Below are 144,179 nucleotides of genomic sequence, written 5' to 3'. Positions count from 1 at the left end.
TTTTTCTTTCATAAGGACATAAAACAATGTACTACCTGGGTTATATTAAGATTACTGCCCCAGGGGAATGGGTACTTGGGAGAAAACCACAAATCCCTAATAATAAAGTACATGGCCTATGAGAAAGTTGTCCGTGCCCCTTGTCATAATTTAGTTACCCAGTTGCCAATTTGAAATCTACATACATGTAGTATTAGTGATCTCAATTTTAAAGCAGCTATAACTTTCTTATTGCTTGTCCAATTTCTTTCAGACTTCCACCATTCTGTTTAATTTATTTTACTCGTTCCCAACACAATATTTTATGGCCAAGGCTGGATTCCCCTTTAATTAAAATTGAATATTTCCCAAGGTTTCCTTTAATGGATCAACAGAGATCTTGGCTAATGTATGCATCAGTGGCGGATCCAGGGGGGAGGGGGGATGCCCCCCTTTTGTACAAACCTGGATCTGCCCCTGGTATGCATATGAAAATGATGATCTGAGTAGATTAGGGATCACCAGGTGAAAGGTCACAGATGCCATTGTATAACTGAAAATATTTAATTTTCACAGTATCTAAATAACCCATTCAGGGATCAACTTCAAACTTGGATCATGTCTGCATTTGCCAGTGACATTCTCTCTCCTCATTCTCTCTTTTTCCTCTCATTAGGTCGCTCTTATATGGTGAATTCTATGAAGACCCTAAACCAGTGCCTTGAGTCCCTTGTCCAGAAGGTCCAGAGCGGTGTGGTAGTCCATTTTGAGAAGTTTGGACCAGATCCTAGCCTGCCTAACGGAGAGAGTAAGTGGTATTCTCCATGTAATTAAGCCTCGTTGAGATATTAGGGAGTTTTCGCAACCACTATGCAGACGCTTTCTGGAACATTGAGAATCTATTGTCAAAAGCCATTCATGACAAAGCAGCTTTTGTTGAAAAACAGTGAATCAAAACAGCAGCGTCATCCCAGACTTTGGTTAAACAAAATTTTCCAATATTTTGTCAGCTCCGAATTCTTAGGACAGTCTGCTGTCCTGGTTCACCAATTTTTAGCAAAGACCTCTAAGCTTTTCATTGTGATGTGATGGGCATTTTCGATAGATTTACTATGTTTGTAGAATCCGTCCCTGTTGCAATTGCGAAAACTTGCTATTGCTGAGACAATGCTCAACAGAATTTGTCAAAGAGTTCAGATCTGGCATGTCTTGAACGAGGCTTGGTAATCTTTTATAGGACATCATTATCATCATTACCATACAAAGTCATCAAAGTACGTCATTACTTTGAATATTTTGTTCACTGATTAAAAATCAACATTTGCCATTTGACAAAATCTAATAACTTTCCTTGGTTTTGAATGCCAGAGAAGCATTGTTACTACGGTAACTGTCAGGTAAAACGGGACTTGACGGATGAAACTTCCAACAAGTCCTTTCATGAAACACTCACCTGTTCTCAAATCTTGCGGGGTAGTCAATGTCTGTTATTGCACCTTTTTAGTGTTACTAGAATCAAGAATCTTTTTTGTTTTTCTCTCTTTGTTTTCAAAATCTATCTAATCGCTAACAAGTTAACATGTCTGTCTGTTAATGTCCGCACCTAGTTTGATTTCAGTGTCATATTTTCTTTTTTATATATAACTATAACATTTACATGTCTGAGATGGAAAGAGTGAGTGAAATTATAGCAAAGGCACATATGCCAAGATGATGTATTTTTATACTTGAAGGTGATATAACGGTGACACAACATTTGCTCCTGCGACAAGTGCTCCAGGCTTTATTTCGTCTAAGATATAGGGTTAGGGTTGCAACAGAGTTTTGTTAGGTTTAGGGTAGGGTATAGTGTTAAATCCAGGGTTGAAGTTAGTCATTCGATTAGTGTGTGGATTTTAGAGCGGAGCAGTTGTCGCCGGAGCAAATGTCATGGAACCGCTATAACTCCCTGAACACCAAAGATTGATAGTTCCCCCTGATTTGTGTCTTACAGTGAAAGCTGGAGGACGCCAGTCCCCTCAACCACCAGAGGTGGAGCGGGAGGGCACGCCACAGCCGCTGGGTAAGATGACAGCCTAGGTAACTAGGTCAAGTCTTCCGAGTGCCGTGTCAACAAGTGCATCTCCTTTTTTTTTTTCCTTCCTTAGATCCACCTCTGCCAATCCCGCTGACCCATTATACATCTGCGTTCGTTTTACTGTTTTAAGAGAACATTTTGCGGCTTTGAATGAGAGGAAACTCTCTACATACAGAAAGCTGTCATAAAGCTCATATTAAAGTATTGGTGTTTGCTGACAAGTAGTGGAAACACCAAAAGTTTTCTCAGTAACCTCAGTTCTTCCAAAGGTCACATTCATTCAAGTCATTTAATACGTAAAAACCTCTTCATTGAAAAGTTACACCATTTTAATTTAAGTGAAATACTGAAAATTTCTCTTTTGTGGTACAAGTATTTGCTTTCAAAAGAGTCGATACTTGTGTATAGTGCTGCTTTTTTAATCATGCTGCAGTGAATACATGTTCACATGTACAAAAAAATGAAAATAAAATGTTTAGAAGCAAGTTTTATTTCAAATTTCTATGGTGTGAAATCTTTTTCCATCGGTAAGTATTAGTTATGCTGGCTCTGAAATACCAAATACCATTTATTCAAGACTAACTCCTTATCTTTTTTCATTGGTTGAAAATGATATAGAAGTGCATGCGACTCGTAGGTAACTTCTCATTCCCCTGATCAAATAAAATCTGATTAAAGGTGTATATGCCTTTAGATGGTGACAAATGGTGGGGGTTGACATGGTCTAGTGGTTACGACTCTCGTCTTTCAATCAGAGGGACGTGGGTTCAAATCATATCCAAATCCAAGCCATGGCTTGTTTTCTTTCAGCAAGAAATTTACCCACATTGTGCTGCACTCGACCCAGGTGAGGTGAATGTTTACCCGGTAGGAAGAAATTCCTTGAATGCTCGAGCGCCTGATCAAGGTAGCCGTGCTAAAGCCGGGGTAATAATAACATTAGCATGTTAAGCAGGGCCCCCTGAGAGAACAGTTCTCAGAACTAAAGTGGCTACCCTGGGTAAAATATGACATTATTGTTTTTAGTAGTAGTAGTAGTAGTCACATTATTATTAGTAGTAGTAGTATTAGTCACATTATTAGTAGTAGTAGTAGTCGTAGTATCATTATTATAATAAATGGAGATTGGTTTACATGTAAATCACAATGATTGATGAAAAGCTTATCTGGATAAAACCTGAAGTTCTCTCTTGGCTAATTACATTAGCATTCTCCCAGTTAAGTGGGTGGTGGGTGGGTGTTTCATCAACCTTGTAAGTTACGAATGAGTTTGCGCACAACTGGTGACCCCTTGCTTGTGCTCAATGATATATCCCTATGTAGCTGACTTGCCACCCAAGAACATGTTCCTGTCATTTGTAAAGTTGTGCTTAACGTTACGAGCAGCTTTATGAAACACCCACAGGTTACTGAAACACATATTAGCAGAAATGCCAATGTACATTTTTGAAGTACCGTATTCAATCTTAAAAACAGTTTAAGAAATACTGCAGGTTTTGTGAAAAAAAGCAAATTTCCCAAAATTGTATGAAACACATTTTTCCATTGCAAATATAAATCATATCATGACCCTGTCAGTGTCACTCAAATCTTAGCTATTAATCATAGAGTTGATGTGTATGATTGATTACACATAATGTTGAATGTATTTCTAGTTAACGTATATGTAATCATTGCACACACAAAAATGAGTCCAAATAATCAATCATTCACTTTTGTGTAACAGACCATTTATTGATAACCCATCAAAACCCACCAAATTTTCTTATACACTGTAAACGCAGCTTAAAAAGCAAAACAAGTCATCAATGCACATTTCTAATCGGTTGTAATGGAGTGGAGTTTAATCTTAAGTTGCTTTAAATCACAATTTGATGCTACATGTACATGCCCCTGAGACCCTGCCACACACATATATTCATGTATCACATCTTCATTAATGGTTTTTAACCAATTCCATTTTCTGCAGATGCTCAGGGCACTTTGGGGGTGCCCCCTAATGGGCGTAACGGGGCACCGTCCCCTACCCCCCAGGATACCTCGTGGTACAGCTGCCGTAGGATGATCCATGTGAGACCCAACCCTAAGAGTGGTGTACCCATGGGACACTGGCCAATCCCTGAGACGTTCTGGCCTGATCCACAGGCACCTGCGTTGGTAGGTAGTACCCACTGCTGTCCACAAATTCTAGTATCCACTGCTGTACACATATTTTAGTATCCACTGCTATCCCCATATTCCTATATATCCATTGTAACCCACATAGTCACGTGTTCATTGTTATGAAATGAAACAGGAAAATTGGAAATGACTGGTACCAATGACGTTCTATTGACCTGTGATAGTTTTGAGATGAGGATGATTTTTCATAACAAGGTTCCACATCACTGTATTATAAAACATATAATACACAGCCTGTTTAATACTCAGATGTTAGAAAAATTATGCACACTTGTTACCTTTATTCAGTCCAAACGCCCTCAGCTATGCCTTGGGCTTGTTTGAATTGTTCCAAAAGTCCCTCGTCCGTGTAATTCTTACTTATTGATTGGTTTTGGTTTTGCACTGCTGTAACTGCTATTGTTGAAACCAAAACCCAATGCTTACTCAAATGAAGCAACAGGCATGAGCAATATGCAAACACAAATGCTCACCAAATGAAGTATTTTGTTGCTGTGAATTTAAACGTCTTACATATTCCTTGCTAAAGTCGTCGTGTTGGATGATTATTGCCTTTTAAAGATAATACCATTTGTGGTAACATTTGAAAAATATGTTGGAACAGATTCCAATAAAATTACCACCCAAGTGTTTGTTTGTATAGATAAAAAATATATGTTCAATGACTGGAAGAAAATGCGTAATCGCTGAGAAATGAGCAAAATATTCATGGAATTCCATTAAATGTTCGGTATTTTCCAAGCAATGATAATACATTGTCCCACACATGCTTTCCTGTGTTAGTGATCATCAGAATTAATGGTTTTCAGCTAAGATTTAATGATTTCACAAAGATAAGTTAACAATAATGTACCATCTAGATATATGATAATATGGTGACAATTGACCTTGATTTAAAATACTCTCTCATGAAATAATTGTTTGCTGCAACTTCTATCTTTTACCTTTAATTGATTTTTTTTTTCCAGCCCCAGCGTGTATCTCACCCAGTGGTAAAGTTTACCTGTACCAACTGCGATCCAATGATTCTTGATCAACTTCCGTTTGATAAGTACGAGCTAGAACCCTCGCCGCTGACACAGTACATTTTGGAAAGAAGGAACCCTAATTCCTGCTGGCAGGTATGGCCTTGTGGTGGTGGTGATTATGATGTATGTATGATTAAAGGGGAATCCAGCCTTGACCATAAAATGTTGTGTTGGGAAGGAGAACAATAAATTAAACAGAATGGTGAAAGTTTGAAAGAAATCGGACAAGCAATAAAAAAGTTATAGCTGCTTTAAAATTGAGATCACTAATACTATGTAGATTTCAAATTGGCAACTGGGTAAGTAAATTATGACAAGGGGCAAGGACAACTTTCCCATAGGCCATGTACTTTATTATCAGGGATTTGTGGTTTTCTCTTAAGTACCCATTCCCCCGGGGAAGTAATCTAAATATAACCCAGGTAGAATATTGTTTTTATGTCCTCATGAAAGAAAAATACAATTTGAAATAAAACTTTTGGGGAAAATGACATTTTAGCCATAATATGTATTGGAGTACATGGAAGAGTAGTCCTTGCCTTACATCACTATGAAATCCCATATGCGGCCAATTTGAAGTCTCCATGGGTATAGTGATTACCAATATTTACAACTTTTAAAAATTCATAACTTTCTTGTTGTTTGTCCAATATTGTTCAAACTTTCACCTATCAACTTGTCTGATTTTTCTTTTCCTTATAAAAACAAGTTTTTATTTTTCTTATAAAAACAAGTTTTATTTGGGTTGGATTCCCCTTTAATATAATGATTGTGATGATGGTGATGAGGAGGAGAAGGATGATGATGATGGTGGTGGTGGTGGTGACAATGGTGTTGACACACTGAAGACTATAATTTGAGATATGAGTGACTAAATACAGACAGTATCTTTGAAGACTAAATCTTCCCCATGTGAGTGTTCATGCTGCTCCTCTCATCCTACTCCATACACTGCCATCCTTTCTTTAGGTTTTCGTACCCAACAGCAACAAGAACGGTGACATCATGGGTCACCCGTTTGGCTTCCTGAAGGCGAGCTCCAACCTCTCGTGTGTGAACCTTATCGTAATGCCGTACAACTACCCCACCCTGATCCCTCTCCTAGATGACCTGTGTAAGGTACACAAGCTGAAGCCCTCTCAGAAGTGGAAGCAAGCATTCGATAGCTACCTAGAGGAAGTCCCCAGATACTATGCAGGGGTGAGGTCATGTTTTGGTTATAATTAAATGTATTTCTCTATGTACCTTCTTTATTTTTTACCAGTAATTTTAGTTGTGTTGTGCCTTATAATATCTGATTTAGAGAGTCATAATATATAATAATATAATATAAGATTTGTATAGCGCACGTATCTACCTTGCGAGGTGCCCAAGGTGCTCCTATATTACCCCGGCTAAGCTAGTCTACCGATTCCGGTGCGCATGAAGAGACAGGATAAGCTCAGTTAGTGCAATATTATATTTAGAAATTAGATATCTAAGGTTGGATATTCAATCTAATAATCTGAATACATGACACTTTAATAATAATGATAATAATAAAGCAATATTGACTGGCCTCGGGGCGATACGACATATATCGCCCAAACTAGATTTATATCGCCCGAGTCGTAGACGAGGGTGATATCAATTTAGTGAGGGCGATATATGTCCTTTCGCCCCCAGGCCAGTCAATATTGCTATTATTAACCAAATCAGATATCTAGAGCAAAAATCGTTAAAATTTAGATATTTTAAATTTTTAGAATGAAAATCTAGTTTCTCATGTTGAGCAGACTGGGCCTCTGAACTTTACCATTGTGACGTAATTGAAATGACGCGTCCCTGGCCTAGGGACGCAGTATCCAGCGTTGTCTCAACTTGATTACCATTATGACGTATAGCACTGCGCGGTTCAAGGACGCGTACAAAAACGCGTAGAATACCCGGATATTAGCGCTGGCCTTTATTGCCCGCTACATTACCACGCATTTTCTCATTGACTTTCCTGAGCGGGCAATAAATTGGGCTCGTGGATAATCAATTGGAATTTTATTGACCGGCCATTTGATCACATTCTTAAGCAGGCAACAATGTTTCAAAGTTGCCCTGCTCAGATGTCTGATACGGTTAATAATAATAATTATTAAATGAGCATTGGTGATGCTCCAGTATCCAACATGAGTAGATGCTCTTGGTGCAATAAAGAAAGGAAATTAAAAAGAGTGGTATCAAAGAGTTTACTTGAAAGCTTGTGTAAATAGTCCTTACTCATATGACATCATTATCTCATAGCGCCCTCCCTCAGAGGATATAGGAAAACTAGTAAACAGAGTTGTCAGAGATGTGCCAGCTGCACCAATCACCAATGCATGCAAGGCAATGGCTTCAGCCTCTGAGATAGTGGCGTAATGGCGTCAATGCATAAGGTCCATAACCTGGTTTTTAGTGAGATTTTGACAGTGCTTAGAGAAGGAATATGGCAGATAATATTTTTAAAGTCTGTTCCTTTTTACAGCCACTGAAAGTCGCTCTAAGGCGGATGGGTGCGCCCAACCTAATACCCGATGGCCTAGAGAACTGCCTGAGTTACAGTGTGGTGACGTACCTCAAGAAGCTCAAGCAACGGAGCAAGGTGGAAGGAGAGAAGTTAGCTAACCTCGTCGCCAGCCGACCCCGAGCTCAGGAGCTCGGTATCAAAGTACAATCTAGGTATGTACTACTTACGCCCGTATCCTGAAGTCGGGTTTGATTTAAACTCTGGTCTGAAGTTGTGATTTAATTAGGGAAAACCAATTGTGACATAAACCTCTAATGGTAGAGATTCAATATATCAGTTCATTTGACTCTCAGATTATTCATAACTGTCTGAGAATGATAGTTGTTTTCACCACTAACATGACGAAAGAATGAAGAAAGACCACAGGAAGCATAGCATAAGAAACATGCAATGTTAAACAAAATGTTGACATTTTTGGCTTTCCATTATTTTTAACACACAGTGAGACCATGGCCTAAGTTAAACTGGTTTTCAGAATACGGGTCTTAGAGAGTCCAGAAGCGATGACATCCCCCCCCCCAAAAAAAAAAAAAAAAAAAAATTCATTTCATCAGGTTTGGATACCATATGTCAGCAGGGCTTGATGAAAAGCATCCACAACCGATGTTTGACGGGGATCATTCCATATGGGCCAAAGATGCGGCCGTATGGATGCATAAATAGCCCCATTCATATCAGTGTAGATTGTAATGGTTCCAAAACAGTTCTGAACCCCATTAAAATTAATGAAAATTGGCCAATTGACACTGATTTTAATGGGGTCAATGGATATCGGGGCATATTAGCAATCACTTTTCAGGCGCTTTCGATAACACAGAGAATCTTTAGTCAAAAGCCCTTCGTAACAAAGCAGCCTTTGTCGAAAATTGGTGAATCAAAACAGCAGTGCCGTCCTGGACAAATGACATATTCGCAATTTTTTGTTCAGTCCGAATCTTAAGACGTTGTGATGTTCTGGTCCACCAACTGTAAACAATGACCTATAATCTGTCCATTGTGATTTGACGGGCATTTTCAATAGATTCGTTGCAGAAAGCGTGTGAGAAGTGGATGCTAAAATACAATAATCATTTGGTCATTCCTTGGGCCACCATGATCCGATTCATTTGGATGTACATATCATGCTCCATCTAAATGTGGTATATAAAAAAACACTGCAATGTACAAAAGAAAATTTGATGACATCACACTTCGATACTCTTTTGGTTGATATCAAGTATGGTTTTGATGTTGTATGAGAAGAAAAAAAAATGATTCAATTGAATTCATTATAAAGAACATTATAATTTAGCTAATGCAGTGCATGATCAATAAACAAAGCAACACGTTTAAATCATATTTGCCTCTCATTTACAGGTCTCCGTTGCGCTCTCTGGCAGCACGGCGAGACTTCCAACAGCTGCTCCAAAGCATCACCGGCGAGACAATCACGGTCCGGGCGGATAACAACGTCAACGAGTTCCCGGGTTACATGCTGCGGGTGAGCGACCGTGACATCAGACCCCAGACCTATCGCAACCCCTTTGACATTCCCCGGAAGGAGATCTTGGATCAGGTATTCAGGATGAGGGCCAATTTCCTCCAGATCACGTCAAACAGGGCTGTCAGATTCATGAATGAAGGTACGTTCTCCAAAGTTACTAGCAATCTAACAAACAATTTGAATGAAGGTATGGGGGGGGGGTGTAGAGAAGTAAAAGTTATCGCACAAAGTTTGGTACTTCAGTGTGGCGATAATAAATATTAGTTGATTATTCTTGCTTATATGGCACTTATCAGAAGCTTTGTCAGAAGCATTCTACAATAATTACCACATAATTACTCTGGCTTTAGCAGATGTTGTTAACACACTTCTGCATTTTTTTTATTGAAACCCAATCGCTGCCAGTTACCCATTTACCTCACCTGGGTTGAGGGTCTTTTCAATTAAGCTTGACGTTGTCGGACTTGCCTCTGTGTGTATTGGCACTTCCATTGTCGGCCTGTTTACACGTACATTTCACTACGTTTCTTTCAGATAAATTCCACAACATTCCCATAGGAGAGATGGGCAACTACCAGGAGTACTTGAAGCGGATACCAAGCCCTCTACGGGAAGCAGACCCCGCCCCGGCCAGGCTTCACACGTTTGGAAACCCGTTCAAATTGGCAACAGAGAAGGATAAGGTACGACCCTTTGTCGTATACCTATCATTTGAGTTTAGAAAATCTTGTTGGAATGCTCCCCAGGGAGTGGAGAAATGTTCATACATTGTGTGCAGGCATGCCAGGATCCAATGATTAGTGTGATGATACACCGGCAAAGTGCTTAGAGGCATCATTCCGATGTTTTTAAGCACTGTATAAAAGTGGAATATTATTGTTATTATTACAGCATTGAATACTCAACATTGTGTTGTTGATTCTCTGATATGTTGACTAGTACTCATGTGTATTTTATCTTTTGAGTGCAAGAAGTTATTACTTATGCATCATTAATTCATCCTTGAACATTCCGTTCACTTAAACGTTAATTAACACTCTCTTTAACATCACATTCCACTTCTCATCATGTCCCCAGAAAATGATGGTCGACGAGGCAGACATCAACGAGCACATGGCGGGCATACCTCAGAAGAGGCGTGCCTCGGACAGCAATCTTTCCCTCAAGAAGCTGAAGGGAGCGTCACCGCCTAGTCGTAGACCCACGTCCCCTGCCGCCCTGGGGGCCCTACTCAAACAACCGTTGCATCAGCTAGTCCAGCGAAGGGCACAGAATGCACAGAATGCAACCAACGGCAGTAATAAGGAGAATAAGAATTCTGGTAAGAACAGCCTATGATTTCAATTTATTTCAACCATGATCGTTCTATAATTCTCATCAAAATCTTGATAAATAAAACTGTGATTCAAATCTTTTGAATTGATAAGAATGAGTTAGCACAAGAAAGGTTGCCAGTTGTGCATAAAGTTAAGCCTAACTTACTAACAGCTTAAAAAACTCCACCATGTAGAATAAGAAATTATCATATCAGGTGTGTGTTTCATAAAGCTGTTGGAACATGGAAGTTACATCCGGCTTTACAATCGACTGGCAACCCTTTCTTAAGAACTAAATCAAGACCAATGAAATCTAGTGTACTGTATATCATTTAGAACAAGAAAGGATCACCAGTCATTCGTGTAGCTGTTCATAACTTCTGAACCGCAGCTTTATGAAACACCCACCAGAATTGCACTTCTAATATTAAATCTTTCTCTATGGTGTAGGTTCATCAACCCCGGAAAGGTTGCCAACGCCGGAACTCAAACCCCAAGAACCTCCTGCATCGGGCGACGAATCGGGAAGCTCTTCGGACGAGCTTGTCATCATCATGGATGGCATCAATGATGAGGTTGCCATGGAAACAAACAGCAATGCATCCTCGGAGGACGAAGCCACGCCCACATCGCCGTCTCCATCATCATTATCATCATCAACACTTCCAGTTTCATCAGGGTCATCGACGACCACCAGCAATCACGTCGACTCTAAGAAATCCAACAGCAAACACCGCAAGATGAATAATAACAATGTGCTTCCACCATCAGAGCCATCAACGACAAACAATGCGAGGAATACCGCCTATGAGCGGATGGACTCAGTGAACTCAGATATTGACGTGAATGTGGTCAATTCCAGACTTAGAACTAAAGTAATTAGAGAGGTCAGAAAACCAGGCAAAAGTAAGTTGATGTCCTCAGGAGAGGTTTCAGGAGGAGGCGTTTTGTCACGGATTTTTGCGCTGACAAATGTGCCCTCAGCCAATCACATGCAAGGATGTTTATAGCTTGTAACAGATATTTGTGAAATTCACTAACGGCTCAAACCTGACCCCAATCTTTGTATTCTTATTTGTTGTTGTTGTTTTTTTTACCTTTGTTTCATCTCGTATTTAAATGTAAACTCCAGTATTGATTACAACTATAAAATAGGTTTGAACAATATCTACCAAAATGACTACGGTACCCAAACATTTGCTAGCTTGAATAAAAAAATATGTGGCGATTTAGTGACTCTTTTTAGTAAATTGTGGCAAATGCGTTTTTTCTACACGAATCATTAGGCACATAATTTCATTTATTTGTACAAACAATTCTGAGGTCATTTCATTGGATTCTGCTTCAACTTTACTATATTTTAGATCATTACCACAACTGGATTGAATGTGTGAGATCAGTCTCTGGATATGGAAAATGCTGCTGTTCAACAATTGATTTCAATGTAATTTCATTATTGCCAGGAAAATATCGCCGATAACAGGATATATCGTCGAGTCTAATATTATATACGTCAATTATGAGCTGCAATTCTGTGAGAGCAGGGAAGGGGGAAATGAAAGTAGGGCTTTTATTGGTGCTTGTCCATGAAAAGCAGGTTTTTTGGGTGCCAACTTATGAAGTTCTAAGATGGTTTAAAGCAATACAGAGCAGCATTTGTGGTCAATATATAGTGATTAACTTTCTTAATCAACAATATTTTTATCATTTTGTGTTTTCAATACCGCGAGAAATCAACATAATCATAAAACCATTATCAGATATTTAATATTTTCAATGTCGCATAAATTCGATAATATCACAATATCGCCTATAACTAAAACTTCTCCTCCGATTCTCCATCACCCCCTCCAGACTTCAGACGTCTCTTCGAGGAGCTCAACAAGATCCAGGGCGACATGGACACCAAATACCTCTTCATCGAGAGCATCATCAACGAGGCCAAGCGATTCCGACGCAAGACCCTGATCGGCATGCTGGAGATGTTCCGTAGTTCCATGGTGACCTTCGAGAAGAAACAATCGTTAGGAAGCACAGGATCCAATCACGTCAGATAGCACTGTATCCGTTGGATTATACTTTGAACTGTATCACAGTCACTGGACAGTGCTTTCCTATTCTCGTCGTGTCGATTTCTGTCCACAGTTGTAATTTATTTATTGTTTTGTAAGGTGTTCATCCTTTTCATTTTTCTCCTGTAGTTTTTTTCTTAAAAGTATTTTCAATTTTTGTTCGATTATTTTTTTTTCCTTTCCCTTTCAGTGTTTGATTTTGATAAGCAAAATAATCGTAAGAAGTTTTCAAAGATCCTCAAAAGACTTATGTTCAAGTTGCAGGTTACAACTTGTATGTAGTGTCAAAGCTGCATTCCAATTTGCCAAATGCCTATTGAGTCATGTGACCTCTTCAGTGGACTATTACCTTTAATATCCAACTTGACCCTTAGTTTATACCCCCCTAGTTCTAGGGTTAATGAGCAAAAATGAAGCATGCTAGATACTCATCGGGGTCCTGTAACACAAAGGTTAGTGATTAATCGTACGCTTGATTTTCACGATCGATTGTACATTGTAGTCAATGGAATCAATCGTAGAAAAGTGTTTTTCTACGATCATTGCTAAGCTTTGTGTTACGGGCCCCAGATCGTGGTTGGATGGTATGTGCCATTCGATGGTCTTAATGAGATCAGGGGCCCGTTTTGTAAAGAGTTACAACTGTTTTAACTTTGTCATTATGGCAACCACCATTCTAGTGGTTACGACCCTCGTCTTTCAATTAGAGGGTCGTGGGTTTGAATCCCAGCCATGGTGTGTTTTCCTTCAGCAAGAAATTTATCCACATGGTGCTGCACTCAACCCAAGTGAGGTGAATGGGTACCTAGCAGGATTAATTCCTTGAATGCACCCAGTGCTGGAAGGCAGCTCCAGCTAAAGCGGGGGCAACAATAATAGAGCTCCTCAGAATAGGTTTTTTTATCTAGATGGTGCTATGTAAATGCCTATTACCATTATTATTACCATGGAAACGGGGCTTCGCAAGATGATCACAATCAAGGTTTCCATAAAAGGCAAAATTACGACTCTATATGAAATGGGTCCTTGATACTAGATGCAATTTGGAACTCAGTAAATAACTCCCCAAGATCTCTTCATACAAAATTGATTGTTGTTGAATTGCGTTCTTTAATTTTTTTTTCACTTTTTCCTTCCTGGCCTTGTTTCAGATATGTGCCTTTTTTTCCAGTCGCTATTGACAGTCAAGGAATCCCTTGGGAGTATTTCATGGAGCCAGTGGAATTGCTCTCATCCAATCAGCTGCGAGCATTTCAGCAGCTTGTAACAGTTGTCAATGGAAGCTACTCCATGAAACCCTCCCCCTGGTCGATGTCTTTGGCGATGGAACTGCTTACACACATGTATTCAAATGTCAACCTTTTCATAATTATGTGTTTTACGATGATTCTGTGGCAAGAAGGGTATGTTGTTAAACCCCTTTACTTAAGATATGGGGGCGGGGGTTGTTTTACAAATATCTGAGCCCTACTAAATGTCATGCATAAGTACGTGTACCAGCTTGCACATGATACTTAACATGCATCTCGTTGATTATTACGCAGTAGACTGCTTCCCATGACGGTGATGCTTTCCATACCTAACGCAATTTGGGATTTCAAGTGTGATATTAATCATACTTGACTTTCTGTGAAACTCACCCCAGGACCCTTATGCATTGAGTTACATGTTCCAATTGAGTAAATTTCCAATCCAATGGTAACTACCATTGTAACAATACTGAACAGCCAATCATAATCAAGGATTCTGTGGTAGTTACCACTGGATATCAAAGTCATTGTAATGGTAACTTTTAAGTAATGACCCTTAATGTATTTTTTTCATGTTCAAGGATTAGATGCAATGGGAATGATGATGTAATTGATAAATTATGAATAAAACTTGCCAGGAATTTAGAGGAAGGAGGGGTAGGGTTAGAACACAAATATTTCACAAGCTAAAATTTTTCACTATTTTCATGAATTTGAAAAGTCCACCACTTTCAAATTTTCTTTTGGTCACTGCTATCCATAAAAGAAAATAAATCTGTATCTGAAGAAAACCAACAAGTAGTGAATATCACTTTTGAAAAGAAATTCTGAAAATCCTGATGTGAAAATTTTGGCTTAAACATGAACTTGTCTAATTGATATTCCAATTAAAACGTAAAGCATTCTGTTCCTTGGTAAATCTTTGTTCCCCATATTGCTATTGTCTAAACGTGAATCAAGTTTTTGTTTTGTTTTCAATGTTCCAATTGAAATCTTAATACACAAGACTATTGAAATGTATGTATGGACAAATAAAAAAAATGTTTTAGAAGAATTTATATTAAAAAGTGATATACTCTGTTGTATTTGTATTTTGGTTTTTTCACTGCTTGCTTGCTTTACTTATATGTCGTCATTCTATTGGTTGTTTGGGTTTAGCGGCCTTGGTTAGGTCCTTGCATATTCTGAGTTTTATTACCACAGCCCGTATTGTAAAGTCCAGTTTAAGTAAGACCATTTGTGCTAGAATTATAGGTAACCGAAATTTGAAAAAATCTGTATATTTTAGATTTCTTACTTTCTCTTTCCACATGCTTTAGTGGTGAAGAAAACTGTTCTAATTGCCATTCCCAAACAGTAATTACTGATTTTTTTTAGTGTTGAATGAACAGATGAATTGAACCTCTCCTGTTAAAAGATCATATCATAATTGGCTATCCATGGTCCAGCCACAACTTTAGACCAGAGTTTGAATTAAACCAGAGCCCCGTCTTTCAAAGAGTTGCGCGATTGATCCGATCAATCGCAATTATGGACGGCCAGCAACGTCAACATGTATTATGCATGTTTATCAAAATGTTTTCTAGCTAAGAGGTATATTCATGCATTAATTGTTCTCCCCTTCTTAAAAATTCACTGTGCTTCTCTCTGTTTACAAAGGACACTGCAAATTTCCTGTAGACAAATTTATGACACTGATGGATTTCCATAGAGTAACGATTGATTGGATCAATTTCTAAGATGGGGCCCCAGAGTTCAGAATGCAGGCCCAGATATTCATTAAAAATGAGACCCAGGGCCCCGTCATACAAAGAGTTACAATTAATCCAATCAATTGTAACTATGGAAATCCATTAGTGTCATAATTTTTTCTACAGGAAATTTGCAAAATGTCCTTTGTAAACAAAGGAAAACACACAAAATTGTCAATAAATCAATGAAATTATGGATATTCATATATCTAGATTTTTTTTTGAACAAACATGCATTTTATATGATGACTTTGCTGGCTTTCCATAGGTGCGATTGATCAGATCAATTGCAACTCTTTGTAAGACGTGCCCCCAGTCTTCACACAAGTCATGAACAGTGAAAAGCTCAAGATCTGGCTTGAGTGTTGGGAGGCTTCAGATCGTTGGCAGTGCATGACCCCATGGGGGGTGTTAAACCCACAAATGTAATAACACTTTACCCACAAATGTAATGATTTTACCCACAAATGTAATAACACTTTGCCAACAAATGTAATAACACACTACGCACAAATGAAATAACACTTTACCTACAAATGTAATAACTCTTTACCCACAAATGTAATAATTTTACACACAAATGTAATAATTTCACCCACAAATGTAATAACACTTTACCCACAAATGTAATAACACCTTGCCAACAAATGTAATAACACTACCCACAAATGTAATAACACTTTACTTACAAATGTATTAACATGCACTTTACCCACAAATGTAATAATACTTTAATGCGTTTATAGAGCAAATTCAGTCTTTTCTCCAGACCCGGTTATATAAAACATTTAAACAATCTTCCAAACAAAGACCCCCACAATAAAATGTTCTTAATGTTGAATAAAGTAGAAATATAGCGTGTAGTCTATCCTCCAGACCAAGATATTTCAAATGGCAAATAATAGAAAAATAGAAAAATCATAAAACAAACAAAGACCCCACGATCTTATCAATGTTGAATAACATGAAAATAAAGCCCAGTCTTTCCTCCAGACTCAGTTAATAAAAAAAAATATAGAAAACAAAAGGGGCTACAGTCTCCATTCCCCCTCCATGAATTTGCTGGTAGTGAAAAAAAAAGAGAAATAAGAGGGAGGCGAAGGCCGGGAAGGAGAGCATACATTAGAGTTCTGGGGGATGTTCTATAATACCCCGTTAAATTGAGAAAACATATGAAGACATATTTTGGTCGTCATGCCAGCACCCCCCTCCCACCCCTAGCAAAATATCTGTCGGTGACCCTACACGTGATCTTCGATTACCGAAAGAATATGCTGAATTGAAGAAAGCAAAATGATGCGTTTTTATCATTTTAAGATTTCTGTTTTATCCTTGAAATATGTCAACAAGCAATGGATAAAAAAGGGTTGGCACCGTCGCAGGATCACTTTCCACGGAACAAATAATCATAAGTATGGTAGAATGATTACAAAAATTGTTTCAATTTCTGATAGGTCAAAAGGGGTAAAGCACAAGTTATTCTTAAAAACGTAAATGTTAAAGTACCGACTCTGGCATCGGGTTCTGGCAATGACCCGCATACTCTTCACAAAAAGAGCGCCCCCTACCGGCAATCATAGCAGGCACATTAACCACTGAACTATCTCTAGTTCAGTGACATTAACCCTTTCAATATTATGCACGAGAATAGAGTTCGATAGGCGACACGACAAAAAAAACTTACCTTGCTTAATTCGGCATATATCATTATTATGGATAAGCTATGCAAACCTTTACCACCATAGAACTCCCTTTGCATATCCCAAACTTATGAAGTTATGATATCTTTAATTCCCCCTCAAAAGAGTAGAATTGGTAATTACATTTTTATCCATCAGTCGATCGGAAAATATTTCCTAGAAACTGAACATCTAACTATTCTTTATAATCATCCTCTCATGTTTTTCCTGCTCCTTGCAAGAAAAATATAAGCGTTTGAAGTAGACACAAGACCATGTAAATATGCACATCCTTCCCGCTCGCGGGCTCTCACTTCATTACCTCTCTAATAATGCCCCTTGCACCTTGAGGTTACATAATATTTCCCCTTTTTTTTCTTTTTCTCTCTTTTCGTCTAAAGGCCACCGCACATCTTACGACTGTTCGCGATCCGATTTTGGAACAAATCGCATTTTGCTCGTTTTCTAAAAATGTGAATGGAACATATTATTTTATTTGAGGTTAAAATCAATTAAAAGAATACTAATATACCCATTTTGAAAGATTGCAAGCTTTTATTTTGGAGTAAAGGCCAAATTAGTTTCAAATCGTAGACAATCGTACGACTGCTATGACGTCATTACGACTAGATATTAAAATTGCTTTTATTCTAAGAAGGATGAAAGCATAGTCACAGATTTGAACATAGGTTTTCGTACGATGATTTCGAACATTACACAGTAAGTTATTCCATGTCTCAATATTAGCATCAAATTCTACTACATTTTATTCCGAAATCGGGTCGCAGACCAATCGTAAGGTGTGCGGTCGCCGTTAGTTTCCTCACATTTACAGATACTGTCCCTTGATTGAACATTGACCCCCCCCCCCCCCCCCCCGGACAAATGGCGAAAAATGTTCCATATTTTAACACACATGGACAGATCAAATGATAAAGAAGAGTTCAAAGTTCATTCTTAAAAATCCGCAAAAAGTGAAAGTTTCTTGCTTCGTAGGCCTGTAACTTCATCCTTTCGCTTTTAAGTTGTCTTCAGCGTCTTACAAGTGGAAAGGGTATTTCCCATTTTTATTCATTTGTAACATGATGGCTTTCCGGGTGACTTTCACATATGAAAGTTGTCTTGTAATTTGACCTCATCATCCTGTTCGTAAAGTAGGTGTGTTTTTTTTTTCTTCTTTTCTTATTTCAGTTTCCTTCCTGTAAATTACTTAAACCACAAATGAAAGTATGCAACAAGTGTAACTTTAGATATAGACTGTAGGTCTACAAATTTCTCAAATGGATCTCATATGAATTTATCATAGAGCCTAGCAAATGCGATTTTACGTACGTATTTAGGTAACTTAATTATGATGTATACTTAAATTTTAGTCTTTTTTTACTTTAATGTATACATTCTGGATATTCTCTATGAAAATGATGTTATATTCCCCTGTATCCACCGGTTTATTAATGTGGGGCAGGGATGTGGCGGTAGGAGAACCCCTCCCCCCAAGAAAAAAATTAATGAATTAATGATAATGATAATAATTAAGAATAAATAATAAACAAACCAACAAATGAAATAAATACATTAATGAAATGATATATAAGAAATAATAATATGGAAACACTCATACAAATCTCAAATTCGCTTTTTGGACTGCGATTACTGTGCAAAAAGCCCCACCCCTCCCCTCCACCCGTGCTAGTATATAATGCAAAATACTTGTATTATACCACTTTCTATTCCAATTCAGGTCTGCTCCATATATAAAATGTCTAACACATGAAAATGAAGTGTCCTTCAGTTTATGATGAACAAATATTGCAAATGAAAATAAAATAATATCCAGCACTATTCTAGGGATTACATTATCATTTCATCACTAGATTTTTATTTTCATTTTAGTTTTGAAGTTGGTGGGTTGATTTTGATGATATAACTTGTAACGAAAAAACGATGACAATTTCTGGCTTATTTGCATTCAAATCGCAGCTCTGGAAAGAGGTACGGAACGAGTTTCTTTTTCATCTATTTCCCTCTCCCCCCCCCCCCACCCTCTCCCCCCCCCCCTCATCCTCTCTCTCTCTCACTCTCTCTCCTTCTCTCTCTCTCATTTGTCCCTCCATTTTCTATCCGACATGTACGTTGCATGTATAATGACTGGGGAATCCCATCTAGGTGGTGTATATCATTGTAAGAGGCACTTCCAAGGTTGCCCCTTTTACGAAATTCAGTAAAGTTGAACCATGGATGGTTGAACCCAAAAAATTAGCTCATGCACAATGGAGCAGGTCTTTCAATAAAAAAAATACAGGGAATATGGAGGCGTTGGGGCTCGGAAAATGTAATGATTACGTCGGATATGTGAGGATTGATGGACTATTTCATTACCTTTTAAAATATATTTTAGAATACTCATATACTGCGATAATAAAATACGATTATCTCCGAGTCGTCTCATTATGGAATAATGAAGGCCCTCACGTGTTAGCTGTATTTTTTTTTTATCAACTCAAAATATGACATCATTCACCAAACGATTTCATAAATAAGGGCGAGATTAATTTGGCTGAGGATTGGGGCTCCTTATTATTTTCAAAATAATTATGTTGTTGCATCCAATTTTAAGATTTACACATTTTCACTTTTTTTATCCCTTATTGGATTGCTAATTGTTTGATAAACTATTTTATTGATTCCTTTTGTTTGGTAATTTATTGTTTCATGCAATGAATGAATTTTTTACTGATGATTACTTTGATTATCAGTTTATTAATTCATTCAATACTTGTTTTATTTTCATAATTTCATTATTTGTCTTATGAGGCCTATATTTATAATAACAATTAAAACTTTGTGTTTCTAAGCGCTATGCATTGTGATCATTATTACCCCAATAATCGTATTCTGGCATGCCCACTCCCAGGGGAGCATTCCAACAAGAGTTTGAAGAATACTTGCTAGGCAAACTAGAGGCTTTCGCAATCTATGGAGTACCCATTTAACACCTGGGTGCAGGGGTGCTGAAGTGGGGAGGGGGTGGGGTCTTTATACCCCTTCTTTTTTCCAAAACTGTGAAAAAAAACCATAAGAATTACCATCTGATTATGATTTGTTGCATGGTTAGCAATCCCCCCTTCCCCATTTTCAAAACGGTTCCGCGGCCCCTGGAGTGGAGAGGGGGCAAAGTGTGGATGATAGCCTTGCCAAAGGACGCGAGGCCGAGGTGGAATTCGAACACATTGCCTTCTGAATACAAGGAGAGATTCAGATACCGTTATATACTCTCCTTAATGATTTTAGTCAATCATCTACTAATTGATTGATAAACAAATCATTAATTTATAAATTGTTAAATTGGTTGGTCGGTCGGTTGTTTGTTTGATTGATTGCCCAGGAACCCCCTCCCCCAACAGAAATATGTATATCTTTTTGAAACGATGTCGAAGCCACTGGAAGATACATCTTACTTTTAAAAAGAAAAAAGTAATTCATTACAGAACTGGGAATCCCAAACTTATATATCATCCTGTTACAGCATCACAATACCTCATTAATTCAAAAGGTCCGCTTTGTAATAGCATGTGATCGGAAAATTGTGAATGTATATACATCTGCACTTTTGTATAAGAACAATCAAGTGTTCGTTACTGTGATTTTATCTACTTTTCTAATCTAATAATTACCTAGTAACTCATTTTGATTATAGTATGATGAAACATCAGTCGGTCATGGACTGTATACTTTATTAGAAGAACAACCACACCAACAAAACAGACATTTGTTTATATTTTGTTTCAGTTACTTGAGATATTGTGAGAATACATTAAAAAACAGGCACTTTTGGAAACAGTATCCATCGGATAATCCTTGTTCTATATTACATATAAGAGGATGTTTTCGCACTGGGATGCAGAACGCTTTTAAGAACATAGAAAATGTATTGTCAAATTCCCTTCATGACAATGAGCAACCAAAAAGTCTTTGTCGAAAATTGGTGAATCAAAACAGCAGTTTCGTCCTGGATTCTGGACAAACCACATTATTTGAATTTTTCGTCAGCTCCGAAACTTGGGACGAACTGCTGTTAAAGGCCGCCGCACACCTTAGTGACCTTACGGCTGTTCGCGATCCGATTTTGGAACAAATCGCATTTTGCTCATTTTCTGAAAATGTGAATGGAACATATCATTTTATTTGAGGTTTAAATTATTTGAAAGAATACTAATGAAACCATTTTGAAAGATTGCAAGCCTTTATTTCGGAGTAAAGGTCAAATTAGTTTCAAATCGTAGCCAATCGTAAGACTGCTATGACGTCATTACGACTAGATATTAAATTCGCTTTTATTCTAAGAAGGATGATAGCATAGTCACAGATTTGAAAATAGATATTCGTACGATGATTTAGAACACTACACAGTAAGATATTCCAAGTCTCAATGTTAGCATCAAATTCTACTACAGTTTATTCTGAAATCGGGTCGCAGACCAATCGTAAGGTGTGCAGTCGCCTTAAGGTTCACCAATTTTCGACAAAGACCTCCCAGCTGTTCCGTTTCACTAATTTCCGACAAAGGCCTCCAAGTGATCCAATGTCATTGGCACTATCAATACATTCATTATCATTACTATATTTATACTACTACTTTTCTGTCACAGTCATGGTGGCGAATCCATGATTTTAAAATAGATATAGGTCGTGCGGTCTAGTGGTTAAAGCATTGGATTCATGATCGTAAGGTTGTGAGTTCAAATCCCCGCTCTGCCATTGTCTCCACTGTAATATTGAAAAAATAAAGGCCCGAGAGAAATTGTTGTCATTTGTAAAGTCAGCCACTATACCTGATTAACTTAGACGTAAAAATAACGTTTCCTGTGTAATTGGTTATATACCAGCTTGGCGTTAAACCAGCAAAAAAGCCGCGAAGTTCCTATACGGGAGCTACCAGTGACAGAAACCAAAGAATGGAGTATAAATGGCAAATTTGTAAATAGATGGAACGCAAATGACAATTTCTTTTAGGCTTATAGCTATATTGATATATAAATGTTTAATGGGCATTTCACAAAATATAGATGGGGGTGTTCCCCTTCCGCCCTAACCTGGATCCTTGAATGCTATAATACTTCATTAAAAAATTTAAAAAAATAAAAAGACAAGGTCGCGTGCGGAGACTGATCCGAAAGACCTTTCACATGACAAAATGTGTTTAAAATAATGTAAAAAAATCGTAGTAATTTAAACCAGTCTTTTAAATCTCAAGGTTTGTTTTAGAATATTAGCATGAAAGTAAAGTAATTGATGTCCAAAATATCTTCCTTATTATTTTCAGGACAGAATATAATAAATTTACAACTAGCTCTTTGTGCTCGCATTATTTGATTGATGGGATGTGACTTAAAGAGTGTAAACACCTTTTTAGGCCATGATCTTTCATTCTTAATCATTTGCAAATTGTCTTCTGACGATAAAGACGCAGCAACACAAGTCATGAAAGAACGTTTCTGATTGGTGCTGGTCAGTGTTTTAAAGAAAACGCGCATAAATTATAACACTGATCTTCATTGGCCATCCCTCTTTAGTGATTGATCACAAATCTTTGCGTTACGGAGCCTGGGGGCCGTTTCATAAAGCAGTTCGTAAGTTAAGAGCGACTTTAAGAACGACTGGGGATCCTTTCTTATATACGCGCTATAAACCATCGCCAATGAACATTTTTGGTGTACTAGAAATGATCACAATGATTTTTAACACTAGAAATGATCACCAGTCGTTCTTAAAGTCGCTCTTAAATTACGAATAGCTTTATGAAACGACCCCAGGAGTCTTTGATATTCTGCTTTTATGGTCGTTTAATAATGATATTGGCAATAGCAATCCAAGCATTCTATATGCATGCAGATTTGTGTCGGCCCATGCATCCGGGTACCAATTTCTTGAAAGTTGACAGTTCAGTCACCATAGCAACAGTCACACACCTGTGTTTCTCAGCCAACATGGCCAATCAAAAGCAAGGATAGTCAGTCTGAGATGACAATTTTTGATGACCGCAATATTGGGATATACAACCCAAAAGTTTGTGCACGAAGCAAACAACGTTATTGTTCATAAGGTAGTGGTGACGTATCTATATAGGGGAATAGCCCCGGAGTCAACCAAACGATCGATGGTAATTGATTACGTCATTTTTCTTCAGTTAATTTCCGTTAAACACGAACTGATTGATAGAGGTTGAATTAATTAATCCCGGTATTTATTGGTTCGATTGAGTGGGGAAATGAATAAACCATATTAAGAGAGCAGAGTTTTAAATGTGACAGTGAAGTAATTTTTTTTCAAATGGGAGCGAGCGAAGCGAACAAGCCCCTCACGTCGATAGTTTCGAAATCAATGACTGACTTGTAGGCCTAAATGTTGGTGTCCAATCGGCCAGATATTCAAGGAAATTGAATGGGAGTCATCAAGTTGTGCTTAAAGCGATTTAAGGGCATATCATTTTTGATTTTATATCGCAGAAAGACTTCTTTAAGCGTTTTAGTACTTTGACGCCCCTTCTTATTTAAAATCATTTGTCATGTTCATTTCATTTCATTTATTTCCATTTCCAACATTTACAATATGTTTTTGTTCCATATATCTTGATACATAATCAATAAAAACAAGGAAATTAACATTAATCAAGATAACCATACAAATAGGTTGCCGGATGGAGGAGGCTACTAAAAAGCGGAGCTTGTAGTCAGAGTGCGGCCTCTTAACGTATATCGATACATGTGGTTCTTTATATAGAATGTAAATTTTTTTTTGTAAAGTTTGGATATTCCAATGTAGGTAAGGGTGCGCATGCGTGTGTGTGTGTGTAATGAAGTTTTGTCAGAGGTGCATCAAGGACCGAAATTTAACGTCACCATCCGAAAGACAAGACCAGGGTTCGAACCTCTGGCAATTTGTAATTTCCCCACATTTCCTTCCTCTGATGCCAGGTTTACAATTCTTATCATGCTATATTTTTTTTGGGGGGAGAGGGTTGTTTCCCTTAAAGTGATCAACTCTATCATTATCCTTCCTTGTGTATGCAAATTCCATAAACTGCTATTTTCTAGCAAATCTAAAATGATATTGCATAATGTACGGAATATAAAACTGGACATATAGGAGAGCCGGCACTTTTAACTTTCTTCTATCTGTTGTAAAAAATTCTTTCAAATTTCATGCAAGTATATAAAAAAATGTAATTACCTTATACTTTTCTGCACATCATTGTAAATAAAATGGCAATGACATAAAGCATAAAGGAAATGAAGTAGACTAGGCCCTTTATATTGTTTATTTAAAGATAAACTACGGAAGTTGTTTATTGAGGATCTATCGAAATTTGTTATTTCTATTGGTCCTTGACCAATATAAAGCTGATTATCGAAAAGTATATTAATACCCTTCACTGATATACGGGGAGTGAAAAGATGGAGGACTGGACATATTGGTTTGCAAACTGTATGTGATGAATGGGTGTTGGGTTAAGTTCCAAACAGAAGACGAGTAATAACAATAATCCCCGCCCCAACCCCATCCCCAGAAATAAACCCACTTCAGGGTTGTATTTAATTCAGAAAAAAGGGTTTTCTTTGTATTTACTGTTTGCAGTGCGTGTATTCTTTAGACATAAAAGAACCTGCGGTTTGTGGTTCGAAGAATGAGTATTTTATGAGTCAGCCCTCTTTTTTTGTCAACATGGTCAAGAAGCGAGCATACGGCAATCAGACGGTGTCTCATGGAGTAGGAATGTCTTAAAGAGCTTTAAACAAGATATTTGTATACACCTGGGGATTTTGCCGGCGAAACTAACTTTGACTAGGGTCAAAGAAAAACGGGAGTAAAGAATAAAAAATTGTCTGCGCTTCACAACCGCGTAGCCAGGATTTCATTTTGGAGGGGGCGGTAAACATGGTAAATGCACGCGAAGCGTGCCAACACTTACAGAGCGCGCGAAGCGCGCTCCCTTGGGGGTGGGTGCAGGGAGGGCTTTCGGTGTTTCATAAATTAAAATGAAAAGGGGCCGTCTCTCTTGTCTCTATTACCTATATCAGCTCCAATTCAGTTGACTATGTTGTGATTTTGAACCTTGTTTTCAAAAGTGATTGTGAACGCACAAAAAAGGGATAAAATGGAGGAAATTAAAATAATAATTACCCGGCGAGAAGCGCGGGAGCTAAAGCGTTTTACCACTTTTTTTTCCAAAGAAAAGGGTCCCGAGATAAGTTATATTGAATGCTTCCCTTGGAAAGATCAGATTTAATTACTAACAATTAAGCGATCACAGTGCCTCTTTAACTCGCAAAGCAGAGGAGAAGAAGGGGATATGCCGGGAGGAAGATATTCCTCCCCGCGCAGAGCAATGAAACTATGAAATTTCAAAGGGCGGACGTTTCATCAAATGCAGATATCTCTAATACCCCATCGGCTCTAATTCAATTGATTTTCTAAGATTATTGAACTCCATTACAAAGAAAATAGCGCGCAAAAAGTTGAAACTTCTGTGATTTATTGAAATTATATAAAAAAGGATGATGTATAATTTCTTTGACTCCTTTCCTGAAGCGCTTCATTTTTAATGATAAAGAAACTTAAGTGTCATTCAAAATTTCAAACCGAGGGCGCAAAACAGGAAAGGAGATGAATGTGCAGAAATTACATGAAGTTTAAAAGAATTTGATAAAAATATTGTACTTTTTTATCTAATACGACACGAATTTTATACCTTCCTTTTTTTTTTATTAGGAACCTGTTTGCCCCAAAATTATGACTGTTTAGTAATGAGCTGAAAATAGGGAGAAAAGCTGCCTATATGGAGGTGATGGGAGAAATTGATAGGCCTATAAAGATTTTACCCGCCCGGAGTCGACCCGACCAGAAGTTGCGCGATCAATTTGAAAAATAAGAAGATAACTTCATATACTTCGGCCTAACCTTATACTCTAATTCCATGCCCTAACGTATACATTTGAACTTTAATTGGCAAGAAACACATATAGCTGAGGTGAAAAAACAGGGTTAGAGAAAGGGTGAGGGAAACAAAGGAGAACTGCAATAGTGTCATTTAACCGCGCGCAGCGCGGAAGCAAAATTCATATATATAAATTTAGAGCAAGAGTGAAGGAGTTTCTTTTTTTGAGAAAAAAATAAAGAATAAAAAGAAAAACCCGTAAAGCTACCTTTCATCCCTTTCCTCCCTTCGCTTTTCCTTTACTGCCCTCTTTTTCCCTTCTTTTTTTCTTTTTGGGGACATTTTGGGGGGCGACCGCCCCCACCGCCCCCCCCCTGGCTACGCGCTTGGCGCTTCAAACATTCTACAGTTCTAAGGCTAAACTCAGCTCATTCAGGAAATACGTCGAAATCTAAATTTGGTCTTTAACCTATCAATTCATGTCGAACAACATGTAGGCCTATATATGTGGCTATACTTGCATGCTTGTTTGTTGCAAATCAGTGAATTATTTGTTTAATGATCATATTTTTTAATATAAAAAGTGTATTTCAAAGGTAAATGCTATACCTTTCCTCATGTTATTATGAGCGCTGTCATAATCATCGTTAAAATAATGGTAAATTGGTCCAATAACATTACCAAACTTTTTACATCAATTCATCAATTTCAAGTACCTTCTGTTATTAACGTGATGATAATGATGATAGTGGTGGTGATGATGATGGTGGTGGTGATAATGATGGTGGTGGTGGTGATGATGATGGTGGTGGTGGTGGTGCATGGTGATGATGATGGTGGTGGTGGTGATGATGAGGGTGGTGGTGGTGGTGATGATAATGATGATGGTGGTGGTGGTGGTGCATGGTGATGATGATGGTGGTGGTGGTGATGATGAGGGTGGTGGTGGTGGTGATGATGGTGGCGGTGGTGGTGGTGGTGATGATGGTGATGATGATGGTGGTGGTGGTGGTGATGATGATGGTGGTGGTGATGGTGGTGGTGATGATGATGGTGGTGGTGGTGGTGATGGTGGTGGTGATGATGATGGTGGTGGTGGTGATGGTGGTGGTAATGATGATAGTGATGGTGGTGGTGGTGGTGTTGATGGTGATGATGATGATGATGATGATGATGATGATGATGATGATGGTGATGATGGTGATGAATGGTGGTGATGATGATGATGGTGGTGGTGATGATGGTGGTGGTGGCGGTGGTGATGGTGATAATGATAATAATATTAGTTATAATAATAATGAAAATAATAATAAAGAGTTAAAGTGAACTAGACTAAAGTTCGTTGATCCTGTATGTATTCACTTAGAATTAACAATGTTAAGTTTAAAATGGTCTGTCTTTGACAAAAAGTGCACATCAATATCAAGTCATTGCTCTCGAAATGTGATTCTAATATTCTCATGAAAATGAAAGTAAAGTTCTGATAGTTTACCGGAATAAACAAGACTATTTTATTTTGCCCTGTCCCTGGACTCCATTGGAGTTTCGCTTTCAATCCACATTAATAGCATGAAAAGATTAATAGCGTGAAAATGCCCTTTAGAAGTTAATCATTGTTATTGGTGTTTATTATTGTGATGTAAAACGCGTCACTCTCATTGACCGTTCTTGATGATTCTGATTGGCTACTGGCTGCATGGTTGCAACAAAAAACAAAAGAACTTCCTGGGATGTTATCCTTAATGAGCAGCCTAAAATAGCCAACGGAGGAAGGAAATACTCTCTTAAAAGTGACGTGGGCTTTGTATTTATGACTCCAGAGAGAGAGAGTGAGAGAGAGAGAGAGAGAGAGGGGTAGAGAGTGAGAGAAAGAGAGTGGGATGTTGGTGGGGTGGCAGAGAGAAAGGGTACGTGAGAGGGAGGGGTGGTGTTTTGTAGAGAGGGGGTGAGAAAACGGGAGAAAGATATTATCTTGGAGTGAGGAGAAAGAGAGGGAGATCGAGGAAGGGAGGGGGAGAGAGGGTGGGGGGTTGCTAACGTACATGTAGCTTCTGTGAAGTGTGCGTGTGCTGTATGTATTTAAAAAAAAAGATCGTACAATGCATGTATGAAGCGCGTGCGTGCAAGTGAAGCGATGTCATGAATTAGTCTTTAATTAAAAACTCTTTGATGGTAATTGTGAACTAAAACTCTGATCACAGTTTTGTAGTATTTCTCATGCAATCCCCATAAACAATTTTTTATTATGTACGACTAAAGACTATACTAAAATTGTTAGCATAAAGGCCTACATAGTATTCTTAAAATGAACAACAACCAAATGAATATTCATTGAATGTCTGAGTCTGTGTTTAAGTAGACTAAGTGATCTCCGGTCGTCGAGTCGGGGAATCCCCGTTGGTTTTTCCCACAGGCCCGTGGTTTTTCCAAGCTTCTTTCTCATCATATAAAAGCGTTGATCTTTTGTCACTTGGATATCAGAGTACCACATGCACATCTAAGTCAACTCAAATCGTGTCAAAGTCAAGATTTCGTTTGCATCTCTTTCATTATTAGTTAAACAGAAAACGGTTTGAAATAAGGCATAAAGTCCTTCGTTTTGAATTCAAACATCTGGCTTTATTGTAGTCATAATAATTCTACATTTAAAGCTATTGAAGCAGATGTCAATCAGCGTTGACACTTTGTGCTGTCTCTCCAAACTTGGTCTACATTGAGTTTGTGGTTTTTCCCGCGGAAGGTATAAGAGCACATATTTTGTCACAAGTTTCGCAATCCTGATCAATCGAGGGATCCCCATGAGTCATAGACCAAGATCTCGCGGATTACGACCAGGACCAAATCGATCGATTTAATCGGCTCATTCATCGACCTAACCTCAACAACAGTTGACCATCAAGCGGCCGTGTCCAGAACACATACACCAGTTTCGGACACTTCAAATCATTCAGTTTGTACTTGAGCATCAACTGAAACTTACTTAAAACACAACACGAGAGCAGTCTATTGCTCTTTACAATTGCTTCTCTCGAGTCATTAAAAGGAACCCTCAACAATCGCAGTTTGTGGACTCGAGGTTTCTTATCCCCAGCTTCAAACCGTAATCAAATGCTTTCGTGGCTTGGCAAGCTGTGGTCCAAACTCTCCCGACCGGCGACAACGACTCCTGCATCGAATATGAACACCGCAGTCCACATGGGCGACGTCGATAGCCCCTCGTCAGTCTGGATCCCGTCACACCATCTTGAGCGTCATCGGAGCTTCAGACGACAGCTATCGAGGAAGCTGAGTTCGCGCGCCAAACAGCTTGGTGTCTGTAACTCGACTGCCTGCGCCATCGCAGTATGTTTCATTTTGGCGTTTTTGGCGCTGATCGTGTCTTGCTTTACGTTCTATCTCTACGTCAAGAGCCATGGACTTGGACATGAGATGGAGATGGCTAGGGAGGCTTTCAATCCGGTAAGTTTAATCTTCTGTTGAGCTGTACCCTCTTATTTCCCTTCCCTTCTATTCCTCATTCTTTCCAAGCTTTAATTCTTCTAGATGAAGAATATCCCCCCTTCACTACTGGAAGATAGTATACATGGTATAAGGGGGTACAGGAAAGTATTAATAAGTGGAGAGAGACAAATAAGGGACAGAGAAAGTTAGGAAGAATTACCAAACAGAAAAGCAATAGAAAAAAAGATTGATGGGGGGGGGGAGAGAAAACCTACATGATTATTTACAAGTTCATGTAGATATATCAACTCCAATTTATAATCGGCCTTAACAATAGTCACATAATGTACGCTATAGAATCTGGTCTATTCTTATGTACATGTACGTTATCTATGTTTATTTTATTATGTTTTTATCAACTTATCCATGTTTATTCAAACATCTTTTCATAGAAACTAGTGTTTGCATATATGACTATTGATATTTTTGTTTGATAGTGCTCGGAAATCTAGGCACCCTCGTAAAAGTAAAAAAAAATTATTGTTTACCTTCCTATATGTAGATAGATTGAATTCAATAATAGCTCTGTAAATTCCCCGATCTGAATTCGGTTTATTTGTTTAGTGCTCATCGGTTCAATAAACATCGTCGAAAGAATATGGAGTGGAAAATCCCTTATGTGCATCAAGCATATCGCATTGCTCAATCAGTAAATTTTCGTAATCCTTTTACGTAATACGAGACTGTTGATTTGAATCTAGGCTTTTTCTGTTCTACACTATGCAGTAAAAACAAAAATAAACAACATGCGAACAAAGCAGTCAAATTGACTAGATCAGTAGTCGGGTGGGTGCACCTCAAACGTCTTGCCATTTCTGGCGTATATTCTAGTCAGAAATTACTATGTTCTTGTAATATACGACTAGAAAATAGTCATATACGACGAGAATAACAGTTGCACGCAGCTGACTCGATTAACTAGTATTGTGACTGATTTGTTTTGAGAGTGCATTATGAACCGATCGATTTTTAACAAATTTAAATGAATATTTTAAATTCAAAGCGCAGTGTTCATTTTATTCTAACAATAAATGTTAGTTATTAACGCGGTGTTACCTGATCAGTTAATTTACGTAAAAAAAAGATAGACAAAAGGGAAATTTTACGGTGTAGGTTAGCCTTCCACTGATGGAAAATAAAACAAAAAATATTAATGTTAAACTCGCGTCGCCTATAATTTGGTTCGAAATCTAAACATTTGTTTTCCAAAAAGAATCAAAGCCCAAAGTTGCACGTAAAATTCTAACCATCCATTTTTAATCACATTTTTGAATAAATCTGTGATTGTTCTGATGTAATTGAAGGCAATCTTCTCATTATTCTTCTATTTTTTTGTTTTATTTCGTTATAGCATTCAGCGAGTCACTACAGGGATTCACTCCCACCCCAAGTTTTCACTGGTCTCACAACAGATATGCCACAAGGTGAAGGGAATGGTGACGAGGAATCAGCGAAATCAGCGTACGCGCATATTGTTGGCATTAACGATGGACCAAGAAAAAATGATGAAGATTTTGGTGAGTATCAGCAAAAAGAAATGTAATTTATCCCTCCTTATTATTTTTTTATTTAATAATCCTTGATATTTATAATAAATGTCGTAGAAGTATATCGTAGTAAAGTACAATTTGTAGTAGAAGAAGTAGAAGTGGTATAGTAGTATAGAAGTGGTGGTGGTGGTGGTGGTGGTGGTAGTAGTAGTAGTAGTAGTAGTAGTAGTAGTATAGAAGACGTGTTTTACAGTACTATAAGTGATTTAGCAGTAGTATAGCAGTATAGGCCTATACTGTTACTACTATACTTGTTTTAATTTGTATGATAAAATAAATATATTTGTACATGACTTGTATTTAAAGAACAAAACAAGAAAAAAATACTATCATAATCGAACTAAAGGAAATATAATGATATATCTGTGTATGGAGGTGGAACATAACCTTGTACTAGATAGTTGGGAGGGTTCAAAAATAATGTTCTCGAAAAGAAAACCAGCTTTTATTCTTACTATCAATACATTAGTATTCAAATAAATTCGTTCATACAATTACTTCATGATTATTTTCCCCATATTATTGTAGGCTGCTTGAATATATGGAAAGTCAACACAACGCACAACGTGAAATTCTTGAGCAGTTATGGTATTGAGATCCTCGAGCCCGGCTATTACTACGTCTATACACAAATATATTTCAGTGATCCAGAGCCCGAGGCTACCTACGACTCAAGAACTGGCGCCAATTTGCCCATGGTAAGTTCAGTTTGACTCGTTATTGTTAAATATTCTCTCTCCCCACCCCCCCCCCCCATCTTTCCGCTCCAATCAACATTAGATATAATTTACTTTTATCATTGTATTTTTGATATGATTTGTTTTTAGAATAACAGACTTTTGAGGAAAAAATAAATGGTGGTTTCGAAGACCACCAATATTTCATATTTCCTTGTCATTTCGGACTTATCTTTGTATTCTTTAATAGCATTTGTTCTAATATTGTGTTCTTAGAATAAATGATTAACCCAAATCATTATTTCTTCTGTTTTATTCCATCGCAGCGATCTACGACCAATCGCAACCATGTTCCACTGATGCAGAGCGTCGCCCCGTTCAACGAATACTCAACCAAGTACCACGGCGGCGTCTTCCATCTAGAGAAGGGCGATAAGATCACCGTAAGCGTATCGGATGACGATCTCCGGATCAATACCGGAAGTGATAAGACTTTCTTCGGTGTGTTCATGCTCGGGTCAACCATGCCGGATCATGGGGCACCAACAACGGGATGAACTTGATTTGAACTCTCTCGTGCGCGCGGGAAGACAGATTTATTTATATAAAAAAGCAGTAAAATGGAAGGAAAAGAAGGATAGATTCCCTTTGTGCAATATCCAGAGTTATTTGATATAACATGTGCCATTTAGCACAAACTATCTTATTAATTATGATGCACTTTTGCACGCGGAAATAGTATGATGGGGAATTCCCTTTAGTATTCTATTGCTCTTCAATACGCTAAAAATTCAGGCAGAACCCGAAGTGAAGGTCATTAGGGTTATAGGGTATTGGCTAAGGACTTCTGGCATGTCTGGATAAATTGCACCTCTGGGTTAATTGCAAAGATGCAGCGTAAGGAGAGACGTACGTAGACCAGACTTGCCCCACTAGAATACCTTTATGAATTGAGACATTTGGGTTTTTGTCATATTATGAAGGTACCCATTTAGATCTAACTGTTTAATAGGGAAATGGATCGTAGAGCTTTTCATGAAAAAGTCTGCGATTTTTTTAAATCCTTTTCGAGATGGACGATGAAGAGAATGTAGATAATGTTTATGACTTGTTCCTTTTTTGGAAATTAATTACAGATACCTTGTTTAGAATGAGGGGAAAACTATAAAAATGCGAATAAGTTCAGTTGAGAGGTTAAGCATTAATGTGAACTTCTGAGGAGACTTGAATCTTATTTACATCTTTAACTTGTTTGTTTATTATTATGGGGTTTAACCCGTCTTAGAAACTCTCACTGTGTAACGGTGAAATATTATACCCGTGATCTGATATTCAGATTTATAATTATTGTATGGTTTTGTTTAAAAACGATGCTATTTATTTGTCGAAATCTGACAACCGTATACAGGGAAGTACAGGCTTTAATGATTTTTTTTGGTCAAATGAAATAATTTTCAAGCAGAGTAAAAGAAATTGTAATAACATTCACGTGAGCTTGGTGCCTCGATCCATACGTTTAATGTAAATTGTATATCGCCAAGATTTGACGTTGCCAATTTGAAATCATAAGATAATTAGCCAAAATAAGACGACATCGACAGATTTTATTCACATGAATCATTCACGGTTATAAAGCTCAAAACAGTAACAAAGACTGGTCACTGAGGCTGGATGTGCATACATCGAGAATATAATATAATGGATAGATTATAGAATGCACTCAAAGTTGTTATTCTTTTAAATTAACAGAGTATCAATGCATACATTATAAATACAGGTGAAAGCAGTAGCGTAGGTAGACTTTTTGAAAGGGGGGTTCTAGTTGAATGAAAATTTGACAAGCAACAAAAAAGGGTTTTCAAAAAAAATCTGAGGGGGATTTGAACCCCTGTAACCCCCCCCCCCCCCCACCCCCTGCGTACGCGCCTGGGTGAAAGTATAGGGTACTCATGAAAATCGATAAGAAGAATTAACGTTTATATGATGTTAATGATGAATTCAAAACATTCCAGAAGTTGGTCTGATTAAATTGCATAATTTTAAAAACATTTTTTTCATTTTCAACCTTATAACGGTGATCGTATATGATTATGGGGTGGTCTGTGACATAATGAGCTTTTAAATCATGTAAATTCCGGCACATCCATTTAAATGATAAATTTTTAATTATCCTAATAATAATCATGATAAAAATGTGCACAGTCTTGCCAAAGTATATACTGCCGTGTATATTATATGCGATATTGTAAAAGTATCAATGAGTAAATTATTATATACACAGCGGTCAACTCTTATCAGCTACTGTTATCTGTGAAATGTACACAATATTGACCAATATTATCGTGTGAAACATTTTGAAAATATACGTGTTTATTGAACATTGAGACCACTACCATCATGACGAAAAGTCATGATCATTGGTATTGTAATATTTATATACATGTATAATTATTTTGTTGTGTCAATGATTGTATATAATAATTGTATATATATATATATAGATATTTTATATTTTGACAAGTACTAAGTTTTGTGTACTCCAATTATCTTTTGCTTCAATCAAGGAAATATTATCTATCTTCTTTTAGATTAAGTCTGTTCTTACACAATCACGATCGATATTTTGATAAAATCGCCTGCATTGCACGCAAATCTGTTCGCTCAAAGCCTTCACCAAATTCTTTTCACGCAAATGATAGAATAGAGACCTTGAAGCGACCACTATAATTGACAACAATTGTCATATTCTGATAACAAATGTTCTTTTCGCTCAGTTCGCCTCTAAAAATTATATCTTATTGTAAGGCAGCCCGAAGAGTGAGTGAGTTTCAGACTCTCATCAGATCTTTGCACTTTCGCAATGAATCTATATATGCGCTCTATTGTTCAAGATAATTCATGCCACCAAAATGACATTTATATGAAATGTCCTGTAAACCTACATGTATGTTGACTTTTATCTTCTTGTTAGTAGTAATTTATTGATTAGGTGTTTTTGCAATAAAAGTATCTGAAAATAAAGAGAACCATTTTCTTTCCTTTTTTAATTTGTCTCCTCTTATGTATGATAACTAACGCATACAGAGATGCATTAAAAACAGTAAGGGGAGGAGTACACTGTGAAACATATTGGGTAAAAGTTTTACCACCGCGAGGGTAATTATTGTGTCTAATCAATTTTGGGCAGTATTTTACCCAATGCGAGAAGCATATTGTCCAGTAAGGTTAAAAAATAAGCAGCAATTATACTTTAGAATGGGCAAAATTTCCATCACACTGGATAAATAAAAATGCCCACTTTTACCCAATATTTTTAGAGTGTAACAGTCTCTATTACACAACAACAATAATGATGGTAAAGGTGAGAAGGAAATAGGAAAAAGAATGAAATGAAATAAAAGGACTGAAAATATTTTGCTGCAGTGGAGGACATGGGCGGAAATCCCAGGGGAGTCGTGTCCCCCTACTAAAAATAGTAAGGGGGACACAATATCAAATGTCCCCCCTACTATAAATTATGTGGTCTTTTATGATGGTAAGAAAAAAATGATTCAAAATCGAAATAAAACATGTATTCTAGGACGAGATGACCTTACTTTTGGGATGATAACGTTTTTTTTTTTTTGCTTGTCAAATTTATTTTCGTCGAAATTACCTTAAATTTGGTGGAGGATAACCGCCCCTTATGAATTTCCAAGTATTGGGGGGGAAAGGAGAAAGGTTAAGCAAAACAAAGAAGAAAAAAAGGCAGACTATCAAAAAGAGAGGTATGGGATCGTGTAAAACTATAATGCCCCAAGGACGGCACCTTCCAGTTGGGTCTCTTGTCCCTCGCCCATTCCCCAACACAATACCCTTGGCGCCGCTCGCGAATTTCGCGCGCCTCTCCTTATGTGTTGGGTCGTAAGACTATACACTACCCCTAAAAATGACGTCATCATTAGATGATTAGGCCCCATTGCCCCCTCCCATTATTCTACCCTGATGGAATGCTGCCCTTGGTATTAACGTCGGCTTCCTACAAGAAGGGACTTAGGGACAATTTTTACGATTATTTACTTTTTTAATATTATTATTATGCCCTTTTTATTTAGCTGATGTTTAGAGTTTTATACTTGAAAATTTCGAAACAATTTTGCATCATTGCGTAGCCTACGATGTATTCTTTCAATATTTAAAATAAAATATAATAATCGAAAAAACATATTCAGTCCATTCTTGTGGGGGAAGCGGCCGAAGCCTATTACAATGAGGCTTTAGATGTATGATACAATCTCAATTACAAGTTTCAGACTGCCATAACCATAGGCGGATATCCGGGAATGGGGTGGGGCGTTTTCCATCTCCTTTAATTTCGAATTTTGTACAACTGCCTATGGGAGAGGATTGTCTCCCCCCAACTCCCGAGAGAAACCAAACATATCTCAAGAAATAATCGTGCATGGTCATAGCGATTACTATTTTTTATTCAAACTTGGGCATATAATCTTAATTGGAATCATAGTGCAATGGTTATTAGGTCAAGTAGGTTTCAGGATTAGATTATTTTGTAATCCGGTCGTATATAATATAAGAGTTGGCTTCGAAGAAATGAAGATGATAAAGATCAACTCGCGTGAAAATCATGAACAAAGTTTAAAGTCTATAATTGGCCAAAAATGTTCAAACGCATGATATGGTTTAAGAGTGTGTATTCTGTAAACTTTGGATAGGTCTATATACATCGGCGTGGGGCACGGGTGTATATGTGCCCCTCCAATCGGCTTGCAAGAGAGAGGGGGGCAGAGAGAGATGAAATAGAGAAGGAAAGAAAGATATATAGAAAAGGGATAGGGAATAATGAAATAGTGTACACTCTAAATAATATTGGGTAAAAGTGCTCAATGGGGGTATTATGTGTCAAACCAACATTGGGCATTTCTTTTGGGTATTTTTATTTATCCAGTGTGATGAAAATTTTGCCCACTCTAAAGTAATTGCTGCTTATTTTTTAACCTTACTAGACAATATGCTCCCCGTATTGGGTAAAATACTGCCCCAGATTGGTTGGACACATAATTACCCTCGTGGTGGTAAAAGTTTTACCCAATATTCTTTACAGTGTATCTGAAAGCGATCGCTCGCCTCGTTTGAGGTAATATCCAATGGGATGTTAAATACTATTCTTTTAAAAGTAATTTGTGTGAACTTTATACTTAATGTGAGGTTGTGGGTTACCAAAGATACACAACTGAAATTCTCTCGGTTAAGAGGACACTTTCATACATCGTGGTATGGTCAAAAATTTAAAAAATATATATATACAGGGGCCGCGGAACGGTTTTCAAAGTGGGGGGGGGGGGGGGGGGCTGAGCCAAAAGTGGGGGGGGGGCTGACCATGCTAAAAATCACAATCATATGGTCATTTTTACGTTTTTGTACACGGTTCCGCGGCCCCTGATATATACAAAGAGAGTATGGAAAAAATCCCATTTAAAAAAATGGATAAAGAAAATCCACTAATTTCCTCAGTTTGAATTATTTTCATGAACATTTGTCCTCTTTGATTTCACGAGCTTATCGTTTTCTTAGAAATCTACGCGCCTTGCTCCCCCCCCCCCTCTAGATATTATACAGCCATGCATGTGCCCCTTTTTGAAGGACGGTACAATCATTTTCTCTTCATTTCAGTTTAAAAAAATTGACATTATAGAGCCCTCAAACTTTCCCATTACATACGGAAGCTCGTTTGGGCGGAAGCGCGGCATTGCTCTGGACAAATTGGAGATCGAGAGTGACGTAACAAAACTAGAAAGTTTGATGTGCTAATTCATGTTAAGTAGGGTTTCACTTATTCCATGTATTTTATTGATCATAAAAACAAAACGTGTACATAAACAATTAAATGTAATGTAGTAATAATAGAAAATACAACGAACGTTTTTATGGGAATTAGGGACGACAAATGTAGCCGGAAGCTACAAAACGCCCGACACCTGCAAAAAAAGTAAAAGCCACTATATTGTATATAATTATGACAGAATGAAAACATAAAGAAATAAACAACAAACGGATGATGGGGAAAAAAGTAAAGATATGTTATCAAAGAAGATTATTATGTTTTCAAAGGACAAGTCCACCCAAACAAAATGTTGATTTGAATAAAAAGAGAAAAATCCCAAAAAAGAATAACACTGAAAATTTCATCAAAATTGGATGTAAAATAAGAAAGTTAAAACATTTTAAAGTTTCGCTTAATTTCACAAAACAGTTATATGCACATCCTGGCTGGTATGAAAATGAGGAGACTATGACGTCATCCACTCACTATTTCTTTTGTATTCTATTATATGAAATATGAAATATTCTAATTTTCTCCTCATTGTCAAGTGATACAACGATTTATTCCTCCTGAACATGTGGAATTAGCATTGTTTAATACTATATGGTTCAGTCAAGTTGGTCCTTATGGTCAATCTATAAAAAATGAAATATTGTATAATTCAAACAATAAAAAACAAAATAAATAGTGAGTGATGGACATTATCGACTGAGTCACCTAGTTGTACATATAACTGTTTTGTGAAAAATAAGCGAAACTTTGAAATGTCATAACTTTCTTATTTTATATCCAATTTTGATGATTTTTTCAGCACTATGCTAGTTTGATTTTTCTCTATTTATTCAAGTCAGCATTTTCCTGGGGTGGTCTTGACCTTTAAAATAAATAGTAATGAAAATATATATTCGGTTGATACTCTCCCTCGCAATCATAATATAACTTCACTACACTATTTAACTAAATACCATGTTATGGGTACAGAATGCTGCTGTGTTTCACTGGTGTGGCAAATTGTCTCATTCGGTCGCTACGTTCGCTCGCACAAAGATGACATCCATTTGGCTGTCTTATTATATACCTATTCATTGTCAAGAATTAAAAAAAATATATATTTTTACTGGTGAAAACAAACAAGTGACCTTCACTCAATACTCCATTTAAAAATCTGACCCTGTTAAAAAGTATATATATAAAAGAGTGGATTAAGAAACATTTTTTTTTGCTCGGTTGCTGAGCTCCTTCTCAATGATATCGTGAGGAAAAGAAGAAGAAGAAGAAGAGGAAGAATAAGTAGTAGTAGAAGAAAGAAGAAGGAAATAATCTTTACAAACGAAAAACATTTTCTGAAAACGGTAGAAATAGATATCCTACATGTCCTAGTAAAATAGAAAAGGCCTAATAATAGGCACTATAAGGAAATATAACTGTTCATGTGAAGTGGAGTAGAGAAGACAATAAAAATTCAAGAATCTATAGGGCCTATGTGAAGGAAGGAAATGAATTGATAAAGTCACTGAATCAACAATGTCAATTATATACAATCAAATTAAATATATATATATATATATCTTCAGACAATGAACATGAAAAATAAACTTTTTATAAGTTTGTAAAGTGCTGTCTGTCATCTAATCATTAATTTCATTACTTCACAAAAAAAAGATGTTTGTACTTTGATCAATTTAGTGAATTATGTTCTTTTATAACAGCTCATCAAAAACGAAACATTTTATTCTGAAATTTTTTTTTTAATCCTGACTTTGTTTACATGCAGACTAAAAAGCAAAACACTTATTCAAAATACTTTTCTTTCATATTTGGACTGTAATGTATTGGCAGACCAAAAGAAGAGACATTTTGCTCAGAATACTTTTATTAAAAGTAAAATTGTCTTGCGCTGTCCCTGTCACCTCGCCGTTACAACCATTTCCCTTTCCTTTCAATAATTGTCTTTCTAATTTTAACCTGATTGACTTCCTGTTTATCAGTGTTAAACACAATAATGAATGTTATTAATAGCGAAAGTAATTAACGCAAATAAAAAGCACACTTAACATACGCATCCCTATCCTTCATGTCCATTGTAGTAATCGATCGGAACGTATCCTGGTTCGCGACGTCACTAACGCAGGGATCAAAATCGACTTAAGTATCGAATCCTGATTTTGATTATATTAGGAAATCCAACAACGAGTTCGCAGCGATAAAAGGGAAATCGATCAAAAAACATCCTGAAAAAAGAACAATGAATTATAAGTTAATTGGTTTCCTTCATGGGTTTTAGTGCCAAAGATATCGAAAATAGAAGAAAATAAAAAATCACAACGATTTCTATACTTTGAAGGGTACTCAGTGTTTTTTTTTCACTTTATATATATATATATATCATTTCACTATATATATATCTTTCGGGGGGGGATTAGGACAAACTCTATGCTCTAAACTCCCGTTGATTCGAAAAATAAAAGAGCTGTCGCAATATTTCAAATATTCAGCAATTTGCTTTCACTGGATTTTTAAAATCATTACCCCAATTCCAAAGTCTACATAACAAAGAAGAAGAATAAAAAGAAGAAGATGATGAAGAGGGAGAAGAATAAGAAGAAGAAGAAAAAAAAAGAAGGAGGAGGAGGAAGAGGAGGGGTAGGAGAGGAAAGAAGAATAAGAAAATGAGAAGGAAGAGAAAGAAAGAAATATTTTTTTTAATTACGAAAAAAAAAAAATGTTAATGATCAAATTTAGATATAAAATTTCCAACTCCAAACTAATGTCAATTTGTGAGAGATCCATTTCACAATCGCTAACTGATACTTTAGTCATCAAATGAAACTTAATTTATCATAAATCTAACTTTCAGTCATGAAATTACTTGTTCTTTTCTCAAGAGCAATTATACCTCGTTCAAGGATTTGCTGTCATATTCATTTCTTTATCCTGATGGCCTTAGAGATGATATTTCAAACGAATCTTTACCCTCTTCTTTTATTCGTTATTCTTCCTATTGTAATTATATACTTTAAAATCTTCAAATCAAAGAAAACTATAAAAATAGAGAAAATAAAAGATAACGAAACTTTTTAAGCATGTTAAGAGAGTGACTCAATTGTATTTTTAAAATCAATTCAATCGTTGGAGTGGAAACTTTCGTGTCAGATGAGAAATTTGAATAAACTTTGATTCAAACCTTTAAATGTTGAAAAAAGTTAAAAGTATTACTCTGAATTTTAGGGGGAGGATGGGGGCAAAGAGAGCAAGAGAGAGAGAGAAAAAAGAAACAAGAGGAGGAAGAGATATTAACATATGAATCCATGAATCATTTTACCTGACTAGACGAATGGTGAGGAAATACAATGAAATCCCAGAGTAAATATTAAATCTTTATATTACAAACTTTATATTTTTTATCGTTTTGCATGTCAAGTACTAGGGATTGATGTAGGTGATGATGATGATGATGATGATGGACAGCATTTCTATAGCGCCATTTATCTAAAAAAAAAATCAAAGGCGCCGGCGCCGGCTCCCCAATGTATCACACATTATTCACAAAGTTGCTGGAAAAGATGGGTCTTTAGTTCAGATTTGAAGGTCTCAAAATTGTTACAATTACGAAGTTGGATTAGAGGAGAATTTAATTCTCGTTTAAACGACATCAATTTGTTTGTCAAATGTTTTGCTCATGGAATGACTGAAAGGAAATACCCACATTCTAAATTATTGTGAAATGATTACATCGATATGGAAACTGAACATTACAGCAATAAATCATATCTCTTTGTTGGCTTCACGCTCTTTGCATTTATAAATTACCCTTTACGTCACTGTCTGATTCTTGCTAACATGTAGGCCCGTATTCTGGAGTTAGATATAACTTAGACCACGATCTAACTCTGTGCTAAAATTATGGGGAGCCATAAGTTTAAACATTCTGTTTGTATTGTATATTTCTTATGTTTACTTTTTTGTTTCCTTTTGCTTTCATAATGAAGAAAAATACTTCGATTATGATTCCCTGATAATTATGAACAATTTGGGTGTCATATGAGTTAATAAATTGAATGTGTACTGTTAGGGATTTGTGCTCCAATCGGCTCTCCATAGTTAAACCACAACCTTAAACCAGGGTTTAATTCAAACCCGAGTTCAGAATACGGGCCATTCTGATTACAAGCAGGGGAGTTGTTTCACAAAACAGCGATTTTCACAGACTAAGTTGTTCTGAACCAATCAGATGAAAGTATTTCAACAGCTTGTAACAGTAATTTGTCAGTGATTATTACAGACTATTTTGTTTCACGAAATGCTCCCCATATCTTCATTGTGCACATCACATTTTATTTCAGTCTCTTTGGAATAAATTAAGGGTAAAATGAGTGTTACTAAGAAGGGGGTTGGGTGGGGGCTAATGTAAATCTGACCCCTTTAAAAAGAATCATGCAGGTCAGAACCTATAATACAACTTTGACTTGAGAGGGGAAATGGATATTAAATAGATAAGATAACATTTCAAATTAAATTGAAATTTGAAAGAGACTTACAATGCAAACTATTGAGAAAAATTGTTAACAGATAAAAATATAATTACAAATTTGAAACTTGAAAGAATCATAAAATGATTTGAAAGTACTTGAAATACTAAATTAAGATGTAATAAAAAGTCAATTTAGATCATGAAGGCAAAATGACCAGAGATATGACTTTTTTTCAGGAAAGTTATGAATTGGAGAGATATGGGGTGTCTAAATAAATAAAACCTAGTCTATGATTATGGGTGGGAAATGTATTTAAAAGTGAAGGAGTGGGAGAAAATGAGTGGGAAGAAATGAGAGAGGGGATGAGAATGAAAGAAAAGCAGACATACTGTACATACAGACTGACATACAGACATTAAGACAGGCAGAGAGGGGCAATATAGGATAAAGAGATACAATACATGCAAATTTCAGTACAGAATCAGAGAAAGAGAGAGATAGTGGCCTGTATTCTGAAGTCGGGTTTAACTATGGTCTAACTCTGCGGAGCTAAAATTATGGGGAGCCAAAATCCAAATATTCTGTTTATTTTGTATATTTCTTATGTTTACTATTTTGTTTCCATAGGCTTTCATAATGAAGAAAAATACTTCAGTTATCATTCCCAGACAATTATGAACAACTAGGGTGTCCTAGTAGATAATAAATGGAAAGTGTGGTACTGTTAGTGATTTGTGCCTCCATTGGCTCTCCATAGTTAAAACAAAACTTTAAACCGGGGTTAATTTAAACCAGAGTTAAGAATACGGGTCAGTGTGTTCAATAAAGAGAGGGGATGAAAAAAAAATTGTCTTTCAGGAAACAAGGAAATGGAGAAAAAGAAACAAACATATGCATGAACAAATTTTAACAAGCAATGTCTAAATGGACCCCCCCCCCCCCTCTCCCCCTCTTGCTCTCTCTCTCGTGTGCTCTCTCTCTCTATACATTATATTGCATCATGGGGGGAAATTGTATCTTCATCCATAGTATCAAGATAAGGTTAATAATACCAGCATAAAAATAAAATCAAATGTAAAATAGATCTATTCTCGACTGTAAACTGTACGCAGTCAAACTGTAGCAATGCCTCGACCAATGCCAAATCTGAAATATATTACACACTAACTTCTAAGATGTTTAAATAATGGTTGCATATACATATTTTTGAATTCTTAACCTTTACCTTGATATAGCAAAGACGAATCAGAACCTTGCCCCTACTGCAGACCTGCCAACCTTCTACAACATAATGTATTCTTAGAAGGGAAAAAAACTATCTTTTGACAAAAAAGAGTATTTTCAAAAATTCGTCTCAACGTAACAATCGCCAGCCTGTTGTAGTGAGATCGGTGAAAAAACATGTGAAATGACTCTACTTGAAAACTTTAAAATTCACCATTTTAAACATGTACTCGCAGGCAAGAATTTACTTGTTTTTTTCATGCAACAATTTACTGGCCCGACAGTAATTTTTACCGGTCTGGGACCGTCGAACCGGCGCTAGTGTCGCGCGCTGTGTATGATACATATTACATGATCGGAAATTTTTAAAAAAGTAACAAATCACAAAAAAAGTATTGGCATATTCCTACATATTCGTAGCATAAGAGGACCAAATACTTTAAAAAGGGAACAGTTGGTATGTCTGCTACTGTATGAATACTTGTCTGAAGTTTTAAGTTGATCCTCTCTGTCCAAATGGTTCTCTAGGTATTGCAAGAACGAAAACCAAACAGACAAATTGAAAAACATTACAATGCTTCCAGCCACCACCTATCATGGTGGGCATGAGATATAAAAAATCCAGCTACTCATCACACATAATGAAGTACCACAAAAAAAAAATACATGGACAACAGTAATTTGAATGCATAAATATACATAATACATGTTCATTTTAATGGCTAGTTCAGTCATTTTTTTTCTCTCTCTCTTTCAGAACAAAAATGAAAGCCATATTTTACTGCAAATGTTTGTACAAAGCTTGTTCATATACACTATGTACAACAATTAAGGAAAATTGATTTGAATTGAGGGACAATACAAAGTTAATAGACTACTCTTGCAGAAGAAGTTTAAATTCAGAGAAGGTAACAATAACATTGGAACACAACAGAAAGTCAAATTGTTAACAATACTATGAAGAAATTTGCTTCGCAACTAATTGTGAGACAATAAAGATAATTTTTCATATTTTCAAAATGTACGGCTTTGGATTTGTTCAATTGTCTTTTTATGCAGTCAAACTTTGTGTTCCATCGTGTTTAAACAAGGTTATGAATATCTTGAATACTAAGTGTCAAAAAAGAAACCATTTTTTTTAAGTATTAGTACTGCTCAAGAAGAACACCCCCCCACTAAAAAATGTGAAAATCAAAAAAAAAAAAAATATATATATATAAGTTAACAGGAAATGTGTGTAGGTTATAATTTACTGAAATATGCTGGTTTGAAATTCACAATGCACTGAAATAATTCAATTTGATCAGCTGATAGTAAACTTTTTATAGAAACTGCATTTGTTATAACAAGAATTCATGAAATACCCCAGTCACATTTCCCCTACTGCGGCTGTACGGCGAGTCGAAAACAGCCATTTTAACCTTTTTCGTACCAGCTACACATAGATGGTTTGAATAAAAATGAATAAAACGGCTGTTTTGACTTGCCTTACTGTAGGGGAAATTGCAGCTTAAGTGAATTATTACTAGTTTGATGCATTGCCTACCACTAGACTTTAATATCTGATGTTTAGATTTCTAGGAAATTAAATTGTTACATAGGTCAAACCGCCCATGTAATATAACATTAACAGCCTAAAACATGCATTTACAATGCAAAAGAATACTCTGAGTTGCAAATATTTGATCTAAAACAATTAATTTGGTTTGTCGACAAACAATTTCAAAATTGATTTGACATTTGAAAATAAAATTAATTGCATAACAATGATACATTTTTTATCAATGAAAATTGGACTCAATCAAATACAAATATATAAATGAATAGGTGGGACTATGAAAAAAAATTGGGAGGAAAATAAGACTGCACAATATGATAATATAAAAAATATTGTGACACTGAAACTTAGAATAGATATGATATCGGCCCGAACTCTGAACCCAGGTTTACTTTAGCCGCTGGTCTAAAGTTGTAGTTTAACTATGGATAGCCAATTGTGACAGGTGTCTCTAACAGTACAAGTTCAATTTGTCAGCTCATTTGACAATATCATTCACAACCAGCTTGAGAAAAATTACTGAAATAGCTCTCTTCGTCATTAAAACATGAGAGAGCCGAGTAGAGATAGAAAATATTTAGTGTAAATGCAATTTTGATATATTTGGCTTCCAATAATTTCAACACAGAGTTATTCGACTTCAGAATATGGGCCAGTGGCTCAATCTATCGCAACAACTGAGGTTTCCATTTCTTCCTGCCTAGAAATCTGATTCAAAATGCTCTACACCATTCATTAACCCTAATCCAATTCACCAGGGTCCCGAGGAAAGGATCAGTAAAACATCACCAATATTTGATTTCCCCATTGGGTGATTTCAAGTTCGGTGTTCGGTGCTGGTGTTGAGAGCGTGAAAAGGCTCCTGAACTGAGTTCCAACACCGAGCTGGGCTCGGAGGAGCGATGCCCATCGCGTTATCGATAGCTTATGACGTAATGCCTCTGCGCTGCTGATCACCTCAACTTTACGTGAGAACTTCTTAATGACGAAAGTGAAATCAGAGAGAAATTGCAATAAAATCTCATCGTACAGAATGCAAAGGCTAAAATAACTTCACGATTCTGAAAGAGTAAATATTATTGCCCATTACAATGTATCAGGCTCTGATGATTTGCACTCGTCTTATCTGCAAATATCTTATTTACATTACAGGGATGTTTCATCCTGTTCGCCGCCCGTTTGTGGGCTTCAAATGACCAACACCAACACCGAACTTGAAATCACGATTTTCCCAATCCCTGGGGGTTGGTGTTGGGGAAATTACATGTAGATCGTCAACACCGGCTGTGATGCTCGGTTCAGCAGACGGCATTCAACACCAGCGCTCAACAAGAACTGCCGGAACGGTCATATTTCCGAGGTCAATCCCAACACCAGCCTTATTTCAAGTAATGTGTTGTGGCTGGTGTTGATGTTGTCGCAACACCAACACCAGATTTCATCACCGTACTTAAAATCAACCAATTTCTAATATCACGTTGGGCTGGGCAATCGCGTATACCCGACCAATCGAGAAAAGGGCACCCTAAATTCACAAAAAGTCGGGTCCACTTTACCCGACCATTCAAGTATTTTACAATAATTTTCACAAAACATCGGGTAAACTGGACCTGACATTTCGGGAATTAAGATGGCGCTTTTCTCAAATGGTCGGGTACACGCGATTTCCCGACCCAATGCTTGATGACGCTAGCATCTGCAATCTTAGCTGGACAAAGTGGTAAGGGAACGTTGCCGATTTAACTTGGAAATCCTTAGTGACTGACAATTCCCCAGTTCAACACTAAATTGATAATGTTCACCGCTGACAATTAGCCACATGGCGGTTTTTACATCTCGCGATTGCAGAATACTCAGCACGCTACATGTATAATATTGTGCAGTCCTAGAAGTCAAATCAAAACTAAATAAACCCAGGAGTGCAGAGCAAAAGCTATTTTGGTCGCATGATCTCATTCTATTTCCAGATAAGGAACCACATTGACTGAACCATTATCTTGACCTATTCCAATGTAGTGGTTTTTATTCCTAGCCAACAGGAAGGAACAATCACTTTCCTATCATTTCTCAGAAAGGTGCTTAAAAGTTCTCTATCGAAGCTGTCTGGCAAACATGTTAGGTAGACAGCAAGCTAAACATTGGCAGTGAAAAAAATGTTTCTATTTAAACAAACATTTTTTTTAAGGGGAAGTTCATCCTGAAAAAAAATTTGTTGTACAAATAGCAGAAAAAATAATACAAAATATTGGTGAAGGTTTGAGGAAAATCCATTAAAGATTAAGAGAGTTATCAGAATATCAAGTGTTTTATTTGTGACGTCATAAACGAGCAGCTGCCCCATATATCATGTAATATAAAATGCATACATGTCATTTTTCAATGGTTCATGATGACTTATTTTTTTATTTTCTTTTTAGGAGCTGTTGTGAAATCATTTGCGTATTGATATACTGAAGGTACAATAAAAACTATTTTCAATTTTCTGTGAAAATGACATTTCATTGGCTTTTTACCATACGATATGTAGGAAAGCTGCTCACATATGACATCACATATCAAATAATTGACATTCTAATTACTTTTTCATTCTTTGATAGATTTTCCTAAAAACTTTGCCAGTATTTTTTATTAAATTTTCTGCTATTTTTACAATAAACTTTGTGTCAGGGTGAACTTTCCCTTAAAATGTTTTCAGCCAATGTTTTAAACTTAAGCAGTGAAATTTCAGCACACAATGAATTCAAATGAGTCTTTAAAATCAAGTTCAATCATCACATCATCGTAGATCTGTATATTAAACCTAACTTTATGAAATCATGATATCTAAGCTGAAAAAGCCTGAAACAATCACCCTAAAGATAGCCAACATAGATGAGCATGCGTGAGACAGTGTATTATTTACCTCCGGTGGGTGTTTCATAAAGTTGTTTGCAAGTTACAAGCGACTTTATGAACGACTAGTGGTGATCCTTTCGTGTGGCAAAAGAGATACACACAAGATTTCCATTGGCATTGATTTAGTTCCCACAAAATGGGCACCAGTCTTTCATTAAGTCGCTCATAATTTATGAACAGCTTTATGAATAAGACCAGGGGCCTGTAGCATAAAAGAAATACTCTGGCAAATTTTTTTCCAGATTTTTTTTATGTGTAAGTTTCAATGGCATAATTTTGTTTGCCAGAGTTTTTGTTTATTTGCCAGTGGAGTTTTTTTTTTGCCAAAATTGTTATGTAACGGGCAGTAATGCAATTCTTATTTTGTTAATTTCTCAACAATTACACATCTTAATAATGCTCAGTTATCACAATTAGTGACTTGGGATCCTTCACCACTCACCACCATGTCTATGTTATAGATAATAAGTAGTGATAATACATCATAAAGGGAGAAAAATAATTTCACTTTGCATTTCAATGTAATCTGTTGATCTGAATTTCATTTTCATAATGAACTCAGCACAATTTGAAGAGGATTCATGATTTTGGTTCAATTTTTTTACATGTACGTAGTAATATAAAGATTCGCAAAGATGAATTTGGACGTTCAAGACGACAAAATTATCATTAATAATTGATCATACAGCGTTTTAAAAAAAATTGGCAGCTTTCACTAAAAATTGGTATAAAATTCATGTTCATCCTCATGATCACATACCTTGCTGTCAGTAAATCAAGGAAAATTACAAGCAGCTTTTGATAAATTGAGATGTTAATTGTGAAATGAAATTTAGGATTAACAATACTTTGGCAATTTTGGCGCAACACTTTTAAAGGACCTTTTGACAGATGCTTTCTTAAACCCCTACATGATGTACTATTCTTGGTAAGGAACTGCCCGTATCCATTGCTCATTTTAAATACTGCACACTCTTCTGCATTTTTGAAGGGGGCTAAGAGAGACCTTATACACACACCATGGGTACGGAATCAAGCAAAAGCATGCCTGGGTAAAAAAAAAATCTTGAAGATTATCTCCGTAATCACAATGATTATTTAAGACCATGATTAATTGGCAGTGCCGTGTGTTGATTTTCAATCGTCTATCGGCGTTTCCGCCTCACAATCTAAAAACCCAACATGATTGCGACAAAGTAGTTACAATCTGACATGTACATGCAGACACAAAACAAAAATAACACTTGTGTATCCACCTAAAATACATATATACAGATTAACAGATACAGCCTTTGACCTTTGACCTCAAATGTCTTGGGTGACATACTCAATCAAGTCCGTGACCTGCAGAAGGTCATCTTCTTCCTCTCCGTTCACGGTGCCACCGTTAGCACCCTTCTGCCCCCCTATAGCCCCCTCTCCATTAGCACCCCTCCGACCAACCGTCGCACCACCATCATGGACATCTTCTGTACTGCTATCACCATTGACAGTCGTTGGAATGTATGACTTCCCGGTCTGAGGAAGTTGTTTTTTAGTTCTTACTTTCTGGCTGACAGCCTCCTCGCTGCTTTCCTCACCCGATTCATCCTCGTTCTCTTTATTCGAGTCCTGATATTGCTCGCTCCTGCTATCGTTTTCGTCCGATTTATCGTTTTCGTCCGATTCCGTGCTCTCACCCGCCATTTTCTTATAATCAATCCGCGTGGAGAACTTCCGCAGCGACGACCGCTGCAGCTCGATGCTCTTCTTCTTCTTTTTCCTCTTTCCAATGTCACTGTCGTTGCTATCGCTTTCGATCCTTTGCTTCGACTTCGTCTTCTCTTCCCCTTCTTCATCTTCATCCTCATCGTCGCTATCAATGCGGAATTTTCTTTTCCGTTGGGTGTAGTCTTCATTGTCCGAAGAGGATGATGGGGAGGGTGTTGGCGTACGAACTGCCTTTTTTCTTTTCTTTGATTTAGCTTCATCGCTGGAGTACTCTCGATACGAGATTATTTTCGCAGCAGCTTTTCGTCTTCCACCCGATGTCCATTCGTCATCCTCAGAAGAACCACTCCCTGTCAAAGCCAAAGAATTCATTCACATTTATTAGTACAAAAGTATATTTTTGTATGATATAGTGACACAAGGACAAAAAAGTCTCATCTTTAAAACAGTTCCATGAAATTTTCTCCAGCGACAATTGCTCAGCTTACTATTGGAATATCCAACAGCAACCCAGGATTTAACACTTTACCCTATCTTGAACCCATTTATTAACCTAACATAAAACCCTACTGCAATCCTAATCTAACCCTATATCTTCGACAAAATAGCGCCCGGAACAATTGTCGGCAGAGCAAATGTTGTGTCACCATGCAAGGATGTTTGGTGAGCCAAGTGGGTATTTCATAAAATTGATTGTAAGTTACAACCGACTTAATGACTGACTGATTGGCGACCCTTTCTTGAAGAAAATTATATACTGCATATTTTCATTGGTGTTGATTGAGCTCTGAAGAAAGGGTCGCCAGTCGTTTGTAAAGTCGGGTGCCAATCCCACCATGGCACTCACATCCTTTGGCAAGGTGATTATCTACATTTGCCACTCCACCCAGGTATAGTAAATGGGTACCCAGTAGGAAGAAATTCCTTGAATGCTTGAGCGTCCGATACGAGTAGCCGTGCTAAAGCCAAAAGTAATAGAAACATTGTATTAAGTGCTATATGAATGCTGTATACTATTATTATTTGTTATTGATATATATTTTCTAATATTAATAATAATAATGGGCATTTGTATAGCGCCATCTATCTAGAAACAATCTATTCCAAGGCGTATTGTTATCATTATTATTACCCCGGCTTTAGCTCGAGCTGCCTTTCAGCGCTCTTGGATTCAAGGAATTAATCCTGCCGGGTACCCATTCACCTCACCAGGGTCGAATGCAGCACAGTGTGGATAAATTTCTTGCTGAAGGAAATCACGCCATGGCTAGGATTCGAACCTGCGACCCTCTGTTTGAAAGGCGAGAGTCAGAACCACTAGACCACGATGCACCCACATTACGAAATTCCTTTTATTACATGTATTCTTACCAGAGAAACTTCCAGATGAGCTTCCTGAGTAATAACTGCCTTCGTCATCCTCCGCAGAGCTGTAATATCTCACTCTCTTCCGACCCCTCTCGCTCTTTCTTCTCGGCATGTTGGCATAGCGACGATTTCTCTTTGATCGTCCACGCCGTCTTGATGATCGCCGTCTCGAGCCCAAGAAGCTGTCGTCGCTTGCACCTGAGTAATTACTGCCCTCTGCAGCGGACTCGCTCTCGTTTTCACTTTGGAAGGAGAGGCAACAAGATAAATTTGACGAATCTGATATGATAATAGGTGACCTGTCACCCCAAAACCGACAATAAGTCGTCAAAATGAAATGAGATATTTGATTACCTTGAAAAAGCATGCCATAAGCGTTAAAATTATACATCACTTGTCAAAATTTATCAACAACAACCTGCACAATTACTTCATTGAATGTACAAGAATTTCACTGACAGCTCCAAAGAATAAGGAGATAAGAAGGTTAGAAATTTGGGGTTCACTCATGCATGAAATGTGCACAACACTGTGCTATCTCAGTGAAACTCCCAAGCAGTCTGGAAAAATCGGTATCAAAGAAACTCTTGTATAATTTGGTATTTTATTCAACTATACAACTTTGACTATAACATTTTGACGATAAAGAAGACAAATTACGTTTTCAGATGAGCTCAAGTTCTCATTTCTTACATTTTGAAGATCAAATTTGTTTGGGTTGTTTATAGAGAAACTTCCCTGGCGACTTATTGTTGGTTTGGGGTGGCAGGGCACATGTACCAATAAATGCACAGGTAAGAGAATGATGTAGACACCTTAATAATAATAATAATAATAGGCATTTATATAGCGCCATCTATCTAGAAATATTCTATTCCGAGGCGCGTTGTTACTATTATTATTATTATTACCCCTGCTTTAGCTCGAGCTGCCTTTCACTTTACCAAATGTCTAAGCTACATCTTTCATGCAGGAATCCTGCATCAATCTTCTTATGGCTAATCCTTACATTCATCAAGATAATATAAGGTATAGTCTATATTAATATAAGGTAGAGTCTATGCCATGAACACATATCTGTGCATCCACTGGAGTGCCACAAACACATTTTCGTGCAATGGTCATACAGCTATTGTTATGCCTTCAGGGTGCGACATAAGCGCTTGCCCGATTGCCCGGGGCAAGTAAAAGTTATAGTCAGGCAAGTGTTTTGAAGCAAAGACAAAAACTGGTTGCCCGAATCGGGCAAGCAAAATTCTCCTATGGAAATTATATTTAGAAAGATTCCCCATATTTCACCATCAAAATATAGAAAAGAAAAAGAGACAAAAAAAAGAAGCAATATCATTAATTTCTCCTTTCAAAAAAGTTTATAAGTCATGATTCGAATTGCAAAATTTGCGCCATTTTCTGCAATAAACACTCAGCTCAAAGACGTACACACACACAGAAGCAATGGCAGTCTAGCATACCTAGCTAGCTAGCACCGCGCCTCGTCCACGCAGCTGATGCATTTTAAGTTTGTACGGAGTATGGTGCTGCACGAACGAAGTTTGCCCTGGAAGAAATCTCTCACAGAACTGTCAAAATTCACATTTCTTACCAATGAAAATTCTTGTTATGTCCATATTTCCTAAAAATTGGGGTAGTAGCTCTGTCATTTGTAAGCAGTAAAAGGAGAGATTTTCACTTCTGTTATGCTTCAAAAAGATCGGGTTTCGAATGATCGTCTGTATCGCACACACTGAAATACATTGTTTGATAGTCCCACATATGCATTTGTGTGTATGTTGATAAACGTGGTTTCTTTCGTAACTATTTTTTTTAGCCAATTGATGAATTTTCTTCTTTATGTATGACTGGATAGTTTGAGCTTTCTTCCTCTCTATTTACTTTCTTTCTGCCTATCTTTCCTTCTTTTCTTTTCAATCTTTCCTTCTTTTGAATCTCTTTATTTCTTTAAATTTCCTTCCTTCTTTTGTTAATTTTTCTGTTATATAGCTGTCTTTCTTTTTGTCATTCTTTTCTTGCTATCTTTTTTTCTTTCTTCCTTTCATCCAACCTATGTTTACCTCTTTCTTTAATCCTTCCTTCTTTTTCCCTTCCTTTCATTCTTTCTTACTGTCTTCCTTCCGTCCATCCCTTCTTTACCTTTTCTTCCTGTCTTTTTTTCTTCCTTACTTTCTTCATCCCTTTCATTCTTTCTTTTTTTCTTTATTTCTTTCCTTCATTCCTTCCTTGCTTTTTGTCTTTCATTCTTTCTTTCTCCTTCCTTCCTTTCATTCTAATTTTCTTTATTTCTGTCACTCGTTCTTTTGATCTTTCTTTTTTCCATCCATCCTTTCTTTTCTTCCTTATTTTTCTTTCTGCCTTCCTTTATCTCTTTCCTTCATTCCTTCCTTCATTTCTTTCTGTCTTTCGTTCTATCTTTCTTTTCTTTCTTTCTTTTTTTTCCTTCCTTCCATCTATCCTTATACCTTTTCTTTCTTCCTTCTTTCCTTTCTCTCGTTTTCTTTCTTTCTCTTTTCCTTCCTTCCATCAATCCTTTACCTTTTCTCTTTTCTTTCTTCCTTTCTTTTTACCTTTTTTCTTTCTTTTTCTTTTTTTATTCGTTCCTTTCTTTCCTTCCTTTCTCTTCCCCTCGGTTTTTTTTCTCTTTTTTTTCTTTCTTTTTTCTTTCCTTCCATCTTTTTTCTTTCCTTCCTTCTTTCTTTCTTTCTTTCTGATTACGTTTTTTGTCTTTCGTTCTTTTGATATTTCTTTTTTTTCCATCCATTCTTTCTGCCTTCCTTCATTTCTTCCTGTCTTTCGTTCTATCTTACTTTTCTTTTTTTCCTTCCTTCCATCTATCCTTATACCTTTTCTTTCATCCTTCTTTCCTTTCTCTCATTTTCTTTCTTTCCCTTTTCCTTCCTTCCATCAATCCTTTACCTTTTCTCTTTTCTTTCTTCCTTTCTTTCTTTTTACCTTTTTTCTTTTTTTATTCGTTCCTTTCTTTCCTTCCTTTCTCTTCCCCTCAGTTTTTTTTTTCTTTCTTTTTTCTTTCCGTCCTTCTTTCCCTTCTTTCTTTCCATCTTTCTCTTCCCCGCAGCCAATGTCTCTCTCTCTCTCTCTTTATTTCTTTTTTTTTTCTTCCTTCATTTCTTCGTCCTTTCTGTCTTTCTTCTTATTTTTTTTCTTTCATTCTCTCCCCCTCTCTTAATTTCTTTCTTTTTTTTCCTCTGGTTATTTTCAGTGATTTCCCCTTCTTTTATTGTGTGTCCTAGTCCCCTCCAAAATATATAGAAAATATATGAGATTAGGAAATTAATTAAAGAGCATATTGACCATATATTTTGTCATGATGTTCAAGATAAAAATCGTTAAAACAAAAAAATACAACCACATGTACAAGGTACATCAGTAGTCATGTTGAAAAATGTATTTTTAAAGCCGTCAATGTTATGGTATGTAAAACCATAAGGCTATAACTTGTTTTGAAGGATTTTTTCGGGCAAGTGAAATCTATATTCAGGCAAGTATTTTCCAACTATTTGAAAATTTACTTGCCCGACTGGGCAAATGCTTCAAAAAAGTTATGTAGCACCCTGTGCCTATTGCATTTTGAGGAGTGCATTGCATGCATGAGTGATTCCATTGTTCAGTTCAGCCTATGGTCAAGAGGTTTAACATAATTGTCTCAGGAGTGATTCCCTTTTTTTATAAAGAAAACAATTAAACATAGACTCTTTGAAAAAAAAAGGCACTCACTGATTACAGTGAATGACACATTAAGAGTTAATTAACCCTTATTAAATTGGGGGGGGGGGGCAATTTGACCCCCCCCCCCTCAACAAATTTTGTCACTACGCCGTTGCACAAATTTTTTTGACTGCGCCGCTCACTGACTTAACTTTCAAGTCTTGCGCATCTTTTGAGACCAAATTTGCGAAGCCCGGGTACGCGGTTCCAAAATTACTTAACGTTTTGTAAGTGCATGTCAGACCAGAAATTGCTCAAAAACGTGATTCCGTGTAAAAAGTCAATGCAAATTGTGTTTTTCAACCAAAAATCGTAAATGTATGATTATTTTTAGTTTTGTTGGTTTAAATGGATTTATTTTATGCTATTTATGATCGCAAAAGGGTCCTCGACGAAGTTCATCGAGAAAAACAATAAAAAACAAAGGTTTGAAAAAACAAAGAAATACATAAGAATTTAAAAAACAATACATAAGAAATTATATTTTTGCTATTTTTTGTAGATATTTGTTAGAAATGTAATAATTGATACTCCCACCAAAAATTAGCATTCTACTAGCTGTATAAATTGAGTTAAAGGCAAATACATCCACAAAAAACCAAATTTATGGCAATATTCATATGCTTATTTGCATAATTAATAAAAAAATATTTTTTTTAATTTGGAAAATTTTACTATACACTCTTGTAGTTTAAATCCGGCTCTACGCGCTTGCAAATTTTTCGCGGCGATTGCACAATCAGCTGCCGAGATCTGAGGGGGGGTCAAATTGACCCCCCCCCCCCCCAGTATATACTGGTCCGAAATAGCCCAGTTAAGATAGGGTTAATCAATCTTCCATAAATCAAATAATCAGCTAAGTCAAACAAATTTTTTTTTCAGACCAGAATATGCAAATAAGTATTTACATTTTCTAAGTCAAAATTTGTCAAAGTTAAGCAGATTTATGTGGTCCCAAGATATTCTACCCACTTAATAATTCTTGGCTTAAATGAATAGAGTTTCAAGATGAAGGGTTTCTTTCATACCCCGCCCCCCTGAAAATTTTGGCTTGATAGAGTTTAAAATAAAGGATTTAATTTCATTTCACTACCCCCACCTTCAATAATCTTCGCTCAATAAAGTTTAAAGGAGAATGAAACCCTTGAAACCAGCTGAATCCATATCAAAGAGAAAAATCAAAGGAACACATTGTTGAAAGTTTGAGGAAGATTGAATGAATAATAAGAAAGTTATGAGCATTTGAATATTGAGATCACTAGTGCCATGTAGATCCTCCCATCGGCAATGCGACCAAGATCTGTGATATCACACACGTACAACTCCCTCATTACTTTAGTACTTATTTCACTTATATTCTCACTTTTATAGAGTCTATCACAAGGTGAGGTGTTCTCTTTATGAGATGACAAGTACAGAGGTTTCACAACATTATATCATTGATGAATCGTTTGTCATATGATTAGAATGAGCAAAAAGAAATGTTTTGGGGTATATTTTCAGTGTCCAAATGGGAGAGTTGTACGTGTGTGACATCACAGATCTTGGTCGCATTGCCAATGGGAGGATCTACATGGCACTAGTGATCTCAATATTCAAATGCTCATAACTTTCTTATTATTCATTCAGTCTTCCTCAAACTTTCAACAATGTGTTCCTTTGATTTTTCTCTTTGATATGGATTCAGCTGGTTTCAAGGGTTTCATTCTCCTTTAAGGAAGAAGGGTATCTTTACCCGCTCCCCCTCCCTCAAACATCTTGGTTTTATAGAGTTTAAGGATGAGGTGTTTATTTCCTTTCAAACTTAACAGAGTTTAAAGATTAAAAGTTTCATTTTACTCACCCCACCACCAAAAAAAAAACTAGGTTTGATAGTTTTTAAAGGTTAATAACTACATCTTATCCCCTTTGAAAATCATGGAGTGATCTAAAGGCAAAGAATTTGATTATACCCCCCTTTGAAAATCTTGGTTTGATAGGCATGTATTCTGAAGTCCAATCTAACTTAAACCATGGTCTAACTTTGTGCTAAAATTATGGGAAGCTGAAATGTGCAAATTCTAATAAAAAATTGTATGTTTCTAATATTCATATTCATTGTGTTCTTTTTCAAGGTGTTAATAGTGAAGAAAAGCATTTTATGTATCATTCCCATAATGTGGTGAATGACGTGAGCACCGATTGTGCTGTCAAAATGAGTCTTTCCTGTTTGAGAGTTCTTACACAATTGGCTATCCATAGTCATAACCACAACTTTGGACCAGAGTTTGAATTAAACCCGACATCAGAATACAGGCAAAAGAGTTTAACTAGGGGTGCCAATTTGAATTGATCAGAGGGCCTGAAAATCACCTAGAATACAATATTTTGTACACATAAATGCTAAAGCTATGGCCTGAAAATAAATTGCCGGTGCCTGAATTCAGGCTTTTGCATGAAAAGTGGCATCCCTGGTTTAAAAATGTGTTTCTTTGGTTTACCTTTCAACTTTGAAGTCTTCACTGTTCTCGTCCTCACTGGACCACTCTAGATCATTGAGTCTTCTCTTCTTCTTTCCTCTCCTATCTTGTCTTCTCCCCCTTTCATCCTCTTCCTCCTCTTCGCTTCTCTTCTCTTCTTCTTCTTCTTCTTCTTCCTCCTCTGCCCCCATGATGGTCGACATGTCCTTCCCCCGGCTCACGCCCCACCTTGACTTGTACTCGACCTCTGCTGCTTGAAAGAAGCAATGAATTAGCATTGATTAAAATCAGTCTTAACATAACTATGATAATCATCAAATCAGAGATTGCATAAGTGCAGTAATACATGTACATTTAGTAGTCCAACTAGTACTGACTTCATACCATGTGTAAATCTCTATCATCATCTGTATTAGAAATTTTAATGAAGCACAGGAAATGCATATTTTTGTCTGCATGATTTGCCTCTATATAAAAGCAATTTTTATAACATGTGTAGCACATAATATGACCCCTTCTACTAATATGTTATGGGGGTGTTTCTTAAAGCTATTCGTAAAGTTACGCACGACTGGTGACCTTTCTTGTGCCACACTATCCCTATGTAGCTCACTTAGCACCTAAGATCATGTTCCAGTAGTGCGTAAAGTTGAGCGTAACTTAACAGCTTTATGAAACGCCCACCTGGTAGGTGTTTCATAAAGCTGCTTGTAATTCATGAGCGACTTTACGAACGACTGGTGATCCTTTCTTGTGGTAAATGATACAAGCTGGATTTTCATTGTTGATTAAGTTCTGAAGAAAGGATCACCAGTCGCTAGTAAAGTAACTCGTAACTTACGAACAGCTTAATGAAACGCCACTTGGTATAGACAATCATCTAACGATTAAAGATCTTTCAAAGATCATCAGCCCAGACCAGGGTTGGCATATTTCCTAGACATTTGGGAAGGAAATTTTAACAGTCTAACTATACAAAAGATCAAAATCATATCGGACTGTGTCTGGAAAACATAACAAAAAATTGGAATGGCCAACCCTGATCCAGACACAACAGAAAGGGGTGGAATAAACTCATACAACTTCAGTCAGTCCGCAAGCCCCTGTGTTAATGAGCAAATGAGCAAGATTTATCCAAGTCCTCTCGTGGCTGAATTCATGTCCCTGCAAAATCTCGTGAATTGTGAGACTTTCTTTCTCAAAGAATTTAACCACTTTCTCCTTGAGTAATATTGATTATTTTTGTACCATGGGCAAGAGTAAATGTTACCCTTTTATATTGGTCATTTCTTTTGAATGAAATATTTTGATAAATAAGTGAATTTTTTACCTGAAAAGATGCATCAAACAGAATTTTCTTCCTCTGTTTTCACTTGCAAATTGTGCAACATTTTGTGTTTTAGGCACCAACATTATTTATATCATCAGAAAGCTCAAACTCTATACTTTCTTACAATGTCACTCTTGATATGTGGCATCTTTTAGATGGGTCAGCAGCCAGTTATTTCCATCAAGATGCAAGAAGAGATTTCTGAAATTTCTGAGTAACATAAAATCCGGAGTTCTGATTGGCTGAATACTGTTTTCAAAACAAACAGGCACGGGTAATTTGAAGAGATTACCACATGGTGAGTGTGACCTTGCAGAGGCCCAGTGTGGGGAACATTGGAATTTGCATGGGTGTGTGGTCACTATGACCAATCAGAGCGCAGTATTCTTGTTTTTGAGCTGCAAAATGTACTTGGCCTATGAAAAGCTGGCTGCTGACCCATCTAAAATACATCTTCTTATAAAAGTTATATCATATTAAAGCTTAGATCTTCAGCTTTATCATGATTTAAAAATCATTTGTGCCCAAACAGAAATTAAGTGTGAAAACAACAACTTTTGTTGCATGAAAAAAAAAATTTTGTTTCATGTTTTAGATCAAAAGTTTTTCCTATATTACAACATTCTTTTAAAAATCCAAACACATGACCTAAAAGAATGATTCTTCTTCTTTACAAAGATACCAAAAACATGAAATTTGGTCAATATTTAGAGCAGCAATGGCCGAATAAAAAGAGGTATTTTGGTTCGCACCAAGCTCATTAACTATGCAAAAACCCTCTTGTCATGAATATCACTTGGATAAAAGAAGCTACTTTTTCAGGGCTTGCGGACTGACTGACTTACAAGGAAAATAAACTAACCTTTTTTGTGTTCCTCCACCTCCTCATCAATGGCTGATTTGATGGCCGAGTCAAAGTCATTGAAGCTATAGTCTATGGTCTTACGTGACCTTTGTGACCTTCGACTCACGACCTCATAATCATCTTCATAGTCCGGCACAATGTCGTCTTGCCGAGATCGGCGAGGTCTGCTTCTGTGAGATCGATGGTGTCTGGACTTTCTCGATCGTCTGCTTCGTGAGCTGTGTGATCGACGGGATCGTGAGCCGTGGGATCTGTGTTTGCGTCGCTCCTCGTATTCAACACCATCTTCTCCTTCCTCTTCCTCCTCTTCTTCTTCATAGTCATCATGCCGTGACCGCCTCTTTTCACCTCTCCTCATCTTCTTCGCAACTATCATTGTTTCCTGTGGTAATAAATTCAATATCACATCCAGTAGGTAACAATGACAGATTGTCGCTGGGCTGTTCAAAGTTTGTATCTCAAAATATAAAAATTTCTAAGGACAGGCATTTCTTGCATGGGTGTATGATTTAACTTAATAATAAGTAAATAATAATAACTAAATAATAACTTAACTTTAAATTTTTATGTATCAGACTGTGATTTTATTTTGTTTCTTCCGGCACAAATATTCATACCTGAATGATATGTGCCATAAAAACTACAACAAAAGCAACAATATTATTGAAGAATAATGAATCAATCCTTGGACAATGCCCTCTGACTTAATACTGGTAATTCAAGGTAGATATAACCTCCCAAATGACTGCATGAATTTAGGAATCCCTCAGTTCAGAGTTGAATGATCTTAACAAGTGGAATGCCTCTGGCCGTCTCACCTGCATCACGCGATTCAATATAGCAGCAGTGCTGATTTTGAAAACTACTATAACTCGCACAAGATGTTCAGTGATACTTGGTTACTCTTATTTCCACGTTTTATGAACTAGACCAATACACTTATAGAGATATGATGGCAATTCAACAAATACCCCCAACGTGGCCAAAGTTCTTTGACCTTACATGACCTTTGACCTTGATCATGTGACCTGAAACTCGCACAGGATGTTCAGTGATACTTGATTACTATTATGTCCAAGTTTTATGAACTAGACCAACACACTTTCAAATTTATGGCTGTAATTCAACAAATACCCCAATTTGGCCAAAGTTCATTGACCCTAAATGACCTTTGACCTTGATCATGTAACCTGAAACTTGCACAGGATGTTCAGTAATACTTGATTACTATTATGTCCAAGTTTCATGAATCAGATCCATAAACTTTCAAAGTTATGATGGTAATTCAACAGATACCCCCAATTCGGCCAAAGTTCATTGACCCTAAATGACCTTTGACCTTGGGCATGTGATGTGAAACTCAAGCAGGATGTTCAGTGATACTTGATTAACCTTATGTATAAGTTTCATGAACTAGGTCCATATATTTTCTAAGTTATGATGACATTTCAAAAACTTAACCTTAGGTTAAGATTTTGATGTTGATTCCCCCAACATGGTCTAAGTTCATTGACCCTAAATGACCTTTGACCTTGGTCATGTGACATGAAACTCAGGCAGGATGTTCAGTAATACTTGATTAACCTCATGGCCAAGTTTCATGAACTAGGTCCATATACTCTCTAAGTTATGCTGTCATTTCAAAAACTTAACCTCAGGTTAAGATTTGGTGTTGACGCCGCCGCCGTCGGAAAAGCGGCGCCTATAGTCTCACTCTGCTATGCAGGTGAGACAAAAATGACTAAAAGAAAATAGAGTATCAAAAAGAAAGATCCAGGCCACATCTATATTACCCCAACTCTATATTACCCCATTAGTCAATTGAGAGAGGAAAAAATTTCCCCTTTGGGTCGCCTTGCCCCCCCCCCCCCCCATCAGAATATCCTGATGCCATTCCTACACAAGATTTGTTTAGAAGTCAATTAATACATACCTCTGGCAATATATTGACGGCACACACATCAGTGTATTTATATTTCAGTTTTCGTTCATCTCTGCAGGAAGAACAAAAGAGAAGTCAGGAGGTTTAGCTCAACAGGGGAGTGTTTCACAAAGCAAGTAGTCAGTGACAAATTCGTTCTAGGCCAATCAGATGCAAGGATTTCAGTAGCTTATAACTATTGTCGGTGTAAAATCACTATTTGTTTCATGAAACTCTCCCCAGAATTTCCATTTTCCAATATCCAAATAGAAATAATGTTTTTTTTCTCTCACAAAGAGTCAAAATGTGGCAATTTCTTTTGTGTCATATCAAATAGTATAGCAATAAAAACTAGGAAAAGTTCATGTATGTCCCTAAGGAGACAGGTTCATCAAAAATGTAGGGTAGAGGGAAGGGTATATCATGTTACAAACAAGTCCAGACCAATTTTAAAACATGATTCTTGGGTCTTGATCAACTTATCATGATCCTTTTCTCCAAACGCCAATTTTATCTACGATTTACTAAAGCTTTCATTTCATGTATAAGGTAGAAACAAGAAAATACACTAACTCCATACAATTAACACTGGTATTAGTTATTTTTGTAGGAAACCAACCCCAATAAAACAGGTCAAAGTTTTACCTTCTAGCTATCCTGTCCTTCTTTTTCAAGTCAGCATCTAGATCTTCCAGCTTAGCAGCGAGATTAACGATCAGCTCCTCCTTCAAAATAAAGAACAATAATAGCATTAAAAAATAGTTTGTCTCTGAAAGGCGATTTAAAAAGCAAATAAATAACTGTTGAATAAACACCACAGATAACTATGTGAAAATGAACATGATATGGAACAGGCCAAAAATGAAAATATCAATTTTGTGGACTACTTTTCACAGTTAAAGGAGAATGAAACTCTTGGAGCAAGTTAGCTGTTGTGAAAGCAGAAAAATCAAAGAATAAGATCAACAAAAGTTTGAGTAAAATAGGACTAGCAATAGAAGAGTTATGAGCATTTGAATGTCGAGATCACTAATGCTATGGAGATCCTCCTATTGGCAATGCGACCAAGATCTATGATGTCACAGATGAACAACTCTCCCCTTTTGGACACTGAAAATATACCCCAAAACATCTCTTTTTGCTCATTCTAATCATATGACAATCGAGTCATCAATGATATGTTGTGAAACCTCTGTACTTGTCCTCTCATAAAGAGAACACCTCACCTTGTGATAGACTCTATAAAAGTGAGAATATAAGTGAAACAAGTACTAAAGTAATGAGGGAGTTGTACGTGTGTGACATCACAGATCTTGGTCACATTGCCAATGGGAGGATCTACATGGCATTAGTGATCTCAATATTCAAATGCTCATAACTTTCTTATTATTCATTCAATCTTCCTCAAACTTTCAACAATATGCTTCTTTGATTTTTCTCTTTGATATGGATTCAGCTGGTTTCATTCTCCTTTAACCTACTCCCTAAATTTTCAACATTGGATAATCTTTAACACTGCAGTGAATGGGGATTTCCAGGGCTCTTTTGTTATTTTCCAGAGCAATTTTGAGCATTTCAGGGGCAAAATCACCCAAAGCCCCTAGTGTAATTTTTTCCCTGGTGGGTGTTTCATAAAACTGTTTGTAAGATAAGAACGACTTTAAGAACAACTGGTGATCCTTTCTTTTGGTAAAATGGTATACACCATAGGCGATGGTTTAGCGTGTAAGAAAGGATCACCAGTCATTCTTAGTCTCTCTTAACTTACGAACAGCTTTATGAAACGGCCCCCTGGTGTGGAAAGAGGCAAATATTTTTTTCTTTTTCTCTCTCTCTTCTTCTCCTTCACAAAGATCAAATTTGACTAACGCTTTGCGATAGGGCAATTCCATAGCATATGTACGTCCAACCCCCTTTATGTGGGACCTTCATGAAATTTTCTGTCTCTGATTTCCGGTTCTTATGACAGTCTGTAATGTTCCCAAAGGACCATGACGTGGTCAGCTTATGAAGTGAAGTAAGACTTGAGAAAAATGGGGGTCGGACGTACAAAAAGTTTGTAATTAGTCTTTGGCCCGTATTCTGTACCCGTGTTACATTAAACTTTGGTCCATACTTCTGGTCTAACTATGGATGGCCAATTGCACCCAAAAAATTCTGAACAGTACAGACTCGATTTATCAGTCTATTGACAAATCATTCTTATGAAGTGAAGTAAGACTTGAGAAAAATGGGGGTCGGACGTACAAAAAGTTTGTAATTAGTCTTTGGCCCGTATTCTGTACCCGTGTTACATTAAACTTTGGTCCATAGTTCTGGTCTAACTATGGATGGCCAATTGCACCCAAAAAATTCTGAACAGTACAGACTCGATTTATCAGTCTATAGACAAATCATTCATAACTAATTGGGAATAGTATTTAAAATGGTTTCCTTCACACCTGTAGCATGGGGAAAAGGCCTGGTGAAGATAGGAAAACATACAATGTAAATTAAACTTTTCCATTGTTGGCTTGCCATAGTTTTAGCAAAGAGTTAGACCAAGGCCTATTTAGTTATACTGTACTTTAGAATATGGGTGTTTATCTTCTACTCACATGTTCACATTTGGGGCAATACCAATTACCATCTGGAATAGCCATGAGAGGTGGACGTAGACAAGCCGTATGAAAACCAGAGTCACACTTATCGCACAACAGAATCTGGGAGAGTAAATGAAAATCAAAATCAAAATATAATCTTTCATCTATAACTTTCATTGGTGGCCATTATAACAGAAAAGAACCATCTCACGTCTTACCCTTTTCTCAAAAGCAAAAGTGTACCGTATGCTGTAGCATTAACTTTTTGTGTTTTAAATTCTGCATGTGAAACACTGATGGGAGAGATGGCATTATTCCCTAAGAATTTTTAATATGATTGATGGATTCAACCAACACTTCCTGAGTTTGAGCCAATTTTAACACGTTTCTGATTTTCTTTCCTTCTTTCCACTTTGAAACCCTCCTAAATTGCGTCAAATAACCTTACATCAGCTCCCTGGAATATGAAGTCTCCTCAATAGTAGAAAAGTCATTATTAATTTCAATTCTAAGAAAGAATCCTTTTCCCTTTCTTGCTTATCCATTTCATCTCTCCAAATTTATCTCTAATGTATCTTAGGCCAATGAAACTCGATGTTGAGTTTCCCCGTCACATTTTTTCCAGCTCATAATGAGGAACTGATTTCATTATTCATTATTTTCCAGAAGATGAAAGTTTGACCTTTTGTAACCTGTTAACGCACTTTTATTTGTTAATTTGGACATTTTCTGCAATACACTCAATAAATATGTAATATCTCAACATATACACTATTTATATCTTCATTTGAGTTATGTTTGAAATGGAGTGGATTGTATTGCTGTTTCATAATTGTAGATCTAAGGTGGCTTGGTAGTGGTAGGGGATACGTCACATATTAACACATAACACCGATTCTTTGATTGGATGTCCCTTTAATATTCCTTCTCACTGAGAAGCCTCCCTACCTTATTGACATGGACTGGACACACCACAATGAGAGATTGGAGCGGGGTATAAATACACAAAGTATATAGTAAATAAATAAATTAAATTTGTTGCATTTTGTAAATATTGTTAAGTATAGTACAATAAATGAAATAGGAAATTTAAGTCAGACAAACATGGATCAAAACATTATTAAATCCATATATATTTTATCAATAAATTATTTAAAGGTTAATTTGGTCGGCTTTTGTGTCACAAAAAGTTTCCGTCTGACCGATGTTTGAGATCGTGTATGGCAACAGGGTGTTGCCATTTTGATGATTTTGAATAGTCACTGACAAGAACATCGTCAAATATTAAAAATCCTAGGCCCTTGGTCTTGGCCGTGACCTTGCTCGGCGATCAGATCATATCGAGATTCTGCCTGCACCGTACACGTACTGTACATGTAGGTACATGCGTACTATCGCTGTTGCAAAACACTGACCACGTAAATACTGGCTGGAGCGCGGGCGCATTGTTGCATGACCATGGCTGGGTTGATTCTACGAGTTTGACTATGGTTGAGCATGCAGCGTCATTCCATTCACAAGAAGAAAATAAGAAAGAAAAGATTTACAGGTATTTACAAGATATACAAGTAATTGTGTGAGTGAAAAGCTTATATAAATGTTTCATATTAGTTTTGAATCCAGATCTATGTCAAAATAGTAAAATAATGAATTAATTTCAGAATTTGATTTTCAAACGCGGGCCAAATTTCATAACGCGGGCGGGCAACGGAAACTCAACATCGAGTTTCAGCTGCCTTATCAAAGTATACACCCCTTTTCTATATCCCAAAAGGGGAAGTGTACACATTGCCCATATTATCATCACATCAACCCCTTGGAGACTGAATGATTTCACTCAAAGATACTACAAGGGGAAGATCTGACAGTACAAAGACCGCAAAATGAAACGCTTGGGAAGAGCGCCCTACAGCGTTGAGTAAGTAACAACCTTTTTTTTACCTTTGCGTATCGTGATATGGTTGTGTGCAAAACACGTGAGAGAAATGGTGAAGGGGTGAAGGAATAGACGATTTTTACATTTTTAAGATTTTTTTTCTTCAATTTTTTTTCCCTTAAATTTGAGATGAATATATTTCAGAGGTTTCTGGGTAATAAAAGGTAAAATTATTCCCATGCGCCGCCCTTGTGCCCTCCCCTCAATACCCTCTCTCATTTTCCCCATAAGTTTTATACACAGCAGCGTGCCGATGTGAGATGGTTTACTCACTCAACGCTAGTGGGCGTCCTTCCCCATGAGCATTTATCGAATGTTTCGAAAAATCGCCGAAGTGTCCGATCTTCCCCTCGTAGTATCTTTGATTCACTATAACACATGTTTTCCATAGACTCAAGCCCACACATATACGGGCAAAGTCTATAATGGGTTAAAAAAAGAAATAAACAGTAGGATAATTACCCATCTGGGATGATTGTACAGTCCACATTTACAGCAAGGGGTGTCATCATTTTCTTCCGAGATCCAGTCGCTATCATCATCCTTCATTGACTTCTTCTTCCCTACACCTCCACCTTCCTCATCGTTCTCCATTTGTACTATCTTGTTAACAGCTTTCTGCGATGCTTTCCTTCTTGGGGTATACCGCATTCTTTTCTTCTTCCGTTTCTTCTTGGCGGTCCTCACCCCTTTCTTTTGGGGGGCTTTCCTTTTCCCGTAATCATCGTCGTCATCATCATCGTCGTCATCGTCATCTTCACTTTCTTCCTCGTCCTCTTCATCTTCTTCTTCCATTAATTCTTCTGGAACACTTTTCTTTTTTTGTTTTTTCTCTTCCTCGTCTTCCTGGCTGAAACCTTCATCCTGACTTGTCTTCTCATCTTGACTTGAAGCTTCGAGCTTCTTTTTTGGCCTCCCTCTCTTCCTCGGAGCTGGTTTGGGTTTGATGACCTCGGGTTCCTCTTTTTGTTTAGTTCTTCTAGGTCTCAGAGGTCTCAGAGAACGAGACCCCCGAACCGCAGCAGATTCCTCTCTTTCTGTACTTTCCTTCTCATTATCCTCCTTTGTGTCCTGCCCTTCTTCTTTCCCATCTTCATCACTCTTCTCCTGATGGTTCTTCGCAATGCCTTCCGGTTCCTCCTTTGTGCCTTCTTCATCAGGCTCTTCTATCTCTGCTGACCCAGGCTTGTCCGTTGTGACCTCCTCAGCTTTGGACTCCTTTTCTTTTTGATCTACTTTTGCTTCCTTCCCATCTGTCCGGTCTTTTGGATCAGTTTCTTCCGCACCAACAGTCTTGCTTCCCCCCTCTACACAAATCACAATATCAGGCTCTTTACAGTCTCCTTTCAATTGATTTTCATCTAGTTCACTTGTGGCAAGTTTGTCATTAGCCTCTATCTGCTCATGTTTTTCTTCTTCTCTTTCCCCATCTTCCACTTGCTTATCCTCCCTTTCCCTTGATTCGTCACCATCTGCTCTCTCTACAGATGCTTCAGGAGCAGTATCATCCTCCTTCAAGACAGCACCTTTGGTTTCCTGTGCCTCCCGATCTGGCTCGGATTCAGCTTCTTCATTCTTATCTGCAACATCCTTAGGAATATCCGTATTCTCTTTTGTATCTGACAAAGTTGAATTTTCTGAAGTTTCTGCCCTTGCTGAACCGTCTTCTTGCTCATTGCTTGTCTCTGTGACCTGAACAGTCTTTTGTGATACTGAGTTGTTCTCATCAGGTTTCGAAACATCTTCTGAATTCTTTATCTCAGCAAGAGAATTGCCATCCCCAGCTTCGTGTTCTATGTCCTTGGATCCTTCACCTTCTGGTTTCAGTAGTGTTTGTCCATCTGTGCTGCCTGTCTTTTCTAATCCAAGTTTCGGCTGCATTTCTGCACCAGTTCCTTCTTTCTGAACCGAATCTATCGATATTCCCTCCACCTCTTTTTCATTCTTCTCCTTTTCCTTCTCTTTTTCTTTCTCTAGCTGAGTAGGTGTGGTTTCCCACGGTCTCATGAACATGCTCGTGGTGGGCGTCCGGGCCCTCGGAGATGCTTGGCTAGGAATCAGAGATGGCGTGGACAAGGATGCCGTTGATTCTGCTGCAAGGGCTTTAGCAGGTGTGACGGTCACCGCAGGAGCACTGGATGATGTCAGGTCGGGAGCAGATGCTGGTCTGGGTGCCCTTCCAGTGACTTCCACAGACTCCTTTAGCTCAGAAACAGTTGCAGAGGTTGGACAGGTCTCAGGACTATCCTTCAGCTCATCTATTTTCCTTTCACTGCTTACGTCTTTTGATTGTTCCGTCTCACTACTTCCCATTTTATCACATACCCTTGATTGATCAGTTGATTGAATCGTACACGATTCTGTAGGTTCTTTCGACCTGCTCTCTCCAGAAACAGTCTTCTCACCACCATCCTCCTTGTCAAAATCACCTTCTGTGACCGCTGCTTCATTCTCTGCAGCAGTCTGTGTTGGAACTGGGGTGTAACCTTTGACATGATCTTCAACTTTCACAATTACTGACCCTCTTGAGGGGGCTAGTTCCTGTGTGGGATTCAACTCTTCTGTTTTTACATCTACCATGTCATCACCAGCTACTGCTTCTTCCGCTTTGGTCTTAACGTCTTCAGCTTTGACCTTAATATCTTCAGCTTTGATCTTAATATCGTCTAATGTTGAATTCTCTGTCTCCATTTCAGTCTTCACTTCAGATATATTCTCCTTAAAATCACAAGGTTCAATTGGTTCTTCTTTCATTCCTTCTCCTTTCCCTCCATCCGCGCTATCCATTGGCTCATCTTTCACTGAGGAACTTGATGTCTCCGCCTTCACATCCGCTTCCGTTTTCAATTCAGCCTCTATGGTGGGTTCCATTTCAACACCATTGGAGTCGGTTTCTCTCTTGAAGGTCACTTTCAGGCGAAGCTTGGCAACTGTAAATGAGCATTCAGAAAGTTGAGTATAGATTAGAGACCCCAGTTTTCACAAAACAAAAAACTGAAATAAGATTAGTGTTCAGAAAGAATGCATTTGGTTACCAACTTACAAGATTCTATGCTGGTATAAAACAATTCACAGTAATTCGAATAAACAATGATCAACTATTCATAAATTGATAACATTTTGGTTGTATCGTAGCAACACAATATATCGGCATAATCATAAAACATTCTCGAATATCTAATATTTTTCTGATATCGCATAAGTTTAATAATGTTGAAATATCGCCCAGCACTAATAATAATAATCTCCTATTTTACTTCGGTTCCAAAAACTGTTCTCCCAGGGGGCCTTGCTTAACATGATAATGATAATGCAAGGTCATCATTATTGTCTTGAATGTCAAACAATACAAATTAAAGTAGAACCAGATTAAACAAAACCTTTCTTGAATTTGTTTGAAAAATATCATGAAAGCGCATCGTCACTTGGCTAAACTTTGTATCTCTAAAAAAAACAAGTGGAATGCCTCTGGCGGTCTCACCTGCATCACGCGATTCAATATAGCAGCAGTGCTGACTTTGAAACCTACTATAACTCGCACAAGATGTTCAGTGATACTTGGTTACTCTTATGTCCATGTTTATGATCTAGACCAATACACTTACAGAGATATGATGGTAATTCAACAAATACCCCCAATTTGGCCAAAGTTCATTGACCTTATATGACCTTTGACCTTGATCATGTGACCTGAAACTCGCACAGGATGTGCAGTGATACTTGATTACTCTTATGTCCAAGTTTCATGAATCAGATCCATAAACTTTCAAAGTTATGATGGTAATTCAACAGATACCCCCATTCGGCCAAAGTTCATTGACCTTTGACCTTGGTCATGTGACCTGAAATGCGCACAGGATGTTCAGTGATACTTGATTACTCTTATGTCCAAGTTTAATGAACTAGACCAATACACTTTCAAACTTATGATGGTAATTCAACAAATACCCCCAATTTGGCAAAAGTTCATTGACCCTAAATGACCTTAATCATGTGACCTGAAACTTGCACAGGATGTTCAGTGATACTTGATTACTATTATGTCTAAGTTTCATGAATCAGATCCATAAAATTTCAAAGTTATGATGGCAATTCAACAGAAACCCCCAATTCGGCCAAAGTTCATTGACCCTAAATGACCTTTGACCTTGGTCATGTGACGTGAAATGCGCACAGGATGTTCAGTGATACTTGATTACTCTTATGTCCAAGTTTAATGAACTAGACCAATACACTTTCAAACTTATGATGGTAATTCAACAAATACCCCCAATTTGGCAAAAGTTCATTGACCCTAAATGACCTTAATCATGTGACCTGAAACTTGCACAGGATGTTCAGTGATACTTGATTACTATTATGTCTAAGTTTCATGAATCAGATCCATAAAATTTCAAAGTAATGATGGCAATTCAACAGAAACCCCCAATTCGGCCAAAGTTCATTGACCCTAAATGACCTTTGACCTTGGTCATGTGACGTGAAACTCATGCAGGATGTTCAGTGATACTTGATTAACCTTATGTGCAAGTTTCATGAACTAGGTCCATACATTTTCTAAGTTATGATGACATTTCAAAAACTTAACCTTAGGTTAAGATTTTGATGTTGATTCTCCAAACATGGTCTAAGTTCATTGACCCTAAATGACCTTTGATCTTGGTCATGTGACATGAATCTCAGGCAGGATGTTCAGTAATACTTGATTAACCTTATGGCCAAGTTTCATGAACTAGGTCCATATACTTTCTAAGTTATGCTGTCATTTCAAAAACTTAAACTTAGGTTAAAATTTGATGTTGACGTCGCCGCCGCCGCCGTTGCCGCCACCGTCGGAAAAGCGGCGCCTATAGTCTCACACTGCTATGCAAGTGAGACAAAAATTGAGAGCTCAGCAAAAGCTTGAATTTAATGTTATGACACTAGCAGCAACTTTCTTGTGCCTAGAAAGAATTCTCTACAAGAATTAGTCTCCTAGAAAATATTTCAGACAATATGAGGTTGCAACAACTGCCCTATTTCAGCTTTTTCTGAGCTGCCCGCAAAATGTCTAAATTTCGAGATCCATGGTATTTACAGCCCATCAACATCATGCTGAGGAACTTATTGATTGTGAAATAATTTGAATATTTACTTTCTTCCTTGATGTCGAGATCCGTCTCCTCTTCGTTTGTGAGGGATGTTGTGGTCGACTCGGAATCATCTGTCTTGAGGTCTAATGAGCTGAGTTTATTGGTTCCTTTTTTGAGCACTGCCAGTAGCCCAGCAAGATCATCTCGGTCCCTGGGTATTATATAATTGTCATTTCATAGTCCATTTTTAAAAAAGCTTTTAATGCCTATACTATATTTTATTTAATTTGAAATCAAACATTCATCCTGCTGTGATTGGTGGAAGATCTTCAGGGGCCTGTTTCATAAAGAGTTACAACTGTTGTAACTTTGCCATTATGGCGACTACCATGGCAACCTTGCTTTTGATTGGCTGCTGAGCCCTGTTGCCATGGTAGTTGCCATAATGGCAAAGTTACAACAGTTGCAAGTCCTTTATGAAACGGGCCCCTGGTGATTATGGCTATTTTTTAAGTATTTCAGAATGTTGGCATGATTGACACTCCAGGATATACTATTTGGAAAATAACATAAATTTTGTGACATTTGAGAGTTTCTGGTTGTGGTTAACAGTACTATTGGAGGCATATCTGCCCATAGTTTTAACAAGAAATTTGAAATTAGGCAGTGTATATTTGTTTCATATTTGGGATCAAACATTTATCCTGTACAAGGAAAAAAGAATTATTCAATCAAGGCCTTTGATGCTTAGATCCTCAGAATTTAATCCCATCCTCCAAACAAAATTCTTGGAATACTGACAGTCCATTTGTTTTGGGTGTTTTCATTGTCCAATTGTTCACAGAATTAGGACAAAACTATGTTTTAAGTTCAGGGTTCACTCAAACCTCAGATGTGCACACTGTGCAATCTCAATGAAATTTCCAAGTAGTCTGAAAAAAATAACGACGAAATAATCTTTTAGATAAGCTACTTGCTTTAAATTGTGAAGAACATTATGGCTGGTTACATATACATAGACTAATTGTTAGTTTATAGTTAAAACTATGGGTCTCGATGCCTCCAAAAGAACTATTCACTATGCACCTCTATCCATAGTTTTAACAGGAAACTTTCAAGACAAAGTATAATTGTATATTATATAAACCACAACAATAAACCAATATCTCTCCCAGGGGTTCTCAATGTTACTTACTGTGAAACCATCTGCCAAGTTGAGTTGTCGATATCATCTTGTTCCTCCCTGTAGACCCTGATGTTAGCATCATGATCCTATAACATTGGTTTATAACAAAGTACACAATTACCAAATGATATTTATTCTCAATTCTCAATCATAGCTCATGTCCTCTACCAACTTACAGGTCACCTGACAAAGATGAAAATACTTGAAAGATATCATCCTTAAAAAAGGTTTTCAACTGATCAGGACGAGCCACAATGAACACTATATAGTTCAGCAGCCGAAAACGTAATCATTTTTCATAATCATGGATGGCAAAATCACTTTGCAAATGGACCAGTTGTATATGCTAAACTGATAATCCCAATGGGTGGACATTCACAAAGATGTACAATTGATTTTAAATGCATTTGGGAGCATGCATTGTTCAATTCAATTCTTCTTAATTTACTTCAAAACTTCCTGAAAAGTGCTTTGAGCACTCGACTGAGATAATTTGGCAAGATATAAATCAAATTTACATGTATATCAGTATTACTACCATCATCATCATTCTCCATGGAAACCTTCAGAAAAAATATGAATGTGTTACCTTTTGGAACCAGTAGACGAGTCCCATTTTATCTCTTCCAATGGGCTGTATACGCAAGGTCTCTGGTTCTAACTCATTCACAGCAAGCTTGAATTTGGTCTTGGGTTCGTCAAACTGACTATCACAAAGAAACTGTAGAAAAATCATAAATAGAAATTGACTTTTATAATTATTGTTTTTCATGGTCAACTTCCAATACATTATGATAGTCATAGCCATTATTCAAGTAATGTGGCTCCATGGAAGACCAGCAGCAATATAATATTGCAGCTGAATATGGACTATCAGCTGTATGTTTTACTTTTTTTAATCCTTACCATTTCTTACAACCTTGTCCTTTACCTTTATCATTCCATATTATATGTATTTTGTATGTTTTATTTTGTAATTGTTATTTTATATACGGAAATAAGACAAACAAATAAACAAACTTTTAGGCCCGAATTCACAAAGGTGGATTTGAAAACCCACGGTTAAATCCATGGTTTATGCAGATTTCCTGTATAATTTAGCACATATCGGGCGCGTGTATAAAAATTCAAATGCTGATGCACGCTTTTGTCACAGTGCACCAAATTGACGCCTGTTACCATGGTTAGATACGCTATTTTATTCACGGGTCCACTGTTTGAAGAGTAGACTCATTAATTCAAAACAGTGGACTCATGAATAAAATAGTGTGGATAACCAAGGCAACAGGCGTCAATTTGGCGCACTGTGGCAAAAGCACGCATCAGCTTTGGACATTTTTTAATATACGCGGTAAAATAAGCATAATTTATACAGGAAATCTGCAAAACCATGGACTAAACTGTGGGTTTTCAAAACCACCTTTGTGAATTTGGGCCTTAGAGTTTCTTGGTGATCAGTTTACGCCATAGCATTAGACACATGACAGCAAAGGGACATATAGACAATTTTTCTAAAAATATGACTTTTTATTTTTTTAAAGTGAAGTAATGTGTAAATTCAAAACAACATTATGACATCTTCTCATGTTGAATACAATAATTTTTACATCTACTCCAGTGCAGGATAAAATGTCATAAAATGAATAAATTTTTAATAAAGACGTTCAAAATGATAAGAAGGATCCAACTTTAATTGTGTTACACTGCGATAGTAAAACATGGTTGAGATTTATCTCTTTATGTTTTCTTCAAATGCTGCAATGTACTTTTTAAAAGTTGGATTTGCAGGGGGGACTTTACACTGACCTTTAGGAGACCTAGTTTTGTTTCAGTTTTACTCTGAGTATATCCAAGGGTATCCACTTCCCACGCTGCCATACCAGAATAATAACGACTTATCTGTAGCAAAACAAACAAAAACAATTACTAAATAGTAATTAGAATCGACAATAGCATTCACAATATCGTATTCAAGTACAGCCTCCTCTCAACTCACTGACGATGGTACAATAAATGTAAAATGAAAACTTCATAGACATCTAGATTTATTCAATCGCAGTTATATGATGGTGGTCCCCAAGTCTGCGCACCTAACGATTTGAGTTAAGATTTGACATGAATTCTTTTTATTTCACAAAACCTTGCAGTTGATAATGTTCCTTACATCATTACGAATTAGTGTGCCAAATACCTCATAAAAATTTGAAAGAAATATAAGATTTTCTTGGAAAAAACTCAGGCAGTCATTTTCAGATTGAACAAAAAAATGGTGCCCCATGTCTGCGCACCCATTTACTCAGCACGCGATTCTGGGATTTTGATGAAAAAGGCTGCATTTTTAGGACGTCACAGGAATGCCCAAAATTCATTTTTTCCACCATTTTTAATCAGATTTTTTGATGAATATCTGTCTATGTATTGCATGTGTAAAGTTTGTGGTCGTCGCGTATCTTCTTTTACTAGAATCGCGCAGATACGTGTGTGCGCAGACAAGGGAGACTGTGCAGACTGAGGGGAACTTGCCATACTTTTTTTGGCACAAAAAAATTTTACATAAAAAAAAAATACAGTACCTCCCGAATACCCAAAGAATTCATAGAAATGGTATCAAATTATGTGGAGAAAACAAACTCTTAAATGGGATATATACAGTTTTGTTTTCATAACAGGGAGTCCTTTCATTAATTTGTCAATTTTTTAGATGTACATGTAAATCTTGTTTCACTCCCTAAATACAAATATTACTTAATATCAATTATAAACCACTTCATCTAAAATGTTAAATGCATGGAAACTTGGCACTAGTACCAACTTACCTTGACTAAATGTCTTTCCCATTTATCAGCGTTCACATTTTTTATCAGACGACGCATCAGCTTGATGATCATCTCTTTTAAAATGGGAACTTCTACAGAGGGGAGACAAATTTACAAAAATAAATTTTTGAGACAGGTGACATAATGCATACAAAGTGTAATTCCACCAGGTATATGCAACAAATTTTACCAGAGATTTCAGGGTTGGCATTTTTTTATCTTAAAAAAAGGTCAGATTTTTTATATTCTTTTAAACAAAAATTTTCAAAACAAAGAGCAAACACCAAAAATATAATCCTTTACACTGAATTAATTTTATTAAATCATACATTTCACTACTAAAACAGGGACTCAGTTTTTAAGGGAGTGATCACTCGCTACAGCTCGCCTTAAGCCATTCCAGGTCGAGTGATTTATGGCTCGCCTCAGCAAATTTGATTTGTTTTTTTTGTGATATGAAATAATAAATGCAGAAAAATTAGAAAACAGGCAACATCATACACATTGAATTGTTTGTACATTTTATTTCAATACGCTATCTCTGTTCTGACATCACTCAACCTGAATGTAAAACAAGAGTGTCAGTCAATGATTGAACTGTTAGAGCCAACCTTGAAAACCTCGTCATTCTCAGTCAAAAAGCAATAACACACGTTGCAAGCATGACAATAAAAAGTTCACTGAGATAAATGTTGGATATATCTGATGGTTTGTCTCCTTACATGTAGTTGTGGTTTGTATTGTACGTTCCTCAATCCATTTTGTAATCAGACAAAAAAGTTCCCTTTGCATGTCAAAGAATAGCTTTTTGCAGTGCTATCCTACCACTCCCCTTAAAATTTTTAGAAGAGCAAAACTGAGTCCCTGCTAAAATCATTCTTAGCTTTCTACTTCATAATTAAATCAAGTCAAAATAGAATTTATAGAAAATATTAACATCATAAAGATGCTAACATATTCTGCTGTATCTGCGTCCTCTGATGTAGAGAGCTCCCTCTGGTTCAATCCAAAATGATGAACTATCTTCATACAGCTAAGGCTGCATAATTGGTGTACCTATTCAAAGCTCTTAAAGATAAATACCACTGGTATTTATCTTTAAGAGCTTTATCTTTAAAATCGGGACAGTGATTTTCCGTTTTACCAGTAAATAAAACGGAAATTCCTTTTGGTTCTTATACTTTTCATGTAAAAATTCATGGAATTCTCCTTTGCAAAACGGAATTCAGGTTTTTGCTGTGTACATTTACAGTGACAAAACAGAATTTCCAGTTTTAGATCAACTTAAAACGGAATTACAGATTGTCAGAAATGGAAAAGACCATTTTTTTAAACGGAAAATCACTGTCTATATACCAGTTGTGGTAACGATCTCAAAATGAGTTCAAACAGAATCCATTCAAATTACCACCAAAGTGTTTGTATGTATAAATAAAAAATATGTGCAAAATAGCTCTGGTAAAAAATGCGTAATTACTGAGAAATTAGCAAAATAAGCACTGAATTTCATCAAATGTCAGGTATTTTTCGAAGCAATATTAATACACTGTCCCACACATATTTTCTGTGTTAGTGATCATCAGAAATCAATTTTGAGCTTAGATTTCATGATTTTTCAAAGATAAGTTTACATTAATATACCAGATCAGCAGATCTACATAAATAGATGTATTGTTAATATTTTTACAATTAACCTTGATTTAAAAAACTTTCTCATGAAACTACTGCCTAAGTTACCTTTAATATGAAATGAGGATCAGTTTCTTTGGAAGAATTCCATGAATCGGAGACTCATATTCCCAAAGAGAAACATTTCTTATTTTCAAGCCAAGGACTGAAGATCATACATCATGTATATGTTAAAGAAAACTGCATTTATTTTTTGTTTGTTTAAAGTTTAAACCCCCTTTGTTCTTTGAGCTATAGTTAGAACTCTTTGACTGTGGCCATTCAAAGCATTGACATGCAAAGCTCTGCTGATTGGGAAAAAAGTTGCAAGTTGATTTGAATCAATTGAGAATTTCTTTTACAATAAACCTGAATATTAGTATTTGGCAGTTTTGCTAAAAATAAGAAAATAGGTAGGATGGGGGGTCGGGTGTCCAGACACTTCATATTTTAGAAGCCTTCATTTTTGTCTTTGGATTACACTAAAAATATGAATTCAATAGTTGTAATCATCTTCTATTTTGTTCTCAATAATATTTCCTAACATTTTGTACTAAAAATTGATGAAACTTTGCTTGTAAATTTTTCCAAATGACTTAATTTCTAAAATTGATCGTCCGGACACACAACCTGTCCGGACACACAACAACTGGGTATATATATTGTAACTGTATGTATTTGTTAATGTGAGATAAAATGAGATTAAATGAATTGAACTCGATTGAATAACGAGAGGTAGACGTCCATATATCATGACATACATGTACATCGACGGCGTCATTTCAAAATAAAGATTAATTCTAGAGGCGTAGAGCAATTTTTTAAAATGTTTTACAGACAATTATGGAATCTTTGTGACATCATATAATATGTAAATTAGTTCAACTAATTCAAATTTATTAGAATGGTTTAGATAAAAAATATATTTCTTGAAGTTGAGATTGAGCATGTTGTCAAGAATTTGAGAAGAGGGTAAACAAAAATGTGTGACGATGATTGAATGCAAACTTTCGGGTGCGTTACTCTATTACATGTATAAGGCAAAAAAAATCATTTTGGTTTATAAAGGCAAACCAACCATCACTCTCCAATATTTTGACCTAAAGTAAAACCAACCCCATCATGACATCCACCAGCCGGCCACCACTACACCAATGACCAGTCCACTCACTTGCTGCATTGCAATTGCATTCACTGCACTGCAATCACACAGGACAAGCAAAAAACCACAGCTCAGGCGAAAAAATGGATGATCTCGAATCTTAATCTCGATAAAATAGCCCTGTTTCATTTGAAATGGCCTAATATAATAATTACCACATTTTGTTTCTTCTATAGCTTCTTGTAATTCAGGTATTGTGAGGTCGGGAAGCTGCAACATTTCGCCATAACGCTCCAAAAAGGAGCATATTACGGCGAAATCAGGAAACTTGTGCACAGACGCCATTGCTCATCGAACCTAGCGCTTAGATCGCTATTGTGCATGTTTATTAGACAATTAGTCTTGTTTTAGACAGTAAAATGTAAAATGGGATACTTTTGTTATCGAGATAGGCAAATTTACATAACTGAATATCAATACATATTTTCAAATCAAACTTAGAATATCATGAATAATTTTTTTATTAAAAATTGAAATCGCATACATATTTGATGTTTCCAGGTATGAAAGACAAAATTAGAAATAATTGTGAGCGCCTCATCATTTTATAGACTTCTCTCATTTGTGCTTTCATATGAAGAAATAAAATCTTCTTCAGAAACAGTATACTTTCCTATTGATCTATTGAATAAATCATATATTGTTTTTAGCAGGAATTAGAATGAAAAAAAAAAATTTAAAGCAAATTCTATAAACAAGTTCATATATTATTATCATATATTATTATAATTAAAGCTAGAGATTCAAATAAGGAGAGAGAAACTTAAAAAAGAGAAGGAATGTGGATGTGGGAATAGGGGAAATGGAAAAGAAAGAGAAAGAAAAAGAAGACGGATCACGATCAATAATATAGGGAGAAAATGGAAAGGAAAAAGGGAGAAAAAAATTGAGTTGAGAGGAATAGCGGAAGAGGCGCCAATTTGATCTGAAGTATATTAGCCTAAATTATGTTCCACATGAGGGCTCCATATCGGGTGGCATTTAGGTTGACCTTAATTGATTTAGGGGCTTCAATATTCGATCTTAAAATCGGGGGCACAAAATTTGTCTCAATATTCAATGTTATTTTTATGTGGCGTCGATCAATGTTCAGCGTAAAGACGCATCAATTTGGCCTGAAATATTGAGAGGGCGCGCAAACTGGTCTTGGTGGCCGTGGGCGTCGATTTACCAAACATGGCGGGAATCACTTGGTCTAGCTAGCTTAGACTTAAGGGTCCCCAAATTTAAAACTTTGAGGCACCAACTTGATCTTAAACTTAAAAGCTTTATTTTCAACCTATAGGACTACGTGCGCCCGCATTCAAGTACTTTAAACTTAGGCTATTATATCGATCATGATGTTCGAATCACAGCAGGTCCTTAAAATGTTTAATTTTTAGGTAATATGTCTTTCCAAACATTTCTAATCATTTCAGCTTGCGCTTTGCGCTCCGATTATTTAGCTCTACGTATCCTCTTCATGATTTTCCTATAAACATATTTGTTTTTAAACGGTCCCTTAAATGCCTTTCTCAGGTCTGTAGACCAAAAATTTCAGTTCTCGCTTCACGCTCGCATTATTTGCTTAGGCTTTTATACTTTCATCTGTTGTGCAAAATATAATTAACATGTACAGTCTTGGTAAAACTTATAGGCCCGTATTCTGATAGCAGGTTTAACTTAAACTCAGGTTTAAAGTTGTGGTTTAAGTATGGGAAGCCAAAAGTATCAAAAATTGTATTAAGTTGTATGTTTCTTATGTTTACTGTGCTCTTTCCTGATTCATCGATGGTAAAGACAATCATCTATTTATACTTTCTATAGGCAATTATGAATGATTTGAGAGCCAAATGAGCTGATGTATGATATCTCTAACATGTTTGTGATTTATGTAACAATTGGCTATCCATACTTAAACCACAACTTATTAAACCTGCTATTAGAATACGGCCGGACCATAGTCTTTATAGCATGCACTTCCCCCCTCCTTCTCTCTCATTCTCTCAGTTTCGGTATATCACTCAGACAAGAAGAGAACCCATGGATCTGAAATATGAAAACATTTTAATGATTTCTATTGTTTTGTTTTGTTTTGTTATCCAGGCATTGATTTGATTTGATTTGATTTGATTTATTTATTTCCGTTTCACAATTGTACATAATATGATCAACATAACATAACAAGGTCGAAAATACTACAAGACAAAATATAATATATATAACATAATCATAAATTTAAGGAACACAATTCATCAGTAAATAAAGATATCTCAAATGACATTTGTATTTAAAAGTAAAACGGAGGGACTTGCCGAAAAAGCAAAGCTTGTACAAGAGGCAAGCCCCTATCTTAGTTACATTACAAAATTACAACAAATAAATATTGGGTCTTAATCATATATTTTTTTTAATAAATACAAACAATTTTTGTGCACTTGACAAAAACGTAACTGATGGATCGTGTGAGAAAAAAATACGTTTTACAATATTATAAGAGAGGGGGGGGGGACAGGAGGGACAGAGGAGTGCAGTACACTAAGTAGAAAGAAAAAAGAAAGAAGGCGGGCAGCAGGAGCAGGTACTTTGGCTAATTGCAATTTTAAGAAGAAAATAATAAAACAAATAATATACAGGACTATATGTAATATGAGCGCGTATAATACGCATATACACAAAAGTCACAAAGTCGCATTGTCCCTCATCTGTCCGAGATAATCGTCATCTTCACGATCTCACATTCTATGAGGTCGAAAACTTCTTATAGCTCCATTTCAAGTATATTATTGCTTATAGGTATGAGGCGCCGAATGTACCAATATTATATAGAACAATTATTTGTTATATAATCATTATTTATTAAATAATAACTATTATTTATATATAATTTACATTTTATTTGTAAATAACTACTATTATATAAAATATCATTTCTAATTATTTATATATAATTCCAAGTAATACTTCATTATTTGTAAATAATAATAGTTCGACATTCCATTATTTATAAATAATGATTATTTGTTTTTCATTATTTATAAATAATGATTATTTGTTTTTCATTATTTATAAATAATGATTATTTGTTTTTCATTATTTACAAATAATGATTATTTGTTTTTCATTATTTATAAATAATGATTATTTGTTTTTCATTATTTATAAATAATGATTATTTGTTTTTCATTATTTACAAATAATGATTATTTGTTTTTCATTATTTATAAATAATGATTATTTGTTTTTCATTATTTATAAATAATGATAATTGGTTTTTCATTATTTATAAATAATGATTATTTGTTTTTCATTATTTACAAATAATGATTATTTGTTTTTCATTATTTATAAATAATGATTATTTGTTTTTCATTATTTATAAATAATTTGTTGAGTTTTCCATTATTTATAAATAATGATTATTTGTTAAATAATGAAAACGTCTACTTCATTATTTATAAATAATTTTTTCGAGTGCACCATTATTCTCATTATTTATAAATAATCATTATTTAATGTTCGAGTTTTCCATTATTTATAAATAAAGATTATTTGTTAAATAATGAAATATCTACTTCATTATTTATAAATAATAATTTTGTTTCAATATCCCATTAATCATTATTTATAAACAATTTTTACAGTTTGCCATTATATACAAATAATCATTATTTATATACAAATAACCATTATTTATTAAATAATGCCATTATTTATTAAATAATGCCATTATTTATTAAATAATGGAAAACTCGCTATAACATGCAAATGTGGGACCGCCCATGATATGAATATTCATGATGCGATTTCCTTTTTCGTGATTTTTCTTCACAAATTTTTGTCCATTTCCTCTTCATAATGACATTTCTTGAAGCAATTTTCTAGGGATATGGTCTGATTGTAATATTCTTCATTTTCTATATAACTTCGTCTTCGTAGAAATATCAAAAAGTGTAATTTTATACGATTTTTCCTACAGTTCACAATCCCCATAGGCGCGCGTGTACGGTAGGGACAACCGGTGAATCGACGGAGTGCTCTTCATCGAAATACTACGTTGGTTGGTCCCCGGAAGTGGCGGGCGGAATTTAGCCCGAATCCTCGATGGAAGTCGATCAAGTGCATATGAGCTGAGAGAGTGAAATATCAGTGTACTTGTACAGGCCCTTCTACTTTTTATAAATATTTCTTGTTGCTTTTTTTGTTAAGTTAATTTTTCCTGGTGTAGAGATAAGTTTCAGTTCTAATAATGCACTTCAAATACATTTTGGAGTGTCTGTTTGAGGCGTTTGGGGCGATTTCACCCTGGCCCCAAAATGCTCGCAACGACAATACGGGGGCATGATGACCCCTAAATTTTTAAAAACTTATTTTTCTATTGAAAATTATCACAAAATTCACCAAAAGTGTGCACGAAAGCCTTCGTATTTCACTTTTAAAACTCCAAAAAGTGCCCAAATGACAAGCTTGGTCGCTTCGCTGTGTCGTTTTCAACTTGAGAAAGTTTACGCGTCTGCTTCCCCCCCCCCCCTCCTCCGAAAGAAATTATGTATACGGCCATGCTCTAAAGAGCCTGGCACATTGATTTATGTATACTTCATTTTCATTATTTTTATCTCATTATCATCATGGCCTTACGCATAATTTTTTCCGGGGGGGGGGGGGGGTGGGGGGAGCAGGACGCGCGTAAACTTTCTCATAAAAATCTTGAAAAAGCGAAGCGACCAAGCTTGTCATTTGAGCTTGGTCGCGTCGCTGTCTCGCTTTCAAGATTTTTTTGAGAAACTTTACGCGCTTCCTAGCTGCTCCCCCCCCCCCCCCCGGTAAAAATTCTGTGTAAGGCCATGATGATAATGTGATAAAAATAATGAAAATGAAAAGTACATATAAATCAATGTGCCATATGCTCTTTTGAGCATGGCCGTTCACAGAATTTATTTCGGGGGGTGGGGGCAGACGCGCGTAAACGTTCTCAAGTTGAAAGCGAGACAGCGAAGCGACCAAGCTTGTCATTTGGGCTTGGTCCCGTGGCTGTCTTGCTTTCAAGATTTTTTTGAGAAAGTTTACGCGCGTCATGCTCCGGCCCCGGCCCCCCTGGAAAAAATTCTGCGTAAGGCCATGTTGATAATGAGATAAAAATAATGAAAATGAAAGTATACATAAATCAATGTGCCAGGCTCTTTAGAGCATGGCCGTATACATAATTTCTTTCGGAGGAGGGGGGGGGGAAGCAGACGCGTAAACTTTCTCAAGTTGAAAGCGACACAGCGAAGCGACCAAGCTTGTCATTTGGGCACTTTTTGGAGTTTTAAAAGTGAAATACGAAGGCTTTCGTGCACACTTTTGGTGAATTTTGTGATAATTTTCAATAGAAAAATAAGTTTTTAAAAATTTAGGGGTCATCATGCCCCCGTATTGTCGTTGCGAGCATTTTGGGGCCAGGGTGAAATCGCCCCAAACGCCTCAAACAGACACTCCAAAATGTATTTGAAGTGCATTATTAGAACTGAAACTTATCTCTACACCAGGAAAAATTAACTTAACAAAAAAAGCAACAAGAAATATTTATAAAAAGTAGAAGGGCCTGTACAAGTACACTGATATTTCACTCTCTCGGCTCATATGCACTTGATCGACTTCCATCGAGGATTCGGGCTAAATTCCGCCCGCCACTTCCGGGGACCAACCAACGTAGTATTTCGATGAAGAGCACTCCGTCGATTCACCGGTTGTCCCTACCCTTACACGCGCGCCTATGGGGATTGTGAACTGTAGGAAAAATCGTATAAAATTACACTTTTTGATATTTCTACGAAGACGAAGTTATATAGAAAATGAAGAATATTACAATCAGACCATATCCCTAGAAAATTGCTTCAAGAAATGTCATTATGAAGAGGAAATGGACAAAAATTTGTGAAGAAAAATCACGAAAAAGGAAATCGCATCATGAATATTCATATCATGGGCGGTCCCACATTTGCATGTTATAGCGAGTTTTCCATTATTTAATAAATAATGGCATTATTTAATAAATAATGGCATTATTTAATAAATAATGGTTATTTGTATATAAATAATGATTATTTGTATATAATGGCAAACTGTAAAATTGTTTATAAATAATGATTAATGGGATATTGAAACAAAATTATTATTTATAAATAATGAAGTAGATATTTCATTATTTAACAAATAATCTTTATTTATAAATAATGGAAAACTCGAACATTAAATAATGATTATTTATAAATAATGAGAATAATGGTGCACTCGAAAAAATTATTTATAAATAATGAAGTAGACGTTTTCATTATTTAACAAATAATCATTATTTATAAATAATGGAAAACTCAACAAATTATTTATAAATAATGAAAAACAAATAATCATTATTTATAAATAATGAAAAACAAATAATCATTATTTGTAAATAATGAAAAACAAATAATCATTATTTATAAATAATGAAAAACCAATTATCATTATTTATAAATAATGAAAAACAAATAATCATTATTTATAAATAATGAAAAACAAATAATCATTATTTGTAAATAATGAAAAACAAATAATCATTATTTATAAATAATGAAAAACAAATAATCATTATTTATAAATAATGAAAAACAAATAATCATTATTTGTAAATAATGAAAAACAAATAATCATTATTTATAAATAATGAAAAACAAATAATCATTATTTATAAATAATGAAAAACAAATAATCATTATTTATAAATAATGGAATGTCGAACTATTATTATTTACAAATAATGAAGTATTACTTGGAATTATATATAAATAATTAGAAATGATATTTTATATAATAGTAGTTATTTACAAATAAAATGTAAATTATATATAAATAATAGTTATTATTTAATAAATAATGATTATATAACAAATAATTGTTCTATATAATATTGGTACATTCGGCGCCTCATATTATGGGGAGATTTCCTTGCACTTTGTATATATAGATACAATTATTGCAACTTCGTTTTTATGCATTACCACGAAAACAATACAAAAATAATAGCATACACTAACTGTAAGAAACATATTTTTGTTTCGTTATCCAAAATTGTACTTTTGATAATTTATGAGACATGTCTTATTATTCATAAGGCATCACTATTATTGTTGTCATATGGTTATTGTGTATTGCACTGCCCTTTCCGCCTTCATCTGGTGTTTACCGATGCGATATGATGTTGATATTTTTTCGAGATAGGGCATTTACTTTATTTTTCCAAAATAAAGTACTCAAAATTTCTGATATATATGCATTTCAAGTTGGTATATTTATGTTTCAGCTTTCAAGAGGTGAATTGCCTGATACATTTGTTTCTATGTTTCAAAGGAACAATCTAATCCACACATATCCCACCCGGCTAAGTGACTCCTATCACCTTCCGCGTACTCGCACTCTCCTTGCTCAAAGAACGATCGCATTTGAAGGGCCCAGGTTTTGGAACGATCTTCCCGATGATATGGTACATAGTGCCTCACTTAATATATTCAAACGTAAATTGAAAGCGATGCTTATCAATTCTTATAATTTCCCTTTGTAAACTTTTATATTCATGCACTTTGTTAATACGCTCTGGCCGAGTAATGAGTAATAAATAATAGTCATAGAGTGACGGACTCTTTTTTATTTATTTATTTTTTTTATTTTTTTGTATTCCTTACACAATCGTCACATTTTTGGCATTACTTTGTTATAATCAATTTACTTACCTGTCCTCTCCTCATTAAGACCGATTTTTTTTCTGGATCCTGCAGACTAAACAAGCCTTGCTTTTATGCAGGTTCCCTCATATTTCACTCTTTTAAATTGTCTTTAATTCCAAATCGCTATTTTCTATAATTTGAATTAATTGTTATGCCTTGTCTGATTTGTATTCTCATAAGTTTTCTGTTATTGTTTCATAATTTTGTTTGTACTTGTGAAATATGTAAAATAAAATCGAATCAAATCAAATCAAATATCCCACGGTATTTGCACTTGTATGCGCACCCATGACTCTCAAGCTATATAGGGGGGGGGGGCACGGGCCGGATATGCCCCCCCCCCCCCTCCTGGATCTGCCGCTGCTGGCCGCAGGCCTTTAAAAATCAAAGTCAACCCCAGAAAATGTTGATTTGAATCAAAATCAAACGAGCGTATAACGCTGAAAATTTCATCAAAATTGGATGTTGAATATTAAGAAAGTTATGCATAAAATTTCGCATATTTTTCGGAAAATAGTTATATGCACAAGTCAGTGATATGCAAATGAGAGAGTCGATGATATCTTTTACTCTTTATTTCTTTTGTTTCTTATTGTTTGAATTATACAATATTTAAATTTTTACAGATGATAATGACCAACTTGACTGAACCATGAAATGCTTAAACACTGCAACTCCACTTGAGAATGAAATTTTGTTTCACATTACAAGGGGGGGGGTTCATATTTTATGTAATAAAACACAAAATAAATTAGTGAGTGGGTGATGTCATCAGTCCCCTCATTATTTTGATATCGACCATATCGACCAAGATGTGCATGTGCCGAGGTGCAGTGGCCTGAGTGGTCAAAGGCTCCTGACTATACATGGAAAGTCCGGGGTTCAATCCCCGGCCGCGGTACCTATACCCGTTTGCAATCCTGCATTCAAATAAATAAAAATGCTATATACGCATTCTTGGTAACTAGGTGTGCACTTGTTTGTTTTTTTTTTAATATATACCCGTTTTGTGAAATTAAGTGAAACTTCAAAAAGTCATGATTTTCTTATTTTACATCCGATTTTGATGAAATTTTCAGTGTTGGATTTTTCTCTTTTTATTTAAATCAACTTTCTGCTGGGGTGGACTTATTCATTGTCCTTTAATAATTTCTTCAATTCTAGTGACCTTTCTTTGGTTGCCGGCCAGAGTCTGAACCCCACATCCCATTTAGACTATATACCCCAATACACAATTTATGGGTAGGCCTACTGGGGGACATGGACCCCCCCCCCCCCAAAAAAAAAAAAAAAAAAAAAAAAAAAACATGACAAATTAAATAATAAGGGATGAGGGAAAGGAAAGGAAATATCTTTTTCTCTCTCGTCTGCCGACAATAATAACACCAGTGACTTGTCAAAAATTCGAGTTTGGATGGTCCTTATCAAACGAGCCTATCTCATGGTGTATCCTGAATCACTGGCGGATCCAGGGGGGAGGCCACAGCCGGCCCGTGCCCCCCCCCCCCTTGAGAAGCAAAATTAAAATTTGTAATGTAAAAATGCCATTAAAAAAGTGTGCCCCCCTCCCCCTTCGAAAGTGAAGACCTTTTTTATTTCTTTTTTTTTTTGCTTGTCAAGTTTTTCCTCAGAAAATGGCTCCCCTTGGAAAATCCTGGATCCACCCCTGCCCTGAAGCCTTTATATCGTAAGCCGGCATTTTCTAAATGATATAGTCACATGCAACACAGCATTTGTGGTGTTAACCGGTGTACATAGAGGACCACATCAGTTATTTTACACCGGTGTTAGTTTTACACCTATAGGTGTTATTACAACACATATGGTTGTTACATTTACACTCTTTGGTGTTATGTTCAATATCTAGGGTGTTATTTTAACACCTCAGGGTGTGGTCCTCTATTAACACCAATTGGTGTCAGTTTTAACACAGTTTTTACAGTGAACTGATGCATGAGAGCAAAATTATTGTGCTCTCTCGCAGCATTTTAGAACTTTTAATCCATAAAGCATGGCTCCCTCAATTTTGTTTTCTTCATCATTTTTATCATCATTACGCTAATAACGTATATATTTCCCAAATATAGACCTAATTTAACTTATACGTTTGCATATCAGCCTATACAGTGCGTCCCCAAAAAAACTATACACTTTTGAAATGGCTGCCAAATAAAAAATATAGCATTTTGGGGGAAAAGACTTACATAAATATGGAAAGCCAATAAAAAAAAATGACACCAAAAAGTTGGAAAACTGTTCATGCTTGAGCGAGCACTGCCCACTGAAACAAAGGGTATGCAAATTGGGGTGGGCTGGAATTAGCCTTCCAATTTATGTCAGTTTTTAAGAGGCAAATCCTTTCGAACTTGCAAAGTTAAGGGCGTTGTGATAAATTAATGATCAACCGTGACCAGTTTTGGTTGCTTATGCAAATTTTATAAATTATTAAATTGAACTTAAATGCATGAGTGAACACAAATTACACTTTTTGGGCAGCATTATAACTTTATCATGTGGATCTCAGCAATGTGTTCATGGTAGTCGGGATAATAGCGGGTGAGATAGGACTTAAGTAGGAGAAGTAGGTTGGTGGAATAAGGGTCAACAGAACATTCAGCCCCCGCCCCCTCCCTCTTTCCCGCCCTCCCCTCCTGTTGAGAGACTGATGGCTATTGTCATGTACGCGTGAAGTCCAGAGCGGCATGTTGATTTAATGAATATTTCTGAATTGGGGCGTCAACTTTTTCCAATCAATCATTTCATCAACAATTTATCAGTAAATCAACTCATTCAATGTGCAATGTGATCAATCAAACATTCAGTTTTTTTTCAATAAATTATTTCATTAATCATCATAATCATTAAATTTCTTGGTAATAATTCAATAAAAAAGTGACCATCAGCCTCCGGTCACTTGGCAGCTAAGTTTTGAATAGGCTACAATCCACGAAGTGAGACAGAGAGGGGGGGGGGGGCTGGGAAATGGAGGTGGAGAGGGGAGGGTACATACGACTTTTAATTTGTAAAAGGACAAAAAGAAGAGGAATGCCCTTTTAACCAAGTCTTAGCATATCTCGCCCTCTTGCTTGTAACAGGTACCATCACATTACTCTGACTCTCACGAACACACTTCTGAGGTCCACAAGATGAATATGCTACACTAAAATTTTAATTCCTGTTCACTCATGCATTAAATTTCAATTTAGTAACTCATGAAATTTGCCTAAAAAACCAAAACTTATCTCACTCATTAATTTAGCTTAGCAAGTTCCAAAGGACTAACCACTCAAAAAAACTGTAAGGCTAATTCCTACCCAGCCTAGCCGAGCTTAGTGTCTGAGGAGGAGAGAAGCGGGGGGGGGGGGGTTGAGATGGAGGGAGGGGTTGCTAAATGTTCTGTTGACCTTTATCCCATCATGGTAGTAGGTCCATGATCCCATCAACCTACCTAAGTCACATTACCACCTCTTCTCCTGACTTTCATAAACACATTGTTGAGATCCACATGATAAAGACAAAATGCTGCACTAAAAATTGCAATTCACGATCACTCATGCATTAAATTTCAATGTAATAAATTCAATTTAATAACGCATTAAATTATCACAAACAACAAACTGATCACAACTGATCTTTAATTCACCAAATAACCCTTAACTTTGCAAGTACCAAACAAAAAACCTGAAAGAAATTGGAAGACTAATTCCGGCCCACCCTAATTTTCATACCCTTTGTTTCAGTGGGCAGTGCTCGCTCAAGCATTAATAGTTTTCCAACTTCTTGGTGTCACTTAAAAGTTGACTTTATTGGCTTTCCATATCTATAAGTTATTTCCCCCAAAGTGCTATATTTTTTATTTGGCAGCCATTTCAAAAGTGTATAGTTTTTTTGGGGACGCACTGTATAATGTAAATCAAAGAATCTGCATTTTAACCTCATGATAATATGAAAAACACAAGGGGCAATTTTAACCAACTGAAAACACCCCCTGCCCCCTTGTGGGGGTTATTTCCATTTCGTCCACCTAATAGCCAACTCGTCTACTATCATTTGGTCTACCATCAGTTCGTCCACTATCCACATTGTCTAGTTGCCATTTCGTCCAATCACCATTTTGTCTAATAACCAGTTGGTTCAATAGCCATTTAGTCCATGATTGTGCAAAATGAATGAAAATGAAATGGATATTAGACCAGGCGCGGATCCAGGGGGCACAGGGGGCACGTGCCCCCCCCCCCCCCTTTGAGAAGCAAAATTAAAAATTTTAATTTAAAAATGCCATTAAAACCGAGGTGTTCCCCAATTGAAGACCTTTTTTTTTAGCTTTTCAATTTTTTTCGGGTTCGAAATATCCTTAATTTGTGTTACGAAATATCTTGTATTTGTAGTTGAAAACCTTTTTTTTTGGCTTGTCAAAATTTTCCCTCCGAAAAATCCCCCCCACCCCCCCTTTGGAAAATCCTGGATCCGCCCCTGTATTAGACCAATATGAGACGAAATGGTGATTAGAAGAAGTGATGATTGGACCAAATGGTTGTTAGACGAAATGAAGATGGACGGAAAGATTAGACTAAATGAAGTTAGACCATTCGGTGAGTGGGCGAGTTGGCAGTAGACGAATTGGCAATTACTTTACACTTATGGGGACCGATCACTGATCTCTCCACTAATAGGGGAGAGATCAGTGGGATCGACCGATCCACACCACTATTATATAATCTCTATGACCCACAACGATTCACTATGACACCCACAATGACCCACAACGCCCGGGGGGGGGGGCACTCAGTATATAATGCATAGTGGGTATGTGCCGCGGAGGGGACCCCCATTTTTACACTCAAATTTCCGTTCCAAGGCATAGCATTTTTGTCTTTTTGAGAAAAAGAACAAAGAAAGCCGCTCCAAGGCATAGCATTTCCTTCTTATCGAGAAAAAGCTTCGCATATTTTTCGTTACGCCGTTCCGGTCGCATTGATTTGCTACAAGGAGCTGCAATTTGGTGAAAAGCGGCCGTAGAGCGCTTTTCGACCATCGCCTAAGCAGCGAGAGCGCACCCGGCGGAGGCCGCGCTAACTGCGTCATGCACGATTGCCCGTTCCATAGGGATGCATACGCACTCACAGAGATACGGAGATCCGTTCCGAGGACCCCCGTTTTACAAACATTTATAGTTCCGAAGCCCGTTCCGAGGACCCTCCTTTTTACAATAAGCCCGCTCCAAGGCCCCCGTTTTTTGCCTCGCCCGCGGCACACCCCTACCACTTTTTTGGTCGAGTGCCCCCCCCCCCCCCGGGCCACAACGATCCACACTCACTGCACACGGCACTGCACTATCACCTCTCGATCTCGATCATATCCCTCGACCGAGCTAGCTTTGATGATCGATCCAGCTGTGTTATGTGGTCACGCCCACTCACGCTGATGCGAGTATAGATTCCTGTCGAGCTGTCTACTCTCTGGGGCTTTGATTACTGATTTTTACGCCTAGTGTTATCTTTTTCATTCTTACAACAATACAAGATTGCGTCTCGACAATGATTTCAAGGCACATCAGAAAACTAGGGGCTCAAATGATCCCATCTGCCTCAAAAACGGTTCAACAACAATTGACCCAGTCCCTGTCCACGCACCATCCCGTGTGTATGCGGGCATCTACCGGCGTGGGAAAATTCAACGAACCGCTGTCTGGAATGGAGATGCCGCGGGCTGGTGGAATAGCCACAATGATGAGACTCCCATATCAAAATACATCTGAAGGTATCGTACTAGACCCTATATATTTCTGACTTTTTGATTATGCATTCAGTCAAATTAGTTATCAAAATAATATCATTGTCATGCCTGGTCCAGTGTCTACACTGTCAGTCAGTCACTGTGTACAGACCAATGCTTAATTCTTGTTTTTTATTAAATTAAATTAAGAGTCTACTCTTACTCTTATATATAGAGTTAGACAAGTCTAATTAGTAATTTACAATGACATTTTCTGGTCTGCTCAATACCATTGCAAGGTAGTCTATTTACATATTTACCATACAGACGTGTCTGGTCGGTCTGATTAATTTTAATGAAAATATTTGGAGTAGGCCTAATTGGGAAAGTCTGACTGTGTGAAACAAACTGTTGTTGCTTGGAAAAAGACCAGACATTGTGATTGAATTTCATGCAGAATATGCTAATTTCTCAGCAATTATAATATGTATTTGCAAATCGGATCCTTTACCCTAAATTTGGTACACATTTTTTAATTCATGTATACATGCTCCTGGTTGGTAATTTGCCGGGGGGGGGGGGGTGGGCACTCAGTATATAATGCATAGTGGGTATGTGCCGCGGAGGGGACCCCCATTTTTACACTCAAATTTCCGTTCCAAGGCATAGCATTTTTGTCTTATTGAGAAAAAGAACAAAGAAATCCGTTCCAAAGCTTCGCATATTTTTCGTTACGCCGCTCCGATCGCATCGATCTGCTACAATGAGCTGAAATTTTGGTGAAAAGCGGCTGCAGAGCGCTGTCCGACCATCGCCTCAGCTCTGCGCGAGCGCACCCGGTGGAGGCCGCGCTAGCTGCATCATGCACGCATGACCGTTCCATAGGGATGCATACGCAGTCACACGCTGGCGATCCGCTCCAAGGACCCCCATTTTCACAAACATTTGTAGTTCCGAAGCCCGTTCCGAGGACCCTCCTTTTTACAATAAGCCCGCTCCAAGGCCCCCGTTTTTTGTCTCGCCCGCGGCACACCCCCACCATTTTTTTTGGTCGAGTGCCCCCCCCCCCCCCCCCCCCGGGGTAATTTGATGGGATTCTGTATGATCATTTTGAAATCGTTGTCATAATCCTTATAAGAGACCGTGCAAGCAGAGAGGCAGTGTAGCTCAGTCGGTTAGAGCGCCTGTTCCGGATAAGATCGTAGATCTCAACGTGCGTGGGTTCGAGTCCCGCAGCATGCCGGAAGACGTCTAACAAAAAAACTGATGCTAGCGTTGTGTGTTAACGTGCCTCACCGCTGTGTTCAGTGCGGGTGTGAATGCAGTTGGAAAACACTCCGTCCATCGGAAAGGACGCAAATGTTGGTCCCGTGTATAGGAGAGTCACAACCTATGCACGTTAAAACCAATACACTTATTCGTCAAAGAGTAGGGTGTTCACCCGGTGTATTGCACCTGCCGGTCCCCGGTACTACAATACTGCAAGAATCTTCAGGATTGAAGGAGGCAGTGTAGCTTGAAGAAGAAGAAGAAGCAATTGATAGCAGAATCAACTTGAGTGTTCTATATCTCCACATTTAACATCGCTCTACATCTGGTGAAGGCCTGATTAAAAGTAATTCATTGGTTTACAACTATATCTGCCCAAGAAATTATTTGATACATTTGTTCTTATCATTAGGACTGGATGCCTGTTTTGTTGGGATTCCGCTGGATATTGGAACATCAAATAAATCAGGAACCAGGTTCGGACCAAGACAGATCCGCACAGAGTCGGTTCTTTTGAGAAACAACAACAGCATTGGTGAGAATAGGCCCCATAATACTAAGGTTTGCCATGGATCGCAAATATGAAATAATAATTCTGATTGATTCTTGTGTTCCAAGTGCACATAAATCATTCATTTTGTTTGGTCATTGCCTATTTTGTAATTGATTGCAAACCTTTGCACCTCCCAGCAAATTTTCTTGTTTCTTCTGATATAGCAGAATAGATATGTTGTGCAAAGGTAATTGGGTACTGCAGTCTTTTAAATCAGTTTTTAAGGAGATGAAATGGTGTTAGATAGAGGGAGTATAATTAAACTTTTAAATTTTCACAAAGAATCAAGGAACTGAAAAAAAAAGAGTTGTATTTTTAGAATGTTGATTAGTTTACTCCATATTTAGACAGACTTTAGCAGTTATGGTAAATTTGTGTTTTACTATAATGTGCAAGTCACTTTTGAAGAGTTTTTGAAAGAGCTACTCTTTTATGAAGAAAAGAAAAATGCAATGCTTCCGTTATATAATAGGTGCTGCCCCGTTTGAGTCACTTCAGGTCGCCGACATCGGGGACGTCACTCTTAACCTGTATGACCTTAAGAAATCTTGTGAGATGATACGAGAGCAGTATGCCACCATCATTGCCAACGGATGTAAACCGTTAACTCTAGGAGGGGACCACACCCTGACATATCCCATCCTTCAAGCAATTAAGGTAACTTTACAATCTCTCTCATTGTTGTAGTTATGGTCAGATGTTCCAAAAAAGGGAGGACTAACAATTTCAAGGGAACGTCACACATATTATCGAACCTCTAAATTCAGTTTCTTTCCAAATCTATCCATTTCGAATTCATGCAGGTTTGATCATACCAGCTCAGCATTTAATTTTTTATCAGGCAATCAAAACTTTTTTTATAAACGCTTTGTTTCTTGATCCTCTGTTATATTTTAAATGGAAAGTTAATTTTCAATAGATATCGGAAAAGAAAGAAGTACCTTTTAGAGGTCATAGAATTTCAAATGTTGGGTTTTCTTTATTCATTATATTGGTTTTTTTTTTCAGTTAAAACACTGTAGGAAAAGTAGGTTTACATCTGTATTTCATATGTTACGAAAATATATTCTTATGAAAGAGATCGTCATCTTAATGTTATCAAATTTCAATGTTCTCTCGTTCAGGATAAATACGGTCCCGTAGGTCTGGTTCACGTCGACGCCCACGCTGATGTGAGCGACACCATGCTCGGTGAGAAGATAGCCCATGGTACCCCGTTCCGCCGGGCTGTAGAGGATGGTTGCTTGGATTGCAAGAGAGTCGTTCAGATTGGTCTCAGGGGAACACAGTATAGCGTAGAACCTGGACAAAAATCCTTCAATGAAGAAGTGGTAACGTTCTGCTCTAGTTTCCTTTTATTTCATGTGTGTATTGGTTTAAAGAATAACATTGCTTCGATAAAGAAATGGTAACTTTCCGCTTTAGTTTCCTTTTATTTCATCTGCGCATTGATTTAAAGATGAACCAACTAACAAATAAATCCAAGATAACAACTTTATTGGTAAGAAATGGTAACCGCTTATTAAATAGAAACTAAAGTAAATTTCAAGGGGGGGTGGTTCATAATAATTTGAGAGCCAAAAACTGTCAGTGAAGATCCACTTTGAGATTGTTGATTGTGCTTATTTGTATAGTGCAGGGTAGTATTTCAAGAAAGGACTTTGGATGTCTGACAAGTCCTGTTTTATCTGACAGTCACCATAGTAAGAGTGCTTCTCCGCTATTCAAAATCAAAATCTCATGATAACCATTATGTAGGGTTTGTTTTAAATCAAACTTAATAAATGCAAGTCTGATCTTATTTGAACTTTTTCTCTCAGTCAATTATTATTCCTTCAAAAAAGGCCTTCAAATATTTCTCATTTCCCATTAAAAAAATGTTTGTTCTTCATTGCACTTCTGCAAAAACCTAGCTTCTGTTTAAAAATTAGGCTTGATATAATTGTGTTTCTTTAAAATCCCCCACATACTGTATCATAATGTCAATAATTGTTTGTCCGTGCAGGGCTTCCGGATCGTGCCTGTCGAAGAGTGCTGGCACAAGTCGATGTCTCCACTGATGGAGGAAGTCAGAGGCATGATGGGAGATGGACCGGTCTATCTCTCGTTTGATATAGATGGTATAGACCCGGGACTATGTCCAGGAACAGGTATGGAGGTGTATCCTATAAGGTACCTAGGAATGACTCGGAGCTGCGCCTTTCGCATGGGAAACCCACAAGCAACCTTTCATTATCGATTCTCACTCTTCAACATAGACAAAACATTTTGAAATGCAAGAAAAGCTAAGAAAAGTTGTAAATTGCCTTTATGGCCGGATTCCTGTGAAAAGATGCAGCACAGATTTTTTACAAGATGCCTATCTCTCTTCATAAATTCAAGTGTATCAGGCATATATTCATAAAATTCTTCAAATTTCCACAATAAATACTCAAATACCTCCAGAAAATGAAATATTTTTTATTGCTGACATCAGTTGTCCTGTTTACAATATGTCGTCTTCTGAACGCCCCTCCCCCCCCTTTCATACGCATACAACATTTTAGAGACTTGAAATCCTATTGCGTTACTGAATGTGTTTCTGTGTATTTGTGTTTGGGTATTTTTAACAATTTATATTTTATTTTAGGGAAAAAAATAAAGACATTAACTATGTGACCTGGAATCCAATATTTTGTGCAAGCAGAGCCCCGCGGTCAGGTTATGAATACTGCCTAAGATAATTGAGTGGAATATATGTCCATTTTAACCAATATCATTCAGGATCTTTTAATTGAAATGGGGGATGGAAGCTTTTTATTATTTGGCAACCAGTGGTATAATAAGAACCCCAGTCCCCCACCCCTCCCCATGCAATGGGGTGATGTTGCATTGAATGGTCTCCATCAGAGAAAAATAAAACAAATAATGCACAGTACACTTCCTTCTCTTTGTTGTTTGTTGTCATGTATTAGGTACTCCTGAGATTGGTGGTCTGACGTCTATTCAAGCGTTAGAGATCATCAGAGGATGTAGAGGGCTCAATCTTGTCGGCGGTGACCTTGTTGAGGTAAGTTCTAGTTTATTTGATGCGCATTTTGTGACTTGATTGTGTAATATCTAGTGTCAAGGTGCAACATTAGGCAGGGGCCGCGAATGGTGGGGGGGGGGGGGGCTGACCATGCAAAAAATCACAATCAGATGGTTATTTTTATGTTTTTGTACATGATTTTGGAAAAAATGGGCGGGGGGGGGGGGCTGAAGCCCACCCAGCCCCCCCCCCTGGTTCTTCTGCCCCCATTAGGCATGCTTAATTTAAAGATGAGGATCAGTAATGGGTGAAGTGGCACTTTGTCACTTGACGGAAATTGATAGTAATGATAATAATATTCAGCTTTCTTGTAGCGCTTAATATATCGGAATGACATCTCTAAAGCGCTTTAGAGATATATATTATTAACCCCGATCGTGGAATCCTGGCATACCCGCACACAATCTTTGCATTTTTTCCACTACCTGCATGGGGAGCATTCCAACAAGAGTTTCAAGACTCATCCTACCAGCTAGGTACCCCTACAACACCCAGGTGGAGAGTAGCAAACTGGTAAACAAGCAGTTGTATAAAAGCAGACTGAAATAAAATTGCAAATATATTTCAATGCATTTGTTATATTTCAGGTTTCCCCTCCATATGACGACACTGGTATAACAGCTTATACAGGAGCTCATCTGTTGTTTGAGATGCTATGTGTTCTGCCTGGAGTTCGATATCTTTAGTGCGAAGTCATCTGTGAGGTGGGTTCAAGTTCACTGAAGGAAGATGACTTTGATACTCCTTGCGTGTAATCATAGTCTTCTGAATAAAACTTTGCAATGACACGCAACTAAAACACTCAGTCAAAAATGTGCCTTGTATATTTGAAAGCAGCTTTAGTTTTCAAATTTTAAAATGAAATTGCAAAGCAAAATTTAGATTTCAAGTTGAAATTCTGTCTCAAATTCCATTAATATGGAATTATATTTTTTTTATAAAGAGAAAAGGTAAATATTTTTATAACACAAAAGTTTATTTCAGTATATTCTGATTTAATCAAATATATTTATGGAATAAATTGTATGTACAAAAAAGCTAATTTCATTGCTATATTGCACTGAGAGAAATCATGTCGAACATGCAGCCTGGACATTCCTTAATCATAGGTTACGTGAAAGTTAAAGGGATGCATCACATTTTCTTTTCTCTCAATTCACCATTTCCTTTATGGCCATACACACTAGAGGGGATGTGGGCAGGGGGAATTGCCCCCCCCCCCCTGAAATTTTGAAAATTTATATTTTTCTACTGAAAATTTTCACAAAACCCACCAAAATTGCACACAAATTCCTGTAATTCATTTCTGGGAATGTGAAGTGCCCAGATTACAAGCTTGGTTGCTTTTCTCCCTCACTTTCAAGTTTCTTCAAAATTTCAAACGCATCTCCATCCCCCACCACCCCGGAAAAATTCTATGTACGGCCATGTTTGCTTTATATTAAAGGGCAAGTCTGAACTTAAAACTGCATACATAATAGTAGAAAAATATTAAATCAAAATTGCTAGATCTGTGCAGTTCTATTTGCTTAATATAAGCCTGTAAAAATTTCGGCATTGTGCCATTGGACATATGATAAATGTACTACATTTTCTGCACCAATATTTTTTGTTACAGACTTACCCTTTTATGAAGTATACAATAGCTTGCCATGTGGTAATAATAATAATAATAATAATAGTGATATTTTATTTAGCGCGCACACCGTCCAGAGACGCTCATGGCGCTAGGCCAGCAACAGTTCCTTTAGATAACAAATATTATATACACGTACATTACAAACAGCTCCGTAGATATAAATAGAAATCTTGAGTCACTACAAGTATCATCCTGGAAATTCCCAGCTACATCCTGGTGGGGCCTGGTGCCCTTGTGCTTGTTTTTGGTAGGATGCCTTTATGTGTCAGTTTATTGGAAAGTAGTTTTAGTACAACTTTCTTGTAGAATCTTGACAATTAACCTCATTACCTATTGTGGATGTGTGTATAATTCATCAGTCAAAAAATTTACTAAAGAGCTTTCCAAAGTCTTTCTAGAGTCTTACAAAGAGTTGCAATTTATCCAATCAATCACAACTATGGAAAGCCAGGAATGTCAACATCTGAAATACATATTTGTTCAAAATATTTTCTAACTATGATGTATTCATACATCCATGGTTTTCTTGAAAATTCAGTGTGCTTCTTTTAGATTACAAAGGGCACTTTTTTAATTTACTTGTAGAAGTTATTATGACAATACTGGATTTCCATAGAATTGCGATTGATCGGATCAATTGTAACTCTTTTAGCCCACCTGCCAAAAATTACTACACTGTATTCTGTTTAGATTGGACCATTATGTGAATTTCCAGGACTTTTTGTTTTGTTATGTTTTCCAGCCAGTTCTCTTGGTGCATTTTAGGGGTCACTCAAATTAGCCCCAAGCCCCATGTAATTTTTCTTTGTTTTGTATTATGTTTAAATTGGAAAAAAAGGTTGTCAGTACTTCACTTCTTATGCAATCCTGTGGTTAAAATTTCAATCTGTTAATTTGTATTTGGATTATATTACTCTGTATTAGGTTTGAATGAAATGAAGTACAGAAATGAATAATTGAATCATGTGTATATATATATATATATATATATATATGTATATATATATATATATTGCTTTAACTATGGGGTGCTCATGTGGTCTTCAGTATGTACATGTACATATAGTCTTTCACAGGAGTGGTCACTGAGATTAAATTGGTTTCAGCTAAGTATTCAAAGCATTACGTGATGATTTCTTACACAGTAAGCTTTGTTTACTGGGCTCTTTTCTCCTGCCTTTGAACTTGATGAAAATAACAGTATTAATGTTATCTTTTGGTATTATGTGAGTGACAAATGTGATGATATAATTGATGATCTACTTTTATGTTGATAGAGACTTGTGTTAATTTTTGGCTATACCCATAGTTAAAACCATATAGAACATGGTTTTAGTTCAACACAAGTTCAGAATATGGGCCAACTGAATCGATTTACTTTAATTACAATGATATGGAAAGAAATTGAAGAACATATGGACTTCTCACTAAAAATTATTAACTATGAACTTGCCTGCCAATATCGTTAAAGAACTTAATTACAGTTCAAAGTCAAGTTTACCAGTTATTTTTGATAATGGACAGTACTTTTTTCTGGGAAATTATGATTATTTTTATATAACTTTATATGAATATAATTTTTTTTAAATCTATGACTGAATGTATTCCAGAATTTAATATGTTATCTTTTATAGGTGTCTGAGGGTATTTGAAAATGAATACAAATTAATTTGAAAAAGTGCATTCGTGTTACATGGCTAATCATTTCTTGTGTTCATATATGGTATTTTCCTTCTTTCTTGATTCACCGCTTTCCTTTTTGTGCAAGTTTTTCAGGACATAAATTTTGCATAAATTTTAGTCCTAATTTTCACATGAATGAAAGCATCATGCACTAGCTATTAATGAAAGAAAAAAAAAAGAATTAACAAAATGACAACTTATATTGTTTAAACGTTGTATTCGTAACATATCAAATTACACACCTGCTTGCATGAGCTTTAATCATCATTATAGTTCACTTCAAATAGAAAGAATGGAAATCATACAACTGTAAAATATATGTTTGGTGATATCACAAAGTACTAAAGTAGTATATTTTTTTGTCAGTTATGACAAAAAGGAGAGCACAATTATTCTCTTGTTGTCAAACCTTACCCTTGTTTGTGTAATAATTTGATACATGCATGTCAGTCCCAGGGGGGCCAGTCAAATACATTGCTGTACACACGCGTGACCAAAAAACGCGTTTAAAGGGGTGTTTTTTCAGTTTTGGACGCGGTCCGCGCGTGGACTCGTTAAGGGTATTTTGAAAGACGGGTCGGCAATGGTCTCTCGCGGGGTCAAACGTATTTAGGGTATGTTTTTTTCCCCAAAGCTTTTTTTTTTAAAGACTAGCCAAACGTGTTAGGGTTTTTTTTTTTGTTCCCAAGCTTTTTCCCCGAGGTCATATTTTGGCGACATCTTTGTTTAGGGGCCAAAATGTGTAAATAAAGCCAGCGAAAAACTTGTTTAGGGGGTTATTTTGCACACACAGAAAAACTCGTTTAGGGGGTGTTTGGAAATTTCTTGGTCACGTGTGTGTACAGCAATATATTTGACTGCCCCCCCCCCCCCCGGGATGTCAGTAGTATTATCATTATTCTATCAGAACTTGCCAGACATAATAATTATAACATGTTTCTGAAAATTAAATTCCTGATTTTTGAAGTGCATATTCCACTTTCATTTATTTTAAGCCTCCTTGGAGCCACTGGTAAAATAAAAGGTTTTTTTTTCTACAATTCCCCTGGCCTGCCCCCCCCCCCCCTTGACTTCTAAGCCTGGTGTCGTCATTGCTCGGAATTCGGATTGATCCTGCATCATAACAGTTGAATTTGAACTAAAATATATGCTCATATCCATATCCACGCCTCAGTTGTACATTTTCGAAATTATTAACGCCCTCTACGTTCTAGCACAATAAATGTTCATTCGACTTCGAAAACTCAAGAGTCTACCGAAGAGCAAGCTAAGGTAACTATTCTGATTTATTTCTTACGTTAGATCGATTGTTCGTGTCATTTGATATTGATATGGTAGATTTTTATAATGATGGCGGCGGATATGTTCTGTCCCCAAAATAACTCTGTCCCATGTCCTTCGAACAAGAAAAATATTCGCGGTGCAGTGGGACTGGGAGTGTTGGTTCGTTCAGCGGGGACTCATGTCCGTTGTCGCCGGAGCTTCCGGGTTGCGGATTATTACAAGTTAGAGCCTGAGGCAGTGAGGCCGCTGATGAAGAAAGATCCAGCGCCCGGGGGGGGGGGGGGGGGGGTACGGGTACTCGACAAAAAAAGCAGTAGGTGTGTGCCGCGGGCGAGACAAAAAACGGGGCCTTGGAGCGGGCTTATTGTAAAAATGAGGGTCCTCCACTCCGAACGGCTTCGCCTTCGGAAGTACAAATCATGTTTGTGAAAACGGGGGTCCTTGGATTTTGTAACAGGTTGCCTGCTAACCCAGGAAGCTCCCGCCCGCTGTGCGGGCGGGAGCCTAGGAGCTTACCGTGTATTTGACCATAGTCACCGGACTAGGGTGATTTATTTCTCCAAATGAATTGTGAAAACAGAAAGTATACAATTACCACGATTATATGGATGAAGGTCTAACGAGTGGCAGTTTCCTGACATCTGGGCACAGACTGGAACCTCAAAAAAACGAAAAGTTCTCTCCTCTGCCCCAGTCTCGATCGGCCATTTTGTTACGATTTTTAACAAAAATGGCCGATCGAGACGGGGGTAGAAGGAGAGAACTTTTCGTTTTTTTGAGGTTCCAGTTTGTGCCCAGATGTCGGGAAACTGCCACTCGTTAGACCTTCTTCCATATAATCGTGGTAATTGTATACTTTCTGTTTTCACAATTCATTTGGAGAAATATTTAGACCATAAATCACCCTAGTCCGGTGACTATGGTCAAATACACGGTAAGCTCCTGGGCTCCCGCCCGCGCAGGCGGGAGCTCCCTGGGTTAGTTGCCTGCGTGTGAGTGCGTATGCATCCCTATGTATGGCCTTATGTTATGGAACGTGCATGCAGCTAGCCCGGCGGCACGGGCGCCGGTACCTCGAGCGAAGTTCATGCAGGCTCCACTTCACTACCGCTACACTACGCTCCACCTACCCGAACTTCGAGACCGTGAACTCTCGATCTGATATTCCGAGTGACAAAGGTGGGATTTTATGGGGGGAAAATATAAAATTCATGCAACATCACGATCTTTAAAAACAATGAAAACTAATATTCTTACTTTACACAAAGTTTCACTTCTTTTCCATGCTTAATTACTTCTAATCAGTCTCAAACTTGGTGATTTAGAGCCAACATGAAGTTCCTCACACATATAAATAATTCGCTGCCGTATCGCATGCGATATGCGCGAGGTACCCGGTCCGAGCTCGGACCTTCGCGCGCACATGCAATGTTTTGAAATCGGCAGCGAATTATTTATACGTGTGAGGAACTTCATGATCATGTTGGCTCTAAATCACCAACCTGCACGAACTTCGCTCGAGGTAGGGCGCCGGGTGCGCTAGTGCAGAGGCGATGGTCGGACAGCGCTCTGCGGCCGCTTTTCACCAATATTGCAGCTCATTGTAGCAGATCAATGCGGCTGGAACGGCGTAACGGAAAATATGCAAAGCTTTGGAGTGGATTTCTTTTTTCTCGATAAGAAAATGCTATGCTTTGGAGCGGCTTTCTTTATTTTTCTCAGTAAGACAAAAATGCTATGCCTTGGAACGGAAATTTAAGTGTAAAAATGGGGGTCCCCTCCGCGGCACATACAGTACCCACTATGTAGACATTATATACTGAGTGCCCCCTCCGGGATTCAGCGTCAGCGGCGCGCATATGATCCTGAACCCATTCAATTTATTTCAAATTTATAGTGGTGAATCGGGTTCAAATTTTCTGTTTGATAATATTGATAAGTGTAAACATGACAAAAGATTGCATAATTTGCTTCTTTATCCCAGCCAGGCCATAGGTTTTCCATGTTGTTTTTTACTTTTTTTGGGGGGGGGTGGGGAGGGGAGGGGAGGTTGGCATGTATACATATGTCAGTCAATACTAATGGCTGCAATTTTGTTGCAGAAGCGATGGCAGGACGAGAGATAGAGAGAATGAAAATACAGTTATGTTTTTTTTTTTTTTTTTTACAGAGTATTTTGATTGGCTAGCCTAAAAGTCTACTTTGCAAAAACAAGATAATTTAGCCTTAAAAATTAAGATCTAGGCCTATACCCTCGACCATGGTATAGCCAGGAGGCTCCTGGGCCCGTATTCCATAAACGAGATAAGCTTTTTGCTTAAGTCTTAGCAATTTGTCTTAGCATTTTGCTTGTCTAAGAAATCTTCCCTAACGATATTCTATAAACTTTAAGACATTTGTCTCAAGTCAGACGATATGGCTAAGCCAAAGTCTCAAAGTCAAATTCTATGACCTTCTAAACTGCTGCAGGGGTGACTGCAACAAAATAGCAAAAATGTCATTGAAGTTGTTTTTTCTTAACAAGTTTGATTTTATTGAAACTAATACAACTATTGTAGTAAAAGAAGAGCATTCATCACCCATATGGTAAGAATTCTTTATTCAGAGTATTCTATATTTTGTTAATTACCAAAACATTTCAATCCCAAACCGAGTGACTTGCACAGTTTTTTATGTATCAGTCCCATTCATTACTTTTCATGTATTGTTTGTCAAAATCTAAATGGGATAGGGTAGATTCCTCTCGACATCTTTATTCTACTTCAGTTGAAGTAGACCTAGGGTCTAAGGGAAAACATTTGTAACTTTTGAGACTAGTCTTGGGTCTAACATTAGGCCTAGATCTAGCCTAGGCCCAAGATCTACAACTAATATCCGTCTGTTTGGAGGAGAATTGAACATTGTTTTTACTTTTTACTTTCCTGAAGGCTGAAGCAAAACGTAACTTTGTTAGTCTAGTGCCGTAGTGGAGCAACTGAGACTGAAGCTACATACTAGGCATAGATCTAACGATAGACCTATATTAGTATTGGTCTAGGCCTAGAACATGCAGGACTTAGCCTGGCTTAGCCTTAAGACAGGGATAGATCTATCTAGATCTACATGTAGGTCTAGAATAGATCTGACTTAGACCAAAAGCTTCAGTCTCCGACTGTATTTTGGTTGTTCCGCTATTTTAGTATTACGAGTACGACACTAAACAGTCTAACGTTACGTTGGCCTAGTCTCACCAATGTGATATGACAGTAAATGTCAGAAACTTTTAAATAAATCCCCAGAAACGACGGTTATTCCTGTCAACAGTGCTAGATATATCGCTATGCATTGCTTGCCAACTATGCCTAAAGTTAGATCTAGTCCTAGTAGTAGTCTAGACATCTATCTAGATCTAGGCCTACTCCTGCTTTACTTTAGGTCCATCTGTTTGTTTGGAGTTTTTATTTTATACATTTTGAGGACTTGTTTAGATCTAGGTTTCCAGGACTAGAAAACAGGCCTAAACCTAGACCAACACTGGCAACAGCTCAGTCTAGACTAGGGCCTAGATTTATATAAGAATTTAGATCTAGGGCCTAGCCTGTGCTTTCTTCTATTCATTCTAGATTTTATTTCTAGCCTATCCGGTAGCCCTAACGTTAGGACTGGCTGATCTAGTCTACTGTTTGATCTAGAAATCTCTAACCTAGGCCTAGATCTAGACTAAATGACTTACTCACTTAGACTAAAAGTTAGACCCTATCTAGATCTAGAACTATACCAATCTAGGTGTACATAGGGTCATAGTAATAGGTCTAGATCTAGAGACTTGTAGACTCTATCTCAATGTAGATTCTAGATCTAAAAATAGTAAAAGTAGGCTAGATCTAGTCTAGTTCTACTCATCTAACGTTAGGCCTGAGAAAGGAAGTAGGCTAGGGATCTAGCATTGGGTTATTTCTAGGACTAAAGAATCTTGATTTAGGCTTAGATCTAAACTAGGGGCTGTAGTTCGAAATCTTGAGGTCTAGCCCCCCCCCAAAAAAAAAAAAAAAACTAGAACTAAGCCCTCAGCTACATGTAGTTCTCTATGTAGCCAAACAAAAGTTAGCATTGACCATTGTCTTAATCTTTTTTGGCGTATACATGTAGTTATCATACAAACACATATTTTGAAAAAAATGAGAAAATGTGTCTTGCAGATTATTTTAGCTCAAAACCTACATTTCATGGACATATAGGCCAATGTCATAAAATGAAGAAGTACTTCAATACACATCATGCTGTTTACACATTTATTGATCTGATATGCTGTTACCATGGCAACAAATTTTCAAATACTGTATATGTCTTGCAGATCTACACCGCAAAATCAATGTGTGAGCCAACTTTTATAAGAATTGGTAAAACTAATAAAGGGATTCAAACCACAAGATTTTCACCTAATTTCTTTATATAATATGTTGTTACCATAGCAACACGAATTCTGATACAGGCAAAAGTATATCTTAGACATCTTCAACTCAAGACTATTGTGTTCGCCAACATTTTAGGAGAATTGACCAGTTGAAAACTGATAAAGTAATTCAAATTACAAGATTTTCATCTAGTTTTTGTTATTTTATTTGTTGCCATGGCAACGCAATTTTTTATAAAGGCATAAAATATACTTTGCACATCTTCGCATCAAGACTAACGTTTGTGCCACATTTCATGAGAATTGATTAAAAACTGAAGAAGTCGTTGGAACTGCAAGATTTTTACATAATTTTTGCCCTAATATACCGTTACCATGGCAACACAATTTCCGACACATGCGAAAATGTGTCTTGCACATCTTTACCTCAAGACTTATGTCTGTGGCAAACATCATGAGAAGTGGTTGAAATATTGTAAACTTGTTAAAACCACAAATTTTTCACCTAATTTTCGTTATTTAATAAGTTGTTACCATGGCAACATAATTTTTGTATATAGGCATAAAATATGTTTTGCACATCTTCACATCAAGACTAATGTTTGTGCCACATTTCATGAGAATTGGTTAAAAACTGAGGAAGTAGTTGGAATAGCAAGATTTATACATAATTTTTGCCATAATATACTGTTACCATGGCAACACAATTTCCGACACATGCAAAATTGTGTCTTGCACATCTTTTCCTCAAATCCAATGTGTGAGCCAACTTTCATGAGAATTGGTAGAAAACCGATGAAGTAATTTAAATTTTAAATTTTGGCCATAATATACTGTTACCATGGCAACACAATTTCTGAAAAAGCAAAAAAAAAATTCTTACACCTCCTTACCTTAAGACCAATGTGTGTTCCAAATTTCATGAAAATCGGTTAAAAACTGCGGAAGTAGCTCGAAATGCAATATAGGTATAAATTCTTTAAAAAAATTGGCCATGATTTGTTGGATTTAAACGTTGTCTTAAAGCAATTAAGACAACTCACAACTGTCTTAAAGTTAGGGCAAAATTCTTAGCCATGTAGAATTTATGAAATACAGACTCTGCATATTTAAGAAAAGTTACTTAGCCATTCATCCTAAATCTGTCTTAGTCGCGCAAAAATTCTTAGCCAAATTCTTAGACAAAATTCTTAGCCAATTCTTTATGGAATACGCGTTTTGGCTAAGAATTTTGTCTTAGACAGAAAACTAAGACAAAATGCTTAGATTTTTGACTTAAGCATGCTTATCTCGTTTATGGAATACGGGCCCTGAGTCCTATATAGACATAGAGAATTAAATGATTCAATGTGTGCTTACTCTCCACAGAGCCAGGGATTGTGCCTATATTATATTGTGTGCGTGTAGGATTGGCATTTTAAAACTTTTCCCACAAGATTTCTACTTTCCCTGTAAAAGTTCTAGCCGAAGATCATGTAAATGTGTGTCAGAAATTCATTTCCGACATTTATACATTATTGATTTCATTTTTTAACTCATATACATTTAAAAAAACAACAGAATTAAATTTATTATGAGAAGATGGGATGTACCCTTACCAATGTGTACGTCACCATCTTGTCCTCTTTTTTAGCAGCTAAGCTATGACACACATAGATCTAGAGAGCGTCATGATGTTGCCACCCTCTGTATGCGTGATGACAATATTCAATTTTTATTTATAGACAGTTATTCAATTTAGATGTCACAAATTGTCTAAAATGCAAATGTAACTTTATTACCAAATTCAGCAAACTTTTTTACAATGGACGTTTATTATTTTTTTCATAGCTACATGTAAGTGCACTATAAGTGACTGTGTGATAGTGAAAAAAGACAAACATCATCTGCTTTCTTAACATTTTTATGTCAGAAATACTAGTCATTGCTGTTAAATTCTTAATGCAAAGTTAATTTTTGTACTGGTAGTAGTGCAAGGCTTTATGGAGCATTTCAGAAATGAGTTTTGTGCTGTGCTCAAACAAAGTTCATCATGCTTTTGTCATTTGGTATTTCGCCCCCAGTTAAAAACTGTCATAAACGGATAAAGGGAGAGCATCTCCGTCAGGTTCCACAAATGCCACAGATCAATACTTGAGCATGGAGGCTACGGATAACTTGACCGATCCTGAGGATGAGGCAGAAGAGGGTACAGATTCCAGGATGACACCTACTGAGCATGAGACGGGAATGTCAGATCAGCATGAGGATTTGTTAGTGGGGTCTGATTCTTCAGAGTCCACGTCCTGCACCCAGGACAAGGAACTCCATGTGGACCAACTTCCTGGTGGACCCTCCGTGGAGTCCTCTAGAGAAACGTGTGACTCAACAGATAAGGGTGATGACTCATCACTGTCTTTCACCATCAAGGAGAAGAACAATCCTGATAAGATGCTGTATGTTTACAAGAAGTCCACAGATGGGTCGGATGTCACGATCAACGTGGTGTCCATGATTTCTGTCAATGAAACAACAAGTGTGGTAGCGTTGCAGTCTGGACTGGACACAGGTAAGGTGTGGATTGTTCAAGAATGGGGGCACAATCAACCCTTTGAGCATTTATTTATTTCATTTCCTGGAACACAATAGTAAAGATTTTATGTAATAATAGAAGAATAGGAAAGAAAACTAACATCAGCTAATGCCTTCTGGATTAACAATATAATTCACGTTTCTGTGGAAAAACCCCCCTCCCCATTTTTAGCTAGTGCTTAGAAAAGAACATTAAATCCAGTTAAAAACTTATGACCATTAAATACAATATTGAAATTATGTCATTCACAAATTCTCTTTAAATGTGGTAACCTTTCACCTCCAGATATGAACCAGGTGGTTATTTTAGAATATGTTTACTATACATATTTGGTGATAAAAAGTATTTTTTCTTCACTTTTTTTTTTAGTTCAGGCAAAAATCAGAAATGGGCTACATGTATCTGTTCTTTTAAATGAGATTTTGCTCTAACCTCATTTGTTCTCCTATTTTGTATATTTCAAATCAAAGCTAACCAAAATAAACAACTACAAAAGTATATGATACCGATGATGTTTAAGGATGATATTAAAAGCTAAGATCACCTGTGTAAGGACTTTCACTTAAAACTGTTCATAAAACATGCATCCAGTACTTATGTATGTATTTTTCATATGATAGATTGTTCATGAAATCATTTTGTTATACTGTGTATACAGGCACTGAGCTACAGGTGGAGGAGAAGGCTGGAGCGACAGAGGATGCGGAAGATTCTTCAGGAAGCAGAGCAAGTAATGTTCAAGAGTATACGTGTAATCACTGTGACTTCACCACCAATAAGAAACATCTTTGGCTCAGTCACGAGATACTGCATGTTGTACCTGACAATAAACACCTTTATTATTGTTCTCAGTGTAGCTACTCAACTCGACAGCGGTTCAACCTCAAGACGCACGTAAAGAGCCACTTTGACATCAAGGAAATGGACCCGAGTGAATTGTTCAAGTGCACTCAATGTGATTACGTATCCATGTACAAGTATGATCTGCAGACACATTCCAAGAAGCATGACCCTGATAAACGCCATAAATGTTTTTACTGCGACTTCTCCAGCATCTACAGGCATAGCCTGCTGCACCACATCTCTTCCAAGCACCATGGTGTCCGACCGTTCCAGTGCTCGCTCTGTTCGTTTTCTGCTGCAAAGAAGTCGGATCTTGAGACACACTTGTTTAAACACGACAATGAGAAGCGATACCAGTGCAGCGAGTGCGACTACAAGACGACCTACAAGCAGTGCCTGGAGTCTCATATGAACACCCACAAAGGCGATAAGCCATTCCAGTGTACACAGCCTGGATGCACCTTCTCCACAAACTCCAAGTCGAACCTGAACTCGCACCTCGCCATGCACAAGAAGAGAAGCCGATGCGAGTCATGCGGCTATGAATCCATGAATGCGGAAAGACTGCAAAACCACACATGCCTTGAAACGCAGAAGAAGAGAGAGATCAACGAGAGGATAAGAATGGCCCAGGTTGCTCCGCCATCTAAGAAAGAAGATGGCAAGCTGGAGTACAGATGCCCAGAATGTGGTTATGTGTCAACGAGCAAGCACAGTATGAAGCGACACAGCATGGTCCACAATGATCAACGGGAAAGACCCGATAAGGTCCATCAGTGTATCCACTGTGACTATGTGACTGCGTACAAGAGCAGCCTGACTAGACACATGGCTCGACACTCTCTTGTGAAACCCTTGAAATGCGGACATTGTGACTACTCGACCATCACAATGACCCAGATGCATGCACACGTAGCTAAGCACACAGGTAGGTTGTTTTCTTTTTCTGCAAAGAAAAGTCTTGTTGTTGCAGTGACAATTGCTCTGGGCTTAATTGCCTCTAATATGTACATGTAGGGTTTTATGTTAGGTTTAGGGTTAGGTGTAGGAATAGGGTATAGTGTTAATCCCAGGGTTGAAGTTGGTCATTCGATAAGTGTGTGAAATCTAGAGCGGAGCAGTTGTCATCGGAGCAAATGTCATGGAACCATTGATGCCTTGATGTGACATACTAAATATACAGTAAATGTGGATGTATGTGATCAGTCCCTGGTAACATAAAGCTTAGCAATTGATAGCGGCCCTGATTTCTACGATTGATCATACACAATAATCATTCAATCAAACGTAAAAATCAGACCCATGATCAAAGGTTAAGCTTTATGTTGCAGGACCCAGTATTGTATTCCACAAAGAGATAATAAAGTGTTGCTTAGAGCAGGACTCAATATTAGCGGTGGCCCATGGCAACCAAAATTGAGAGTCGGGCCACCAAATTTCTGTAAAAGCACACACTTGGTGGCCCGGTTGGGCTAACAAAGTTTTGATAAATTGTATTGTTTTCTATTATTTAAGGGCCAACAGATCTGTTTTGCGGACCACCAAAAATATGTAATTCATGATTTTGGTGGACTAATCGGGCCACCAAGAAAAAAAGTTAGTGTAGAACCTTGCTTTAGATTTATATGTATCAACCAATTGTCCACAGCCAACTAGTGGGAGGAAGAACATTCTTTGGTTGGCCAATGGTGGTCAACCAATCACATTTTGGAAATAAAGAGAATAAAAAGGAAAATATGTATCTGTATGTAGCCTATCTTTGATTCAACCTCACTCTCAATCTTATTACTTGGGCTGGTATTCTGAGTGTGTTTTGTAATAAATCTGCAAAGCAAATCTGTGTGCTTAAAAACCATTCAGAATTTTAGGGGAGCTTGAAGGAACTCATTTAGAAAAAGTACTTCAGTTTTGTATGTAGGCCTGTATGAAATCAGTTGCACAATATTTCCTTATGCCATATTTTGGGATCTGAGAGACTCAATAGAAGTGACTATCTTTTGCTCTTACAGACAATGAGTTTGTTTTCATATTACATTTGTTGCAGGTATTAAGCAATTCGCCTGTGACCTTTGCACATACCGCACTGCCAACAAACAGCACCTGAAAAACCACATGTCCAAGCACTCCAACCTACGCTACAAGTGCAACGCCTGTGGGCACATTACCGCCTGGAAGGATCGCATGCGTCTCCACCTCAAGCAACATGAACGGGGTCAGATCTTCGTCCGGTCGGTCAAGCCATCGCCGCGGCCGCTGCCCATCCAGACGTTGACCACAGACTGTCGGTTGGTCACCACCGATGGACAAGTCCTGGAGGTGAGTGCTTGTTTCTTCATTGATTGTAAGGCAATCATGTAACCACTACTACATTCTCCTGAAGACAAGAACACACTTGTCGAAACGTCGAGATCGGTTGGACCTTTTCAGGACCAACACTTGCCCAGGCAAGTTACATGGTGTACCATGAAACCTACTTAAACCACCACTGACTGAGAAACAGGGTCATGGTTCAAATACAGCCATGGTGTAATTACTTTCAGCAAGAAATCGATCCACAGTGTGCTGCACTCAACCCAGGTGAGATGATTTGGTACCTGGCCGGTTGAATTAGACCTCTATGGTTACAAGACCTAAGATATATAAGCTTATAGGACATAAACATAGGATTAGTTTGATCATTGCATGCAGTACTGTCATACAAAAATTGCGCTCAATTTCATAATGTACTATTACTTTCAACCGCCTATATATGGGACCTTTCTGAATCTATTTCTCTATGTACAGTTTGTGCTTTATCAGAAAAGTTGTAATACTCTCAAATTATGATTTTTGTGGTTTTTGTCTCGCCCACCAGAGGTGAAGGCGAGACTTAGGGATCAAAATGTTGTCCGTCCGTCACAAACCTAATGACACATAACTCCACAACGGTAAGTCGCTTTTCACCCAAACTTGGATGGTAGATGGACTTGGGGGACCTGCATATTATGCTGCAGTCGGAGGTCACATGGTAAGGTCAAAGGTCATTTTCAGGTCAACGTTAAAGTTTACATGCAAGACTCTTATGACACCTAACTCCGCAAGTGTCAGTCACTTTTCAACAAAACTTAGATGGTAGATGAACTTAGGCGACCTGCATGTTATGCTGAAGTCGGAGGTCACATGGTAAGGTCTAAGGTCATTTTCAGGTCAACATTAAAGTTTACGTGCAAGGCTCTAAATGACAAGTGTTATTCCATCCCAGTCATTTCACAATGAAGTTTCGATACAATTCTGTTGCGTGCCCTCGCAAATCACGTTATTTCTTGTTATTTTCATAAGTGGGCGAGACATAAAATCGCTTTTGCCTTGTTGAAATCATGAAAATATTGAAAAATGCTAGTCAGACGTACAAAAAGGTTGATTATTTCATGGCATTTCTCTTGTAACTTTCACCTTTATTAGGTGTTGAATGTTCTGAACGACGATAGCATCAAGACTGTCGAGGGAAGTGAGACATTGATAACCTTGAATGAACTAGCAGACAGAATACAGAATTCGATCAGGGAGGATGAGGGGCAAGGAAAGACTTTCGATCAAGATGAAGATATGGATGTGGTTCAGAAAGATGGTGATATGATGGTTGTCGGAGGAGAGGAAATAGTCTGTGATCAACAGGTAATGATCTGTGGCCGTTCCATGAATTTCTTTTACAATCTGTGATGGTTGAAAATTAAGAAATGATTAATCTTAATTTGCTCTTAACTTGAGAAAAAATCTTGAAGAGTTGCCTATTTCATTTTTGTACAAACGAACCTTCAGAATAATGAACCTAATTTAATTTTCGACCTTGATGAACCATCAGAGTAAAGAACTTTATTTTATTGTCAGTTCAACAAATCTTTGGGATATCAAACCCTATTTCTTTTCAGATGAATTAACCTTCAGAATAATCCCACAAATGTTTGGATTAACAAATCCTCTTATTTTCAGATTGATGAACACGTTGGTATATATGCAATATTTGTTTTTACGCAATATCTGATTACCAAAAGTATGATTTATATTAAATATATGGAGAGAATTTGTGATTATGTTGGAGGGATTCCAGAATTTCTGCACTGGTTCAAAAATTCTTGATTTCATTGCATTTTTAACATGCAGCTCACCATGATTTAGGATCAGGGGCAGATCCAGGATTTTTCAAAAGGGGGGCAAATTTTCCCGAGGAAAAATTTGACAAGCTTAAAAAAAAAAGGTCTTCACTTATGAAGGGGGGGCACACTTCTGTTTCAACGGCATTTTTATATTACAAATTTTGATTGTGCCTCTCAAAGGGGGGGGGGGGCGTGGGCCGGCTGTGCATCCCCCCCCCCCCCTGGATCAGCCAGTGTTTAGGATATTGTGAAGTAGCATAATGTGTCCATATATAATTCATTATTCTACCTCTCTTCTTTTTTCTTTTGTGTCTCTCTTTCAAATTTCTGTGTCTCAGTCTCTCTTTTGCTCTTCCTCTCTCACTTTCTCTCTTATGCTCTCTCTCTCTCTTCAACACTCTATTTTTCTCTCTCACTTTGCCTCTACCTCACTCTCCAACAGTGATATACTTCTGCAAGTTTTTTCTAACTACCCCCTTCTTAAGGTAAATTGCCAATTCATCCACTGCCAACTCGTCCACTCACCACATGGTCTACCTTCATTTAGTCTAATGCCATTCCGTCTATCAATATTTCGTCTAACAACCATTTGGTCCAATAACCATTTAGTCCAATCATCACTTTGTCTAATCACCAGTTCGTCTATTTCCATTTCGTCTAATAACCAGTTGGTCTAATACCCATTTTCTTTTCATTCATTTTGCACAATTAACACTTTAGTTTAGTTAGACCACATGGTATACTGTATGGACTAAATTGCTATTGGACCAACTGGTTATTAGACGGAATGGCATTAGACTAAATGAAAGTAGACCATGTGGTGAGTGGACGAACTGATGGTAGACCAAATGATAGTAGACGAGTTGGCAATTGGACAAACTGGCATTATACGAATTGGAAATAAACCCTTGTTAACATGTACATTCTCTTTTGAACTTTCTGATGCACAGGATCAGACAGTTGGGAGTGAGATGGTTAGCCAGGGAGATGGCGAAGAAGGGACCATCACGATTGTTACCGATGAAGGTTCAGATTTACGAGTAAGTATACTCGGGAAACTCCTTTGCCCGTTTAAGCAAAGAAAAATCAGGTTATTACTCTATTTTTCCCTGTGTTCATTCCCAATCATGACGCAACTTCCTCCTGCAAGAAATTTATCCGACATTCTGCTGCACTCAATCCAGGTGACGAAAATGAGTATCTGGCAGGAATTTATTCCTTGAAACACTTGTGCACTTTTAAGGCCACCAGGCTAAAGAGAAGGTGAAAGACAGAGGCAGCGGAACGTCAGGCTCGTACAATGAAAGTGGAGGGGCACCTATTGTTTGGCAGACAAAAGGTGCCCCTCTACTTTCTTTGTCCGAGCCTGATGTTCCGCTGCCTCTGGTTAAGGAGAAGGTGCATACATTGTATGCGGGCATGCAAGGATCCGATGAACAGGGTTATAATATAGCTGTAAAGTGCTTAGAGACGTCGTTCCGATGTGTTATGCGCTATATAAATGCGGAATATTATTGTTATCAAAGCTGGGGTAATTCTTATATTCCCAAATCATACAGCATGTATGCACACATTATTTGATGCTTTTTAATGAGCATTGCAATCTCTTTGTGGCAGTTTCTGTTATAAACCAATTTCAGGACCAGAGGCCTATTACTGTAGAAACATCACAAGTATAGTAACCCCCATGGAATTCTTGGTTTTGACAGGCTGTTGAGCCCTGTTTCAATGGCGGTTACCATATTATAGCAAAAGTACCATAATGGGCTATACATGGGTCAAAAATACTTTTTTTGTAATTTCAATATGACAACAGTTTTCAGGGACTCAGTTTTATAATTGTGAGGGGAGCAATAAAAAGCTCTCCTAGAACTTTTAAGGAGAGCGGTAGAGGAGCACTGCAAAAAGCTCTTCTTCAATATACAAGGGGAGCTTTTTGTCCAATTAACAAAACAGATGGAGGAAATATATGTACTAAGTTACAATCAACAACCAAAGGAAGGAAACAATCGAATATGCAATATTTATAATTGTTTTACAATGTATTGTAATTAGATTGTAAAACCTGTTTGAGTGAGGTTTTGACTTTGGCTAAAAGTTAAGTCACTGACAATTTTTTTTTGGGGGGGCTCCATTTTTGTCTCACCTGCATAGCAGAGTGAGACTATAGGCGCCGCTTTTCCGACGGCGACGGCGTCAACACTAAATCTTAACCTGAGGTTAAGTTTTTGAAATGACAGCATAACTTAGAAAGTATATGGACCTAGTTCATGAAACTTGGCCATAAGGTTAATCAAGTATTACTAAACATCCTGCCTGAGTTTCATGTCACATGACCAAGGTCAAAGGTCATTTAGGGTCAATGAACTTTGGCCGAATTGGGGGTATATGTTGAATTACCATCATAACTTTAAAAGTTTATGGATCTGATTCATGAAACTTGGACATAATAGTAATCAAGTATTACTGAACATCCTGTGCAAGTTTCAGGTCACATGATCAAGGTCAAAGGTCATTTAGGGTCAATGAACTTTGGCCAAATTGGGGTATTTGTTGAATTACAGCCATAAATTTGAAAGTGTGTTGGTCTAGTTCATAAAACTTGGACATAATAGTAATCAAGTATCACTGAACATCCTGTGCGAGTTTCAGGTCACATGATCAAGGTCAAAGGTCATGTAAGGTCAAAGAACTTTGGCCACGTTGGGGGTATTTGTTGAATTGCCATCATATCTCTATAAGTGTATTGGTCTAGTTCATAAAACGTGGAAATAAGAGTAACCAAGTATCACTGAACATCTTGTGCGAGTTATAGTAGTTTTCAAAATCAGCACTGCTGCTATATTGAATCGCGTGATGCAGGTGAGACGGCCAGAGGCATTCCACTTGTTTCATTTTTTTGTCAAATTTTGGGGCTAATTTTGCATTTCGGGGGCTCTTTTTAAATGCTACTTTTTTGTATTTTCAGGAATACCTGTTCACTTATTAATGAATTATTACTTTTTGTTAAATATTGTATGATTTTTAAAGTTATTTTTTCATGCTTAGAATCTTGGATGTGGGTGTGTGTGGGTGTGTGGCACTGTGCGTGTGTGTGTGACTGTGAGTTGGACTTGGATATAAATGAATTCAATATCTAATTTCTACTCCGTCTATTCCAGTACAATACCCTGTACTCGGCCATGTACATGTAATAAAGGCCCACATACCCTAACTTTTCCTGAAGTTCTTTGAAAACGCAGATCTCCACGAAAATTGCATTTCTCTATGGGAGAGTCTAAATTCGGTGAGAATGTATTCATTAAGAACTTAAATATACATGACAATGAAGAAATCATCAAACTTTATTGGCAGTTTTGAATAATATACCTGAAATGTAAACTCTGTCTGAAACAGAAAATCACCATCATTGAGGCCTTTACTGAGCGAATTGTCCCCCAGAGCTCTGGCAGAGAGAGACAGAGCTCCGACTGGCTACATGCGCCAATGCGTTCGTGCGTGAGCCTGCCGCCGGCCTTGTAAAATAGATGGAGCTTTGTTTGATGATTTATTTTCTGATATTTACCTCATCCCCTAGAAAAAGAAAATAAATGATTTTTTAGTTATAATTAATAAATAAGGTAACTTATTTTGGATGCTAATAGGCCGTTTTGAAAAGCAAAGCCGAATGACAACTCACCAATGCTAGGTTACTAGACTCTGAATTGTGATATCTGTAGGGGAAATATGTGCATTAGAAATTGCACATGGTGCGCGCGTGGTAGTCATAATGGACCCTATACATGCAACTGTTTCCCGACCGTTGCGTTGATTTTTTTTTCCATACCTGGTACCATGTGTATGGAAATACGTGGTACAGAAAAAAAGACGCCACTTCGGAATTTGAAACTGCGCTCCTCGCTATTTTCAAGGCTTATTCATGAATTTGAGTGTGGATATTGGATGATTTTTAAATGGTAAGCGGAGCTCGAACATGGCCGTTGAGTTGTTATCACTCGGCAATGATTTTGGGTGATTTCGAGGGGGACTTTAGGCATTTCTGCGCAGCTCAGCGATCGCGAGGCGCGCTATTAATCGCGCTACCTAAAATGGATTAAGGCGCGCATGTAGCGCGCGATCGCTCTCGCGCGCCTTAAAATCGAGTCCCTGAGTTTTTTTTTATTCCTTGTAATGTATCTCAACATGAAATGACAATATTTTTTGTCTCGGTTCCGAGAAAAAAGTGTGCCGGGCCAAAATCCAAAATGGCCGCCAAAAGCCACCAAAATCACAGTTTTGGCCACAACTTCTTCATTTGGTGGTCTTTTTCTCTGGTTTTGGTGTCTATTCATATGTTTTTGGGGGCAGGCAATTTGTTTTTCCTATGATTAGTACTTTTAAACCATTATTTGTAGAGTTAAAAGGTAATTATACCTAAATTTTCAAATTTTTATAGTTTTTTTCAGCCAAAAAGTAGGTTTTATCGTCCTGGGGTTCTTGGATATTAGATTGTATGAGGTCAACAATAGAAAGCAGCTTCATATAGCTATATTGCTTTTATTCCTCTACTTTGGGTTTTACGGATATTTGTGAAATCTATATCTTATTAAATAAAAAATGTCAATTATCCATTGGGCCAATACAGTACATGTACTGTACATACTGCATTGCATAAATGCATTGGCCACCATGACAGCTAACAACGTCTGTACAAACTATAGTGTCATAGAAATGAGCTCTCAGGTTTAGAATTAGATGCCTCAGAAATTGAAGATATGTTTTGTCTCAGAAATTGAGGACGTTTTGTCAAATATGCTAATTCAGGGGGCGGAGAGAGGTAATTAACCCCACATCATGGCATTCACACTGTAGCTATTCTGGTCCCCGTTGCATAAAAATTTACCATTATGTTAACTTAACTTAATGGTAACTTGCATTGAATCCTTGATTCTGATTTGCTGTTGATCAGCATTACCACGATATTTAACTGACCCCATAAATATAGACCAGTTTAGACACCACAACCAGGTAAAAAAAAGCCTCCAAATGGAGAAGATATGGTTAAAAATGTGATGTACGTATATGATATACATGTATATGTGATATTTTTGTGCAATTTACGTTGCTGGTTTTATCATGTATTATACATCAGCTGACAAGCAATCAAATTCACAATTCACAATCTAATTCTAAACATTAGGAGCTCATTTCTATGACACTATAGTTTTATATATACAGTCCTTTTAATATACATGTCATGGTGGTTAATGCATGGATATATGCAGTGTAGTATGTACAGTACAGTGCATTGTATACCGTATAGCCCTTATGGATAAATGACATTTTCTTTTATTTGATAAGATATATTTCGCAAATATCCGTAAAAACCCAAAATAGAGGAATAAAAGCAATATAGCTATATAAAGCTGCCTGCTACTGTTCAACTGGTATCGTCTAATATTCAAGAACCACATAATGATGAAATCTACTTTTTGGCTGAAAAATGGCTTTAAAAAGTGGTAAATTTAAGTAAAATCACCTTATAACTACAAATAATGATTTAAAAGTACTAAGTTTAGGAAAAACATATTCCCTGCCCCCAGAAACATATGAATAGACACCAAAACCAGAGAAAAAGACCATCAAATAAAAATGTTGTGGCCCAAAATGTGATTTTGGGGGGTTTTGGCGGCCATTTTGGATTTTGGCCCGGCACACTTTTTTCTCGGACCCGAGACAAAAAATATTGTCATTTCATGTTGAGATAAGGTAAAAGGAACACAAAAAAACTGTTGTCACAGTAAAACTAAATATCACCCATTTATAGCCCACTCCTATAATCATATGTTTTTGTGAAATGAGCCCCAGAACTAAGGTCTAACTTTATTTATTTTTTTTGCATATTGAAAATGAAAGTCAACTTTGTTGACATTCTCCTTTAATCACAATTACATAAAAAAATGTATTTCTGCTATTGCTTAAAAAAATCACTTTTTTTCTCTTGCTCTTTCCAATTTACCATCTCAGTTGCATCTTAGTGGTGATGCAGAGAGTTCAAAGTCTAGATCAGTCTATAATTTAGAATTCAGCAATGAGAGCTCTATCACGGTAGCAGAATAGGAGAAGCCATCGAAAGGAAAACTTGGTAAGTAAATACATATCTTCTCAGAATACTAGCATTTTATAAACACTGTCTGCAAGCACAGACATTTGCTTTTCGCAATTCGCACAGTGCATAATGCAGAGTCTGAAGAAGCGAGACTAGATTCCCTATGTACTGTAGCTGGCTCTACCATTGACACAGACAGAGAATTTGGCCTCTAGTCTTCACTCTAGACATGGTATAATTGGTTAAAGTGTCAAATTTGAGTCTGTGCTTGCAGAGTGCAGACTACATGTAATGTTTGCCATGTAGTCTGCAGACACAGACCTTTGCTTTTCGCAGTTCGCATAGTGCAAGGTCTGAAATACGGAGACTAGATTCACTCTTGTAAATGTGACAATGACAGAGAGTTTGTAGTCTAGTCTTAACTCTAGACATGGTATAATTGGTTAAAGTGTCAAATTTGAGTCTGTGCTTGCAGACTATATACACACACTGCTATGTCTGACTGAGGGGACATTGCAAGAACTTATATTAATCAGCAACAAAGTAAATTTCAAATCATGCTATCTAATTGGTGATTAGTCATGTAATATTTATTAATTGTGCAATTGATTTCTGTGGGATGTTTCACTAAGATTTAAGTATGACTAAGAATTAACTTAATTCTCTCTTATGACACTTTTACCTTGTTACGGCACTAGAATATATCTGAAAATATTGCAATTCTATGTATATTTTAGTTATCTAATGTTGTAATGTTGATATATTGATTTGTAAATGATTGTATCTATTTTAATACAGGAAGATCAGAAGATGTAACATGACACAGCCAGGTTGTACAGATCACATCCACAGGGACATATTTAGTGAAACGGCATCAATGACCTTACGATCAATCACTGGGCTTTGTGCTACTGGGCCCTGGTAGGTGCTTCACAAAGCTGCTTGAAAATTACAAGCGACTTTACGAATGACTGGTGATCCTTAAGAACTAAATCAACACCAATGAAATTTGTTCTACGTCATTTACCATAAGAAAGGATCACCAGTCGGTTGTAAAGTCATTTGTAACTTCCAAATAGCTTTATGAAACTTCTTCCAGGGGCCCGTTGCAGAAAGAGCAAGCCAAAAAATCAATCGCAAGTCCCAAATGCGCGCTTTTGATTGGTTGAAAATCAAGTTGCGCCTGATTTTTAGAGTTGCGATTTATTGCAACTCTTTCTGCAACGGGCCCCAGGTAGGTGTTTCATAAAGCTTATGGTAAGTGAAGAGCAACTTTAAGAACGACTGGTGATTCTTTCTTGTGTTAAACGGTGTACACCAAAATGTTCATTGGTGATGGTTTAGCGCGTAAGAAAGGTTCACCAGTCATTCTTAAATTGGCTCTTAATTTACGAACAGCTTTATGAAACGCCCCCAGGAGGCGGAAAAATATATAGTGGCAAGCGGTGACCCCACCCCCTCTCCCAACATACGTCCGAAATTGCCCTTGTATCATTCATAACTGTAGATGGAAAACTTACATTCAGCATACAAATTTGTATAATGTATGATTATGTGCAAGTGCATTTTTGAATGTGTCAGAAATTGCCTTGACATAGAAATAGAATATGTCTCATTAAAATCACATTTAAAAAACATTTATTTGGTTTATCGGTATATTGCTAGATGTAAATCAATGAGTAAAATGGATTTGAAAACTTGCACTCTATAGAAGTATGGAATGACAAATTTTTTTGGGGGGGTCTAGTATTGGGCTAGGGTTAACTTAATACTATGCTATGAGTCTTAAGAAGTATTGTCAACAATGATTAAAGCCTGTATTATGTTATGGTAAATGCAACCTAAAATGTGATATTCACAGGAAACATCATTAAAATATCTTTAGTTAAGAAAACAAAATCAAACTCGACAATAATTATTTTGTTTTTCTTCACTTTCCAGATATGAAAAGATTTTGCAAGCTTGAAATAGGATAGAAAACCAAGGATACAATGTTGGTATATATATCTTTCTGATTATAGGCCTATAATATATAAATCTCTTAGATAAGCATTTAAGTTGCCTTCGAGAGGAAAGATTGATATGGTAACGTATTCACAGAAGAATGATTGCATCGAGCATCTAATTAGCTGGATTTGCACTAGATAAATCTTATGTATTATTTACTATTATTATTATCAAGAATGTGCCCTAAATCTGATCAACCTTCACATTTATATTTTTACAAAGAATCAATGAAGAAAATTAGCAGTTATTAATTTTGGGTAGCTTTGAATTTTGTTCAATATATCAAAGTTCAAAGAATGTAGTTGCAGCAAAAATTATTCAAAAGGAAAGTATTTCAAATCAAGTTCAATTATCACCATATCCTTGTAGATCTAGGGCTGGTATATTTTTTATTTACATTAACAATGATAAACCTAACTTGGTGAAATCATGAAATGTTGAGGGAGAATATTCATCACACCGAAGATCACCAACACAGATAATTGCACGTGGGACAGTGTATCAGTATTGCTTGTGAAAAGACCCAACATGTGGTTGGAATGCCATGCTTTATTTTGCTAATTTCTCAGCAATTACATATTTTCATCCAGAATAACTTGTTACATATTTTATGTTTACTCTTTGGTGGCTATTTTATTGGATTCTGTTCAAACTCATTTTGAGATCGCTACAACAAGTGGCATTTATCTTTAACATTATTGAACTTTATCAGAACTTAAACTTAAAGGACAAGTCTACTCCAACAAAAAGTTGATTTGAATAAAAAGAGAAAAATCCAACAAGCATAATACTGAAAATTTCATCAAAATCGGATGTGTAATAAGAAAGTTATGACATTTTTAAGTTTTGCTTAATTTCACAAAACAGTTATATTCACATCCTGGTCAGTATGCAAATGAGAAGACTGATGACATCATCCACTCACTATTTCTTTTGTATTTTATTGTATGAAATATGAAATATTCTAATTTTCTCATTGTCATGTGAAACAACGGGTATTTCCTCCATGAACATGTGGAATTAGCATTGTTTAATACTATATGGTTTTGTCAAGTCTGTAAGAAATGAAATATTGTATAATTCAAACAATAAAAAAACAAAAGAAATAGTGAGTGAGGGACATCATCGACTGTCTCATTTGCATGTCACCGAGTTGTGCATATCACTGTTTTGTGAAAATAAGCGAAACTATGAAATGTCATAATTTTCTTATCTTTCATCCGATTTTGATGAAATTTTCAGCGTTTTGCTAGTTTGATTTTTCTCTATTCATTCAAATCAACATTTTACTGGGGTGGACTTGACCTTTAAACATACTTTTCAAATATAAATTTAAGTTGTGGTAGCTGCAATGCCACACGATGATTTCAAACAGCATCCAACAAAATGTCCACCCAAGTGAGAAAGATGTGTGCCAAATCATAATGGTAGAGAAGGCGTAATTGCTCAGTATAGACCAGTTCGTAGTTACTCATGGACAATTTTTGGTCAAATGACCTTTCATTTCTTTCATTATGATAGGCAGTTTTCAAAGCTTGCCTTACATAGCAGGATGAAGAAATTGAATAGACCAGGTGACTAGAATAGCATACCAATGAACACTTTATGAAGGTATTTGTTGCATTCCTACTTTGAATGCATATCATAGCATGTTGCACAATGTACTTTGCAAACTGTGAAAACCAGTCGTTCGTGGACGCGTTGTTGTTTTTTGTGGATGTAAATGAAAACCACAATTCAAAAGAATATATGAATAATCAAGACATCAAAGTTGGTGCTTATCTCAGATTTTAAACCACCATGTCACTTTAGTACAAATGACCTTCCTCTGATCATGCGTAGAATCTTTTGATCATGCGCAGAAAGGAACTAAGAACTGGCTTATTTAGCAAAATAACCATGTTCAATGTAATTTGGTCAATTAATGGTGATATATACTGTATATGCCCATGTGTTTATTTTCATCTTGCTTGGGTTTCCTGCTAGATTTCATTGTTACAGAGCATTTAGCTTACATGAAATAATTAAGAAGTGACTACTTTTATGGTATCAATTAACCCTATTGAGAAGTATTTTCTCGCTCAATAACTACTCAAGTTTAGCTTAAATATTCAACTGAGAAGAAAGAAGGTATTCATTACTTTATGTAAAGTGAGGAAACAATCACATTGCTATATTTATCTTCAAATTTGTGTACCATGAGGATGTTGTTTATTTAGGAGTACTATGAACTAGAATTATTGTGATGATTTTTTTTTTTTTTTTGCTGGTCTACCATCAAGATATATTTGCTTTATAGTATACATGTGTGACCACCATTCACTGCTGCTTGCACACAAATGCTACATTAAACCATTTTTGATAATCACATGATTTACTTTACATACATTCATACGTACATATATGATTGTTTAATGTGCTTGTACATTCTAAAACTGAAATATAATTAAGTACTACATATTTTTGTACAATCTCCTATATATTCCTTGCTTGAAGCTACTGATGTACATTAGCAATTGGAAATAAAAAAATTGAGGGATTATTTTGTAAGTGGATTTTCTTTGATTCATTTAATAGTGTATTGTTTTATCTAGGATTTTACACAAAGATCTCTTCAGAATTTTGGTGATATGAAATATATATATATATTATTTTTCATGTGAAAGAAAGAGCATAGAAGAAAGATGCGAGAATGGAAGGAGAAAGAAAGAAAGAGAGGGATGGGAGAGGAAGAGATAAAAGGGCCGTCTGCACCATCCCGAGTTTTCAAATTAGCGCGCTATTACTGATCCGGCAAATTATCCCGATCTGAACAATCTCGAGATTATTTGCAATGGAGACGCAATTATCGCACTAGTTCGTAGGATTGATCTCGAGATTGCAATCCCAAGTCAACTTGGGATTATTTGCAAAATAACACGCTATTTTACGAATTATCGTGCTAATTTGTCGGTGCAGACGCACTCGGGATTGTTTATTCACGGCGTCAGACCATAATGCATCGATGCTTCGCTCAAGCAGGAATCGCTCTTCTTGCGATGGTGGAGACGGGGTTTCTTGAATCTCGAGACTAATCGCGAAGAGGGCCGATCGGGCTAAAATCTCGAGATTGAGCAAACTCGGGATGGTGGAGCACCGCCTAGAGAGAGAGAGATGGAGGGGTAGAGGCAGTCTGACAGAGAGAGGGGAGGGGTGATAAGAGAAAATTGCGGAGAGAGAGTGAGGGAGCAAGAGAAAAATGCTAGAGAAAAAATATGATGGGGGAGGAACTGATAAAAGGGAAGTGGAGGGGGAAGGTTAGTTGTAGAAAGTAAGAGAGGGAAGGTATTTGATAGAAGAGAAGGCAGACCAAAAGCTGGATCATGAAATTAAGACGGACCAGGGCTCCGTAACACAAAGGTTTGCGATGAATCGCAAATATGAAAGAACCGCACTGATTGGTCCCTGGTCAGTATTTTAAACCTACTGCGCGTGTAACATTGATATTGATTGGTCAGTTCATTTAGCGATTGATCACTAATCTTTGTGTTACGGAGCCCAGGAGTAAAGACTTGCCATAATAAACAATTTCTAAAACAATAACTATCAGCCAATCAAATTGAATGATTTCAGTAGCTTGTAACTATTATTGCACTTATAATTGTTTATATTGTTATCAGTGCTCCCAGCTGATGGATGAGTTTAGTACCCATAAAGATTGAGGAAAATAAGAAAAGGCATATATGGATCAAATATGAAGGTGTGAGTGCAAGTATACATCACAAAATATTATAACAGCTTACAAAATAACCAGGAACAGTAGCATACGCAGGGGTGGTTATAGGGGTTCAAACCCCTTTAAAAAATTTTGGATACCCAACCCCCCAAAAAAATTTTTATTAAGACCTAGCTTTTTTTTTTTGCTTTTCATTTTTTTGTGGGAAGGAAACGACCTAAAATTGATGGTGAAGACTTTTTTTTTTTGGGGGGGGGGGGGGTGTCAGCATTTCATTCAGCTTGAACCCCCCACCCTTTAAAAAAATCCTGCATATGCCAATTGACCAGGAAAGGGTATAAAATACAAACATTAGTATAACTTAACATTTTTATATACTATACAACCATAAAAGAGGCAGAGAGTAGTTGAAAAAATATAAATAATTATTGAGAATATAATCATGCCTTTTTTTCTGGTCACGGTGACGTTTCTATGAAGAAAAAAAATGCTGAATCATCCAATGTTTATCACTCGATTTTTTTTTTTTTTTTGGTAATTTTTTTGGGGTCATGTTCAGGTAATGTGTGGTGCAACATGGTAACAGGATGATCATTTGAATGAAATTCAACAAGATTGTATATCACGAATTATAATGCGTGTTGCAATTTAGCAGATGAACCCTTGAGTAAACACTTTGTAAGGTCTGATCTCATATTAGACTAAAAAGGAAATACTGGGTCTGCGCACATCGATCACATAGACTATTTACACGGTTGGCCGATCATATCCATATCCGTCTGCTGAATTATTCGCTACATACACGTACACGCTACCGTACCGGTACGTATTCCAACTAAACTGAAACCAGCGACCTCGGTCAGCTCAGCTCGGAGCCGGAAAACTGTCAATTCATACTTTCATAGAACAAAAGCTACAGGCACAAACACAATTGGCATAGTCATTTTGATGCTTCGACTTCGACAACTGGAAGGGAGCTTTCGTCGTTTGTGCACGATGGCAGCCAAAGAATATGACTATCTGGTGCTCGGGGGCGGGTCCGGCGGTCTCGCCAGCGCGAGGAGGGCCACGGAGTTCGGCGTGACTGCTGCGGTCATCGAAGGCAAGCGACTTGGAGGAACTTGTGTGAGTATTGCTAAATGAAATACCCCGGTAATCAATGAACCCCACCCAAAGCAATTATTACTTTGTCTTGCATGTTTGGTTCCCGAAATGGTAAAAAAATACTGAATCTATCCATTTCTATTAAACTGCAGATTAAGAATTAATCCAGTCGAATTCCAAGAACAGAATTTTATTTTGAATTAAATTTTAGTAACTTTTTTTTTTATTTAAGTCATGAAAGTTAGATCTAATTAAAGTTAGGCCTAACTTAAGTAACGTTACATGTAGATATTCTAAAGAATCAAGGTAACTTGTATGAAAAAAAAATCAATGAAGTTTGAGTCTTGAGAACAACAGGACATGTTGTTGTTGAACAGGACAAAGATGAGCATTTGAAATAAATGTCAGAATCTCGAGTGCTATGAGTATGGCTGCAGATCCCCCATTTTTGATGCATCCAAGACTTGTAATGTAATGTCTCAGGAGCGCTATTCTCTCCTTTGTACCCTGAAAATATAATCCAAACCTCTATTTTTCCTAATTCTAATTGTGATTTGTATATCTTATGAAATCTTGATTTACATGTTTCCCCATGAAAAAAAAACACCTGATCTATTGATAGTTAATAAAAGTAACAATTTAAGAAAAATATTTAGATAAGTAATAAGGGATAGGTACTTATGTGTGACATTACATATTTTGTTTGCATTGCCAATGGGAGGAGGTCTACATTATTCGTGATCTAAAAAATCATATTTATACTCATGAAAGTCAAAACATTTGAAGCGGGGGCTGGTTTATAAGTTGAAATGGTAATAAGCCAATCTCCACTTACCGACTTTATGCGTGTAGAGATCCGACAGACAATCCTCCAATATAACAAAGTGTTCCAATTATTGCACAATCCCAATGACACAAAATCACACAAGATTATATCACAAAAAATAACTTGGCTAGCACAAGCGGTATTTGGATTTTCTCTTAGTGAAAATAACGGAGAAAAAAGGGTAGTACGCAAATTTGAAATGGTATGCTGTGGAAGATGCAATGGATGAATTTGCTCCAAGTGAGATGATGGAATCCACAAATGTATTAAGTTATTTGACGACGTTCTCAAGACACGTGTTTACTGAAGAAGAAAACTTTGAGAAGTGTGTCCGAAAAGAAAGTTGTAGTTTTCATCCCAAATGAGATGTAGGATGTAAACAAAGAGAGAGGGGAGAGAGAGGTACCAATTCAGAGAATTTACAGTGAGTCACAGGTGAATGTGCTGTGCTGAGGGTCATTCTTGACCACTTGTTGACATGTTTATTGCTAAGGAGTGGAAGTAACTGGTATCCAAGGGTAATGTCCTTTCGAAGATGATGAGTAATAGAAGACATAGTCCATATGAAGAAAATAATTTCTCAATTAAAATGAAGGACTTGAACAAAGCGCTTTGGAAAATGCACTTTTCGACCTGAACGAGTTTGTCTGATTTCAGGCTCGGTAGATGATGAAGAAGGAGTGATGGAGGGAGGCGGAGGCTTAGTGGTTGGTGTAGTAGTCACTTGAGAAGGTTTAGGATTGTCATGAGTAGATAGGCTTGGTTGAACAGTGGTTGGAACGGTTGGTGAAATGGGTGATTCCAAATATGCTGGTTTCAGACGGTCGAGACTGATTGTTTCATGCTTTCCTTTGAGTAGGATGGTGAAAAACTTATCAGCTCGCTTGATAATTTGATATGGGCCATCGTAGGGTGGTTGAAGTGGTTTCTTGACTGCATCATGACGCACAAAGACATGGGTGCATGATGTGAGATCTGGGTGGACTTGTGGTTTGCGATTCTGGACACGAGTAGGCTGAGGTTTGAGGTTCTCCATTTGTTTTCTCAGTCGATGTATGTAGTTGCTAGGGTCCAAATCACAATCATTCTGATTAGGTGCTACAAACTGACCTGGCAATCTTAAAGTTGTTCCATAAACCAGTTCAGCAGCGCAACATCCCAAATCAGATTTGACTGCAGTTCGAATTCCAAGCATGACGAGAGGGAGAGTTTCAGTCCATCGTGGAGAAGAGGTAGTTTTGAGTGACGCTTTAAGTTGCCGATGAAAGCGCTCAACCAGTCCATTTGATGCAGGATGATAAGATGTAGTTCGAATTCTAGAGCTACCAAGAAGATGAGTTAGAGCTTGAAAAAGGGAAGATTCGAATTGTCGACCTCTATCGGTAGTGATGGTTGAGGGAGCACCGAAGCGAGATACCCAGTGTGAAATGAATGCTCGGGCAACTGTCTCAGCTGATATGTCGGGAATAGGTATTGCCTCAGGCCATCAGGTGAAACGGTCAACACATGTGAGAAGATATGCATTGCCATTTGAAGGAGGAAGTGGTCCCACGAGATCGATATGAATGTGATCGAATCTAGCATCAGGTGTTGAAAAAGTACCTATCGGTGTCTTGGTGTGACGGTGTACTTTACAACGTTGACACTGTAAGCAAGTTTTGGTCCAATTTCGAACATCTTTGTTAATTCCCGGCCAAACAAATCTGTCTGTGATGAGTTTTTGGGTAGCATTGATGCCAGGGTGAGATAGGTTGTGAAGAGCATCAAATACAACTCGTCTGAATTTAGATGGGATGTAAGGTCGAGGATTGGTAGTTGAAGTATCGCATAGGATAGTAGAGTCAGAAATAGGAAGAGGTAGAGGTTCGAGTTTGAGCGAGGTTGAAGTGAGTTGTTTGAGTTCCTCGTCAACCTCCTGGGCAGCGGCGATGGCATTGAAATCAATGGTAGGAGTTGAAGTGAGGGAGTTTATTTCCATGCGAGATAGAGCGTCTGCCACTACATTGTGTTTTCCACTAATATGCCTTATATCTGTGCTGAATTGAGATATGTAGTCTAGGTGTCTGACTTCGCGTGGTGAATACCTGTCAGGTCTAGCATTAAAGGCATGAGTGAGAGGTTTGTGATCAGTATAGATGAAGAATTGTCGTCCTTCAAGTGCATGTCTGAAGTGACGAATAGTGAGATACACAGAGAGAAGTTCACGTCCGAATGTGCTATATCTTGTCTCAGCTGGCTGCAGGCGTTTTGAGAAGAAGGCGATGGGTTGCCAGTCATCGTCAATGTGTTGCTGCAACACACCTCCAACAGCAAAATCTGATGCATCAACCATAATGCAGAGTGGGGCATTAGGGTTTGGGTGTGAAAGGAGAGTAGCTTGAGCGAGAGCTGTTTTCACTGAGTTGAATGCATTGAGGGCTGTATCATCGAGATGGATTGCTTTGTTTTTCTGCTTGCATGCCAATAGATCGGTGAGTGGTTGAGTGAGAGTTGCACAATCAGGAATGAAGCGACGATAGAAATTGACTAGTCCTAGAAATTCTCTGAGTTTGCGAAGAGAATCAGGAACAGGGAAATTGTTGATGACTTTGACTTTCTCGGGAAGAGGGCGGATGCCGTTCTCATCAACAATGTGTCCGAGAAAGGTGAGAGAAGATGCGCCGAATTCACACTTGGCTGGGTTGATGACGACGCCATATTTTGAGAGTCGAGCGAAAAGTAGCTGGAGATGTTGCTTGTGCTCCTCTTCATTTTCGCTAGCGATGAGCAGATCGTCGATGTAGGCGTACACAAATGGAAGACCACGGGTTACTTCATCAATGAATCGTTGAAAAGTTTGTGCGGCATTGCGTAGCCCAAAAGGCATGCGTACAAACTCAAATAACCCAAAGGGTGTGGTGATGGCAGTTTTGTGTACATCTGCTTGATCGACAGGAATCTGATGATATGCTCGTACGAGATCGAGTTTTGAAAAAATTCGCTTGCCTGCTAGGGCAGATGTAAAGTCTTGAAGATGGGGAATGGGATATTTGTCGGGCACTGTATTCCTATTTAGTGCACGATAGTCTCCACACGGTCTCCAGTCTCCGGGTGTTTTCTTGGGCACCATATGAAGTGGGGATGCCCAGTTGCTGCTAGACGGTTGAATGATGCCTAGTTCCAGCATGTGGTCGAATTCCGCCTTCGCGATATTGTATCTATCGGTTGCTAGGCGACGAGGACGGGATGATACAGGAGGGCCTTTCGTCACAATGTGATGGGTGACGGAGTGCTTGATCTCAGCCTCCTTATACACAGGGCGTGTGATGTCAGGAAATTTTTCGAGGATAGATTTGTAGGCAGCTTGATTTTCTGGCTTCAGAAACATAGGGCTAATAGAAGGAGATGAAGAAAGGATGCCAGTAATAGATAGATTGGTAGAAGAGTCGATGAGCTTGAGATTGCGCACATCAACAAGAAAACCAAAGTGATGAAGGAAGTCTGCCCCGATGATAGGAATGGGAATATCAGCAATGATGAAAATCCATCTGCAAGCTCGACGCAGGCCGACGTCGAGAGTCAGGCTTCGCTCTCCATAAGTCGTAATGCTTGAGCGATTAACTGCTTGTAGATAGAATTTTGATGAAGGATGATGTTTTTCGGCTTTTGATGGAGGAAGAACGCTAACTTCAGCTCCTGTGTCGACCAAAAAACGAATTCCAGTTTTCCTATCAGTGATGTAGAAAAGGCGACTTTTTGATTTTGAGGAAGATTGGTTAGTTGTTGCTAGCTTTGGTTTGTTGGTGTCCTGTTTGTTTGAAGCCTTTTTGAATTTGCAAGGTGGTACACATTTGTGAGATTTTGTACCAAAGCGCCAATGATAATAACAATAATCTCCGGCATGTTGATGTGAGGGAGAATGATTATTGTGACGAGCTTGACGTTGACGATAAGCGTCGATAGCAATTGTGAGTTTTGATAGTTCTGCTCTTAAATCTTGAATAGAAGTACCAGTACTAGTAGTTGGTTGCGAGAAAGGGTGCTTTTGATTGCAAGTCGACATATTGAAGAATGTAAGTGAGTCGACAATGAAATGAGAAGAAGGGAGATAATAATTAGAACATTATATGACGAAGGATGACTGTTCTCATCACGTTGGTCGGGTTTTAATCACGTCGGGGTCACCAGTGAAGCGGGGGCTGGTTTATAAGTTGAAATGGTAATAAGCCAATCTCCACTTACCGACTTTATGCGTGTAGAGATCCGACAGACAATCCTCCAATATAACAAAGTGTTCCAATTATTGCACAATCCCAATGACACAAAATCACACAAGATTATATCACAAAAAATAACTTGGCTAGCACAAGCGGTATTTGGATTTTCTCTTAGTGAAAATAACGGAGAAAAAAGGGTAGTACGCAAATTTGAAATGGTATGCTGTGGAAGATGCAATGGATGAATTTGCTCCAAGTGAGATGATGGAATCCACAAATGTATTAAGTTATTTGACGACGTTCTCAAGACACGTGTTTACTGAAGAAGAAAACTTTGAGAAGTGTGTCCGAAAAGAAAGTTGTAGTTTTCATCCCAAATGAGATGTAGGATGTAAACAAAGAGAGAGGGGAGAGAGAGGTACCAATTCAGAGAATTTACAGTGAGTCACAGGTGAATGTGCTGTGCTGAGGGTCATTCTTGACCACTTGTTGACATGTTTATTGCTAAGGAGTGGAAGTAACTGGTATCCAAGGGTAATGTCCTTTCGAAGATGATGAGTAATAGAAGACAAAGTTGAGAAATGAAAAAGGATGAAATTTGGAAAATACTACACATTCGTAATATAACTTGTTCAATTTTTCATAAACTTTCATTGATATGTTTCTTTGATTTTCTTCTTTCACTCAAGTTAACTTTTTCACAGGGTTTCATTCTCTTTTAGTTTTAAGCATTAACTATCAGTCTATGGCTAACTGCATTTAAAACAAATTATATTCAATAGTATATTTTAAGCATTTATGTTTTACTCCCCCACAGGCTTGATTTCTCTGCACACTTCAGCATCAGTCAGACCACTGGTGGGGGGCACAGCCAGCCCATGCCCCCCCCCCCCATTTTGAGAGGCGCAATTAAGATTTACAATGTAAAAATGCTGTTAAAAACAGAAGTATTACCCCCCCCTTTTGAAAGTGAACACCCTGTTTTTTTTTTTGCTTGTCAAATTTTTTTGTCTTTTGTGGACGAAATATCCATATTTTTTGGTTGAAAACTTTTTTTTTAGCTTTTCAATTTTTTCCTTAGGAAAATTTTCCCCTCCCCCTTTGGAAAATCCTGGATCTGCCCTTAATAAGACCTTTCACTGGATCTGAGATGTATCTGATGGGGGGGGGGGGTTAGGAATTAACTTGCCCTTTACAAATTGTCAGTCGAGTTAAACAAGGGTTAAAAAATTCATATATTTTCCATTTCATACTTTGACAGGTGAATGTCGGCTGTGTTCCTAAGAAGGTAATGTTCAATGCTGCATTTCATATGGAAATGATTCATGATCATCGGGATTATGGCTTCGACGTTGATTATAAAGGATTTAATTGGAGGTAAGCAACTAGGACAAGAAAGAAGAGGACACTTTATAGTTCACACTGATAATATATCAATTTCATAAGAAATAGAAAAAAATATTTGTGAAGGTTTGATGAAAACCTATCAAAGAATACAGAGTTATAGATTTTTAATGTTTTCATCATATGTAAGCAGTAGCCCATATGGCATTTGCTGGCTTGCTGCCGTAATTTTTTTCATAATTTCCCATTTTTTAGTGGTTCATGATATTTTTACAGAAGTGGGTATGAAACAATGTGTCTGATGATATTGAAAGCAGAGGTTAAACTAAATGTTGTGAATTTTCTGAAGAAATGGCATTTGAGGAAATAATTTGAGATAAAGATGGGGGAATTAAAATCCATAACTTCTCAAAACCTTCACTTTATATGTTTTTTTTTTTTGATCTGCTTTGATTAAAACCAAAATGTCAGGGTGAACCTGTCCTTTATAATACTCTTAAAGCGCCAAAGCCTGAACCATGCTTCATATTCAAACTGCATTCCTTAAAATGTCACTTCCAGAACAAAATATGTTGTATGCAAATTTTGGAGAAAATGTAACCTTTCAAATGATACCAAAAGGTCCTTTATAATAAACTTATTAACCCAAGGTAAACACTTTTTGTAGAACTTTCCAAAAACTGCTGCCAGTGGACCCTGCATACATGATAATGTTTTTATAAATTCATTGAGTTATTATGAAATAAGCTGTGCTTTCCTTTTTAACTTTAAGTTTTTGTTGTTTCTCTTGTGATTGTAATTGTTAATGTATTCTAATGGGTGAGTGGATCCTTTTGCAACTTGACAACATTCCTGTTTGTAAGAGTGTTTAACTTAAAGTAAGTAGTTTTGAGCTTTAAAGGACAGCAATCTTTTCAATTCTCAGATACAGAAAAGGACTGATAATACATAAGATAAGCTAATGACCTGCTATCATCTTAATGATGACCATGCATTAATAGATTGTGTATCCTCAGTCAAATAGAAAAATATCAGCTGCAAATAAAACCTTATTTTTCTCTCCTACTTGTTTCCATTTCTCAGTATGATTAAAGAGAAACGTGATGCCTATGTCAAACGTCTGAATGGCATTTATGAAGCGAACCTGAACAAATCCAAGGTAGACATCATTCCTGGTCACGGTACGTTCACACCCGATGGATGCATAGAGGTCAATGGTCAAAAGTACAAAGGTCGTCACACCTTGATTGCTATAGGCGGGGAACCAACATTTCCAGATGTCCCAGGTATGTATAGAAAAAAAACGCTGTATGCCTAAAACCCATTTGTCTGTGCTGTAATCTAATTGATGTGTGTTTATGTACTCATTATATGTATTTTTGGTATATATATTTATATGATTAAAAATGATAATGATAATAATACCAACGTGCTTAGCTGGGTATCATAAAATACAATAAACAATGTTTTTGGTTTTAAATAAATGAACCTAAACCTGGACCTGATTTTCTTATAGAAGTAATTTTTTTTTTTTAAAAGTTTCAGGCCTTAAATTTCTATATCATTGGGACAGGGTCACTTTTCAGGGCTCTTTTTTATTTTCCAGGGCACCTTTGGGCATTTCAGGGGGCATTTTGCCCCAAGCCCCCATGTATATTTTTCCCAGCTTAGATAAATCAATACATTTTTCATAGGATGATGAGTTCATAATCGATCAATATTTTTAACTGTACCTAGATTTTAATAAGAGATGGTTAAATAACTTTTACATAATTCTGCAATATTATTGAAGAATTGCTCTTTTTTATTTTCCTGGGCACCTTTGAGCATTTCAGGAAGCATTTTGCCCCAAGCCCCCATGTATTTTTTTCCCATGCTTATATCAATACAAATATCACCTGAGATAACTTTATTTATTGAATTGTGTTCCTTAAATCTATTATGTCTTGTATTATTTTCGACCTTGTTATGTTTCATATTATGTACAATTGTGAAATGGAAATTAAATCAAATACATTTTGGTATATGATGATGGTTTGAGATCAAAATGGATCACCTTTTGCTACTTTACCATTAATGAACAAGAGATTGTTCATTCGCTTTAATTTGCTCTCATTCCCAAATTCTGCAATATTATTGTATTTTTCTTAGGTGCTGAGCATGGAATCAGCAGTGATGGATTTTTTGAACTGACAGACCTTCCAAAGTAAGTATAGCCTACATACCCAATGTATGTTGTCTTAGATACTTCTTCCCATGCTATGTCTTGAGAGATAATGGGAAAATATGAACTTTGAGACGTAAATCTTTCACAACTTTCTTTTTTTGTTGCCGACTTTTAGAGTGTTGCGAATATTTCCCAGGGTTTCATTCTCTTTTGATAAAATATAAAAAGCAAATTTCACCAAACTTTAAGTTACAGTCAATTTAGCCAAACCTAATAGTGATAACTTTTTCTGAATGACCACCTGATTTTAGAGACCACAATGTTGGTTTCCCTTCCAATATTCCCTTTGAAACATATATTTTAAAAAGCCTATGAAGACTATCTGCTTATGAAGACTGCTTTTTTTTTTTTAGTCTTCCTTGGTGGTCTTTGTATTGTCACCCGAGCAAAAATATTACTATGTAATGCAATCATCACATATCCTCTGGATTAGGCACTCTATAATATCCACTCATCATTATATAATTATCACGTTTCCAATATAGGAAGACTGCTGTGGTCGGAGCAGGATACATTGCTGTTGAAATGGCAGGAATCCTCAAAGAACTCGGAAGTGATGTGTCCCTCTTTATCAGGAGAGACAAGGTTGGTTTGTAGGGATTCAAATTGATGATGGAGGTGGTGAGAGGGATAGTGGTGGTAATGGTGGTGGTGATGGTGATGATAATGATGATGGTGGTTGTAGTGGTATTGGTGGTGATGATATTGGTGTTGATGAAGGTGATGATGATGGTGGTTGTGATAGTGGTGATGTTGGTGGTAATGATGGTGGTTATGTTGGTGACAGTGATTTTGGTGCTGCAGGTGGTGTTGGTGATGATGGTGGTGGTGGTTTTGATGGTGATGGTGGTGGTGGTGCTTCTGGTGGTGATGGTGATAATGGTGGATATTGATGATGGTGGTGGTGATGGTGATGATTTTGGTGGTGGGGGCAATGATAGTGATGATGATGAGGATGATGTTGGTAATAATGATGTTAATCCTGCTCCTTATATCAATGATTATTATGAAAAAATGATGATCATGTTGAAGATGATCAGATGATCGCTAATACTGATAATGGCAATGTATTCAATAAACAGAAGGCTATGAACCCCAATGGGATAAGATCTTAGTTTTGCCATAACCTTTTTTTTAATGCCAGAATTGCGAAAACTGAGCCATTCATTGGGTCAGTTGAGTCTACATTCTTGATAGCCATTCCTTTCAGGTTTATCTTCCTTTATATTTCTTATTCAGGCACTGAGGAACTTTGACTCCATGCTTTCTGAAAGTGTGACTGAGAGTATTGAAAACATAGGAATAAACCTGGTCAGGCAAAGCTCAGTAAGTAATATATTACCTGGGGGGTGTTTCACAAAGATTTAAGTATGAATTAAGTCGTTCTTAAATGCCGACGCGTACATGATATGCAACGCGCGATCTTATTGATAGATACGCATTAGTGCGCGTCCTCATGACACGATCTGACCAATGCGGTCAAGCCTTTCATACCGCAACTCGGTATTTAAGTGCGACTCTAAGTCATACTTAAATCTTTGTGAAACACCCCCCCCCTGGTGGGTGTTTCATAAAGCTGTTCGTAAGTTAAGAGCGACTTCAAGAATGACTGGTGAACCTTTCTTACCCGCTTAACCATCGTCAATGAATATACCAAGTTCCCCCACATTTTCCACAAGAATGGGTCACCAGTCGTTCATAAAGCTGTAAGTTAAGAACGACTTCAAGAACGACTGGTAAACCTTTCTTACTTGCTATTAATCATTATATGACACCTAGATAGATCCTTGTCATTTGATTGGTTGGTCGATATCGATCATTCAACCCATTTTGCAATGACGTAATCAACCGTGCAATTTTAGATCCATTCACCGTTCAATTTTGGATCCACACCAATTTTGTCCATTGCACGCGTGCACCCAGACTGCAGGCACCACTTGTGATTGCTGCGCGCATGTTGTCTGTACGCGATAATCTACAGACAGAGCTCGCACTGCATGAGCATATTTTGCATTGAAATTCACAAATTTCATATAAAAAGGAATCTATTTTTAGGTGTCATATAAACCAAATAATCAATGTTCTTTTCATTCGTGCAATGGACAGAATACTTCATTCGGTGAAAGATGAAATGAATGATCCATTCAACTTATTTCACTTTTCACCTCATGAAGTATTATATCCATTGCACTCATAAAAATTCATTATTTGTATACCAATGAACATTTGATGGTGATCCTTGTGGGAAATAATATTCCCACAAGTTTATGGTACTTACTAGAACTTGTGAAAGTTTCATACGTTAAGACATGATTTGCACAATTATGATATGAGAGCTCAACATCTGTAATACAAGTATGTAGCCATTCAATATATTGTGTGCACAAAGCTTCAATCTTCCTATCATCAACCAATCAGAATTAATGTTTTAAAATATGCAATAAATTATAAATCTTCATATTATAGGGCCTACATGGATATGAGGGTATTTATGGATATTCTCTGTTTATATCCTGTCATGGTAATGTTAGATGCAAGCTTTATGAGATCAATATTTTTTCAATATATAATATTCAACCTTGCTTTGAATGAAATTATACTCATTGAACTCTTTACCTCTTCTGAAATATTATTCCACACAGTTCAATTTGATAATTTTGTTGCGATTTCAGCATAACAATGCATGCATTATTTTCAAATATTCAGTACCAAATCCAGCTAATTTCCAATTTCAACTCCAATCTTGATTCCAATTTCACCTTTTCAATTTCCCAATTGATTTCAATATCAATTACAATTTAAAATTCCAATTTCAATTCTAATTTCAATCTCACTTTTAATTTCAATGTCAATATCAATTTTGATTCCAATTTCAATTTCAACTTTAATTCTAATTCTAATTTCAATTTTAATTTCAATTTTCAAATTTACTGTCAATCTTGCAGCCTGTGTCTGTTGTAAAAGAAGCAGATGGAACCCTAACCTATAACACAACAAGTGGAACATACCAAGGATTTGATTGTCTTCTCTGGGCCGTAGGTAGGCATGCCTTGACTAAGGGTATCGGCCTTGAAGATGTGGTAAGTCTTGAAGCTCGGTGATGATCAGGGCCCGGGGAATTTTTTTTTATACTGGGGGTGCTGATGTAAATTTGAAAAGCAAAAAACAAAACAAAAAAACATCAATGAAATGGAGGTCATTTTGGTCCCGAGAAATTTGAAAAGCAAAAAAAAGGAGGGGTTTCACTTCAAAATGGAGGTTATTTTGGTCCCGAGAAATTTGAAAGGCAAAAAAAGAGATCATTTTGGTCCCGAGAAATTTGAAAAGCAAAAAAAGGGGGGCGTTTCACTACAAAATGGAGATCATTTTGGTGCTGAGAAATTTGAAAGGCAAAAAAAGGTTTCACTACAAAATTTTCACAAAATTTTCGTTACATTTCTCAATTTTATCACATCTTCCAGTATTCCAGGGGATGCTGCCTATGGAAAATAATACACGCAGCACCCCCTCAATACCAGAAGTAAACACTAAACTTGAACTCACTTGCTGGTGCTCTTTGTTTTATTCTTAGGGTGTGAAAACCGATGCTAAGGGAGACATTGTTGTAGATGAATACCAGAATACCTCAGCACCTAATTTCTATGCTCTAGGAGATGTGTGTGGAAAGTATCTTCTTACACCAGGTAAATCTACTTTTATTTATTCATTTATTTATCTTCTAATTATTCATTTATTGATTGACTGATTCATTCAATCACTCACTCATACATTTGTATATTCATTCATTCATTCACTCACTGAGCGAAGTTGGCTCAGCCTGTCGAACCAAAGATGACTGAAGCCATTGCATTGTGTGTAAACGTCTCTCCCCTGTTTCATTGTCAATGTAGGCTACATTACAGTGGAAAATACTCTGTCCCTCGGATAGGATGTTAAATAGAGGCCCCGTGTATAGGAGAGTCACCACCTCTGCATGCTAAGAACTGACTGCACGTTTCGTATAAGAATAGGGGAAACCCCTGTGTAGTGGTCCACCTGCACTCCCCCAATCAGTTATATCGGGAGGAGAGACCTGCGGGTTGCAGTGATTCAGTTCGCTTTTCGCCTCCCAGGCACAGGTGACGGCAAACAAATAATGATACTAAAAACGTTGAAATTGAATTTTGCATCTGATTGCAAATATCTTCTTGCAACACCCCCTAAGATTCATGTTGTTTATAAATATCTCACTACAAAGCTTAGAACTGCATGTAGGAAGAGATCAAAGGCACATTTAAACTTTTGTTTTTACCTCACTCCATTTAAGAATTGAATTCATTCCTTGTAATCTTATGCAACTACATTCTTGAAATTTTACTTGACATCCTAACTGTATAAATACCAATGACTCTGTTTATAATTTTCAGGCTGATGATGAGGTGTGACACCTCGAAACATGTTCCGTTTATTAAAATGTTATGTTCTATTCTTTATTTTTGTCTGCAATTTGTTTTTATCATTTTTTTTTATAGTTGCTATTGCTGCTGGAAGAAGACTATCCCATCGGCTTTTCAACAACGAGAGCTCCTTGAAATTAGATTATAGTAACATCGCGACTGTTGTTTTCTCTCATCCGCCTATCGGTACCGTCGGAATGACAGAAGGTAAGAATTCATCATCGTGCCATAGCCAGGGTAATAGTATGCAGTGCTTAGAAACATTGTATCAAGCGCTGTGTTAATGTTGCATGTTATTACTATGATACAGAACAGTCCACATTTGTTTTCTATACCTCATTGTTAATCACCGAGATATACTTTGGGTCACGATTTAAGGCCCAACAGTATCACTAACGATGTTAGACCCGAGAAAATACTGATTCTCTAACTTGATTTCCTTGTATATATTTTAGCTTTTGAAGTATTAATCAAGAGTGTTTTTTTTTTTTTTTTTGCTCTTGCCTGATTATTATTTTGGTTTAAAACGTTGGATAGGGGAAGGCGGGGTAAGTTGAGCATAGGGGCAAGTTGAGCCACCGCCCCCAGGCCAATAATGAATGAGTCAGACATTATGGTGGTGTCATGTATTGATGACCCATTACATAACTATTAACCCCACCACATTGTTTTCAACTTTGAAACAAAAAGTATATTTTTAGAGGGAAAAATACAAATTTCAGCCAAAAAAGTAAAAAAGGGTGTGAAATAGATAAGTGTTTTTTACACACACACTTCTTTACATATAATAAAGCATAAGAACAACATTGTCAGTCCAGGTATGGATCTTCATTCTTGTCACAGTCTTTTACATGATGGATATATAAGAAATGTGTGGATGCGAAATTATCGCATTTAGTTCGGACTGGGGTAAGTTGAGCCAGCAAACATGGGGCAAGTTGAGCCATGGTAATTCTTATGGTAATGTAAACAAAAACACAATCAAACCTTAAAAAGCCATCGATATGCAGGCAGAAAAGAGCAAATTCACATGACAGTTCTTTTACTTTTAGAGAATGTTGGTATTTTTAGAGAATTAGCAAGTGAAAAGACTTTAAATAAAAAATTGACATGCTGGTTCTTCCCGCATACATTTTGTACATAGTTTTTATGGCTCAACTTACCCTCGAAGGTGGCACAACTTACCCCATAGATGGGGCAAGTTGTGCCACTTTACATCGTTTTTTTCAAAGGTCACAACGACTTTCAGTGTGGGGGTAGAAAGTTGTATATAGGTGAAAAAGATTTCCCAAGAATCATATTTAAAGGCAAGGTACTTATTTCTACAATATTTATTAGTCATATCAATTCTATCATGCAAAATGCAAAAAGTGTCACAACTTACCCCGCCTTCCCCTACAGGTGTTTTGTTAATAGGTATTATTGCCCCCTTACTACACTCTGAAAAGGTTAGTTGTTTTAGCATGAAAATGTAGGGGGACACAATGTAAGTTTAGTGTTATATTGGAAATGTATGAATGAGTCGTGGAGTTTTCAAAGAAAAGAGCTTAGGTTAGCAAACAATTAAATCAAAGGTGATTTAACTCTACATGCAACCTATGTTACGTTGGAATATTATGGGGAAACAAATAAATGGGTACTCTGGGCCATTTTGCCCCTGGAATGTTAGAAGAGACCTGGAGCCTGTTGCATAGAGGTTACCATTATAGTAAGTTTGCCATCCCATGGTAACTACCATGGTATCGATGATCAACAGCCAATCAGAATCAAGGATTTCATGCAAGTTACCATTGGATGGCAAAGTTACCATAATGGTAACTTTTGTGCAACGTGGCCCTGGAAATTAACAAAAGGGCCTCAGAAAATCCTCATTCACTGCCATCTTGAAGCTTATCTAGTGTAGCAGATTAGGCATTAGGTCGTCGAAAAAAAACTGACTCCAAAAATAAAAAGATTATTATGTTTGCCTGACATGCATGTTTATAAAATCTATGCTATGTTACATCTATCCCTTTTTATCCATTCAGCGGAGGCTATTGCAAAATATGGTGGCGATAATGTGAAGGTTTACCAGTCCACTTTCACCAACCTCTACTTTGCGATGACAGAGAGGAAGGAGAAAACAAAGATGAAGCTTGTTTGTGCTGGAAAGGAAGAAAGGGTAAGTCAGGATTAGGGAAAACAGGAGATCACAAGAACTAGTTGATCTAGATCATTTTATTCTAAACATGTTTGGGTGTTTTTCACTTTTAAGTCAACACACTAATTTGGTGGGCGGAGGGGTTGACAAAATTGCCTGAAATGAATTGAAGAGATATCTTTACCACCTATTCTATGACATTCAAGATCTGACTTAGACTAGGTTGGTTTTTCATAAAGCTATTCGTACATAACACAAACTTTAAGAATGACTAGTGATCCTATGTTTGGAGCTAAATCAGCAAAAATGAAAATTTTGGAATTATCATTTACCACAAAAAAAAGATCTCCAAACGTGTCTAAAATTGTGGGTAAAGTCATACGTAGCTTGCAGCTTTATGACCACACCCCACCAGAGTTCAGTTCAATTCATTTATTTATTTTCCAATGTTGCATTATAAAATGTACGAAGGTTTGAAACAGGTAGCACTTCGAGAAGCTTACGCTTGTCGAGCAAGGTGCTCCCTTACAAGAAACAGCAGCAACAAAAAATATCAACATAACATAAATAAACGTAAGAATATATTACGAAACGCACAAAGTATACCCTCTATTCTCCGTTTCATTTGGTACAGGTCGTTGGGCTTCACATGCAGGGTTTAGGATGCGATGAGATGCTGCAGGGTTTCTCCGTTGCTGTCAAGATGGGCGCTACCAAAGCCCAGTTTGATGAAACCGTCGCCATCCATCCGACCGCTTCCGAAGAACTTGTGACGATGCGTTAGGAGCAAGTACTCTTTTCGTTCATCCACCGAGATGATGCAGGATTAAAGGCCATGTTCCATGAAATCTATCAAGTTAAAGCTACTGTTATAAGCAACCAGAATCCTGTCATTCGATAGGCTAAAACATAATTTTTCAAAAACTTCCGGACCCTGACTAACAAAGAGTAATGAATGATCTGGGTTCCATTTCATAAAACTTGCTACAAAAACAAATTTATATCAGTTAAAATCTACTGAAATCCTTCAATCTGATTGGCTGATATTAAATTTGGTATAGAAATCGTGCATTTGTTATTGTATCAAGCTTTTATGAAATGGGATTCTGATCATTTAACAACTATGAATAGCCAGGGTCATCAACTTCTGCAATGTACGGTACACGTGTATGATGTATACTCATACATAAATCATTGTCTTGACAAGTACATCAGTGTGCTTAGAACTCTTTGTTTTCAGATGGGCATTGTGTGTGCACCCTGTTTACATGGAAAATTATGACATTGATGGCTTTCCATATATATTGACTAGATAAATCTTTATGTGAGAACGTTCCCTAGTGTAAATTATGTGATAATGATTCTTGTGAGAAGGGTGCCTTTCAGGTTTGGTATTGGGAGATTAGGGCCACTGAGGCATAAGTCCGTAGATCTGTTAAGAAGCACAAATCAGTATATAAAAATCTGCCATCTTCCTCATTTTCACAACCCCCTCCCCCTCTCTCATTCCAAGTATCCACTTCTATTATTTATGCGTATGAATTCAAAGCAAAAAACAAGGATATACCTTAGTCAATTTTGTTAATTTATAAATATGCTTTCATTATTGATTACTCAATCAGTGTACAATTTGTTATATTTACCAACAGTCATGTTGGGTGTATGTATAGTATATTAAGTTAATGCATATAATGCTCTTGTATTAACAATTTTTAATTGATTTTTTAAATCAAACATAATCATGCCATAGTCAGTGACAATCATGAGGGAAATATTTATCCATTTCAGGTAGATAAGAGATATTATCACCCGTATCAGACATCTGAGCTGGTCATTTACAAAACCGTATTTCCCTGTATTTTATTATTATCAGGAAGGGATAGGTATATTGTTTGTATTTTCCTCGGTCTCAATGCACGTATTGACTTTGCATGCAGAGATGACACAAAATATACCTTTGTATTTTCCCTGGTCTCACATCCGGGCCTTTGAGGAAGCGAATGAAGTGATACGCTTCATAATGTTCCGCGCACCAACGATCTACGTCATAATAAAGACAACGCTGGATATGGGCGCTTGCAAGTACGTCATAATGGTAAAGTGCAGAGCCTAGACACTGATATCATGACACAACAGAACTCTATTCTTAAAAGATATCACTGTTATCATGATTTTTGCTCTAGATATCTGATTTGGATGATAATAAAAATATTGACTGCCCTTCTTTCGGGGAACATCAAATATATTGCCCTTAAAAGACCCATATTGCCCTCGTCTAAAGACTCGGGCCAATATGATTCTTTTGCTGGCAATATATTTGATGTCCCCCTCAAGACCAGTCAATATTATATAGATATATGTTGTCATTTATATTTGTTTGTTGAATGAAGACAACTCTTTGGATGGATTATGTTTATCCAATAAAACTTAGTCTTGTATGCATAAGATCTCCATAACTGAAGTTCCGTTTATAAGGGAGTTCTTAACCAAATACCCTATTGGTTAAACCCGTAAACCTCTTAAAATACCTGTTCAGACCTTGATTCATTTCTGGGAATCTCTCATGTTGCATCTTGTCGGGGATTCTTCACGTCAAATTCCCTCTCTGCCAATCAGATGCAAGGATTTCAGTAGCTTATAACAGATGTCATACAAATCACTGGCATAGTCTTTCATGAAATGCTTCCCAGAAAACAAGCATTGGCGTATATTAGTACTATTATTCGTAGCCTAGACATTCCTTGCTAGCTATCAGGGTACCCATAAGCAACCTTTTTGAAAGGTATTCAAATATATGTATATATAATATATATATATATATATAAATGATATTATATGTGACATAAATCAAATAATGTAGGCTGATTGGTTTAAATAGCATCATGTGACCAAACATATTGTCACTATTTTGCGATGATGTTGAAAATGAAACGCCCACTGAAGAAAAATTTCTATTCCGACGTTGATGATGGAATAGTGCACTATTCCATCATTGACGTCACAGATCATTGACACAGATCGCGCAATATCTTGGGCGCAGGCACAAATGCGTGTTCCGCTGAGCGCGTAGCTTCAGGAAAAGTAGGTCAGTCAGCGCAGCATGTTTCTAGAATCTATATTTTGGTTCAGATTTTTAAAAAGATGAACTACGTGTACAAAAACTAGATTATCAAGATCTGTTGTTTTAACTTATTAAATGTAGGATGTAAAACAAATATACCAGGCCTTTATTTCGAAAGTATAGAGGGAATTATTCATCCTCGGTTGTACTGGCAAAATTACTGTTTACTAAAATTACTATTACTAATAATAGTAATGCCAGTCCAACCTCTGACAAATAATTCCAGCTATACTTACTCAAAGCCTGGTATATTTGTATATTATCTGTATAGTTTGGAATGTCTATGTATCTCTCAT

The 144,179-nt window shown here is 37.0% G+C and overlaps 6 protein-coding genes across 10 annotated transcripts in view; 5 read left to right on the top strand and 1 right to left on the bottom strand.

The window, feature by feature from the left end:
* The window catches only part of LOC129278827 (integrator complex subunit 6-A-like), a 21,649-nt gene extending 6,633 nt beyond the window's left edge, over positions 1 to 15,016 (top strand). The window contains exons 6-16 of one of the 2 annotated variants that reach the window (XM_064111402.1): positions 656 to 787; positions 1,973 to 2,041; positions 4,026 to 4,213; positions 5,206 to 5,358; positions 6,235 to 6,465; positions 7,763 to 7,956; positions 9,161 to 9,426; positions 9,822 to 9,970; positions 10,365 to 10,608; positions 11,054 to 11,509; positions 12,458 to 15,016. In XM_064111402.1, coding sequence (XP_063967472.1) covers positions 656 to 787; positions 1,973 to 2,041; positions 4,026 to 4,213; positions 5,206 to 5,358; positions 6,235 to 6,465; positions 7,763 to 7,956; positions 9,161 to 9,426; positions 9,822 to 9,970; positions 10,365 to 10,608; positions 11,054 to 11,509; positions 12,458 to 12,660 — 2,285 coding nt within the window. In that variant the 3' untranslated portion in view covers positions 12,661 to 15,016. The remainder of the gene's footprint in view (positions 1 to 655; positions 788 to 1,972; positions 2,042 to 4,025; positions 4,214 to 5,205; positions 5,359 to 6,234; positions 6,466 to 7,762; positions 7,957 to 9,160; positions 9,427 to 9,821; positions 9,971 to 10,364; positions 10,609 to 11,053; positions 11,510 to 12,457) is intronic. The other variant, XM_064111403.1, reaches the window with a different exon arrangement.
* A 13,683-nt stretch (positions 15,017 to 28,699) lies between these two features.
* LOC129279698 (uncharacterized) lies at positions 28,700 to 33,896 on the top strand. The gene is made up of 4 exons (XM_064111474.1): positions 28,700 to 29,749; positions 31,143 to 31,308; positions 31,870 to 32,039; positions 32,345 to 33,896. Exons 1-4 carry the CDS (start codon positions 29,399 to 29,401, stop codon positions 32,573 to 32,575), a joined length of 918 nt encoding a protein of 305 aa, XP_063967544.1. The 5' UTR covers positions 28,700 to 29,398; the 3' UTR covers positions 32,576 to 33,896.
* Positions 33,897 to 44,215: 10,319 nt separating this feature from the next.
* On the bottom strand, positions 44,216 to 78,118 carry LOC129279285 (remodeling and spacing factor 1-like). 2 transcript variants are annotated; one of them, XM_064111632.1, is made up of 14 exons: positions 77,960 to 78,118; positions 74,975 to 75,066; positions 73,965 to 74,057; positions 72,748 to 72,879; positions 72,168 to 72,244; positions 71,035 to 71,183; positions 66,363 to 68,830; positions 63,980 to 64,084; positions 62,028 to 62,107; positions 61,395 to 61,455; positions 59,459 to 59,843; positions 57,288 to 57,519; positions 51,070 to 51,308; positions 44,216 to 50,048 (listed from the first exon to the last, which is right to left on the bottom strand). In XM_064111632.1, exons 1-14 carry the CDS (start codon positions 78,087 to 78,089, stop codon positions 49,294 to 49,296), a joined length of 4,998 nt encoding a protein of 1,665 aa, XP_063967702.1. In that variant the 5' UTR covers positions 78,090 to 78,118; the 3' UTR covers positions 44,216 to 49,293. The 2 variants fall into 2 exon arrangements, with proteins under 2 accessions (XP_063967702.1, XP_063967703.1); XM_064111633.1 differs by having other exon boundaries at positions 57,288 to 57,516.
* Positions 78,119 to 90,904: 12,786 nt separating this feature from the next.
* LOC129279689 (guanidinobutyrase-like) lies at positions 90,905 to 99,452 on the top strand. Its single transcript, XM_054915791.2, has 7 exons — positions 90,905 to 91,285; positions 92,922 to 93,044; positions 93,535 to 93,719; positions 94,187 to 94,393; positions 95,068 to 95,212; positions 96,017 to 96,111; positions 96,720 to 99,452. Exons 1-7 carry the CDS (start codon positions 91,063 to 91,065, stop codon positions 96,816 to 96,818), a joined length of 1,077 nt encoding a protein of 358 aa, XP_054771766.2. The 5' UTR covers positions 90,905 to 91,062; the 3' UTR covers positions 96,819 to 99,452.
* Positions 99,453 to 100,649: 1,197 nt separating this feature from the next.
* Positions 100,650 to 123,324, top strand: LOC129279288 (zinc finger protein 808-like). Of its 3 annotated transcripts, XR_010296064.1 has the most exons (9): positions 100,650 to 100,726; positions 107,195 to 107,679; positions 108,362 to 109,474; positions 110,591 to 110,862; positions 111,988 to 112,200; positions 113,630 to 113,719; positions 118,686 to 118,803; positions 119,566 to 119,688; positions 120,709 to 123,324. XR_010296064.1 is itself a non-coding variant. In XM_064111250.1 (8 exons), the coding sequence occupies exons 2-7, from the start codon at positions 107,271 to 107,273 to the stop codon at positions 118,776 to 118,778; spliced, it is 2,190 nt and encodes a 729-aa protein (XP_063967320.1). In that variant the 5' UTR covers positions 100,650 to 100,726; positions 107,195 to 107,270; the 3' UTR covers positions 118,779 to 118,803; positions 119,566 to 123,324. The 3 variants fall into 3 exon arrangements, 2 of the variants coding, with proteins under 2 accessions (XP_063967320.1, XP_063967321.1); XM_064111250.1 differs by having other exon boundaries at positions 119,566 to 123,324; XM_064111251.1 differs by lacking the exon at positions 120,709 to 123,324 and having other exon boundaries at positions 119,570 to 119,640.
* A 1,964-nt stretch (positions 123,325 to 125,288) lies between these two features.
* LOC129279447 (glutathione reductase, mitochondrial-like) lies at positions 125,289 to 143,205 on the top strand. The gene is made up of 11 exons (XM_064111215.1): positions 125,289 to 125,614; positions 131,877 to 131,992; positions 133,043 to 133,245; positions 134,111 to 134,165; positions 134,672 to 134,771; positions 135,426 to 135,512; positions 137,132 to 137,266; positions 137,758 to 137,869; positions 138,698 to 138,829; positions 140,650 to 140,783; positions 141,397 to 143,205. The coding sequence occupies exons 1-11, from the start codon at positions 125,438 to 125,440 to the stop codon at positions 141,544 to 141,546; spliced, it is 1,401 nt and encodes a 466-aa protein (XP_063967285.1). The 5' UTR covers positions 125,289 to 125,437; the 3' UTR covers positions 141,547 to 143,205.
* Positions 143,206 to 144,179: the final 974 nt, after the last annotated feature.

Source organism: Lytechinus pictus, chromosome 16 (assembly GCF_037042905.1).
Source record: "Lytechinus pictus isolate F3 Inbred chromosome 16, Lp3.0, whole genome shotgun sequence".
Lineage (NCBI taxonomy): Eukaryota > Metazoa > Echinodermata > Echinoidea > Temnopleuroida > Toxopneustidae > Lytechinus > Lytechinus pictus.
Note: the sequence above shows the minus strand (reverse complement) of the source record. Positions and strands in the feature narration are given on the sequence as shown.

Bases quoted from the DNA above. Each gene is read 5' to 3' on its own strand.
- LOC129279447 (XM_064111215.1), top strand. From the start codon at position 125,438: ATGCTTCGACTTCGACAACTGGAAGGGAGCTTTCGTCGTTTGTGCACG. The intron at 131,993-133,042 runs GTAAGCAACTAG...TCCATTTCTCAG, and splicing joins TATAAAGGATTTAATTGGAG to TATGATTAAAGAGAAACGTG. The intron at 134,166-134,671 runs GTAAGTATAGCC...TTTCCAATATAG, and splicing joins GAACTGACAGACCTTCCAAA to GAAGACTGCTGTGGTCGGAG.
- LOC129279689 (XM_054915791.2), top strand. From the start codon at position 91,063: ATGATTTCAAGGCACATCAGAAAACTAGGGGCTCAAATGATCCCATCT. The intron at 91,286-92,921 runs GTATCGTACTAG...TCTTATCATTAG, and splicing joins ATATCAAAATACATCTGAAG to GACTGGATGCCTGTTTTGTT. The intron at 94,394-95,067 runs GTAACGTTCTGC...TTGTCCGTGCAG, and splicing joins AATCCTTCAATGAAGAAGTG to GGCTTCCGGATCGTGCCTGT.
- LOC129279288 (XM_064111250.1), top strand. From the start codon at position 107,271: ATGGAGGCTACGGATAACTTGACCGATCCTGAGGATGAGGCAGAAGAG. The intron at 109,475-110,590 runs GTAGGTTGTTTT...CATTTGTTGCAG, and splicing joins ACACGTAGCTAAGCACACAG to GTATTAAGCAATTCGCCTGT. The intron at 113,720-118,685 runs GTAAGTATACTC...TTACCATCTCAG, and splicing joins ATGAAGGTTCAGATTTACGA to TTGCATCTTAGTGGTGATGC.
- LOC129279285 (XM_064111632.1), bottom strand. From the start codon at position 78,089: ATGGCGTCTGTGCACAAGTTTCCTGATTTCGCCGTAATATGCTCCTTT. The intron at 71,184-72,167 runs GTAAGTAACATT...TATAATACCCAG, and splicing joins ACTTGGCAGATGGTTTCACA to GGACCGAGATGATCTTGCTG. The intron at 68,831-71,034 runs GTAAATATTCAA...GCTCATTTACAG, and splicing joins TCTCGACATCAAGGAAGAAA to TTGCCAAGCTTCGCCTGAAA.
- LOC129279698 (XM_064111474.1), top strand. From the start codon at position 29,399: ATGCTTTCGTGGCTTGGCAAGCTGTGGTCCAAACTCTCCCGACCGGCG. The intron at 31,309-31,869 runs GTGAGTATCAGC...ATATTATTGTAG, and splicing joins AAAAAATGATGAAGATTTTG to GCTGCTTGAATATATGGAAA. The intron at 32,040-32,344 runs GTAAGTTCAGTT...ATTCCATCGCAG, and splicing joins CTGGCGCCAATTTGCCCATG to CGATCTACGACCAATCGCAA.